The sequence below is a fragment of the Ctenocephalides felis genome, unplaced genomic scaffold (genome assembly GCF_003426905.1).
Source record: "Ctenocephalides felis isolate EL2017-DRISC unplaced genomic scaffold, ASM342690v1 CF-g0.4_SCAFFOLD_01604, whole genome shotgun sequence".
NCBI classification, from domain to species: domain Eukaryota; kingdom Metazoa; phylum Arthropoda; class Insecta; order Siphonaptera; family Pulicidae; genus Ctenocephalides; species Ctenocephalides felis.
The window spans coordinates 17,191,545-17,335,723 of NW_020537758.1; the positions used below are offsets into that span (position 1 = coordinate 17,191,545).

General features: G+C 30.0%; 12 protein-coding genes, 2 long non-coding RNA genes and 7 other non-coding genes across 28 annotated transcripts in view; 13 read left to right on the forward strand and 8 right to left on the reverse strand.

Annotated features, from left to right (window-relative positions):
• LOC113373090 overlaps nucleotides 1–2,320 on the forward strand; it is a 3,734-nt gene extending 1,414 nt beyond the window's left edge. For both annotated transcript variants that reach the window (XR_003366852.1, XR_003366853.1), the window contains 3 exons: nucleotides 1,388–1,564; nucleotides 1,799–1,975; nucleotides 2,206–2,320. This is a non-coding gene — a long non-coding RNA (uncharacterized LOC113373090). The remainder of the gene's footprint in view (nucleotides 1–1,387; nucleotides 1,565–1,798; nucleotides 1,976–2,205) is intronic.
• A 2,025-nt stretch (nucleotides 2,321–4,345) lies between these two features.
• LOC113373439 lies at nucleotides 4,346–9,519 on the forward strand. Its single transcript, XM_026613734.1, has 3 exons — nucleotides 4,346–4,494; nucleotides 5,371–5,589; nucleotides 8,777–9,519. Exons 1-3 carry the CDS (start codon nucleotides 4,346–4,348, stop codon nucleotides 9,495–9,497), a joined length of 1,089 nt encoding a protein of 362 aa, XP_026469519.1. The 3' UTR covers nucleotides 9,498–9,519.
• Nucleotides 9,520–17,997: 8,478 nt separating this feature from the next.
• LOC113372691 (4-coumarate--CoA ligase 1-like) lies at nucleotides 17,998–29,722 on the reverse strand. The gene is made up of 11 exons (XM_026613044.1): nucleotides 29,562–29,722; nucleotides 24,890–25,097; nucleotides 23,854–24,043; nucleotides 22,091–22,216; nucleotides 20,884–21,043; nucleotides 20,670–20,827; nucleotides 20,492–20,603; nucleotides 20,340–20,420; nucleotides 20,128–20,277; nucleotides 18,273–18,438; nucleotides 17,998–18,196 (listed from the first exon to the last, which is right to left on the reverse strand). The coding sequence occupies exons 1-11, from the start codon at nucleotides 29,670–29,672 to the stop codon at nucleotides 18,060–18,062; spliced, it is 1,599 nt and encodes a 532-aa protein (XP_026468829.1). The 5' UTR covers nucleotides 29,673–29,722; the 3' UTR covers nucleotides 17,998–18,059.
• A 1,114-nt stretch (nucleotides 29,723–30,836) lies between these two features.
• LOC113372239 (nuclear pore complex protein Nup154) lies at nucleotides 30,837–36,625 on the reverse strand. The gene is made up of 21 exons (XM_026612565.1): nucleotides 36,294–36,625; nucleotides 36,028–36,187; nucleotides 35,682–35,915; nucleotides 35,396–35,568; nucleotides 35,063–35,331; nucleotides 34,746–34,987; nucleotides 34,488–34,667; nucleotides 34,232–34,413; nucleotides 33,973–34,156; nucleotides 33,629–33,912; nucleotides 33,346–33,559; nucleotides 33,165–33,279; nucleotides 32,931–33,087; nucleotides 32,573–32,868; nucleotides 32,397–32,502; nucleotides 32,062–32,321; nucleotides 31,755–31,995; nucleotides 31,429–31,660; nucleotides 31,247–31,367; nucleotides 31,061–31,183; nucleotides 30,837–30,981 (listed from the first exon to the last, which is right to left on the reverse strand). The coding sequence occupies exons 1-21, from the start codon at nucleotides 36,417–36,419 to the stop codon at nucleotides 30,852–30,854; spliced, it is 4,029 nt and encodes a 1,342-aa protein (XP_026468350.1). The 5' UTR covers nucleotides 36,420–36,625; the 3' UTR covers nucleotides 30,837–30,851.
• A 365-nt stretch (nucleotides 36,626–36,990) lies between these two features.
• Nucleotides 36,991–37,518, forward strand: LOC113373224 (LYR motif-containing protein 2). The gene is made up of 2 exons (XM_026613528.1): nucleotides 36,991–37,150; nucleotides 37,282–37,518. Exons 1-2 carry the CDS (start codon nucleotides 37,112–37,114, stop codon nucleotides 37,498–37,500), a joined length of 258 nt encoding a protein of 85 aa, XP_026469313.1. The 5' UTR covers nucleotides 36,991–37,111; the 3' UTR covers nucleotides 37,501–37,518.
• Nucleotides 37,519–37,709: 191 nt separating this feature from the next.
• On the reverse strand, nucleotides 37,710–39,314 carry LOC113373440 (membrane-bound transcription factor site-2 protease). Its single transcript, XM_026613735.1, has 2 exons — nucleotides 39,175–39,314; nucleotides 37,710–39,113 (listed from the first exon to the last, which is right to left on the reverse strand). The coding sequence occupies exons 1-2, from the start codon at nucleotides 39,247–39,249 to the stop codon at nucleotides 37,710–37,712; spliced, it is 1,479 nt and encodes a 492-aa protein (XP_026469520.1). The 5' UTR covers nucleotides 39,250–39,314.
• A 552-nt stretch (nucleotides 39,315–39,866) lies between these two features.
• On the forward strand, nucleotides 39,867–41,928 carry LOC113373441 (inactive peptidyl-prolyl cis-trans isomerase shutdown-like). Its single transcript, XM_026613736.1, has 5 exons — nucleotides 39,867–39,912; nucleotides 39,988–40,238; nucleotides 40,373–40,458; nucleotides 40,818–41,243; nucleotides 41,311–41,928. The coding sequence occupies exons 1-5, from the start codon at nucleotides 39,869–39,871 to the stop codon at nucleotides 41,926–41,928; spliced, it is 1,425 nt and encodes a 474-aa protein (XP_026469521.1). The 5' UTR covers nucleotides 39,867–39,868.
• Nucleotides 41,929–44,652: 2,724 nt separating this feature from the next.
• Nucleotides 44,653–72,306, forward strand: LOC113373442. Its single transcript, XM_026613737.1, has 13 exons — nucleotides 44,653–44,990; nucleotides 54,708–54,837; nucleotides 55,446–55,552; nucleotides 55,631–55,725; nucleotides 59,497–59,752; nucleotides 59,822–60,075; nucleotides 64,591–64,681; nucleotides 64,747–64,979; nucleotides 65,936–66,017; nucleotides 66,078–66,407; nucleotides 67,785–68,109; nucleotides 69,980–70,190; nucleotides 72,084–72,306. The coding sequence occupies exons 1-13, from the start codon at nucleotides 44,970–44,972 to the stop codon at nucleotides 72,304–72,306; spliced, it is 2,358 nt and encodes a 785-aa protein (XP_026469522.1). The 5' UTR covers nucleotides 44,653–44,969.
• Trnay-gua lies at nucleotides 47,847–47,935 on the forward strand. Its single transcript is given in 2 exon segments — nucleotides 47,847–47,883; nucleotides 47,900–47,935. It is a non-coding gene; the product is annotated as a tRNA-Tyr (tRNA).
• On the reverse strand, nucleotides 55,918–55,989 carry Trnaq-cug. The gene has a single exon. It is a non-coding gene; the product is annotated as a tRNA-Gln (tRNA).
• Nucleotides 61,508–61,579, reverse strand: Trnat-ugu. Its single transcript has one exon. It is a non-coding gene; the product is annotated as a tRNA-Thr (tRNA).
• Trnat-ugu lies at nucleotides 61,718–61,789 on the forward strand. Its single transcript has one exon. It is a non-coding gene; the product is annotated as a tRNA-Thr (tRNA).
• On the reverse strand, nucleotides 61,937–62,008 carry Trnaq-cug. Its single transcript has one exon. It is a non-coding gene; the product is annotated as a tRNA-Gln (tRNA).
• On the forward strand, nucleotides 63,280–63,351 carry Trnat-cgu. Its single transcript has one exon. It is a non-coding gene; the product is annotated as a tRNA-Thr (tRNA).
• On the forward strand, nucleotides 63,911–63,982 carry Trnat-cgu. The gene has a single exon. It is a non-coding gene; the product is annotated as a tRNA-Thr (tRNA).
• A 1,839-nt stretch (nucleotides 72,307–74,145) lies between the features above and the next one.
• Nucleotides 74,146–76,827, forward strand: LOC113373443. Its single transcript, XM_026613738.1, has 8 exons — nucleotides 74,146–74,313; nucleotides 74,512–74,663; nucleotides 74,745–74,887; nucleotides 76,219–76,324; nucleotides 76,392–76,506; nucleotides 76,584–76,661; nucleotides 76,735–76,744; nucleotides 76,814–76,827. The coding sequence occupies exons 1-8, from the start codon at nucleotides 74,146–74,148 to the stop codon at nucleotides 76,825–76,827; spliced, it is 786 nt and encodes a 261-aa protein (XP_026469523.1).
• A 1,958-nt stretch (nucleotides 76,828–78,785) lies between these two features.
• On the forward strand, nucleotides 78,786–83,260 carry LOC113372482 (methyltransferase-like protein 13). The gene is made up of 10 exons (XM_026612817.1): nucleotides 78,786–78,990; nucleotides 79,065–79,187; nucleotides 80,330–80,768; nucleotides 80,833–81,011; nucleotides 81,702–81,782; nucleotides 81,880–82,060; nucleotides 82,124–82,313; nucleotides 82,374–82,733; nucleotides 82,793–82,921; nucleotides 82,987–83,260. The coding sequence occupies exons 1-10, from the start codon at nucleotides 78,899–78,901 to the stop codon at nucleotides 83,253–83,255; spliced, it is 2,043 nt and encodes a 680-aa protein (XP_026468602.1). The 5' UTR covers nucleotides 78,786–78,898; the 3' UTR covers nucleotides 83,256–83,260.
• A 342-nt stretch (nucleotides 83,261–83,602) lies between these two features.
• LOC113372411 (SUN domain-containing ossification factor) lies at nucleotides 83,603–104,878 on the reverse strand. 4 transcript variants are annotated; one of them, XM_026612736.1, is made up of 5 exons: nucleotides 104,744–104,878; nucleotides 104,280–104,609; nucleotides 85,964–88,049; nucleotides 84,368–85,109; nucleotides 84,111–84,306 (listed from the first exon to the last, which is right to left on the reverse strand). In XM_026612736.1, exons 1-5 carry the CDS (start codon nucleotides 104,803–104,805, stop codon nucleotides 84,245–84,247), a joined length of 3,282 nt encoding a protein of 1,093 aa, XP_026468521.1. In that variant the 5' UTR covers nucleotides 104,806–104,878; the 3' UTR covers nucleotides 84,111–84,244. The 4 variants fall into 4 exon arrangements, with proteins under 4 accessions (XP_026468518.1, XP_026468520.1, XP_026468519.1 ...); XM_026612733.1 differs by having other exon boundaries at nucleotides 83,603–85,109; XM_026612735.1 differs by lacking the exons at nucleotides 104,280–104,609; nucleotides 104,744–104,878 and adding exons at nucleotides 88,226–88,370; nucleotides 94,842–94,969 and having other exon boundaries at nucleotides 83,603–85,109.
• A 353-nt stretch (nucleotides 104,879–105,231) lies between these two features.
• LOC113372328 (nuclear pore complex protein Nup107) lies at nucleotides 105,232–108,322 on the forward strand. The gene is made up of 4 exons (XM_026612652.1): nucleotides 105,232–106,748; nucleotides 106,926–107,216; nucleotides 107,279–107,891; nucleotides 107,955–108,322. Exons 1-4 carry the CDS (start codon nucleotides 105,432–105,434, stop codon nucleotides 108,320–108,322), a joined length of 2,589 nt encoding a protein of 862 aa, XP_026468437.1. The 5' UTR covers nucleotides 105,232–105,431.
• Nucleotides 108,323–110,579: 2,257 nt separating this feature from the next.
• Nucleotides 110,580–116,148, reverse strand: LOC113372154 (zinc finger protein 271-like). Of its 4 annotated transcripts, none has more exons than XM_026612482.1 (18): nucleotides 115,834–116,148; nucleotides 115,553–115,759; nucleotides 115,375–115,480; nucleotides 115,074–115,306; nucleotides 114,893–115,000; nucleotides 114,574–114,804; nucleotides 114,319–114,504; nucleotides 114,137–114,243; nucleotides 113,793–114,074; nucleotides 113,506–113,657; nucleotides 113,067–113,166; nucleotides 112,924–113,007; nucleotides 112,349–112,432; nucleotides 111,735–111,986; nucleotides 111,407–111,631; nucleotides 111,150–111,310; nucleotides 110,823–111,083; nucleotides 110,580–110,747 (listed from the first exon to the last, which is right to left on the reverse strand). In XM_026612482.1, the coding sequence occupies exons 1-18, from the start codon at nucleotides 115,894–115,896 to the stop codon at nucleotides 110,608–110,610; spliced, it is 2,982 nt and encodes a 993-aa protein (XP_026468267.1). In that variant the 5' UTR covers nucleotides 115,897–116,148; the 3' UTR covers nucleotides 110,580–110,607. The 4 variants fall into 4 exon arrangements, with proteins under 4 accessions (XP_026468267.1, XP_026468265.1, XP_026468264.1 ...); XM_026612480.1 differs by having other exon boundaries at nucleotides 111,150–111,307; nucleotides 113,067–113,334; XM_026612479.1 differs by having other exon boundaries at nucleotides 113,067–113,334.
• A 25,171-nt stretch (nucleotides 116,149–141,319) lies between these two features.
• On the forward strand, nucleotides 141,320–142,284 carry LOC113372167. Its single transcript, XR_003366725.1, has 3 exons — nucleotides 141,320–141,399; nucleotides 141,747–141,979; nucleotides 142,150–142,284. It is a non-coding gene; the product is annotated as an uncharacterized LOC113372167 (long non-coding RNA).
• Nucleotides 142,285–144,179: the final 1,895 nt, after the last annotated feature.

The following is a 144,179-nucleotide window of genomic DNA, read 5'->3' on the forward strand; positions in this document are numbered from 1 at the left end:
AGAAACTCAAATTATCAATTTTTTTGAAATGTTAATATAAAAATGCACTTTTTGGCATATTTTTCTCAAACACAGACTGGAAAGATCTTATTTGTATAATTATATACTCATTGGTATTTATAAAATATATTTCAAGGTTATATTAATTTTTATTTATGCTATTTAAATTCAGAACCTATATTTTGTCGAAAGGGACATTTTGGCGAATAACATTTTCCCAGTTATAATTTCCACTATTTATTTAAAAATAAATGGTAATATATGAAGGTCCGGGATTAAAAAGGTCCACCACCGATGTGCCAAAAAAGTAAAGTTAAGCATTGTTTAACAATAATATTTGAATGCAGAGGGAAAAGGATGTATAACCAGCTATAACCTTGATTCTTATGACTTTGCTATCGAGAGATAAACGGTAATCTTTGAAAATCCATAATAAAAGTATTTTCTTCCGTTGGTAGTTTTTTAGCATTAGTTAAAAATGTAATTATTTTGTAAAATACCTTTAAAATTAAAATAAGACATTAAACCTGTTTGCCATCTGGCCGTTCCAAGTTACTCCGACTATGGGGTAAAAAGGTCTAGATAACAAATTTTTGAAAGACATCAAAAAAGCACATTTCTACAATGATGAAGTAGCTGATAATTTTACTGAATGTAGTCAGATAATTGTTCATTTGAAATGTGTTATTTGTTGTGATATAATTGGTTTGATTTTTATAATATAATTAATATTTGATCAAAGTTAAATTGGACCTTTGTGCCTGCTCTACATATATACTTTTTATTAAATTTATTTTAATTCATCGAATGTTACTTGAAACTGTTTAAAAAGAAGAAATTATTAATTCATTTTTTATGTGTCCTCGCCGAAATTTAAAAATTTTGTATAAGCTCAATAGTATTTTTTACGATTATACTCAAAATCCAGAATCCAAAAAGAATCTGAAAATCTTGAAACGTAATCAATAAGTCGAAAGACCAAAAAAGACTTGGATTGGATTATACCATATTTTCTATAGAAAGTGTATAAAACTCCCAGTTTGATTGTATTAACAAAATATAGACTATATATATATATATATATATATATATATATATATATATATATGTGTGTGATTAAAAAATGCATTTTTGCTTCAAATTCAATGTGGTGTGATTCTTACTTTCTTTACAGAAGTTTTCTTTATCTTCATTTCATGGCACATACTTCATAATAAAATACATTTTATTTATCAATCATTGTATTTTAAACTTCGGGCAGACTACTATTTATTTTCAATCTTAACATTTAATATAATTTAAGTATAAAAATAGGGTTTTCTATTCAAGCATAATTATCAATTAATAACAACTACACAAAATTTATGATCAATTTATTATTACTCAGGCTTTAGTTGAGGATTTGTGCAGATATTTGGATTACTCGAGCCTCGAATAGATCTATTTACACTCGACAATATAACTTTGCCATAAGAATGATGAAGGGTACACACTGCAAATGCAAATAAATCATATTCTAATATTTAAAGATAATTTACTTAAATCAGGACAAATATCATAAGAGGTAACTATTGTCAAATTTTGAACTAAATGTTACAGTAAGCTTCAGAAAAAAGTTTAAAAAGATTTTCTTTTATTTTTATTTTATATCATGAACATTTACATAAAATATTATTATTATATTATGAAGAGATTTGGAATCTTAACATTTAATATAATTTAAGTACAAAAAATAAAAGTATTTTTTTCTATTTAAGAACAACTACACAGAATTTATAATCAATTTATTATTATTCAGGCTTTAGTTGAGGATTTGTGCAGATATTTGGATTACTCGAGCCTCGAATAGATCTATTTATACTCGACAACATAATTTTGCCATAAGGATGATGAAGGGTACACACTGCAAATGCAAATAAATCACATTCTAATAATTAAAGATAATTTACTTAAATCAGAAGAAATATCATAAGAGGTAACTATAGTCAAATTTTGAACTAAATGTTACATTAAGCTTCAGAAAAAAGTTTAAAAAGATTAATTTCTTTTATTTTTATTTTATATCATGAACATTTACATAAAATATTATTATTACATTATGAAGAGATTGGGAATCTTAACATTTAATATAATTTAAGTACAAGAGTATTTTTTTCTATTTAAGAACAACTACACAGAATTTATAATCAATTTATTATTAATCAGGCTTCAGTTGAGGATTTGTGCAGATATTTGGATTACTCGAACCTCGAATAGATCTATTTACACTCGACAATATAACTTTGCCATAAGAATGATGAAGGGTACACACTGCAAATGCAAATAAATCATATTCTAATATTTAAAGATAATTTATAGGTAACTAAGCTTCAGCTTTCTTAAACAAAAGATTAATTTCTTTTATTTTTATTTCATATCATGAATATTTACATAAATACTGCCATCATTTGAAGTGTATATATATATATATATATATATATATATATATATATCATTTCATAATCTACAATTATCATAATCAATTATTCAAATTTATTACAATGATTATAATTAAATTAATTCTCTCAGTATTTGTGATTAAGAAATGCATTTTCGCTTCAAATTCAATGTAATGTGAATCTGTGCTATTTTCTTTACAAAAGCTCGCTTTATCTTTTCTTCATGGCACATACTTGATGAAAAAATATATTTTATTTATCAAGTATTTCTATTTTAAATTTTACCTGAAAATAAAAATGAGTTAAATTTTATTACACGCATTTGTCATATACTTACATAAAGAAACTGTGTTTACAAATTCTGTTTTGAATAAATCGCCACTGAATTGTTATTAACAATAAAACAATATTTATAATATGGTTAACATTATATATATATATATATATATATATGTATATATATATACATATATATATATATATATATATATATATATATATACACCTAAGTCTGTTTTTACACGGTCTTTTTGTACACGGTTTGAAAATTGAATATTTTGAATTTTTTTACACGATTTTATTCCATTTAGCACGAATTGAAATTTTATGTACTTAAATTTTTTTGTCGAATTTAATTTTTGCGAAGTATGTTCATATCACAAAAAAGTATTTATGAAAGAAAAAAGTCTGAAACCATCGATAGTATCAGAATTATATATTTGATTTAATAAAATAAACATGAATTCTTGTTCTTGAAAATTTTTGTTTTTCACTAATTTTAATAGGTTTTAGAGATTAGGAATAAATCACCCATTTTTGTATAAGATCAATGTCTTTTTTTACACGGCTTCTTCTGGAACCAATCTACCGTGTAAAAACAGACTTATATATATATATATATATAATATTTATTTATTTAAAGTAAATGTTCATCTAAAGTAGTACTGTCTTGGTTCTCTTAATATGGTGTTCCTTATTAATTAATAACTAAGTATATGTTTAAATATTCAATAAAAAAATTCTAAATTAATTTATGGGTGATTTACAAGTATACTCAGTTGCTGGAGGGTCTTGTAATGTTAGACAATATTCTAGATTGTTTATTTAACTTTTTATTTAATATTTAAAACGCTGTAAATAAATGCTACAGACAGTTTAACTCCAGTTAATATTTTCTAAGTGCCAGAATTCAGATATAATATTTTTTTTATCGGGAACGTGCATGTATGTGTTAAAGTATATAATTAGTTTTTTATTAATATATTTATTTTTTTAGATGATTGATTAAGCAATTAAGCACAAAAATTGTCAAATTAAAATATTAAACAAATACTCCCCTTCTCCAACTGATTTTATTCAAAATTTTGCTAACCAAGTGTATTAACAGTTTATACTATTAGACAGTAAATTTGATCTAGTTTTTATTAGTATAATTAAATAAAAGTACAGAATAAAGTATTATTTGACAAAATGTAAAATAATGTTACAAATCCATAAATTGCTATCAAACTCAAATAGGCCCTTTATTTAACTATTATTCAGAATTTTGATATGGTAGTATATATAACAATTTATACTGAACTTTAGTAAATTTTATCTAGTTTGTACTCATATAAACAAATAAAAATGCCCAGGACAAAATTTCCAAGTTATTTCACAAAATGTAAAAAAAATGTCCCAAAACCATCTAAAGCTAATTATCAAACTCAAATCTGCGCTTCTATTACAAATTATTCAAAATTTTGATATGCAAGTGTATATAACAGTTTATACTGAACTTTAGTAAATTTTATCTAGCTTTTACTGATATAAACAAATAAAAGTGTACGGAAAAAAGTTTCTATGATATTCGACAAAAAGTTGAAAAATGTCCCAAAATTTAATCTATTGCTAATTAAAAATTGTGCATGACGTCCAATATTTTAAACAGTTCATACATCAAAGATTTAGGGGAGAAAGAACAGATTGATACTTTAATTTGTGACAGTTCTATTATTGATGTTCCTGTTGATTTTAATGTGCAAAATGCTGCTGATAAGATTGAAAGTATCATCAGGTACAAAATAAAATTTAGTGAAAATTAATTGGAATTGTAGTTTTGAATCTTATTAGCTACTAAAATTTGGTATAATTTTTAACTGCTTTTAACTGCGAAATTGTGTCTGTCCACATTTTATCAAACAACTTGAAAATTTTGTTCTAGACACTTTAATTTATTTATGTTAGTAAACAATAGATGAAATTTACTGAATTTTAGTAAAAACTTTTATATGCACTTGAAAATAAATAGATATTTTTATCACATTTAAAAAAAAAAACAATTACAACTATACAGTGTGTTATAATATATCATTATAATAACATAAGGCATTTCGTTATTTTAAAACATGAAGGGATATTCTTAAATACATTGATAAAATAAATTAATGAGAATTGATTTAAATATTTATTTGAATGTATTATAAATTTTTTATTTATTTATGAAAAACTTGTTTGATATATATACTATTGATATTAAACACTAAAATTTGATATACTTTGATATACTGATGATTACTTGTAACAATTTAAGTAGTTTAAAATTGTATAAAAAAGTGCCTCAAAATGCTATTTGATACATAAATAAAAAATATCTTCGTGATTTAATACTAATGTTAGTAGCAAATTATTTAAAAGTCTCAACTGTATAAAAAAAAACGAATAATTGACTGACTGATTGATTTAATATGATAAATTAATTAAGAAATGCTTAAATATTGAATTATTCATTTTATCCATACCTTCTTTTCAATATTTACAATTTTGTATTTTACAAGTATTTATTCTTATATATTGTATAAGAAATAGTCAAAGATGAAATAAATATCCAAATATATTGAAAATATAAACTGAAATGTTTCTAACAAATTTGTAATTAAAATTTTGATTTTAGGAATTATTCAAACATGAAAATAGTTATTAGCATGGATACTTTTGGAATGGAAGATTTGCTATTTGAAATAGCCTGTCGAGGATACTCTGTATACACTGGGTGTTCCAGGAATGCTTTTTTGAGAATCCAAAATGCTGATTCATATTTTACAACTTCTAGAGATGCTGTTTTAAGAGTTGTCAATAAAGCATTTTGTGTGAACATCGATGATTGTTACAGGTAATAGAAATAGGAATAATATTATATATATATATATATATATATATATATATATATATATGTGTGTTTGTATGTATGTATGTATGTATGTATGTATTAGGGTGGTCCTTAATATGGACAATTTCGAATTTCTTTTCTCCCAAGGGCTCAAATGCTTCTAAATTAATTTTAACAAAATCTTTCGTCATGTTTTTGTTCCAAAAGTTGAAAATCGTTATATGCAGTTATGTAGAGAGTTTTATAAGCTTTTTAATGATATAAAGCAAAATTTATGTGCTGTAACAAGTTTTTCCACATTTTAAACAGATGTCACAAAATGTATAAAGCATTTGAGTTATACGAGTTCAAAGTTTGACGACTTTTTCCGTCATGTTTTTGTTCTAAAAGTTGAAAATCGTTATATGCAGTTATGTAGAGAATTTTATAAGCTTTTCATACATGTAAAATAAAATGTATGCGCTTGAACAAGTTTTTGCACAATTTAAATAAATGTCGAAAAATGTGCTTGCAAATAAATTCTTATCGATTAAGCTGAACCACCATTGTTGATATAATTCTGGAATTGGATAATAAATTAATACACGAAAGTATTTATTTAGTGATTGTAATATTTACTTTTATGTGTTCAATTTCTTTTTCGGAAAATTTCTCTCGTGGACCTCCTAAAATGAATATTTTTGCTCTTGTTAAATTTCTCTCGTTCATTTCGTCCTTGTTACTGAGGAAATAAATTTCATACATTAATTCGCGAGTATATTAACAAATTTGTAGAATGCTGTTCTGCGACCAATCACAATGCTCGAAAATTGGCTAATTAATTTCGTTTGTTTTCGTTTCCTTTCGTTTCCTTTCGCCCCTTTCACGTAGGTTATAAATAGGAGTGCGCGAAGGAATTCGTGGCAGTCGTCGGCCGCGGCCGGCGCCAGCGTCACCTAGGGTGGCGCTGAAAGCCCCCGGGGCACCAGGCCGGCAGCTCCCATCGGAGCTGGAGTGGTCAGGAGCCCCGGGGCATCCGCCGGAGACTCCCGGCCACGGGGACTCCGAGCCACGGGGACTCCGAGCCACGGGGACTCCGAGCCACGGGGACTCCGAGCCACGGGGACTCCGAGCCACGGGGACTCCGAGCCTCGGGGACTCCGTGGCACGGGGACTCCGTACCACGGAGATTCCGTGCTACGGAGACTTCGTGCCACGGGGACTCCGTGCCACGGGGACTCCGAGGCACGGAGACTTCGTGCCACGGGGACTCCGTACCACGGAGATTCCGTGCTACGGAGACTTCGTGCCACGGGGACTCCGTACCACGGAGATTCCGTGCTACGGAGACTTCGTGCCACGGGGACTCCGTGCCACGGAGACTCCGAGGCACGGAGACTTCGGGTCACGGAGATTCCGTGCCACGGGGACTCCGTGCCACCGGGACTCCGTGCCACGGAGATCCCGGGACACGGAGAGTAAAATCTAATTACGACACACCATAAAAATAAAATTTGAATTGACCTCGCCGCAGTCCCGCAGTTTCTGTGGCCCGGGGTCTGCATGGCACGGTGTCTCCGAGGCTCGAAGTCCCCGTGTCTCGGAGTCCCCGAGGCACGGAGTCTCCGTGGCAGGGAGTTTCCGTGGCTCGGGAGTCTCCGTAGCACGGAGTCCCCGAGGCACGGAATCTCCGTGGCGCGGAATCTCCGTGACCCAAAGTCTCCGTGCCACGGAGTCCCCGAGGCTCGGAGTCCCCGTGGCTCGGAGTCCCCGTGGCTCTGAGTCCCCGTGGCTCTGAGTCCCCGTGGCTCGGAGTCCCCGTGGCTCGGAGTCCCCGTGGCTCGGAGTCCCCGTGGCTCGGAGTCCCCGTGGCTCGGAGTCCCCGTGGCCGGGAGTCTCCGGCGGATGCCCCGGGGCTCCTGACCACTCCAGCTCCGATGGGAGCTGCCGGCCTGGTGCCCCGGGGGCTTTCAGCGCCACCCTAGGTGACGCTGGCGCCGGCCGCGGCCACGACTGCCACGATTTCCTTCGCGCACTCCTATTTATAACCTACGCGAAAGGGGCGAAAGGAAACGAAAGGAAACGAAAACAAACGAAATTAATTAGCCAATTTTCGAGCATTGTGATTGGTCGCAGAACAACATTCTACAAATTTGTTAATATACTCGCGAATTAATGTATGAAATTTATTTCCTCAGTAACAAGGACGAAATGAACGAGAGAAATTTAACAAGAGCAAAAATATTCATTTTAGGAGGTCCACGAGAGAAATTTTCCGAAAAAGATATTGAACACATAAAAGTAAATATTACAATCACTAAATAAATACTTTTGTGTATTAATTTATTATCCGATTCCAGAATTATATCAACAATGGTGGTTCAGCTTAATCGATAAGAATTGATTTGCGAGCACATTTTTCGACATTTATTTAAATTGTGCAAAAACTTGTTCAAGCACATATATTTTATTTTACATGTATGAAAAGCTTATAAAATTCTCTACATAACTGCATATAACGATTTTCAACTTTTGAAGCAAAAACATGACGGAAAAAGTCGTCAAAAGTTTAATAAAATTGCAAACATTAATGAAAATGGTTATACATTTTCTCACATTTGTTTGAATTGCGCAAAAACTTGTCAAAACACATAAATTTTATATTATATAGATAAAAAGCTTATAAAATTCTCTATATAACTGCATATAACGATTTTCAACTTTTGGAATGAAAATATTACGAAAAAAATCATCAAACTTTGAATTCGTATAACTCAGCAAACAAATGTTTTATACATTTTGTGGCATCTGTTTAAAATGTGCAAAAACTTATTAAAACACATTAATTGTATTTTATATGAATGAAACGTTTATAAAATTCTCTACGTAACTGTATATAACGATTTTCAACTTTTGGAACAAAAACATGACGAAAAAAGTCGTCAAACTTTAATAAAATTGCAATCATAAATGAAAATGGTTATACATTTTCTCACATTTGTTTGAATTGCGCAAAAACTTGTTACAGCACATAAACTTTGTTTTATAAAGATAAAAAGCTCATACAATTCTCTACACAACTGCATTTACCAATTTTCAACTTTTAGAACAAATACATATATGGGTCACCCTAATATATATATATATATATATATATATATATATATATATATATATATATATATAAACAATGTGATTTTATTTGTTTCAGGCGTTATATGAATAAAATGTATTCTGTTAAAGAAATGTTGGACTTGAGAAAAGTTGGTGTTCACATTGTTAACTATGAAGATCGGACAACTGCACAAGCTTCGTACCATTTGATCAAATTGGTTAAACCGATTCGTCTAAAAAGTTCTACCAAAGGTGAAAGTTTTAAATTGAAAACTTATGGACGGTTATGTAGAAGACCAAAAGTATTCCCAAGACTGTCTGAGACTTCAATACATTGTAATGATGATCAGAAGGAGTTACAAAGTGATGTTTTGTTAAATGAAATTGCTGAAGAGAAAACTGTTGAACCAGTTAAGCAAGAAGATGTCAAAGTACCAGACGTCCTGGTAAAAATCAGCAGCACGAGTGATTTCAATTTAGATTCCCTTACATCATATTTCAACCACCAACAACCTGGTCCAAACGATCCCTACATATCACCATCAAATGATATCCTTTCAACAAGTAAACCTGAAGAAGTCCTTTCTAATCGTCAAAAGATGTTAAAAGCCAACAACAAAAAGGCTGCAGATAATTTAGCAGCTTTAGCAATTGCAGCTTTGGAGCCTTTTCAAAAAATGCATTTGTTTACGAAGCATAAATTGCAATTCATGGATGATAATTTTATCGATCCTGTAGAGATGAGTAAAAATTTATACAGGTTTCATATACAGCACCATTTGGATTGTATAAAAAAAATTGAAGGAAGAGATGGGTAAAATTGGCGGTAAGAGGAAAAGAACTGGGTAGTAGATATATGTTTATTTATTTATTTATTTATTGAGATTGTAAAAAAGTGTTTGAAAGATTTTTATTATATTGTAGTATACAGTGCAAATATTTTATATATGTATAAATTTTATATATTTTATATGTGCAGTAATATAAAAATATTAATGAAAGTAATAAAGAATAATTACAACATTATTAATGATGCTGAAGGGTTTTTAAATTAAATTAAATTTATTTATAATATATATATATATATATATATATATAGATGTATATTTTGAAAAATAGAATACACACAAATATTGAAAATTATTTATTGGTTTTATTATCATTATAACAACTATGTTACCAGTCTATAAATATATATTTTATAACCTATGTTTAATTTTTGGGTAAGAATTATTAAAATAAATTAATCAGTCAGTGCTGAAACTTGCTTGGACAAGTTTCTTTATAATAATAATAAATTTACAAATCACAAATTTAAATAGATTTAAAGTTAAAGTGTGTTTTGTGTGAAAATATGTTTTAAGTAAGTGCCCAATAATGTTTTATATATTAAAAGTGGTTTAGGCTTATTCATAAATATTTTGACAAACTGTTGGCATAATTCTAGTTAAATATATTTTTTGCTTGCATTGTAATATTTATTCAAGTCCAAAACACTTTTTAATACATGAATTAATCACTTTAAACATTAAATTTAATTTATATTGTTTTGAGGTTAGAATTGTTAAACGTCAAACTTGACAGTTGTTTTTAGATTAAAAATGTCTGTTGTGACAGGTTTATTTTTAAATGTGTTTCAAAATAGTTATTTAATCAAATAAATGTTTAATAATCAAGTAGAATAGTTCCAATTTTATGCGTTTTTTCTTACTTTATTATTATTATTCAAAATCAGAAATATTTCAAAAGAGTGAAGTAATTTTTGTCATTGTTCAAACAAAAGGTGTTATTTATACAAAGAAATTAGTTTTTAGATGATTTTCTTTGAAAAATATATTAGTATATTTTCTTTTGTGTTAATAATAGTTATTATAAGTGCAGTTGTTATTAATAATTCAATATTTACATCATAAATGGGTCGAAAAATATTTATATGCTCTTTGTAAGTAATGGTTTTCTTTTAAATGCTAAGTGCCATTACTAATTAATAATTGATAAAATTAAAATGATTCGTATTATATATTGAATTAATTTTAATATAACGAGTTTGATGTATTCTAGTAGTTTGTCTGCTTTAGGACCAACATTTTTCAATAAAATCACCATTTTAAGAACAAAAATATTCTTGAATTTTTACAAAAACCACTTTCTTCCCATAATATTTATGAAAGACACGTAAAAAGTATATTGATAAAATAATTGTCATAATTATTATAATTATAGAATGATAGATGGCTTTTTCGTTTGTGACTTTTAAATAGTGTATCTAATGTCAATGAAATATTTAAGAAGTTTGCACAAAATTAACAATTATGTTTTATAATATTTATAAATCATCAACCATATTGAATCCATGGACAGATTTTTTCTAACACATTTTACTCAATTTGAATAACTTTTGGATCTTGCTGATTCGAGGCATTTTTTACATTTTTTCAAAGAATTTCGAAATTTTGTTTTAGAAAATTTACTAAAATTTAGTATTAATTATTATATGCACTTGTATATCAAAATTTTGAATAATTTGTAGTTGAAGTGCAGATTTGAGTTTGATAGCAATATGTGATTCGGGACATTTTTTTACATTTCTTCAAATAAGTTAGAAATTTTGTATCGAATATTTTTGTTTATTTATTTTAATGGAAAATAGATAAAATTTACTAACAAATAGTATAAATTGTTATATATATACTTGAATATCAACATTTTGAATAATTTATAGTTGAAATGCGAATTTTCGTTTCCGTTGAGATTTGAGTCGATTGAATAATTGGCTATAGGTGGATTTTGGACGTTTTTTTTACATTTTGTTAAATAACTTTAAAATTGTGCCCTGAACATTTTTATTTGTTTAAAACAGTATAAACTAGATAAAATTGACTAACAAATAGTATAAATTGTTTTATATACTTGCATATCAAAATTTTGAATAATTTTCAGTTGAAACTCAAATTTAAACGTAATATATAGATTTGGGACTTTTTCTACTTTTCTTCAAATAGCTCTTAATTTTCTTTTCGGTCAATTTAATTTATTTACATTAGTAAAAACTATATTAAATTCACTAGAATTTAGTACAAACTAGTACATATAGTTGGATACTAAAATTTCGTATAATTTTTAACTGGAACTCGAATTTGTGCCTGTGTACATTTTATCAAACAACTTGAAAATTTTTGTTCTAGGCATTTGAATTTATTTATATTAGTGAAAAATAGATAAAATTTAGATTTATAAATCATAAACCATATTAAAAGACTGCTATTCATGCTTCTGTTAAAACTACAGTGATGATATCAAATTATTCGATTATAATAAATGATTTATTTGGAATTGAATCAATGGATTCTTTTAAGGTTTTTTTTTAAACTTTGGAAATGATATACAATTCATTCGTTTAACATAAATGATGTACTATTCGGCTGTACTCACATACAAATTATTCAAAGGTCAGAATCCACGGATTTTTCAAGTTTTTGTGGTTTTATTTTCAAATAGAATATTCAAAGCTTACTTGTTGTTGCTAGTCTGGTATTAAGTAACAAATAATCTTATTTTAAACGTAGACCCTTAGAATAAATATTTATTCTTATTACAGGTACTTATAGGAACAGGAACCGATCAGAACCGACAGGAAATTTATAATCAAAAACTTATTAGACAAAGTTTTTTGATGATTTATGATTACAACAAGGAAGAAATTATGCTGTTTGATGAGCTTTCAGGGCTTGTATCACTGCAAAACAACAAAAACTTTGGTTGCAACATCGGAATTTTAGCAAAAAAATTGGTTTGTTTTTGCTATTTTGGAAATGTTTTGACTGATTTCAAAAGATTTTCGGACGCTGATTTCAGAAATGCTATCTATTTTTGGATAAACCCACACACACCCCGCGAAAAATCGAAATCTTTGGTTGCAAAATCGATTTCTTTTTTAAAAAAATCGGCTTTTCTTCGAGATGTTCAAAATGTTTTGATTGGTTTTGTTTGATTTTGGGACGCTGATTTCGAAAATATTATCCGTTTTTGGATAAATCCACATACCGCTGCGAAAAATCGAAATCATTGGTATCAAAACCAAAATTTTACTAATGAAATTAAAATTTTTTTCGCGATTTTCAAAATGTTTTTACCGATTCTGATACTTTTCGAGGCGCTGATTCCGAATATGAAATCAGTTTTTAGAAAAAAAAATTCTTCTGCCCTTGGTACCAAATTGAAGTTTGAAAAATTGCCAACTTTGAAGCTGATTTTAACTATGAAGACGATGATAAATTTGTATTTTTTTTGGTTTGGTATAAAGATTGTACTTTAGTCTACACAAAGCATTAATTAAAATTATTAATTTCATTCATTAAGTGCCTTAAAATTGCATTTGAAAGTCACGGTTTTGGCCAATTTTGGCTGCTCCTGATAGACTGTCTTTTTATCGAAAAAATAATATGATTTTTAAATTACACCAAAGTAGGTTTGGTTTACTGCTAACCAGGCGTAAATATGAATTTTTTAAAAATTATCTTTCTCCTACTTTTTCTTATCTTTATATATATATATATATATATATATATATATATATATACATTTATATTTATATATATGCACATATATATTATGTCGATTTTTGTAATACTGACACTCAATAAATATAATTCTATCTATATGTCTTATTTATTTACACAGTTTGAAAAACTATTGGCTCCAAATATTTTTTTCAGTCAAATGGGGTTCGAACTGGCGAATTGATATTCTGGCCTAAACCGTATCTTTACGACCTCGGCTATTCGCACATTTGTCATACCACATTTTTAGGAAACTTATATCTTTCATTTCAGAAATAAGACCTTATATTTTTACAAAAGACTACGGTTTCGAGTAACCAGTTGGCCGAGATCGTTAAGTGACCACTACGGTTGCTCATTGTTTCTCGGTTCGATTCCAGAAGAGGCACAAAAAATCACATGTCTAGTTTTTCATAATTATCAAATATTAGTTCAAAATATTAAATTCAGGTGTCGCATTTCGACCTTGACACTTAGAATATTTCTGAAAAATTCAAGGTTCGCACTTGACTGTAAGAGAGATACATAAAAAGAAAAAAAAAAAAAAAAGTAGAGGAAGAACTGGGGAAAGAGAGGGGTAGAGGCAGATGATGAATAAGAGAGATGTGTATGATACATATTCTTTATTAAAATTCAATATTAATACAATATAGGAATAAAAATAACTTTTATCATCAATAACTTAAATAGCCGAGCGGTTTAAGTGACCGCATACTCGGTGAAATCGCTCTGGAGGCAGGCACAAGGTGAGACGGATCGAATCCGGCTGAAGGCGACGACGACCAACTCGGAAGCAGAAAAAATGGAGCAGTGCTGGTGGCTGGCTGTTGGCGAGCGCAAAGGGTCCTGAAACGAACACACCAAGTGATGGTCAACCAGAGGTCCATGATGTGAGAGGGGTTACGCGCAGAGAGACACATTGCGGAAGATGCATGCCGAACCCAGAAATCTACCCAAAAACCACAACATGCGAAAAAAACAACACCAAAAAAGGAAAAAAATGTGAAAAAAAGCGGAAAAAAAAGGGAAAAGGAGGAAGGGGAGGGTGGAGAGGTTAAAAAAAACCCCTTAAGTCCCAGATCAATTTTTCTCTTTTCTGTTCAGCGTTGAAACTTTTTTATGTTTTTTAGTGTTCCCTCACACCAATTCCCAAAACCAACACTCGAATGAAATGAGGTCCACGTTGAAATTTTCACAACGAGAAAAAATTACTGGGACTTAGTTAAAATATTTAACTTTGTCCGAATAAAATTTTCTCGTTGTGAAATATTCAATGTGAGCCTCATTCATTCGAATGTTGGCTTTGGGATAATACAGCATGCATAAATAACTCGTCTGTCTTAATTGAAAAGGTTTCAGAAAATTTGGACTTAGAAAAAAAAATTATCTGAAAGGACTTAGAAAAAAAAAAATTATTCGAAAGAATTATACTCAGAAAATTTGGACTTAGAAAAAAAAAAATTATTTGAGAGAATTATTTAATTAATCGATGAAATGAAATGAAATTAATTGAATCTAAATTGTATATACGACTTGATAAAACATGTGAAACCTTTACAATTAATCGAGACAAAAACAAATTTAGTTGACTTGAATAATATACAAATTATTAGAAAAAGCCATAAAAGAAATTCAATAAAACTTATAAAATGAAATAATAAAAAATGTTCGAAAACTTGAACATTAAAACTTCAAAACTGTTTAAAGCTGATTGTTATCCTTTAGAAATTGTGTTAACTAATTTTTACAACTTCAATCGAATAATGAACTTGTAAACAAAATTAAATTTTGTCTAATCATTCAAGTCAACTCTTTGAAACTTTGATTGTATGTCTTGATCAAAATTGTTTTTAGTAATAAAAGAATAAAAATCTATCATTTAGCTATGCAGCGATATAAATGAATAAATTTAAAATAAAACTACAGTAAAAGACTTTTAAAGCTGCATTTAATTAACAATTTGGTAAGTCGTATTAAATATTTGAAATAATTTGATCAAAATCAACAATCATGTTATCCATAAATAAGAATGTTCATGCACTCAATATCGCTTGGGGAAAACACATGATTCTTGATACTGGAAATGTCAAGTACAAATACAAATATTTTTTCTGTATAATAATGAAGAAGAGGTGTAATAAAAAAGAAATTTTTGTAACAAAGTAAATTTGTAACTTGTAATTTGTAACAAAATACCATCAATTTAGGAGTTACCTAAGGTAAGGTGCTAGGGCCCCTTCAACAAATATGTAATCAAAGCATACAAAAAGCTATATTGGCAAACTAATAATTTGGTAACAAAAATTTAATATTTAAGAGTTTTGAATTCCACACAAAATAGTGTTATTTATAGAATAAACAAATTTCTGAACATATTTCTGATTTCTGAGAAGTACAAACTTTTTTTCTTTTATATTGATTTAAAACATTCATAAAAGGCACTTGTATAAATAAATAAAAGAATTTTTAATTGACTATATATTGAATTGTAATAATATAAATAAAAAAAAACAGAATCAAAATGTTTTCCCCATAGCAAATTAAATAAGAACATAGTCTTTTACACATATGTCTGCCAAATTAAGTTAAAATCTTTTATTTGCATAATAGTTACAGATGAATAAACAAAAAATAAATTGTATTTTATGCATTAAAAATTAATAAAGTATACCTTATCAAAAAATGATATTGACTCAAATATTATAATATTAGCATTATTTTCCGCAGATATATGTATACAACTATATTAATAATGCACGAGCCAGAAAATATTCCACTAAAATATATACAGGCTGCCTTATAAATGATATTGGATAACAAAGGGACATGTTCTCAAAAAATCTTCCAATCAATTTTCATTTATTCATTTCATTTAATATGAAAAACATGCATTAAATATATAATTAATAAGAAGTATTATTATTACAAGCATAAAAAGTAGCATGTAATACAAAGTCGGTCAATAATAGTAAACTCAGTCAAAAAATAAATTATAAGTAATATCTTTTTATTTATTTCTATTCAAATCATAGTTTTATTGAAGATGACAAAGAATATTGTATCGAAATAAAGATTTATAAAACAAATCTCAAAATAAATTATTTGATGTAAATGCTTTACATTAAGAAAAACTTAATGCATATATATATATATATATATATATATATATATATATATATATATAAGTTAAATATTGAATATTTAAAACACTATAGGTGCAACAGATATGGTACGATAAATGCCTGTATATAATTCCAGAAGAATATTCTTTGACTCGCTCTGTATAAAACATGCTTTGCACTTACATTGTTAGATATTCTCTGCAGCATATGTCAGAATCCAAAACCAGGACTTCAAGCACCACTGGAGCATCTTCCAGAAATCTCAAGTACTCGACACAAAATCACTACTATAGAACCACTACATAACTTTTGTCTTTTACAAGTTTCTTTGACATGTTGCAATTCTCCGAGTAATTGTAAAGTCTTTACATAATACACGACGCACGACTTATATTAGACTTTCGTGAATTTAGAATTTGATAATAACAGATATGTGGTGGAAGTACTTAAGAATAACCTACAAGAGCACATATATAAATGATACTTTTTATAATTGCATATATATAATTAAAGGATACATTGGCGCTGCAAAAGAATTAATAACCTACAAAAGCACATATATAAATTATACTATTGATAATTGCATGTATATAATTGAAGGATACATTGAGGCTGTAAATAAATTGTTTAATTATAAAACTGATTCAAAATGGAGACCCTGAAAGAGATACTTATCGAACTATTCAAGGCACTTCCACGTATATCCATTTTTTCGGATTTTAATTAACGTTTCACGATAAATTTATTATATCAAAATGATCTATTAAATTAATTACATGTTTTGATGCATAAATTAATTAAAACTAATCAAGGAATTAATTAAAAACGCTTAATTAACTTGACCGCGTGTTAATTCTCGAAAATCTATTTGACAATTGATGCATGTGAAGTTAACAACATGTGTCAAAATATTTGTCGTCATTAGTATAATTTAGAGCGCGAAATTCGAACAGAAATTTAAAACAATGTGAAATTCACCTATTTGAATATATACGGTAAAAAGCAAAGTTTTTAAATATGTGATTTGAATATATACGGTAAAAATCCGTGGATAGATATCTTTGAATATTTCATAAAAATAAAACTACAAAAACTTACAATTAGTCAGGAAATCCGTGGATAGATAGATAGATAGATAGATAGATAGAATATCTTTGAACATTTAGGAATATAAAACGACCAAAACTTTGTTTAAAAAACCATGGATATATTTTTGAATTTTTGTTATTAATATTATTATTAACAACTAATAATAATATTATATTTATTAATTCATTCAATTAATTCAATATTTTTCTATAAAATTGTACAATGATTGTTAAAATCGAAAAAATTAAAACATTGGATTGAATGCCTAGTTTAAATTTGTTTAACGTGCTGAATTACGATGTACACATAGTGTCGAAACACTCAAAACGCACATAATAAATAATTAATTATTTATTGCTTTTCACTTCGACTATTTGGTTACAAATAGATATTTCAAGAATATGTTTCAGCATCGAACAAAAAATCTAAAGTTTATATATATACAGTAGACTCTCATCAGTAAAATTACTGATATATATATATATATATATATATATATATAGAGGGTAGCGGATATATATATATATATATATATCCGCTACCCTCCGGTTTTTAATAATGTCGAATTGGCGAGAGTCTTCTGTCTATACATATGTATATATAAATATATTTAAATAAATCGTGCATTATAAACAGCTTGGGCTTCCCTCTTAAGTTCGCCCAATTTATATTTCCCTGATGGAGTCATTGGAATCTGGTCCACGAAGATTACACCCCCGGTAAGATGCTTATAATCAGGCAAATTATCTAGAAGAAAAGATAAAAATATTACTATTTTTAACAATCATCTAATTGGTTATAGTACTAGAATTAATTATATCACCTGCTACAAGTTTCTGAAGTTCTTGTTCCGTTGCATTGCATCCTGGTTTTAGCACAACAAAGGCAACTGGTATGTCGAACAAATCTTTTCCGACGACCCCGACAACGGCGGCAGTTTGGACGCAGTGGTGCTTGTATAATTCGCCTTCGAGATCGTTCGGCGTGCACTGTTAATAAATAAGATAAAACTAGCTGTAAGTGGAATTCTGTCTTAAGGGGGTATTCTAGTGCAGAGCGATGAATTTTAGGTCATTTTTAAAGTGTCGTTAAAGAAAGCAATGAATGTTTTTACTATCCATTTTTTTACCATTTGTTTATTAATATTATTAAGATACAAAACAAAAATTAAAAAATAAAAAGTTGAAAATTGTAAAAACTGGCAACTGATGAAGTGGGTGATCTCAAAAAATTGGCACCTCAGTCTTGACATGATTTCAACCCTTCTAGCCATCGAAAATGCAAAAAATAAAAAAATTATTAATCTATAATGATGTCGCAATCGGCTGAACTAGCGATGAGTAAAAAAAATTTTTTCACAAATTGGCGACTGTTTGAAAAAACAAGTTTTTTTTACTGTTTTTTTTTTTTTTGAGTTTCTCGATTTTTTTTAAAATAGTAAAAATAAGAATTTCGGGATGATTCTAGTTCAGACCATAGATAGATCTATAAACAAGACTATCTGAAAATTTCAAATAAATTGGTCGAGTAGAACTCCAGAAGTCGTGTCAACAGTACTGAAAAAGTAAGTTCTGAGAAAAACGCATTTAAAGTTTTGCGTGAAGCGAAACCAGTATGGAGACCGAGTCAGTAAAATGCCTATATCTCCAAAAATAATTCAAATTTTCAAAAACCTTCTCGTACTTATATTCTTAGATAGTTAAACTTTGAAAATATGAAATAAAAAAAAATCGATTTTTTTGAATTTCTACACTAGAATACCCCCTTAAGGCAATAAGGGCATCGTGCCTTAAGGCAAATTGCTGGAACTTCCCGTACCGCAATTCAAAATTCGAGTAATTAAAAATAATCAATGATAATAATCAATAAAAGTTGATCAATGATTTGAAACTTTTAATAGAATTTTGAACCATATTAAATCATTCTATCTCAAATCATTTATTTTGATAATTTATTTTGGAAATTCTGAACTTTTTTCGAAGCAATCGTACTGCTTTAACTGCATAAAGACAAAATATAAAAGCGTGTAAGCGCCGCGTCGCCGTCTAACGCGTAAACATTGGTACTGAACCCAGAGGAATATAAACAAAATTTATACTTATTATTAAAATATCTGTAAAATATCTGATAATTTGATGTGCATATGTCTAAATGATCATTTTTGACCGCCAAATGGCATTTTTTTTACTTTTCTCACTAGAACTCCGAAACCGCTAGACCTGTCTTCATAAAATTTGATCAGTTCTTCATCTCGTTAATACAAGTAAAATGTTTTTCAACGTTCAACGTTCCCTTAAAAACTGAGTTAACGTTTTTGGCACTTTTTGCCCCATATCTTCGGAACGGCTAGACCTGCCTTCGCCAAAAACTAATCAGCACTTCTCCTTATCAATACGAATCGAATATTTTTTGAATTATTCAAATCGCTTCATCCCTGTTCTCGAAATCGTCGACGAAAATTTGTATCCGCACACACATACATATACGCACACACATACATACACACACATACATCCATTTTTCTAAGGTATGCCAAAATGTTCAGAAACCTCTGAAACTCTGAAGATATATAAAAATTTTCAATTTCGATTTTTTTGCGATTGCTATAACTTGCCCTACGGGAAGTTAACAATTAGTGATGATGGTTAAATAGGATAACATCTCTCTTATTGTCTCACCGAGAACATTCGACTAGTCCTCAGCATGTTCTTCCTTCTATCAACTAAGAACAAATGATCTTCTTCGTCAAAGTATCCAACATCGCCGGTTTTAACCCATCCATCGTCATCAAACAGTTCTTCATTGGCTTGAGGATTGTTCCAATATCCCTACAAAATATTCTTCTGCAACAATATTTTATAATTTGTAATGGCTTAAATTTGTTATTTACCTTTGCTTTGAATGGTGGATTTATGCATACTTCTCCTGTCTCGAGTCGCGGAAGAATTTTTCCATCATCTAAACTAACAATCTACAAAAAATCATGATAAAGCTATTTTCATTTGTATTTTGTATGTACCTATAATACTAAATTCATCATACTTTAGCGTGATATCCTTTATGTAATTGTCCTACAGAGTTTGGCTTTAACATTTTATCAATGTTCATGGAAATTCCACCAACCTCGGTTTGGCCATAATTCATTCGGATGAATCTACAATAAGCATATTGAAAAAATGCGGTAATAATTTAATATAAATGGAATAATTCATGTAAGTACCCATTTTTTAAATATTTATTGACATCTTTAATAAGTTGAAAGGGCACAGATCCGCCTCCGACCCATATCTTTCTAATGGTTGACAAATCAGCAGTACTTAAATGTGGATGACGTGCCATTTTTCCAAAAAATATATGCGAAAGAGCCACAGTTGTCAGCTAAAAGTGAAATATTACTGTCCCTGACATCATTATACATTTTATCCAAAACTTACTTTGTGCTGATGTATACATTTAAATAAAAATTCTTCGGAAAATGCTTCGGTGGAGATAAGTCTCATACTGCCGGCTAAGCAAGAACCAACGGTCACGTACAAACCAGAGCTCCAGTAAATTGAGGAAAATGTGAAAACACGATCTTCAGGATCGAGAAGTCTATTAAAAAGGATTTATAAAATAAAATATTAATCTTGTGCTTAATATTACTGATATCGAGCATATTTTTTTCTAAAGCCTACTTAATTAAATATGCAAATGGTAATTAGTGGCCCATAAGCATCAGTACCTCAATTAATTGAATTAAAGTTAGAAGACTTAAGAATAGGATAGTATTACACATACTTAAGGGACACAACTATAGTGTGAAATTTTCAAAAAAACGAATTTTCAATTTTTCCATATTTCGTTAGGTTATACTTTTAAAAATAACATACCAAAATTTTAAATCGATATCTTAAATAGTTTTTGAGTTACAGCCATTTAAAGAGTATATATAGTATATAGTATAACAATCATTGAATCTTTAAACGCGTTTTTCTCGAAACAGCATTTTCCGAATTTGCTGCAGCGATTACTCAAAAACAAATGATCCGATCACTATAAATTTTTTTTACATGTTCTATATATAGTTCTCCGTAAAATGAACTGTCGATTTTTTGATCGGATCAAAAATCGAATTTTGGCAGTCCAAAAACGACCAAAATTTTGGGTAAAATTCGACTTTTTTAAAAAAAAACGCCGTCATTTTGTCAATTTTTGATTTTTTTTCTTTATCGTAGTTCATTTTACAGACAATATTATCTAGTTTAACGATTTTTTTTAAATTTTATCCACGTAGAAGGCCGGAATCACTGCAGCAGTGAAAGGCCTTTTTTTGTCGCGCCGTTGGATAACTTAAAAAATATTTAATGGTTTTCTTCAAAAATTTTACTATGTGTTCTTAAAACATGTATAAAAATATTCCTTATATTTTGAAATGATTGATAAAGTAGTTTTTTTAATATAAATTCCAAAAAATCACCTTTTTTTAGGCGGTTACACTAGTTGTGCCCTTACACTTCTGTTTGTGAAAGAATTGGAATTGGAGTAAGTACTTAAATCTGAATATTGTATCGTATGCTGCAAAATGGTTTTAACATGTGCATATTGTATAAAACAATTTATGACTTCATATAATTTACTAATAAACAAAAGTTGACTTACGTTGATTGCATGAAAGGCCTAGGTATATAAGCATGGGTAGTCATTACAGTTTTTGGAGCACCCGTACTGCCGCTCGAACACAATAGAAAAGCCACCGATTCAAATGTATCTCCCACATCGACAGCCCTACATTAAAAAAAAATCTTAAAATATGCTTTCAGTCATATACCTAAAAAATAAATTTAGAATTTGTACGCTCTCAACTACTCGTAATAGTAAAGATTTATAGCTCAAGCTATTGCCAATCACAATTTTTAGTCTAGATTGAAATTAATTATTATTAGGTGATTAGTTTTTAAAATACGTTTGGTTTAATCATTCAAGAGTACAGTAATACCCCGTTTAACGCTGTTTCGATTTAGCGCTCTTTTATTTTAAGCTTCAGATTTTGAAGAGGTAAATGTAGAAGATGTCGAAGAAATAATTCAGGAAGCAGCGCAGTCGCTATTATTTTTCCAAGAAATAATGTGGTGCTAATTTGGGACTAAAAAAAATAAATATCTGGCTTTATTTTTATTAAAAAATATACTTTTTAAAATTAATACCTAACCAATTTCCTAGCCATCTTCCCTAACCCCAATATTTCCATGTAAAGATAGCCTCATTTATCGCATTTTTGCCTTCAGCTAAATTAACTTAAAAAGCATTAACCCCGCGATAAACGGGGTATTACTGTGTATATATAAGCTTTTGTTTAGTAATACCATTCAATTTCCGGAAAATTAAATAAATGTATAAAAGAATTTTTCGTTTTTAATAGTTCCTAAAAGAAATGAAAATTAGTCATATGATCAAAACGTAGAAATGATTTAACTATAATTTATTAATATGTAAATTTATGTTTACTACTCAAAAACTAAGTGCTGAAACGAATTAAGGAAAAAGCCTGCTTTAGAGCCTTGAAAAAAACGATTTTTTTTGGCAAAAATGTCTTTCAAAACTAGCCAAAAATATATCCTTAAAATTTCAAAAACAAATTCAATTTAATTTCGAAATTACAGAATAAATAGTAAGCAAGAGTCAAGCATGTATACGAGCGGAAGGAAAACATCGACGCGCGATTTTTCAGTTTTTAATTTTTTCGATTCTTCCTAATTGTCGGGAAAGATAGGAAAAAACTAGACATCCTATCGAAACGAGACAAAATTTATTGTATTCAGGATTAAATTCTATTCTAGTTGAAACTAAAAAGAATTAAAAAAGTTATAATTAACTCACTTTTTCAGGAAACTAAAATGAAACTTTGTATCAAAAAAACATGATTTTTTATTCAAGTGCAAAAATTAGGAGCCTTCTCATTTTTTCTGGATTTTTTAGGATTAACTAAAATCTATACTATTGAAAATATATATTTGTTTTGAATTTTTTTATTTCGGATGGAAATTGTGACCTGCATCTTCACGCCAAATGATACCTGCAGCTCACGGCGCACTGGCAAAATGCTTGTACCCGGCATATTATGAGATATATTTTAATGAAAAAAATTGAGAAATTTTTTTAAATATATAACAATGAAACCTGAAAGTTTCGTTTCAATTAAATATTTATTTCCTTCCTTAAAAATTCCTAAAAAGAAGCGATTTTTTAAAGCCTTCAAAGCAGGCTCTCCCCTTAATAATATGTCAAGGTACCACTGTGTATATGAACTCAAAATAAATCATATGTTTAAATCAACCCAAAAAGCAAACATCTTCTCCTGTTTAGATTTCCATATAATAATTCGCAAATATTGAACTATAAATCATATATTTACATTTACTTACTGAAACTTGTCTTCAGTTCCAGTAGGTGTTTGGAAATCCTGAAACGATGGACAATTTCCGACCTTGTCGATAGTGACGAGCAATGCATCGTGCTTTGAATTATTCAAAGCCTTTTTAACCTTTTCCAAGACAATATTCTCCGTAAAAATGAACTTTGGACTTGTATTCTTCACGATGTGCGTTATATCATCTAGAAGGATAAATCATTATAAGTAATTGAAATTATAATCAAACATTAAATGAATTAAAGCAAATGTATTAATTAAAGTACACTTACAAATTTCTGTAAATATTTCTAATAATACTAGATTGATACCGATAATAAATTAAAAATTATTAATTCAGTAATTTATTAATTAAAGATAATCATCAACGATTTGATAAACCTATTTATCAGAACATGAACGTCTAAGTAAATCTATCAAGATGTATCGCGAAGTTAAAAATATCTGTAAATAAAATCTTATAATACAAATTTGCTGGTGATAATTATTTAATTTTATATATTAAAATTTAAAATTTATACTGATTGTTTTTATGCAGATTAGCATGATGTTTTATATGCACAAAAACAAAGACAACTTTTAATTATTTATCAAAACACACATGGAACGTCGTATAATCTAGTATCGCAAGCATACAAATTTCTGTAAATACTTCTAGAAATAGTAACTTGATAGTGATAGTATTTATATTTGTACTATTTTAATCTGTTTAAAGGATAAACGGATAAGACGTTTGTGATCAGAGATTGTAGTGACAATGCATATTACAAGAGCCTCATGTCGAATCATTATCTAAAATCATTATTGATAACGATCTGAGCATCAAATAAGAAAAATAAACCGTACTAATAACAAATAAATACCAAACTATGATAATCAAATCGATGTACAAACAACAATACACTTATAGATAAAACATTGAATAAATAAATATACTTCAAATTGAATATTCATCACCGGCGGTTATTGATGACTATCGATCGTCTAATGATGATCGTCCAAATAATTGAAATATTTTTTTTTCAATTTACCTTCTCCAAGAGCCACGTCTAAAGGGTTTACAATAGCACCAGCAGCTAAGGCACCAGTAAGCAGGACCAGGGAATCAGCAGTATTACGCACAACCAGGGTTACTATGTCACCAAGACGAACGCCCTTTCGGATAAGGGCCTGGGCAAATCTTACACTACGAAGCCACAAGCTTCCGTAGGTTTCTTCAGCGCCAGTAATAGCTTCTATCTATGTAAAAAATACAAAAAAAAAAACTAGTTGTAGGTAACATTCCATAAACTTTTCGATGTGTATACATAATGGACTTAATAAGAATTAAGTTTTAACTATTTAGGCAAAAAGTTTAACTGGTTATTCCGGAAATGAAATAAGAAAAAGCACGAAAAGCATAGATTCTGATTAGAATCGTGTAAGCGCGGGCCGTAGTTCCAAACTTTGGTGATATTTTATAATTATCTTTATGAATCACTCATTAGCAGTGGCGTCGGAACTGTGTGGGCTGTGTGGGCTTGAGCCCACCCATGAATTTTGATTTTCTCATAAATATGATATTGTCTCTAAAGTCTAAAAAAAAGAACAAGCCCGCACTTGCTTTCTGAAAAAAAAACGAGCCTACCCATCAAAAATTTGCTTCCGATGCCACTGCTCATTAGTATGCTTAAATTATTTTCAGGACTATGAAATATATCGTCATACAAAGTTTCCTCAAAAACGTCAAAGAAAAATTTACCAATTATTAATTACAAAGAAACGGCCCGGTCGATCTTTACCAAATATTAATCGCGATTGCCAGCCCATGTCCTTCGAACTTTGTGAACTTTTGAAATCGGTTCGTGATCGTGAGCCAAAACATGAACCAAAATTTTACACTATCCTGCTAATTACAAAGAAACGGCTTGGTCGATCGACACAAAACTGACGACTGCTAGTATTTATCGAGCTAAGGGGCGCCTATTAATGACGTGATCGATTTCTTAAGTATTTTAAGACCACCCAACCCTGATGATATTCAAAATTACCCCTCACTACCCTCCTACACGTGAATTTTCAGTCACGACAAAAATTGTAAAATTTTTGATTTTTTTAAAAAATATTTTTAAAAATAAATACACGTCATATTTTACTATACCCCTAAAAACCTCATGTGATTAATGGACGCCCCTTTACATCGAATGGCTTTAAAACTCGGTCCAGCCTTTTTTGAAAAAAACGTCGCCGAAAGGTAAAAAATCGGCTCACACAACACATACACACGAAATTACGAATATTCAAAAAAATTATCGTTACAGTTTTAGAGATTTTATTTGATAATACTAACTGTACGATAAACTGTATGATAATTTATTTGAATATTTGTACTTTAACCCCGATACCCGCCGTATACCCCGGTATACTATGTTTTTCTTTTATAAATTTAATTTTTTTACAATGATAAGTTTCAAAAGTCTGAAAATGGCACAATGCGCATATAAATAAGTATATTTGATATTTAATCAAATATACATAAAATATTTCAGTTAATATTATAGTTATAATTAATATATATATAGAGATTTGAATTGTATGAATCAAAAATAAACAATATAATTTCTTTAGCTTAAGATTCGGTCTAATTTATATTGATATGACACACGTTGAAATGTTTTTACATTCCGTATCTAACCGGTACCCTATATCATAAACCAACCTCCACATAAGCATTGTTCCAGGTTGAAATCGTACCGGCCGCACGATACCGTAAATATCCCATAAGTGATTCAGTAAAGTAATTATTTATAAGTAAATATATAAATGATTAAAATAATAATTATGCAGTTTTATCAAAATGAAATGCGCTTATTCAAAAATAAACATTCGTTTCATGACTAGTATTATTATATTAACAATATAATCAATATATATTTAATTAAACTCTGAAAATTAGTTGCTGATAATTTCGCGCCAATGCGAATGAATCATACGCAAAATTAATTGCTAATGATTAATTAATAATAATGATTCATGCAGAAAATTTATTATTCTTATAATGTTGTGAAGAAAAACTCCTTGCAGATTTCTTACATGTAAACTAACAATAATTATCAATTTCAAAACAAACCGTTAGGTATAAAATCGTTTCAACTTCTCGCGGACTATTAGTTTGAGTGAAACATTTGTTCCATAAACGTGCAATATGAATATAATTATAGTGAGTTTCGTCTTTTATTTGGCGGTAGTAAAAGGTCATAATTTGAGTGAAATACGAAAACTATCTACGCACATTGATGTGCCACTTTATGAAGCTCAGGATTATGATTCGAAAAAGCATATTGGAGTCGATATGAAAGTTACACAGGAACTTATTGCCGTCACTGAAGGAATTAAACGGATACTAAATTGGGCGGACATTGAACCAAACAGTTACGAAGTAGTTAAATTTAAATTATATTTTTTGGAATTATACAAACTCGCAACTTCAAAATCATATGAAAAACTGTTATCATCGATTACACTAAAAAAAATTCCATCCTTCACACAGTATATCAAAAATAAAAGTTCTATTATGGAAAAGAAACAGGGAATTAAAACTATTGCCATGAAACATGAAGAACTCTCAGATATAATGGTAATGTTGGATATTTTTTCCCAATGGCTTGGGAACTTAAATTGTGAAAGTATTTTTTCTAGTATAAGCAACATGTACGATATGAAAGAAGCATTAGTTACCCAAAATTTTAAAGATGCCGACAATTATTTAGGCAAATTTCTTATTATTATTCAAACGCACATAATTGATAAATTGAGTCAAACAGTTCCAAAAATTCAAGAGTAACACAAAATTTGGTTAGAGTAGCGGACAGATTATCAGGACATTGGAATGAAAAGTTTATAAAATAATTCAAAATAAACGGAAATATCTAATTGAATGCAGATTCATTAATGGGAATGGATTTGGAAGCCGAATAATTAATTAATGTGCTATTGTTGACATTCTATTATTAGTTTACAAAACACTCTGTATCGACATCAATGTCATATTATAATTATGTAAATTCCTAGCCTTAAGTTCATATATTTATTTTAATTATAAATATTTATAACATATTTTAAAATATAACCTAATTATATTGTTTATTATATAAGTATATGTATCATCAAAAATTAAAATAAAAGTTAAAATGTACTTATAATTTGCAGAAAATTCGTTTGACTTAATTTCATCAATTTTTCATGCAAGACTACTTAGAACAACAACTTACAGTAAAAAATAAACAATTTTATGTAATAATGAAAAATCTACAATTGATAGATTTTCAATCGATAGATTTATAGCAGAATAAAGATTCATTTAAATACAATCCGAAAATGAAAATTATTCTCAATTTATGTATATTATGATTCCAAATAGCAAAAAATAAATTATTAGAAAAATAGCGCATTATGCTCTTGGGGCGTATAAAAAAATAGTAATTTGGTTTGACCATTCTAGTTTAGTTAAAAATGTATCAAAAAAATTAAAATATCAAAGAAATTTGAATTGCCATAATTCTTGAAAACACTATTTTTATGTAACTATGACTGACATGGCTCTATATTAAAAGTTTTTTTCTTAACGAACCAAGAAATTTTCAGGTCAATTTGTGAAACATATATGCCTGACAAAGCTTATGTAGACTTTCTTAGCGTCAGATACATATGATATTTTATGATATTTTGTGTTAATAAATATCATTCTGATTTACGGAAACCCACATGTTTTTTTTTCAACAATACACGCAACTACTACATACAATTATTATCTAATAATCGTCATTGAAAATGGAATGTACAGATTTGTTGATTGCTACAAACACGAAATGTTTATTATTATATTTACATTAATTGATTACCAAATAATTATTTGATTTATTATGTAAATGTATATATATATATATATATATATATATATATATATATATTACATATTGAAATATTTATATGCAAGCAAATAAACGAAATAAAAAGCAAAAATAATTTAACTATTTATTATATGTATATAGGTTTGAACACTGTATGTGTATCATCATTTAGCCAAATTCTAAAGATTTTACAAAGTTAAAAAAAATAGAAAAAATTAATTAATGTTAAATATTAACATTATGTAGTTAGCCACGTGGTTACCAAATGTATATAAACGTTTATATTATTTTTAAAGTTTATTTAAGAAAAAACATGCAATATGTTTAAATTTTACTTAAATGAAAATTGTTTCATAATCTCGCATACCAGACACCTCTATCTGACTGAGATGAAAATAATATTTAAAATAAATATAAAAAAATGTTTGTTTTATTGATATTTATGTTTAAATTTGTTATAACTTCTCTATGAGTTATAGAAGAAATGACTAAAGTATATAGTAATTTTATTATCAATTTTAAACTTGTTAAATTGTTAACAACTGTTAAACTTGTAATTTATTTAGAATTTATGAACTTACTGAATTTTGACATACATGCAGTATCGAAACTTATATAATAAACACTTAAATTAATTATTGCTTTTTACTTCGACTTTTTGACTGCAAATAAAGTAACCCAAAACAAAAAAGCCTAAAGTTTAAGTTCACCTTATTATATAGGTAGCCGATATCACGATATTTCGCAAGTAAATTTAATATCATTTCATACAAGATAGTAAAAATAAATTTGATAATAATAAAAATTCACTCACATGTCCAATTCGCTTTTCATTTCTTTTCATAGCATCTAACAGCAACTTTCCAACGGACACATCTGGAACAGGCGGCACGTATTTTCCAGTCTTAATTATATTATTTTCCATTTCAAACGATCCAAATCAGAACTCTCACCGGCAAGATATTTTCTTTTCAGAGCCAAAGCAATACTAAACAGATAAACTATCATTTTGTTATATATGTTGGAATTATTATCAATAGATTACCCACACCATTGCGACAAACATGTGAATTGTCCAAGTCACGATTATTGAGCTAATGGGCGTATTTTGTAATGCTAATCTGCCAAATAATTGGGTGATGTGACGATGTAATAAACATGTTTATACATTTTATGTTTATTTTCCTGACAAACTTTTAAATTATATTTTTATTGAATATGGAGAGTGTGATATCGCATGATCCGATATAAACGACCATTTCAAGAATAAGAAGTGGTCAATGGATAAAATGTAGCCAATTTTAACGAATTGACCCCTGAGTAATAAATAAATCAATAAATGAATAAATAAAATGCTTTAATTTATTTGAAAATTAATTGAATAGGGCAACAAATATTAATGAAAATTAATAATGAAATGATAATTACGCTGAAAAAAAGGAGAAGCAAGAGGCATTCTTTCCCAAATCGATATTTAGCAACTTTTAAAATGGTAACGACGGTAATTTTAAACACGGCACATTATTAAAAACTTTGATGATTTTTTATAATTAAACCATTTTTTGCATATTTTTAATGTTTTAGTACGTTTGTTAAAACCATGAACTCTACCACAATAAAACGATTCATAAATTCGAAGAAACGGCCCTACCAATCTTTCCCAACAACTAATTAACGCGATTTCCGACTGATTTTCAAGTAGTTCTTGAATTTCCAAAATCGGTGTATAATTTTTGGCAACAACGTAGGCAAAGAATTTATTTTTTTCTAAAAAAAAAAAAAAAAAGCCTCGGCTAATCGCCTCGCAAAACTAAACCACGCAATTTCTTATTGAATTTCAGAAATGGCTGTTAAATTTTCTAATAAAAAACCATTTAAGCTCCTAATATGTTATTTTTAATTTGTTATTCATTTCGTTGACAAATATTAACTCCACTTCACTGCACTCACACACAATCAATTCCACAAAATATTTTATCAGAATTTTGAACATCTAAATAAGAAGCCCTTGCAAAAAACATAACAAAGTATTATTGAAAAAATAATATACATAATAGTGTAATTCATAATAATTATCTTAATATATTTAGTTAGTATAATTTATTTAACGACTAAGTTGTGTCTGCAATGAACGGAATTGCTGAACAATACTTTGAGATTCAGTTGCTGAAATACTCATTGCCGTATTGATGCAGGATGATACAAAATCTTGCAAAACAGTTGTTAACTTTATCCTAGCAAAAAAAAAAAAACATTTTGATCAGTATTTCCCTAATTAAAAAACTTACTTGATTATAATTATAACAAACGTACCTAGTTTTATATGATAAACTCGATTTTTGTTCAATGAATCGTTCAACTACTTGTGCACAAGCTTGAAGAAAATATAATTCGTTACCCTCATGAGACCAGCATCGATCATTTGAATGCAAAATGCTAAAACAAAATAATGAGTAAAAAGTATTAAAAAAAATTTGTTTAAATTATGATTGTTCCTACTGGTTGTATGTTTCATATATGTTCTCCAACGTAATTCCACTTTGCAGTAAAGTTCTAGATACTTGTGAACAATCACCTCCAGTTCGACATGATAAAATTTCCAGCTTACGGGTAATAAAAACTGCAACATAATCATAATACATGTTTTAATTTCTTAATAAATGTTTATATTTTGTTCTTACCTAAAGGCAGGCAATATGGGGTGCTTCTATACTGGGTTACGAGAGGTTTGATATTTAATAAAACTTTTTCCATCCTGTATTGAAGTGGTGCTTCTTCTGCTTGATGCAATTGTTGGTCTAGAATATTTGACCAAACACTTTCAATTAATCTAGGATCGTTGTGATCAGAACATTTCAATAAGGCCAATTTTGCCTCATATAAATTCAGTGGATCTGCAAAATCTTGATATAGCTGGAAAGTAATTTTATAATATAAATAAAACTACTGTATATATATATATATATATATATATATAATACATTATATGTAAGTAATATATTATTACCTGTGTAACATCAAATAGTCGTTTATTCAAAATAGATAAAATATTATCAACATCTTGTATTTGAGACTTCATCAGCTGTATATTATCAATAACTTTTTGTTGAATAGCTGCTATTTCAATCTTATCCTCTATATCTCTCATGAACAGTCCATTTTGTGTAGTGAATCCAGTTTTATTATTTCTCAAAGACATTACTGCGCGACCCATGTATCGAACCCTTTCTGACAGAGTCATATTCACACTAAAATATGAAATATTTAAATAGTACCAAACAGAAATGATAAACATTTCTATGATGAATGCATACTTTTGTGAAACAGCCAAATTGTAAAGAAGTTTTGCAGCAGTAATGTGTTCCCCATGGATTTCATAATACTTATATAAAAGCTCACAAACTTGAATGTATTCTGGTTTTCTGGTCAAAACAGATTCTAAGTAACTAGCTAATGATGGTGATGCATGTGGTATGATCTCTCCGAGCATGTCATGATTAAGCATCCATTCATATACAGAAATGTGTAAAAGTTCATCTTCATTTTGCAGCACTAATTTAATAATGTGTTCAATCTTAAATAGACAAAAACAGAACAATTATCTATATAAAAATATGCATTTATCTACAACTAATATAATGAAAATTACATGTTTGCTTGCATTTGGTAAAAATTCTGTTGATGCATTATTTGGTTTATCCACAAATTGTACCAAGTGTTCTAAGGCCAATATGATTTCACGGTACATCTTCATTCTTTAACAAAAAAAAAAAAATGTAAATGAGTAAAACATGAAATTGTTTTTATACATATTACTAAAAATACCTTTCAGATAGCATTTGAGAGCCTTGAATATCTTCTTGAGGTTCTCTATTTTTGTAATGAGCCAATGCAATACCATTCGGGTCTAGAGCCTTTGCAGATGCACTGCAAAGATGAACTAATGCATAGTAACCTTCAGCAGCTGCAAACTGAGGGCAAACTGCATGTAGACAAAGATCCGGGACAACCCTTTTACATAAATCTAAAGCCAATTGAATCATATCATCGCGATCATCAGGATGGATCTCCCTCTTAGGTTTCTTGTTATCAGCTATTATTTTTAAAAGTATTTCATTTGCCTAAAATCCAAACAATAATTATAATTTTGGATATAATGCACTTGTTAGTACAAAAAAAATACTTTTGAACAAGCAGCATCTTCGCTTCTGTATAAAGTAGGACAAAGCTTCCGCAGTCTTGTGCTGATGTTTTCCACGTCCGCATTATTGCTCAAGTAAGAATTGATTAGAGAAATGATCATTGCGACACAAACTCCATAACCAAGCACAAACAAATCCCTGGCAATAAAAAATATTAATTGAGATTATTTCTTTGAACTACAAACAAATATATAAATGTGGATTTTTATATTTACTTAAAAGTGAACTCTGCAAGACGCTCTTGCATATCTTCAGGAATCTCTGCTGCAATCAAGTGAAAACGATGTTCAATCAAAATTTTCCAAAGATTCAAAACCTCGCAAACATGAGCTAAAAAAATTTCTAGTATTACTAATAAATTTACTTATGAGACATGTTTGTGGATACCCCATTTACCTAAAAATTTCAACATTGTTTCTAACTGAGTTTTTTCTTGCATGTAAGGATCTAAATTTTCAACACCAAAAGTAGCATTACTATCTGCACCAACAGGAAGTCCACAAGTTTTCTTGAGCCCCGTTATAGACATGTGTTTATTTAAAAATTGTCCGAGGGTATATAAATGATACAGAATAACTTCACAATCCTCCTTTGTTAAAACACTTAGCAACTGCAATTTGAAATAAAAATGTTTAAAAATTAATATTCAAATATGACTAAATAATTATTGTTTTCATACATTATGTTTGCCACTTTCAGTGACAACTTTTTGTACACAATTTCTGTTCCATAAAGGTCTCAATATTCTACTAAAATATAAATTGAGTCCTATATGTTTAGTCGAAAATTGTATCATAGATGTTGATCCCGGTTTTCTTGTATCGGGAGACATGTAATTCAAGTTATTTCTGGGAGTCATTAAAGTTGGTGACTGAGGAGGTTGGGCCTGATATCGCCCAGGGCTATTCATTAATTGAAATCCATGCATCGGTGTTGATGCCACATATGGAGCAAATGTATTATCTGAAACAAAAATATGTATTAACATAAAACTAAATAACATATGAAACCTAACATGCATACCGTATCGAGTCTTGTTTATCATACTGGCATTCTGCATATCCTGCGAAGGGCAATTTATTTTTTGGGGGTACCCACCATACAAGAAAAATGCTTGTGTAGCCCATTCCATTATTTGTGGTGATGATTGACTTTCTAAGCATGCCAAAACAAGAGACGTAGCACAGGCTTGTGCATCAGGCTGGGACTATCAGAGAATATTCTTAACATTAGTATTTAAATGATTATTAAAATATTTGCACTTTACAAATTTGGTTATCACCTCAAAGTAATATTTAACAGCTTCATTGGCAGCTCCTTGGCTATTAATTAACAGTTGTTTTAATACATCAACAGGTCTTAGCAAAGATACAATGTGACAGCCTTGAGGGGAAAGTATTACCCATCTCCTGGGGGTTTGCAAATGCTGCGATACTACTAATGGTGCTGAAGCTATCATAGGATCTGTATTTAAAGTAGCAATCACAAAATTTTAAGACCAGATCAATATAAAGTTAATATAAGAGTTTTTAAATAACCTCTCAATACAGTCATATTATCCTCAGTATGCTTTAATTCTGCGGCTGTCCAAGTTGGACCATCCAGTGGCAATCGAGTAACAGATTCTACCAACTGGTTATGAAAAGGAAAATTGTCTATACTCAAACACCATAATGAGTCACGATCAGGTGTATCTGATGTGAGCATCAAATAATTTCCTAAAGTATTAGAAAAAATTAAAAGGTTTTAGCAAATGTTGTAGCAAATTGAACAAAGAAAGAATATTTCCATTATACCTTTTTTGTATAATGCAGTATGTGCTTGTGATGGTCTACTGTGTGAACTTCTTGGACTATATCCTGGTGGTAGCCTTATATGCATCATTTGCAATTTGAAAGGACGACTACGTTCATAGCCTGTTGTAAAATACAAACGTACACCACTACCAGTCATTGCTACCATGTGGTATACATTGCATTCTTCTTGGCTTACTGGTATGACTTCAATTATATGCTGATATAAAGACTCATTTATAACACTAAAAATTATTAAAATATATATATTTATAATTAAACAATTATTGTTAATACTTTTAGACAAATGTTACACTCACGGTAGAACGCTCCTGGCACATCGTGATATCTGTGCATGAGACATGCGTGCAACTGATTTCATTTCATCCCCACTTTCACCAAGATCAAAAACTTCAATGCTACTATTTTGGGTAAGGCAATATAGTATATTACGTCGCTCATCAATTGATATAGATACTATAGGATCAACTTCTACCATAGAAGTCAGAATAGCAGGAATGAAAAAAGATAGTTTTGATGAATGATGGTTAACTCTTTTAAATCTTCTGCCAAACCAACTGTTCTCTGACTAGAAAAAAATATATCTAATGCTAACTGTAGATACAGATATTAAACATATTTTTGAAATATACCTTATATATTATTTCATAAAGACTACCATCCTTGCCGCCTAAGAAAACTCTACCTGTATCTGTTGTTTTTATCACATTAGTTATAACACCATCATTGCTTATAGTAAATATGGGTTCTGATATAAGAGTCAGATCAGTTTTATTTTTATTATTATCATTCTCTGAAGCAACGCCTGTAGACAAGAGTAATTAATCAAGCTAAATTGAAATGCATCTTGAATAATATTTAAAACTAAAGTACTTCCATTTCATTTATTAATTTAAGTAAAATTTTGTGGATACTTACCAATAAAAATTGTCTCAGATATAGTACTTAAAATTAATAAATACTGAATACAAGATGTGAAAACATTGGCGCAAGGTTTGACTAGTCCAACAGCTAATATGTTTTCACAACTAGCACTAAAATATCGCACATCGCCAGACCTCTCAAAAGTCCAAATATAAATATCACTGTCAACAGTAAGCCAAGCTCGGCCTATTTCTTGGAAAATGCCCATCATGCAGTTGGCTTTCATGTCTAGTTTATTTGAATTTAAGTCAATATTACCATAAATTATAAATTAATGATTATGACAGTTGTTGGAAAATTTAAACTTGCATAAAGTTGATTATCATACTATAAAGGATACGTTTTATATGCTCTAATATTTCAGGTGGCAGTGGTGTTTTATGCACTGTTTGCACTTGATTTATATTCATTAGGCCTCGAGACATCTCTAGAACATTTGGATAATCTTGTTCAGTACCTCCGCTTAAAGTTACAACGCCAACTGCAGATCTTGCACATTTCTAAATACATATTATGTTATAAAACTAAATCATAAGAATGGTTTAATTGGTTTAAGCTAAGAAAGTAACTTTGTAAATATTTAAACAGTTAGTGCAATTTGTTCACCTCATTAAGAGTTATCACACATGTATCCAGAGCAAGATGTTGCTCCACAATCTGCTTGGCCTGCTCCAGGTCATTTTTCTGTTGCCTTGAGTGATCCATCATTGTTTGGTCCGATATATTCAACATTTAAAAAAATATTCAAAGAAAAAATACTAAAATTTATCGTTAAAGCCCCTGCATCAATAATTAAAATATATATAACATAAAATTAAATAACAAAAACTTAAATAAAACCAAAATGAAATTGTGAAATTTGCCAAAAATATGAATTGCACAATTGGATTGCAATGTATAAAATGTTGATAACAGATTATTCTAAAATTGCAGATGCCACATTGGGTACACTTAAATGATTTTAAAAACAAGTAAAATTAGCAAGATTCTGCTTGATTTTCCACAAAAATTCTAATTCTGAACACAACATTTTATTGTCTAGAACACAACCTAACCAAAAATTTTAACCGCCGAATTAGCAAAACAAAGAGATATAAACGAAGTTTTATAAAGATGGCCTACCATTAATAAATTTAATTTCGATTAGGTATATTTTGAAACATGAAATTTACTCGACTTCCAATAAATAATCTACTAAAGATAATAGAAAATGTTTGCACTAAAATTCACAGACAAAACAAAGTTAAAAATTATTGTACAAACACATTCATATGCAGAATGACAATAATGACAGATAATAAGTCATTGCACTAAATACTAATAACCTCTTCAGCTAAATACTAATAACAAATTGAAATTACATGATTTCAAGTTATTTATAAAATATTTTGTTCTAAAATGAATAACAATTGTCCACAAAAGCAATGAGTAAATTGCCAAAAGCTACCCTTTCTCTGAAAGAGGTTGGTTCAGTGATATTTCAATTTAAGATACTTATGCAATACTGCTTTGCAAACCAATATCATTGTTATTGATAATAATTAAACGAAATCTGGTTATATAAATATTATTCTCATGCATTCATATATTACAGTTTATGCTTCGTCAAGAAGCAATAAAGTTATTTCGAGATCTCTTACGTACAATAAAACAAATACCTGATAAAGAGTCTCAAAAGGAACTACGGGACTGGGTTAGACGAGATTTTGAGTTGCATAAGAAATACACTGATGAAGTATCTGTTAAAATGGCTTTACAATATGGGAAACGAAGTCTGAGAGAACTTCAAACTAGTTTAGCATTAAGTCAGTAATGTTTTAAGAATAATGAAACAAACAATTATGTAAATACTATTTATAATAAATCAATTTACACTTATATCTCAAATGATTATCAACAATTGCATTCTTGAACCAGTTTGTGCAACTAGTTGAAAATATTATATAAATATAAATTGCATGTTGGTTTGAATATCTTTTTATTAAAATTAAATTCACCTCGTTTTATCACAAAACTATAATTTTAAAATATATACTCTGTTATGGTTAAAATCAAATTTACCATAATGAAAAAAGTTCCAATTGTTGTAATGAATAAAGTAATTGTATTCCTTGTACTTCGTTTTCGTGCCATTTTGGCCAAAAAATCATTCACTAAAGTTTGTACAATAAGTTGTCCATCGAACCAAAAGCAAGGTACAACATTAACAATAGCTAAACCCAAAGAACAAGTTACTAGATATCTCAAAAGATTTTGTACAATATCTGGAAAATTAGAAGATAAAAAATTATATTTAGGAAAAAAGTTAGAAATGAACACATTTTTAAATAAATCAGCTGGATGCCCAATATATATTACATCATCTTTATCTATGCGTTTAATATGTATTATTGATGTTGTATTTGCCAAAACAGGTCTAATACAATGGTAATCATTTTCACAATTATAATTATCATCGCAATAATGTGAGTTTTCAAGAACCGTACGCACTGGCAAACACATGTGTTGTGGCAATTCCAAAATCCCATTCACAGGCTCCAAATATTCAAAACAAGCATTTTGTTTTTTATTTTCATCACAACATTCTACTTCATTAGTATTAGAATGTTGGACTAAGACTGACTCATCGTATTCATGTACAATATCTGTCTTCACACATAAAGCAGGTTTATTTATTGCAGATTTAAGCAAACACTGATACCAGTCATCAGTACTGTCGACATTACAATTATTAATTTTTAAGATTTGATCTTTATTATTCAAACCCCTCTCTCCATATAATGGAGATCCAGGCACTACATGTGTAATAGTAGGAATATTCACAGAATACAAAGGTGAAAAAAATGTAGGTAAAGAGATAAAACAGACATATAAAATAAAAGCAGAAAATAAATTGTGCCATATTCCTGCACACAGCACTCTTAGTTTCTTCAGGGTATTTAAACTATTTAAAGCTTCAGTTTTTAACTGAACATAAGCCATGGTCATAATAAATACAACATTAGCTCCAACGCCAAGTATTTGAACATCTTCACAGACTGCAGCTAAGGCATGTCCAAGCTCATGCACAATACTACAAAATATTATTGTTATACAATAATACCAAATTTGATTAAAGGGTATATTAACTCCTATAATAATTGGCTCCATTGTGAATGACTTGGTACTTTCATTTGTTAATTGCGTTGGAAACATTTTGTTTAAACCTGATTTTATTATGATAATAAAAGCGATGGGAAGAAGGCATACTGAAACACAACACCCAAATGTAAACCATATTTGTAAAAATGCTTTGGCCTTATATCTACTTCGAATGAATTGAGAAATTGACTTATTTAAGGCTGTTGTGTGCCATTTTATATTAAAAAATCCTGGCTGTAGTCCTGTCCCACGTAGAAAGGCAACATAGGGATAATGGACACAACTCTAAAAAAATATAAATGAATCAGTATATTTGAAAACAAGTGTTTATAATGTAGTTATGAACCTTAAAAAAGAAGTCAAGGAATGATATTGCACAATAAATTGCACAAATGGCAATTAATATATGTAGTCCTTCCATACCACATTATATCAAATCAATGTCTTTCAACAAATAATATGACTTTAAATTGCGGCATTATTTTATGGTTATTTGGGGTTATTATTCTATTTAAACACATGTCATCACCAAAACCCAAATACAATGAAATTGAAGGAACAGAACATAGATGTCCGTACTAAGTTTTTTGGGCGCAACGAATTGACAAATTCAAAAATTGATTCCTGAATTTGATCTTTAGTATAAAAATAACCGTTTAATTCGTTTTTATGTGATTGAAAATTCAATATCTAGTGATTTACCTTGCACTTATTATATATTAACTTATGATAAGGACTTTATTTTGATTTGTACAAAATTTTCTCATCGTTGCGCCAGTTTTTGGCGCCCACAATGTCCTTTGTCTATGCTCAAGAATCAGTTTCTACCAGGACAGTTTCATGTGGGCGTCCATTTTAGATCAATCGGTGTACGAAATTCGTCCAGGTTCTAGATATCCCGAAAAATACTCAATAATAAAGGTACGTACTGCACATTAATCAAATACAATACATAAATATCTATATCTAGTCCTATTTATCTAAGCATATACATTTATTTCAGTGAATTTAATAGAAATAGTACCACCATTGATATCAATATGTCCGACGACAAGAAAGGTGTCGTTACTGAAGATATAGTAAAGTAATATTTCTCATACTATTATATCATAAAAGTGAAATTTATCCTTGCCAATTACTCATCACTACTCTTTTACAGAAATTTATGCAAAGATGGTGTGTTTTTCGAGGTAAACAGCAATAAGAATAAACATACCTACGATTATTACGAAAATGAGTTTTTCGACCAACCCGAGAAAGAAGAAATGTCAGATGATGATGGTTTCGAAGCTGGTGCTCCTGGTAGATATAATTTCCAAGAGATTAGTTCATCTATGGTAGTTATAGACGAAGAAGGATTGATTAAAAAGCGTACTATAAGAGAAGGAAGTGGGGAAAAAATTAGTGCAGGTATATATATAATCAGTTTAATATATGAATTATATTATATATATATATATATATATATATATGTGTGTGTGTATATGTGTGTGTTTCAATATATTTGATTTGATATTGTTCATGAGACAATGTATTTTATGCAGGTTGCTTTGTTGAAATTCATTATAGTGGCTTTTGGGATGGAGAAAGTATGTCTTTCGACTCAACTTATTTGCGTTCAGAAACTAAGGTAAGCATTATATATAAGAAATATTTAAGATATTAATTTATCAAGAGGTAACAGCCTGGACAATGTGATCATTGTCATTTTTGCCGGCATCATAAAGAATAGTCATTTTTATGAGTCTGGCGACAGTTTGAGAGGCTCTGCGTTGCTCAGTGTCGTGGCGCCAAATTTAAAACACTTATTTTACATATTTATTTTAAAAATACTGGTTTTTGTATTATTTGCGAATATCTGAATTAATGCAGTGTTGTTACTCCTTAAAATATATTTATTGGTAATTCTTTTCGATAAGTATTGAAAGAAATAATCTTAAAGTTTTTACTTTCAATTCAATAAGCTAATTTGATCTTAATTTTTTGTAGAAATTTATAATCGGAGGAGGTGAAGTATTACCTGGACTCGAAGAGTCAATCAAGACTATGAGAGAAAATGAAGAAGCTCAATTTATTATATCTTACAAACTATTATTTGGTGAGAGAGGTTGTCCACCGCGAGTCAAACCAAAAGCTGATGCCTTATTTAACATCGAAGTGTTTCATGTAATAGAGCATTATAATATAACTAAACTCAATAAATCTAAAAGGCAATCGATTAAATTTGAAGAGAAACTCAACTGCGCCAAATCATTGCATGCAAATGGTGTGCAAGCTTTTTCCAAAAAACATATAGGCACAGCATTGAAAATGTTTCATCAAGCAGTCAACGTCCTACAAAATGATGAAGACGGCATTACAGATAATATGGATGCCAAAACAGAGTTTTTAGTTAAACTGTTTAATAATTTAGCTGTATGTATAATCACTGATAAACTAATTAAACAATTATTTGTTGTAGTAAAATATGTATTTATTGCAGGTATGTTATAACAAAGAAAATAAGCCATACAAAGCTTTAAATATGTGCGATGAAATATCTAAACTAATAGATATTGAAACTAACTGTAAAGCATTGTATCAATATGGATGCGCTGTTTCCAAATTAGGAAGAAACCAGGAAGCTTTAAAAACATTCAAGAAGGCCCAATTATTAAAACCAACGGATATTAATATCCAAACGAAACTTGAAGAAACAAAAAATGCCATACAAAAAGAAAATGATCAAGAAAAAAATATGTGCAAAAAAATATTTTTGATGGAATCATCAGATAATACTGATGATAAAAAGATATGTGAACCACAAAAACTAGTAAATAATCTTATCAATAATATTAAAAAACTGAATACATCCGAACTTTTCCAGCAAACAGAAAACACAGCTCCAAGAAACAAGGCAGCATCTGCAGCATTTGTATCTGGACGTTTTTGTCAAGAAATTAAAGACACCCTTTCGTATTTCAAAACATCTAAATTAAAACATTTAGAATTGGCCATGAAACTCTCTCCGTATGAGATAGAACATTTAGAAAATGAAGCAAAAAAATTTGGATTCCGGGTGGAAAAAATATCACAAAATAAAAATATATTGTGGAAATAAACTACACTCGTAATTGTAATACACATATGTATTATACATTTTTCTGATAACTTTTCAAGACAGATTTTTTTATAGATGTAATATTTTTGAGATAAATATATAATTATAACTATCATATGTAGTATTTATTATAATAAAAGTACTTAATATAATTTCAAACAAATCGAAAATGAAAATTTTTATATATCTTTACTTTTTATATATCTTCAAAGGTTTCTGAACATTTTTGCATACCTTATTATTAGAAAAAAATGGATGTATGAGGTGTGTGTGTGTGCGGATACAAATTTTCGTCGACGATTTCGGGAACACGGTTCAACCGATTTGAATAATTCAAAAAACATTCGATTCCTATTGATAAGGAGTGGTGCTCATTAGTTTTTAGCTAAGGCAGATGCAGCTGATTCGGAGATACGGGACAAAAAGATCCAGAAATGGTAGTTGAGAGAACGGAGCGTCTGATTTCAATCATTCGAAAAACATTCTACTTGTATTGACAAAATAAGAACTAATTAAATTTTTGAAAAGACAGATCTAAAAGATATAAAGGAGGAAAAAGTTTGAAAATACATATATTTGGCGGCCAAAAATGGTCATTAGACATATGCACATCACATTATCTAATTTTATTACAATTTCTTTTGGTTCCGTACCAAGATTTTTAATTTTTAAAGTCCATGTTCAAACGAATTTCAAAATTTTCAGTTTTTTTCAATATATATATATATATATATATATATATATATTGTAGAGTTTCGAACAAGAATCCAAAAATAATACAAAATAAAAAACAAGAAAAGTTTTTAAAAAAACAGTGTTTCTAACAGTGTCAACATTAGATCAGATCACAACCTATTACATGATTCATATTTAAATTTTTTACACTTTTTGACAAACAATTAATATCGACTTCCTTTTAAGATCAACAATTTAAGTATTCACACCCTGACATATAAAAAAAACACACACATACAATCTCACATCTCTCGTTCAAGTGTTTACACGTGTTACAAAAGGCACACCAGTTTCATTTAGTTAATTTTCGAAAACCAATCGAACAACATCCAGAGAACAATATTATTTGTGTTTTCAAATAATAATTTTAAAAAAGACAAATTTTTTAGTAATTTTGATTTACAAAATCTAATTATTCGGCGGAAAATTAACTCACAAAATCATTTTTGTTAAAAAAGCTTGTTTAGTGAAAAAGTGCTAACAAATATTCAAACATACAGGTAATTAATTCAACTTTGTCATTAACCTTTTCTTAAAAAATTTCCATAACTTTCAAAAAAATTTTCTATTATGTTTAATATCCTGTTCTGATAATCCACTCATTTATTTTTATCATTTTTATTTTGAACATATTATCATATTTCTGTACATTATTATATTTTTTACAATTTAATTCATTATTTAAGAAAAATCTATTTTCTTTTCCTAAACATATTGTTTGCTAAAATCTTCATCAAGATCATGTTTCTTGACAGATGTCCTGAAGATGGAACGTACCTAGTTCCGAAACGTCGACAATAAACAAATAATTAAATAAAGAAATTGTTTTTTTAAAAACTTTTCTTGTTTTTTATTTTGTATTATTTTTGGATTCTTGTTCGAAACTCTACAAAATATACACAAATCCAAGACTCTACCATTCAATATATATATATATATACATATATATATATATATATATATATATACATAAATTTTAAATTTACAATTCAGTTTAAAAATGTATATATTTCATATGCGTTATTTTACTCGTAAGAAATATATCCTCAGATGGATTTATTCGGCACATCTTGCTAATGTAAACTTTCTCAAGTGTTTTTGAACGATAAGATCGTCGCTGTATATTTTATGAACGACAAAATATATAGAGATTATAATTATCTATTTAAAATAATTGTTATTAATCATTGATCAATATTCATTGATTATACTGATTTTTTCCTCTCGAATATTTAATTCTAGCACGGAATGTTCTAGTAATTTGCCTTAAGGCACGATGCCAGGCACCACTAATTCACAGAAAAGTTTATTAAGAAATTTAGTTCAAATATAAGAAGAAATTTATCCGCAGAGAGTTGAAAATTTGTTTCGACTAACCATTTGTCTATGTATTCGAGTCGACGGCTATTAGGACTTTACCAACCAGAAATTGTAGAATAACGAGCGCTCGTTTTAGTGGCGATCCAGAGCCGAGCGCGATATATCACGCGGCCGTATACCTACAGTTTAAATTCATAGCCAAACTATTTGAAAATTTACAACCGAATAATAAATACACAAATCACTTAAAGATGCTATAAATTATATAAATTATTTATCTCATTTATTAAAGATAAATGTGGTTAAATTCAATCAAAATAAAAAATTGTTATCTTCTATAATTAGAATTAAACATCAAAATGTAGTGATAAAAATAAACTATTTTTTTGTTTGCAAAAATATTCTAAAATGCGTAGTTATAACTATTCCCAAATCTTCCAATTATCTTATGACCTTATTTGATCTATTTCTCAACTGAAAAAAATGTAATGTTTATATGTGCATTAACACGTGAACGCTGTGGACATACAAAAATGTAGAGTTCATAATATAATTTAAAATATTCAATGTCTCTGTATGAAAAATTGCTAATTAATCATTTATGATTACATTTTATTCTGATATAAAGATCAGAACATGTCAATATTTTTTACCATTTGTACTTTGCTTCAGTGATATGAGATGAGAGAAGTAACATCTTGATTTATTTCTACTTATCTTTGTGTATAATATTTCATGTATAAAAAAAGTTAATAATATTGAATTATCAACTCAGTTCATTATAAATCGCGTGTGTGATGGTGAAGTTTAATGTATGATTATTTGTGCGAATTTGAATTACATAGAAAATTTAATGGAAATGTGGTGTATTGTGCGTTATTGTTGTGTTTTGTGATTTCTATTTTATTTTGTCATTAAACGTACCGGATATTAAAGCAAAACCAGGCGAACAGATGAAAACAATTGTAGAAGTCCATGTATAGAACATGAGGCTTATAATAGACAAGGTAAGAACAATAATGCTTCAATTTTTAGTAGAATTTCTATTTGAAATATTTTTTTTTTAAATCGATTTAAATTCTTAAATTTTCACCCTATTTTTTTTTTTAAATGGGGTAACTGGTCGTGCCACTTTTTTATCAGCAATAATTTTGTTAATTCACGCGTTAACTGGGAGAAAAGTAAATTAAATGGTAATTTGAATATTTGTCAACGAGGAAATACAGGAATACTGTCCTTAAATACAATGGATTAGTCATAAAATCAAATCATACAAGAAAAGGGCAAGTGTCACAACCGACCACAACCTCAGGGATTGTCAGAAATCGAACAAAAACTTGCTTTTAGTTTTTAGTTCTTAGGGCGCTGACTCATGCAATAATGGAAACTTGTTTGAACAAACATACTTCAGCTTTCTCTCTTTTGACGACAATCTCTACCGTAACCCTACTGATATCGACAGTTCAATACACATGATACCCTTTTACATTTCTTAATAATAGAAAAATATGGCGTTAATAAAATTGACTGATGAAAATTTGAATTATCTAAGCTTTTGTCCAACATTTGTTATTAAAGAAGTGAATTATTTGGTTGTTCTTAGGGGCAAAACAATTTTACTCCGCTAAATATAATTAGCCTGATTTGGACCATCTCAATAAATAAATGAGACAATGGTATAAAAGTTAAAGTTTTAAATGTGTAGTAGTTTTTCACTATCTGCACTAAAAATAATTATCAACTACATTTATGCAAATGTCATATATGCCTAACACAGTGCATAAAATCATAATTTATTCATTGTAATTACATTATAACTTGGACAAGTTAGCATTTCACAATTCAATTGCAAGCAAGTTTTACTAGCCTTTTAGATTTCACCCACTCAAAATTCTATGAAAACGCACCTAAGTATTAATTATGACTTTATTATATCCGGGGCGTGATATATTTTAGTAGTAAACTAAATATAAATCATGCTTGATTTATTGGTCAAGAAAGAAAAATTGTTATATGCTTCTTCGATCATGATAGAACGAAGTATTTTGTGTCCTTCTTAATTAATTTTTTGTTTACTTGGGAATAAACAATCTCTTTATATGCATTATTATTTCATATTAATAGTAAAACTATCAGCAAATACCAGATACCAGCAAAATGTAGTAAAAATGTGATTCTTTTATTATTTCATACTTATTGTGAGTTTTGTGTTATTTTCCAATTACACTCAATTTGATGCAAATTATAGTGAAATACTTGAAAACAATGTAATAATGTGTATATGTAATATGTGCTAACTCTCTGTGCTGTTGTTTAAACTATGTTTTATAAAACAATAAATGCAAGATAAACAGTGCAATGCCAGTGACCTATTCAGTATTATATGATAATACGATACAATTATGCTCATATATACATTCATAAATAATATATATATATATATATATATATATATATATATATACGAGTATATATACATATATCAATTTATCCAGTTATGCAGAATATCCTGCATATTTAAATTCAATATATATATATATATAACTTTTACAATCAGAATTAACGCCAAACTATTCTGGGACAGAGTAAAAGTAAATATGCATAAAAGACAAAAAATTCTATAATTATTGATAGGGTTTCATTGACTTTTTTGGATATTTACTTTCATATTATAATATATATTTTATATTATAAATAGAATTTTAAGATTTGGCACGAATAGAACATCAGAAGTGATGACGACTATTGGCCAATAAATCGAGTTAATGAACTGTTAAATCGCCTTAGGCTGATAATTAGAAATACACTATTTATAAACATTGAGCGTATGTATATATTGATTTTTTTATGAGAAAATATCAACGTTCACATACAGACATATTATAAAAACGAACAATATAATAAATCTAGATATTACTTAAGGGGGTATTCTAGGCTAGAAGTTTCTAGAAATCGTTTTTTTTATAATTTTAAAGTTTTAAAGTTGTAAGGTGTACAAGAGATTTTTTTAAATATATATATATATTCGGAGATATAGCTGTTTGACCACGATAATTCTACTCTGTTTCCTTCCTCAGCAAAACTTCAAACGCGTTTCTCGATACGATACCCACGATTTCTCAACTCCTACTAGATCGATTTAGTTGAAAATTTGACAGAGTCTTGTTCATAGACTTCTCATCATTATGGACTAAGATCACCCCTCAAGCCCGATTTCTACGAGTTTTAAAAAAATCGAGAATACCAGTTAAAAGTTGTAAATGCTGTTATTTTTCAGGCATTTATTTTTCGATGTTTTGTGTTTTTTTAAAACCGATTTAGTTAAAAATTTTACAGAGTCTTGTTCAAAGACATTAGTACGAACTGAGATCATCCCTAAAGTCCGATTTCTACGATTTTTAAATAATTCGAAAATACCAATAAAAATTTGTAATTGCTGTTGTTCATGTGACTTTACCGCGGTCACGTGACCACACCTCTGATTTTATGTCTCCAATTAATTAAAAGATAGAAATGATAAAAAAGAAAAAAAGGATTATTAATCTAGAATAATGGTATGAACTCCAGATAAGTTTAAAAAATCACAAAACATCGACTGCCTGAAAAACCACATCATTTACAATTTCTGGAGAACCTCTAATTCATCACCGGCTAGAATTAAAACTTTTTGGATGTTTTTCCTTTAATTTTCGATTTTTATTTTTGTATTGGTAAAAGATTAATTAATAACTTATAAAAAATAGATAGGACAAACATTGTTTGCCTAAAATGTTCTCTCAAAAATTTTAATAATTTTTAGAATTTTAGTACATTTTTCGTTCACGAATTTGAGGTATTTCCAACTCAGGTGCTTTTCGTAACAACCTTCGATAGCTCAGTTGGTAGAGCGGTGGACTGTAGAATGATAATTGCCGAAATCCATAGGTCGCTGGTTCAAATCCGGCTCGAAGGATAATATTTTTTTAAAAGAAATGAATGAAATCAAAAAATTATGCTGTTTATTTTTCGGATAATTTGATAATTAACTTAATTAAGGAGATTTTTTAATTAGTACTAAGTACTAGCCTCTATACGTACGCACAAACGTGGACGATTTTTTTGCGAAAACATGAATAAGTAGTATTATAATTATCATTAGAAAATGGATCACGTGATTAATGGGCGCCCCATAATTTGAATTCCCCCCCCCCCCCAAATTGTTCTTTTAAATCTGTGCAGCCCTTTTTGAGAAAATATCGACGAAAAGTCACATATACCTTTTCCAATTTTTGTGAACAGAATGACAGCAAATATAAAATTAGTAAATCAGATTATCTGGAGAAAACATCAACTCATCTTTCCAAAACATACATATACATATATTGTATATATGTATTAGGGTGGTCCTTAAAATGGTCATTTTCGAATTTCCTTGCTCCCAGGGTCTCAAACGGTTCCAAATTGATAAAAAACAATTCTCTGAAAGTTTTAGCTCTTAATATTAACGTTTAGATAGAGCGCAATTCAATCAAAGTTCTGTATGTAAATATCATGGAAAAATATTCAAAAATTTCAAAAATGTTTTTTAGATGTAATTTAGCGAACAAATGAATGAATAAAACTCATTCATTTGTCGCTGTTATACCTAAAACATTTGTTTTAAATTTTCTAAAATTTTTCCATGCTCTTTCCATACGAAGTTTGATTGAATTGCGCTCTATCTAAACGTTAATATTAAGAGCTAAAACTTTCAGAGAATTGTTTCTTATCAATTTGGAACCATTTGAGCCCTTGGAAGCAAGAAAATTCGAAAATGTCCATATTAAGGACCACCCTAATGTTTATATATAAGTATTTTTACAAAATTTAATCTATTTAAATTGCAAACAGCACGAGTTATTTCGAGCATGTTTTATTGGAAGATAATTTTATAGAGCACAGATAAAACCATTCGAATCCCCAAGGACTTCACTATAATGATAATTACTGAATATAAAATAATAAGCAAAACATTTTACAATTCAAATATTTACAATTCAAATATATATTATATATATATATATATATATATATATCTTAGAATTAGATGTTTTACTTGTTAAGTTTGATCGTAATTGATTCAATAATAGAATATAAAATAAATAATTAAAATTAGTCCTTTTAATCTATAAAACTTGAAACCCCAATTATATAATGTTTAGATTTCTCTATCTCTATATTTCAACTAAAATTGTTTTTTAACAAGACGTTTTAGATTTCAAGATGCTGACGCATCTATGTTATCACTTTTTTATGAATATCATTTAAACGAACATGAGCTTGATGATTGATTGCTTGTATTCATCAATTTAGATTCATTTAGGAAGTGTTGTTAAAGAATAACCAGTTAAAATTTGGATATTGTTAAAACACATGATACGGTTAAATCATGACGAGTAGAATGAATTTTTTCATGTGATAGGAAGTCGTATTAAAAAAATAATGGATCAATTTCAACTAATTCATTCATACCTATAGATACTCATAATCTTAAGATAATACATTCACGATTTGCATAATATATTTTTTCCCAAGAATAAATACTTGCATTCACCTTAAACAGAAATGACCGTTTCAACGAATAAATTCTTATACATTTAAATGCAATGCATAAGATTTGAAAACCTATACGTTATGTAAATTTATTATGAATTTATTCACTTAAATTCGGAATTCGATGAAGTGAAATCGTGAAAGATTAAAGAAAAATCATAAATTCTATTGATTAATGTGAATTGTATTCATACATATTTCGAATTCCCATGACCCTTAAACGTAATAATCATAAACATAAGCTAAAGCTATTTCTAAGTGCATAAGGTTCATAAATATTAATAAAAATAAATTTCGAAAAATGGCATGTAAATTAGAAGCTAAATGTTTTAATCAGTAACTTTCACATAGGTAAAACATATTCAAAAATGGAATGGTAAAATATCTTTTAATCATATTAAAAATATTTAAATTTTAGGATAATTTGAATTTTTACTTAATCAGAATGGCACTACAAATATTTTTTCGCCTAGTCATAATTTAAAAAAAATTATTATTATAATTAAATTGTTATTATATTGGAATACAAAATTTTTAATTCTATTTCAAAATTTAAATTACTTTTGATCCTACATATTTAATTAATCTGAAGAAGAATCTTCCGCATTCTATTCAGATATAAACTTTTAACAGCCGATATAAAATAAATTAACGACGGATTCCTTTCAACACTTAGAGGTGCCACTTAATCACAGTATTTCATGCGGAATAATTTATTGATTTGACCAATTATTTTAATGAGGCACGAGCTTGTTAATTTATACCATAAAATAAAAATAATTATATAAGAAATAAGGTTTTTCCTTCAGATTTACTCTTCTGGGATAGTCAGAAGGAATCACTTAAAACATCATGAAAATATGAAAAGTGAATTTATTAATTAAAATTATTTAAAGTTTAGAATTTTTTTCATTATTCATATCTAAAATAATTAAAATATACAATTATTAAAAATAGTCTTATAATTAAAAGACATTTAGTAATTAATCTGAGACTTAATAAAGGTATAATGTTTTTAGAGAACCACCCATTGGAACGTTTTGTAATTTATGAAAAATGTACTAAATTTGATGATATGGTTTAGAAAAATGGGTTGCGAAAATAGCCAAATTTTATTTCACGTTGTTATAACATAAAATCTTACACATTTCCGTAAATATTAGTCATAATATATGGTGCAAGTAAACGTACATAAAATTTGTATTAAGTAATAAACTATGAAAGCTACTAACTCCCTATAGTACATCAAGTTTATGGGTAACAAAAGTGAAATGTCTAAAATCGCTATTTGCAAAACATTTAAGGAATATTTAAACGTGTAATGTTAATTTGTATAAATTTCATGTTTTAATGAATTTGTGTTAATAATTTGAAAAATCCTCATCCCAACTTTATAATAATAATGATAAATTTTCTAATAATAAAGATTTTCTAGTGCATTCATATTTTTTCTGATCGATAAAAACTATCTAGGACATATGGGCACGACAGAAAATGCCACTCAATGGCATATACCTGTGACATAAAAAAGCGCGAAAGAAAATCTACTAAGTGATTGGATTCTTCAGGTCATTAATGAGTGCCTTGTGTTAATTTCCAACAACATTTCTTTAAACAAGAGTAAAAATAAACAGGACTAAATTAAAATGGATATCTACTGGCGTTATCACTTTGTGACCTTTGAGTGCCTAAATCTGCCTGGTAAATTTCTCTCAGAATTGGTGAAATGTCTATTCCAAGTGAGAGTTTAAAATCTTTCTACGCTTCCTCGATCCTAACGACGTTATTCCTTTCATCTATGTCGTTTTTGACCGGAACTATTTATATATTTAGATCAAGCCGTAAATAAACTAGTTGAAATAAATTGGTTTAGTGCACTGAACACTGAACACTGCTCGCAACACTGGCGTGTAATGTTTAATTCTTACATGATGTCATCTGGAGAGATTAATTCTCTAGAGCACCAACAAATAATTCATCAAATTCATTATTTATAAATTGGGATTAGTGGTAAAGCAATTAATTACAAGAACTAGAGCGTATTATAACGACCAAACATGCGGCCTGGAAAAGAACAGAAATAGACAAATGTGACCGATTCAAGTATAAGGCCGATGGTAATAATATGAAACTATGACAGAGACTATTTGGTTTTTTCTATAAACCAACATTATTAAAAGGCAACTCAGCGGTTGACCATTTTCTTCCTGATGAGATTATATTAGACATGTTTCTAACAGTGATTAGCTGCATATTTTGGTATATTCCAACTAAAAACTGATATCGCATCTAATATATAATAATATTCAGAACTAGTGGTGTATGGCATCGTGCCTTAAGGCTAATTGCTGGTTTTACAAATATATTATTTCAAATACTGTAACTTTCATTATTTCTGCTATATTGTTATATCTGCGCAAATCAAATGTAAATCATAAATCAAATTATCTCCAGAACATTAACAACAATCGTCATTTCATTTCGAATTCAATTAAAAAAAAAATAGTTGCCTAATTTACACAAAATTGAAAAAGGGCTCCCGTATCGTCACAGTCTAAACGCATTTGCAAATAATTCTGTGCGACATCTTCACTTATACTGTGCTTAGCTTGACGGTATTTTCACATTTTTCAATAGTTTTTCACAAAATTGGAAAAATTCTTTAGTACATAACTTAAACTTATAACTTAGACTGTGCTTAGCCTAGGTAATTTTTTGAATTTTTAATCCAAAATTACAAAAAATTAAAAAAATAAATTATAAACAAATTTTTGTTTCCGAAAGCAATTATTTTGTTGAAACAAGCAGAAAGTTCTTTGAACCATTTAAATCGGACGCTTAGTTCTCTCAAAAACTGCCATTTTTTACACATTTAGCTCCGTATCTTCAAAATGGTTGGGCCTGCCTTTGCCAAAAACTAATAACCACTTTTCTCCGTCATTACGAACTGAATGTTTTTTGAATCATACAAATCGGATGATCGAATTCAAAAACTCGATTTCTATTTTCTGCACTTTTTGCTCCATATCTTCGTAACGGCTGGACCTGCCTTTGCCAAAAACTAATCAGCACATCTCCCTATTAAGAGGAATCGAATGTTTTTTAAACCGTTCAAATCGGTTGATCCGTGCGGACATACAAAACACACACACACACATCCATTTTTTCTGAGGTATGCCAAAACGTTCAGAAACATTCAAAACGTCGAGAAATGCAAAAATTTTCATTTTCGATTTTTGGCCCATTACTATAATTAGCCTACGGGAAGTTAATTAATATTTGCACAAAACTTGAGAGAAATACAAAATGGCATTTAAATTCAAGAAATATACAAAATCGTCGACTATCATGTGCTTCACTATCATATTCATCATATATTTATAACGTGAATATAATTATTGTATATAAATGTAAATAATTTACTGTAAATATTTACGATAGCTCTTAATGAACGTCATAAACCAAACAAATAATAATAAACAAAGAACGGAGGTAGCTATAAGGAAGACCATCTGCTTTTCACAAATTTCAACGCAATAGGTTTATTTTCACATTTGCTAGACAAATCTCTAACCGCGAAAGTTAACTTAGGAAAACAGAGATATAAATAAACATTTTCGCGTATTTTAAGTTATAACATCAAAATAATTCACAAGAGAAAAAGTTCTAGCCCTAAATATTGTTTCAATAATAGAAAAGTAATTTTCGTTTTTTTTTTTGCAATCTAAATTCTTTTTGATTGTTATTTATTTTGCTTGATCCTTTGATTATTAGTAGTATTTTTACAAATTCAATGACCGTCTATTTCCATACAATTATCATATGACTTCAAGAATTTTAATAGGCCATTAGCATGATCTCTTGTGTCAAGGGCTGACAGCAATCAACAGATTCTGCAATAAATGTTAAACGTGAAAGAATTATAAACTAATTATAAATCATTCAAGGCTTCGACTTACGATAATTAATGATTAATGAACCATTCATTTATATTATTTTGCACGATGTTTAAAACTAACCATCATCTGTCACACGCTTCCAAGATATGGGAACTCATACTTATAATGAATCATGATTGTAAAATGTAATTTAACTAGCTGTAAGTGGAATTCTGTCTTAAGGCAATTAAGGCATCGTGCCTTAAGGCAAATTGCTGGAACTTCCCGTACCAAAAATTATTATTTTTTTAAAAACAATTAACATTTTTGAAAAAAAATTACTTTGAAAGAATAAGATTTTTGAGAAACTATAAATTGGACAAAAAATAACTTTTCTTTGAAAAAAAAATTTTTTTTTTAAAAAAACATTTTTTTTTTTGAAAAAAATTTTTTTTTTTCTGTATTTTGACATATTGTAGAAGATCTGAAATTTTTTTGAAAGCAATCGTACTGCTTTAACTGCATAGGGACAAAATATAAAGCGCGTAAGCGCCGCGTCGCTGTCTAACGCATAAGCATTGGTACGGAACCCATAGAAATGTTAACAAAATGTATACTTATTGTTAAAATCTCTATAAAATATCTGATAATTTGATGTGCATATGTCTAATGATCATTTTTGACCGCCAAATGGCTCATTTTTTTACTTTTTCCTCCATATCTCCGAAACCGCTAGACCTACCTTCATGAAAATTTTATCGATTCTTCACCTTGTCAATACAAGTGAAATGTTTTTTGAATTATTCAAATCGGACGCTCCGTTCTCTTAAAAACTGAGTTACCGTTTTCGGCACTTTTTGCCCCGTATCTTCGGAACGGCTAGACCTGCCTTCGCCAAAAACTAATCAGCACGTCTCCTTATCAATACGAATCGAATGTTTTTTGAATTATTCAAATCGGTTGATCCGTGTTCCCGAAATCGTCGACGAAAATTTGTATCCGCACATACATACACACACGCACATACATACATACATACATACATACATACATACATACATACATACATACACACACACACACACACACACACACACATACATCCATTTTTTCTAAGGTATGCCAAAATGTTCAGAAACCTTTGAAACGTAAAGATATATAAAAATTTTCATTTTCGATTTTTTTGCGATTACTATAACTTGCCCTACGGGAAGTTAATAAAGACGAGAAATGTATTTCTTTGGTTAATTAATGTAAGATAATTTTGATTTTCAGAAATTTGAACAATGCTGTATTTTGATAATTGTTTGTCTGGTGGCTGCCTGCAGGGCAGTTCCTGCTGCAATTCCCGATCCGCTGCAGCAGGAAGTCACAGCCATGCGAGCCCTGGTTGCTTCAGTTACAGGTAAAAATATAAAATTTTAAATTTTCTTAATATTTTGTATGATAGCAATAATAATCTAAAAATGCAAGAGAAATTACGAATTTCCGTAACACTTTACAAAACCATTACCAATTACGAATTTCTGTAACACTTTACAAAACCATTACCATCGTTTCCTATAAATCGAGGTGTGTTTTATAGATCGACCATAATTTTCTTCGAGTATAAACAAGTTTATATGTTAAGTATAATAATGAAGGCATAAAATATATCACGACAAAATATCTAATATCACAAACGGGCACATAAATTCTTACTAACAACAACCGTCCATAATAATTTTCAAGATATAAAAGATATAGAGAGTTGTTGAGGCTGTATGCAATAAATAATTGTATGGTAAATATGAGGTGTCGAAGCTAAAGAATAAATCATATACACAGAGAACTAAACAGTATTCTTGAGTATATTTTGTCGGTATAAATATTTAAAAAATATCATTATTCGGGCAATTTTGGTATAAAAATGCATTTGTATAATTTAATATGATATGTAGATTTTAAAGTTAAGTTACTGAAATGAGTATATGTTTATTTATTTAAGTGTACAATCTTTGTATTTGATATTAGGCCAACTTGACAAGTTCAACAGCCTCTATTTGGGAAGCTTGGAACAGAAATTAATATCGACAGCCACTTTGTTAACGAATATAGACAGCAATGTAAAGCATTTACAGGTGATTTTTAAACAACCATTTTTAGATAATAATTAGAAAATTCGAAAATGCACTAAAATTTATAAAAAAACTTTGTAGGAACGAGCACATGTTTGGGACACTTTTCAGCTGCATGTATTAGCATGGAACGAACAAATCAAAACTGTAGACAAGAAAATGGATTTACTCAGCAGGTAAGTCAAGGTTAAATTTAAATGATATTTTATGTAATTAACAAGCATATTGAAAAAATGTATATATAGATGCATAGATGTATATGTAAAAAGTTGAACACACCAGCTAAACTATTAGTTGATGAAATTTATTCAAATATGAATTTTACCTGAATGTATTTTCTTTTAAAAAAAAGGTAAATATAAAAATGAAGGTCCCACCGAGACTTGAACTCGGATCGCAGGATTCAGAGTCCTGAGTGCTAACCATTACACCATGGGACCCCTTGCCGTCTAGTTCCGAGTAATTCAGAATATTCTATGTTTTGGTGATCGTGTTCTATTATTGAAACGAGGCGTCAAAAAGCCTATATGATAATGAATATATGTATATATGTACTTATAATTAACACTTTACACTTAACAGTTGTTATTTTAAAACATAATTAACGGCCTTTCATTTCATTTGAGCAATGCCATATGAGAAACAAAATTTTATAAAGATGCTCATGTTTTCTTAACACATTGAGCACCTTAAATATAACACGGTTTTAATAAGTCGTCAAAATAAATTTTAACTTCCTGTAGGGTATGTTATAGTGATCGCATCATCGTATTTATTTTTACGTTCCAAAACCTTCTAAACATTTTGACATACCTTGAAAAAAACGATTTATGTTTGTGCAATTTCAAAAACACGGATCAACCGATTTAAATGATTTAAAAAACATTCGATTCCTATTGATGGGGAGACGTGCTGACTGGTTTATGGCCGAGGTAGGTCTAATCGTTTCGAAAAAAGGAGAAATTGTGCCAAAGTGGTAAATCAGTTTTTGAGAAAACGGAGCATCCAATGTAAATGATTCAAAAATGAAATTAAATAAAGAACTGATTAAATTTTGAGAAAGGCATGTCAGCGGTTTTGGAAATCCAATAAATATATTTAAAAAAATGCCATTGTCATGTCATGTCAAAAATGATCATAAGACAAATGCAGATCAAATTATCAAACTATTTTAATAAAAAGAAGTATTTTTAATTACATTTCTATGGGTTCCGTACCAAGATTTATATAATATTTAACCGTTAGACAACGAAAAAAAAATCAAAATAAGAAAGTCATTTTCAGAAGTCATTTTTAACTTTCCGTAGGGCAAGTTATAGTAATCGCAAAAAAATCGAAAATGAAAATTTTTATATATCTTTACGTTTCAGAGGTTTCTGAACATTTTGGCATACCTTAGAAAAAATGGATGTATGTGTGTGTGTGTGTGCGGATACAAATTTTCGTCGACGATTTCGGAAACACCGATCAACCGATTTGAATAATTCAAAAAACATTCGATTCGTATTGATAAGGAGACGTGCTGATTAGTTTTTGGCGAAGGCAGGTCTAGCCGTTCCGAAAATACGGGGCAAAAAGTGCCAAAAACGGTAACTCAGTTTTTAAGAGAACGGAGCGTCCGATTTGAATAATTCAAAAAACATTTTATTTGTATTAACAAGATGAAGAATTGATCAAATTTTCATGAAGGCAGGTCTAGCGGTTTGGGAGATCTAGTAAAAAAAGTAAAAAAAAAATGCCATTTGGCGGTGAAAATTGATCATTAGTCATATGCACATCAAATTATCAGATATTTTATAGAGATTTTAACAATAAGTATGAATTTTGTTTACATTCCTACGGGTTCCGTACCAATGTTCACCCGTTAGATGGCGACGCGGCGCTTACGCGCTTTGACAGTTCGTCTCTATGCAGTTAAAGCAGTACGATTGCTTTGAAAAAAAGTTCAGAATTTCCAAAATATGTCAAAATAAAGAAAACATCTTTTATAAAAAAAAAAAATTTTTTTCGAAAAAAAGTAATTTTTTGTCATATTTATGATTTTGTCAAAAATGCTAGTCTTTTTAAAAAAAAATAATAATTTTTTGATACGGGAAGTTCCAGCAATTTGCCTTAAGGCACGATGCCATACACCCCACTAGTTTTTCATAATTTCAAAATTCCCAAAATTCTAATTTTTCCAATGTTTTCAAAAATTACGGTACAGAAGTTCCCGTAATAATAATAACCACTACTTAATGTAAAAATAAAAAGCAATATGTGCATTATATGAAGGCATGACGGTATCTTTTCAAGTACGAATAAATACTTGTGTCCTCTAACGTCGGACCAGGTACTACGGTTGCGCCTAAGCACGTACACACCGCACATACAATATAAAATCAATAACAAAAAACTTTAATTCCTCATAACTCAATCAAAACACCTAGTTAACCAAAAATAAATCCTTCACCACGTATTTCTTTAAAACAAAATTAAATTAAAAAAACAAAAAAAGATTTCGGTCTATCTATATCGATCGGGCTGAAACTGGGCGCACACTCCCGGACGCGATCCCACTACTGCTCGCCACGGGGGCTCTTGGCTGCTGAGTGTCCCCTCTGGCCCGGTTCGCCCCTCCTTAGACAACCTGAACGTCCCGGGCTCCCCCGGCACGCCCATGTTGATGGCGAGCTTAGTGCGGACGTCCAGTCAACATGCGCCTCCCAGACCCAGGACTCCCGACCTCAAGACATCCGCGAAATCTGACCTCCGAGTAGCCGGATTACAAGAGACGCCACGCTCCCAGTCGAGGATAGTAGAAGTTTTCGGTCTTATATAACGATCATCGCGTTTTAGGATAGGATAATAGAACTTTTCGGTCTTATATAGCGATCATCGCGTTTTAGGATTTTGTATAAATATACAGTTATTACATTATTATTTTATAATATACATATTGATGATATATAGATTTGTTTGTTTTTTAAAAGTTTAGAAACATTTTGATAAATTGGTAATATTGATTTTTTTTCAATTTTTAATTATTTTAGACTTCATTATTTAGACTAACGATTTAAATAGTTATTAAAAACTAGTGGGGTGTATGGCATCGTGCCTTAAGGCAAATTGCTGGAACTTCCCGTACCGTAACGAAATGTTCGAGGAATACTGAATGTTTTCAAATAGATTATTATTAATATTTTAACATTGTCTAATATTTATAAGAATTATATAAACTGAATTGCAAAGTTGAAATTATTTGTTTAAAGTATATTAGAACTATAGTCAGAATTAAAAATAAAATTTGAATTATTTTCGATGTACAAAAAAAATTTTTTTTTTTGAAAAAAAAATAGTTGAAACAATTTTTTTTCCAAAATAAATTATTTTGTTAAGACAAGCAGAAAGTTCTTTGAATCATTTAAATCGGACGCTTGGTTCTCTCAAAAACTGCCATTTTTTGCACATTTAGCTCCGTATTCGAAATGGCTGGGCCTGCCTTTGCCAAAAAGTAATAAACACTTTTCCAAATCATTACTATTTGAATGATCTAGAAATCATTGCTCGAATGCTCCGTTCACTCAAAAACTCGTTTTCTATTTTCTGCACTCTTTGTTCTTCATCTCCGTAACGGCTGGACCTGCTTTCGCCAAAAACTAATCAGCTCATCTCCCTATCAATAGGAATCGAATGTTTTTTGAACCATTCAAATCGGTTGATCCGTGCGCCCGAAAACGTGACTGGAAATTTGTATCCATACATACATACACACATACATCCATTTTTTTGAGGTATGCCAAAATGTTCAGAAACCTCCAAAACGTCGAGAAATGTAAAAATTTTCAATTTCGATTTTCGGCCAATTAAAATAACTTACACTATGGGAAGTTAATAAATTTTATAAAATATTCAACATTTGACTTATGTTTTTAATAAAATTATTATTTATTATTATTTATTTTCAGGGAACAAGAAAAATTATTAGACATAGATAATAAATTAACGACGCTACTAGGTTTGGAATATAAAGTTCAGCGTGTGATGGAAAAATTAGAAACCTTTGACAGTAAATTTTTGGAACTATTTGAGAAAATCGAAAACACTGAAAATTCTCCGACGCAAACACAAAACACCCAAAAAGATACTATTTGGAATGAGTTCGCTGGTATCGGAGTCCTTAGTACACTCAAAAATATAGAAAATAAAGTTGATAAACTACAGGTTAGTATAAATAACACATATTTATTACCCGTAAAAATATATATCAAAGTGTGTATTTATATTTTATAGCAAGTGCCCACAAAATCGTACAAACGCAATGCTGGCAGAAAAGCAGCAGACAATGAGGATTCGGCAGATCCACGAGGTAAATTCGTAATAAGATGCAGCACACCGCCCCAGATCGAGGAAACGATATACGAAATATCCGCGAAAGTTAACGCTTTGCATGATAAGTCTTGCGGCGGTAAATTGCCTTACCGCCGCGGAAGACACCACGGTACCGAAGACGATGGGGACGAGCTGATTCAAACAGGCCGAGACACGTAAGAAAATAATACTTATAATAAGTATAAATGTCAATTTATATATTATAACGCATTAGATAATTTTTGCGAGCTCAGACAGAGCAAACCTTATATATAAAAATGGATCGCTAAATGTGCTGATAAGCGCATAACTCAACAACGCCTGGACCAATTTGGCAAATTCTTTTATTAAAATGTTCGTTGAAGTCCAAGGATGGTTTTTACGGCGAAAAAAATCGAATTGCCGGCAAAACCCTAAAAACACCCCTTTTGTTTTTCTCATATTAACGTTTTCTAACTAAAACGTAGAATCAATTTGATTTTTATTGCTATTATATAAAGTTAATATTAAATTACAAGCATTCATTGTATACTCCTTCTAAACAATTATTCGGATTTTGATAAATCTTCCTGAAGTTTGTTAAGTAAATTTTATAGGATGTATGTGATTATAGGGTATTGGGATGTATGTGCAAAATATTATAGAAATAAATGCAAAAAACGACATGTCATTGTTTGCATTGAAAATAAATGAAAACTATCATCTGCCAAAATTTCAATTTACTTATGAACCTAGACAATATTAGAATATGTATAATAAATCTATGATTATGAATAAGAAAAATGAAATGTCCACATTATTATTGCCAAAAAGCAGCCGAGATGTGCCAGAAATTAAAATAATATAAGATACAGTATATGTATGGCAGATTGAATGATACACATATGAACAAATATGACAAATTAATTCACTTAAAATATGAAATTAAGTATTAATCAAGGCCGGTCCTGCCTTTAATGCGATGCATGCGAAAAATACGAGTGCACGCCTTAGGGAGCGCCAACACAAGATTCGGATATTAAATTTTCAATACAGTTTTTTTTTCAATATATAATTTCTTTGCATCTTTTACTAATCTTTCCACAATCTTTTAAAAAAACGTAAAAAATTCACTTTATAACAACAAATCGGCCCTTACGATATCGATTAGGAGAAGTTTAAGATGCAATTTTGGATATCTCAAATAATAAAAAATTAAATTAATTTAATCCAACATGAAGTACTAGTGTTATGTTATGGTTATGGTTATGTTATACCGTTTAAAAGACTTCAAATTCCATAATATTATGAGAGTTGAGACTCATCATTTTATAAAGCAGTTCTATATCTAACATCGCTCATATTATAAATGTATATGTATTTTGGCTTAAAGAGTAATTTAAAAAACAATAATTATTATTTTTAGGAAAACGGTAAATAATAAATAACGGAAATTGTAGACATAGGTACAGAACAACGTCTGTCGGGTCATCTAGTATATTACAAAGCATTAGACAAATTTTGTGAGTTCAGTATACTTTCGATAAGACATTGCTAAATTGTCATTGTCTTCTATCTTTGTGTTTTCAAATTTTGCATAAAATTAAATAATTTAAAAATATTTGGCTATGCCTCCTGTGAGGATTGAACTCACGACCCCTGGTTTACAAGACCAGTGCTCTGCCACTGAGCTAAAGAGGCAGTTGATACATAAATTCTTCGTACAATTATCATCGTAAGTATTTACTTTATCGCACATCACATCACCGAAAAGATAACACAACGCTTCATGGCCCGTACAGGACAACCGGCCGAAACTTACCGTCGCCTACACTCAGAGCCTCTTTAGCTCAGTGGCAGAGCACTGGTCTTGTAAACCAGGGGTCGTGAGTTCAAACCTCACAGGAGGCATACATTTTTCATTACTAGCTAAAAAGTAATTTTTTACATTTATTAAAATTGAAGGTGCTAGTGCGAAAATAGTGAACCTTCCAATAAATTTATGCAAATATGATTTTTTTCTGAAAATTTTTTTGGGGGAATGAGTGAGTAAAATGAAGGTCCCACCGAGACTTGAACTCGGATCGCAGGATTCAGAGTCCTGAGTGCTAACCATTACACCATGAGACCACCTGCGAAGCAATTTTGACTAATTGAGAAAATCCTTTTTGTGATCATGTTAGTATCACAAAAAGAATAAAAACATCTTAATCACGAAACCTTTTTAAGAATATTTTTTATAGAATTTTATAGAAGTGGTCGCAAATTGCCCTTTTGTGTTAATAAGCTCACTATTAAATTCCCGTAGGGTAAGTTATTGTAATCGTCCAAAAATCGAAATTAAAAATTTTTGCATTTCTCGACGTTTTAAAGGTTTCTGAACATTTTGGCATACCTCAGAAAAAATGGATGTGTGTGTGTGTATGTATGTATGGATACAATTTTCCAGTCACGTTTTCGGGCGCACGGATCAACCGATTTGAATGGTTCAAAAAACATTCGATTCCTATTGATAGGGAGATGAGCTGATTAGTTTTTGGCAAAGGCAGGTTCAGCAGTTACGGAGATAAAGAGCAAAGAGTGCAGAAAATAAAAATCGAGTTTTTGAGAGAACGGAACATCCGATTTGAATGATTTAAAAAACATTCAATTTGTAATGATCGGGAGAAGAGATGATTAGTTTTTGGCTAAGGCAGGCCCAGACTTTTCGAAGACACAGAGCTAAATGTGCAAAAAATGGCAGTTTTTGAGAGAACTAAGCGTCCGATTTAAATGATTCAAAGAACTTTCTGCTTGTCTGAACAAAATAATTCATTTTGGAACATAAAATTTTTTTGTTTTTGTATATCGAAAATAATTTAGATTTTAATTTTAATTCTGGATAAAGTTCTAATATACTTTAAACAAATAATTTCAACTTTGCTATTCAGTTTATATAATTCTTATAAATATTAGACAATGTTACAACATTTATAATAATCTATCTGAAAACATTTAATATTCCTCGAACATTTCGTTACGGTACGGAAAGTTCCAGCAATTTGCCTTAAGGCACGATGCCATAGAGTATTTGATAACTGCTCTTCGGCTTATAAAATAACAATAATTGACGTAATTTGTTTCATTTAGAAATTCTTATCATTCATAAGATAATTAAATGTTTCTCTACATAGAGTCGTTAGCAGATAAAAATATTACTGCTGGCAAAATGTCACATTTCTTGGCGTTATTATCTATACAGATACTATAATCAATTATTAGCGTTATTATTATACAATACTATAATCTACAGGAATTAATTCAACTTTTTTTGGAATAGGATTTGAAAATCTATAAACGTGATTATATCAAAAACCTAGGATTCTATGGAGGTGCATTTTCCTAAAAATTTGTTTTCCAGAGCCTCTTTAGCTCAGTGGTAGAGCACTGGTCTCGTAAACCAGGGGTCATGAGTTCAATCCTCATAGGAGGCATAATATAATATTTTAAACTATTTATTTTTATATAGAATTTGAAAATGCTTAGCCACTGTCTGAGATAAAGAGACGTGCTTTATAATGAATTACCGAAAGTAAACTGGGCTTACAAAATACATTACAAAACTATTATGCCGTTGAGAATTATTGTAATGCTAGAACAAGTCATAAACACAAAATTTAAATATTCATTCATACAACAAAGACTATTAATTAAATTAAACGCATTAAATTTAAAGCATTTTTACTGTTATAATTAATCATAAAATGTGACTGGAAGTCAAACAACTGAAATATTCTGCTTAAAGTTCTAAATTGCAAAATGCAGGATAACTACCCCTTTGTATAAGTTCACATGCTAGAGCAAAATATCGTAACTTTTCCATTAATTTTTATAACAATTTTAAAAGTACAATAGACAAATTTTAAGCATTCCACTTATATCAGAATTTCTTACATTATATTATATTTTATAAGTATCAAAATTTTTATTTCATCCATGCAAGTTTGCAAAACGCAGTCAACCACAGTGAATTTTATTTCAGCGTCGTACGTGGCCTCTTTAGCTCAGTGGTAGAGCACTGGTCTCGTAAACCAGGGGTCGTGAGTTCAAACCTCACAGGAGGCATTAAGATTTTTGTTAAAAAAAATTATAAACATATTGAAAATTATTAATTATTATTCATAAAAAAATTTGATTTTTTATTTGTTACCCAAATGGTATTCTGTTTGAAAAACATTTTGCAAATGTATAGATAATAGAGATGAATGCCAAATATAAAATTTTGGGATTGAATAAAAATAAAAAATAAGGGGGAGGGGGGGGGGTACATCAATTATGTGATCGATTTTTAAGGATTTGAGACGCCTCCCTTCCCCTTAGTGTTACGTAGTAATATTTAAAATTACCTCCCGGCCCCTGCCCAACATTACGTGTATTTTTAGTACCTAGAAAAATCGTTACATCTTTGGATTTTTTTTGAAAAAAATTGTTTTTTTTTAATTTAGGCAAAAAATACATACACGTGATATTTTACTAGACCACCTCCCTCTCCCTCCCTTTATGTGATCTTTCGTAATTTTTCATCAAATTCCTCCCCATTTTTAAGCCTGGTGTGGTTCATGAATGGCTCCTAATATTGTTATGAATAAAAATATAAAACTTGGATTCCACTTGTTTGAATAATTGAATTTTCACGAAATGAGCTTTAATTATCATTTATTTCACTTTTACAGAACTTGGCGTCGTTTAACACAACCAGTACGAGATAGTTGTTTATCGGAAGAAGATACAAGTTTACTCAGACTTGTTGCAGATACTACACAAGTAATTGACTTTTCAATAAGAAATACTTTAACCAGTTAAATTACTTATATTTATTTTATAATTAGGAATTATTAGACAGCGGTGTACAGCGCGAAACTCTGTCGTGTTGCAAACGAACCGAACAGGAAATGCAAACTTTTACGGGAAGTGCGGATATATTACTAAAGCGCGTAGAAAGGGTCGCGGTGGGTCTAGAAAGCCGCGAGTCTAGACGGGAAGATGCCAGCGAAGCCAGGTTCAGAGAGCAGAGGGAATATTTTGAGAAATTGCTTAAAAATTATACAAACAAATCATCTAGGTAAGAAGGAAATTATAAACTAGCTGTAAGTGGAATTCTGTCTTAAGGCAATTAGGGCATTGTGCCTTAAGGCAAATCGCTGGAACTTTCCGTACCGCAATTCAAAATTCGAGTAATTAAAAATAATCAATAATAATAATCAATAAAAGTTGATCAATGATTTGAAACTTTTAATAGAATTTCGAAACATATTAAATAATTCTATCTTAAATTTTTTTCTTAAAATATTTTGGAAATTCTGAACTTTTTTTTAAAGCAATCGTACTGCTTTAACTGCATAAAGTCAAAATATCAAAGCGCGTAAGCGCCGCATCGCCATCTAACGCGTAAATATTGGTACGGAACCCATAGGAATATAAACAAAATTCATACTTATTGTTAACATCTCTATAAAATATCTGATAATTTGATGTGTATATGTCTAATGTTCATTTTTGACCGCCAAATGGCTCATTTTTTTACTTTTTCCTCCATATCTCCAAAGTCGAGGGACCAGCCTTTCCAAAAATTTGAACAGTTCTTCATTTAGTCAATACAAATAAAATGTTTTTTGAATTATTCAAATCAGACGCTCCATTCTCTTAAAAACTGAGTTACCGTTTTCGGCACTTTTTGCCCCGTATCTTCGGAACGGCTAGACCTACCTCCGCCAAAAACTAATCAGCACGTCTCCTTATCAATACAAATCGAATGTTTTTTGAATTATTCAAATCCTTTGATCCGTGTTCCCGAAATCGTCGACAAAAATTTGTATCCGAACATACATACACACATGCACATACACACACACATACATACATCCATTTTTTCTAAGGTATGCCAAAATGTTCAGTAACCTTTGAAACGTAAAGATATATAAAAAATTTTATTTTCGATTTTTTTGCGATTACTATAACTTGCCCTACGGGAAGTTAATAACATTGAATAAATAAAAATTATCGTTTTGTAAATTTTAGCCCGTTGCCGCCAAAGGTCCACCAAAAACACTACGACGAAAATTCCAAAGACGGAAGCGGACAATCTGGTTTTGGATTACAGGTAGGTGCATAAAGTCTAAATTTATTGTATAAAATCAAACTATTATTACTATTTGGTCAGGATGACACTGAAGAAGGAGATGCCACAGAAGAGGACGTAGACGATGACATTCGAATTATTGAAGTCGAACCGACAACCAGCACCACCAGCACGACGATTGTTGAAATAACACCCGCGACAACTCCAAGAACAGAATCTGTGACATATAGTACAACGGAAACACCAGTTACATACATTTCACCAACAATGCCGACTACGACGTTTTTGCCAAAAACAACAACTCGGATGCCTACACAAACTACCACAGAAGCAATGATTTTTGTCAACTCAACAGAAAGTGATCATACCACAATGGTAACTACGACGACAACTGATCATGAAACAATGCAGGTAAATTGTTGAATAAATCCAGGCATGACTGGAATGCGCTTGTAATGTACTTATAGATTTTTTATTACTTTCTGCAATGCTCTTTTTGTAACTCCATATTCCAGAATTTTGGAATATAATGTAGTAATAAGAGTGACTTGTGCTACTAATAATTCGTACTAGGGAATGAAATACCGGTATACCGGTATACCAAATTACCGGTAAACCGCCCCATCGGCGGTATTTTTACTGGTATTTACCCCAAAAATACCGGTATTTTCGGTATTTTTACATAAGCGCTATTTGATACATAATACACTAAAGTTTAAATTTCTCGGAACAATCTTTAAATTTCACAATCGCATAAACAGCTATATCTTCAAGTGATTCTATAGGATAAACAAATGCCAAAAATTATCTCACATTGTCATTAAACTGAATATTTATTTCTTTACTAAGGGCTTCATATCGTGTTACAATAAATAGAATTGGACTGATAGATAATGATCTTATGTAAAAATGTAACAGTTTTTTAAGTAATATTTGCGCCAAAATATTTTATATCATACAAATTACCCCTGCGTAATCTTTATTTTTTTCTAACTTTATACATAATAATTATGATAATTACTAAATATTTTTGCTTCTTATTACAATTATAAAATATTATTTTTCGAAAACGTTTCGAAGTTTGTTTTAAATGACAATACTCAAAAGTTATAGTAACTTATTATTTATCTCGAGATACTTATTATTAAATTAGTGTAGAAAAATTATTTTTTTTAAATATCGGAGATTATGCTAATTTAACACATCGGATACAGACAATACAGTTTATTATAATAATGTCTTCTTACTCTTAAGTTTGTTTTTGGTGAAAAGTACACAATATACTCAGTAGTGATAATGAATTAATTAAATTGGATATAATTTTTTTAAATTATTATTTTAAAAAATACATTTATCGTTTTATTTTATTGATTTTATTGTTTAGTTGAATATAGTTATATAGTTGTATATACATTCTTTTATATTTGTACTAGTAACTGTCAATTTTGTTTACGTTTAAGATAATAAAAATACCGGATACTTTACCAGTATTCCGGTTTTAAAATAAAAAATTACCGAAATACCAGTATTGAAATTTTCCATCGGTATTACATTCTCTAATTCGTACCTATGTAATATATAAAAAATATAATCAACTAAAAATTTTATATTCCTTGTTCTTGTGTGAATTTATTGGCAGCCTATAAGAGTGTTGAAAACAAAATATGTCTGAAATTTCACAGCAAGTATTTTACATTCAACGCACATGATGAGTATACATGCATAGAATATAATGAATTCACTTGAAAATTTTTCTGTCACAATCCGTGGCATTCAAAATGTTTTCAGGTACCATTTAAAAGATGTGAAGAACTCGAAGATTCCTACAAAGAAGGCGTTTACATATTAGGCTACCGGCGCGATTACAATGACGCCGGACGCGACTTTTACACACGTTACTGTCGACCAGGGCCTGATGACCAGACGGCCTGGACAGTCATCCAAAGCCGAGGTCATAGTGCAGGCGATAGATTAGACTTTAACCGAGACTGGCAAGAATACAAAAACGGGTTTGGATTGATCAATGAAGACTTCTGGATGGGAAATGAATATATACACCGTCTTACTAACGAACAGGAAGTTACTTTGAGAATTGAATTAGACGATTTTGAAGGTGTGTTGGGGATAATGAATAAAATAATGATTTAAAAAAAATCAGTTGTTGATGAATTTCATAGTGGAGATATCTTGAGTGTATCAATATATGGATACAATTTTGTATATGCACGAGCATGAGTTATTGCATCAATTAAACTATATGTAATTTTCTTGTAAAATATTTTCTCGTCTCACTAATTTCTTTTCTAAGTATTAATGCTTATTATTTGCTTACAATAAGTTATTATTGTAAAAATTACATTATTCCATGTATTGTAAATAGCTTGATATTATTAATTATACACGGTTTATATAATTTTAACAAAACATTTATGCCACATGTAATGTCAAAGTTACTAATAGTAAGAAAACAAAACTTTACTCAATCACAATTTTCCTTCAGTTGGAGTTCTCCAAATAAATACAAAATGTGAAACTCGTTTATATTTAAATATATACATTTTAAACATATTTTTTAATAGTCACTTTATATAAAATAGTTATGATTCCACAAGACATGCTCAAAATTAGCTACACATTTTTTACGGATATCTCAGCAATGCATACAAAAAACAACTGCTTGATTTTTTCGCGTACTTAAGGGGATATTCTTGTCTTGAGGCGTAAGTCATTAATTAATGTATTTATAATACAAAAAAAAATTAAAAGCGGTCAAATAGTAATACTAGCAAGCAATGAATTGGGATGTTTCAAATCTAGAATAATGTATTTGTATGAACTACGGATATGCCATTTTGTTTCAGAAAATAGCGACTGTTAAAAATAGTAAAAAAAACTTTTAGTAGTTCATACTGAAAATAGGTTTATAAAAAACTTTTTGTTTTTATATGTTTGTAATAATTTCAAGTAAAACGATCCGGTAGAAATGGAGAAATCGTGGGTATCGTATCGAAAAGCAGTCCCTTTCGGGAAAACGCTTTTAAGGAGCACAACTAGTGTGAAATTTTCAAAAAATCGAATTTTCAATTTTTCCATATTTCGATAGGTTATACCTTTAAAAATAATATACCGAAATTTTAAATCGTTATCTTAAATAGTTTTTGAGTCACAGCCATTTGAAGAGTATATATATAGTATAGTATATCGATCATTTAATCTTTAAACTCGTTTTTCTCGAAACAGCATTTTCCGAATTTGCTGCAGCGATTACTCAAAAACAAATGATCCGATCACAATCAGATTTTTTTAGCTCTATATAAAGTTCTCTGTAAAATGAACTATCGATGTTGATCGGACCAAAAATCGAATTTTGGCAGTCCAAAAACGACCAAAATTTTGGGTAAAATTCGACTTTTTTTTCAAAAAACGCCGTCATTTTGTCAATTTTTGATTTTTTTTCTTTATCGCAGTTCATTTTACATACAATATTAGCTAGTTTAACGAGATTTTTTTTTTAAATTTCATCCACGTAGAAGGCCGGAATCACTATAGCAGTGAAGGGCCTTTTTTTTGTCGCGCCGTTGGAGATCGATAACTTAAAAAATATTTAATTTTTTTCTTTAAAATTTTTACTATGTATTCTTAAAACATGTATAAATATATTCCTAAAATTTTGAAATGATTGATAAAGTAGTTTATTTAATATAAATTCTTAAAAATCACCTTTTTTAGGCGGTTACACTAGTTGTGCCCCTAAAAACTAAGGAGATTTACCGTATTCTAACAGTTATATCTCCAAAAATAATATAAATTATGAAAAATAATCTTCACACATATTCATGAATAGGAAAACTTATAAACATAGGAAAATATATAAAACAATCGATTCTTAAAACTTTTAGACTAGAATACCCCCTTAAATTCAAACACGTATCCAATTTGTTAGTCGTACAATGTTATAAAAATATTAATTTCCCCTTAACCAGGACATCGCGCGTGGGCCGAGTATTCGCGTTTCCGCGTTGCAGGCGAGAGAGACCAGTACGCCCTGCAGATTGGTGGCTACCGGGGCAACGCATCAGATTCGTTCGGCTCGCATCATGGAGCTCTGTTTAGCACGAAGGACCGCGACAACGACGAGGCGCCGCCCTGCTGTCCGTGCGCCGTATCGTACGGCGGCGGATGGTGGTTCAATAGGTGAGATGATAATAGAAACGAAGAATTTGATACAGGGTTATCACGTGTATGGACAGGACACGGGGTACACCGTGGTTTACAGATAAGTCTAGATTTAAGCTGCATGTTTAGGATAAGAAATGTTTTAGAATAAGTGATTATCTTATATATAAAAATGGAGCTCTCGATCAAATGATTCAGTAAAACGCGAAAATGCCTAAACCGATTTGGGCAATCTTAGTCTTGAAAAATTCGTGCCAATCCAGAGATGGTCGGAAAGGTGAGATAATATTTCAAAATCGCGTAAAAACTTTACATTTTTAATTTGAAAATTTTTGTAAAAGCGTAATTTAAATAAAACAATGAACGGTGGCTAATACGTGAAATGTCAAACGTTTTTGACAGATGATGTTCGATTATGTTTAATAGGATGTTTTACGTGAATATTATTTAATTATGATTAAATTGTAGTAAGTAGTTTGGTTTGTAGTTTTATTTATACACAAAAACTTTATTAAACGGATTGCAAGTGTTACTAGAAACTCAAAATATCAACTTTTTTGAAATATCAATATGAAAATGCACTTTTCGGCATATTTTTCTCAAATACGGTACTCGGAAAGATCTCATTTGTATAATTATATATTAATTGGTATTTATAAAACATTTTCTGGGTTATATTATTTTTTATTTATGTTATTTAAATTCAGAACCTAAATTTGGTATCGATCAAAGGGATATTTTGTCGAATAACATTTTCCCAGTTATAATTTCCCAGAATTTATCGAAGAATAGATGGTAATATATGAAGGTCCTGGGTTAAAAAGGTCCACCACCGATGTGTAAAAATCAGTAAAGTTAAGCATTGTTTAACAACAATATTTGAAAGTAGAAGGAAAAAAGATGTATAACCAGCTGTAACCTTGATTTGAAAACGGTAATCTTTGAAATGGGGGAGATAAACGGTAATCTTTGAAAATCCATAATAAAAGTATTTTCTTTCGTTGGTAGTTTTTTAGCATTAGTTAAAAATGTAATGATTTTGTAAAATACCTTTAAAATTATAATAAGGTTTTAAACCTGTTTCAAGTTACCCCGCCTATAGGGTAAAAAGGTCTAGATAACACATTTTTGAAAGACATCAAAAAACCACATTTCTACAATGATGAGGTAGAAGGCAGTTTTACTGAACGTAGTTCGTAAAAATTTTCGTTTGAAATGTGTTATTTGCTGTGATATAATTGGTTTGATTATTGTAATATAATTAATATTTTCTCAAAGTCAAATTGGACCTTTGTGTCTGGCCCTGCTCTACATTTATATACTTTTTATTAAATATACTTTAATTCATCAAATGTTACTTGAAACTTTTCAAAAAGCAAATTCATTTTCTATCTCTCCTCGCAAAAATTTGAAAATTTTGTATAAGCTCAGTAGTATTATTTACAATTATACACAAAATCCAGAATCCAAAAAGAATCTGAAAAACTTGAAATGTAATCAATAAGTCGAAAGACCAAACAAGACTTGGATGGATTATACTATGTTTTTTATAGAAAGTGTATGAAACTTCCAGTTTGATTGTATTGACAAAATATAGACAAACTAATGGGGTTTATAGTTTTTATAATATGAAGTATTATGTATATAGCATTCAAAGAACACATCCTTATGCACTTAAAGTATTAATATTTTAGATTCTCTAGAAATTGTTTAGCTAGTTATGTATAAATATAGGTTAGTCAATTAAGTCACGAACAAACGCCTTTTCATTAGCAGTATTTAAAGTAAGCGGTTTCTTATAGGGTCGCGACGTTTCGTTAAGGTTGTACAAAGACTGTGCATGTATAAACAATTAATAACAAATAAGAGTATGAACAATGGAATTTGTAACGACATGTTTTATTATTACAGTTGTTTCGAAGCGAACCTCAACGCGCCTTACTACAGCTCTCCGCACGAGAACGAATACTTCAGGGGCATCATCTGGGAAAACTGGTTAGGAGACTATTCCCTACGCGCCACTCGCATGATGGTACGAGGTAAAACCTTAAAACGACATGCTACCACATCGATATCGGAAGAAGAAAAAAAAACATCCGTACCTGAAGACTATGACATACCTGATGATCCATGAAATAAGGCCTTCCTGTTCGTTTCCAATAGTGCTGTTAGATTCTCTATAGTCCGATCTACTTTAATCCTAGTAGCGTTGTTTGTTTTCCTATTGAAGTGAATTCCATGTGCTTCATTGCTTTTATCAAGTAGTTGACAATTGTAGTCGCCTCCGGACAATTCTGTTGAGAAAAAATAAACCGCATTATATTGGTGGTTATTTTTCAATATTGTCTAAGGGGGCGTCCATAATCACGCGAGGTTTTTAAGGGGAGGGGGGGGGGTATTTGACAAAAAATCCCGAAATATCACGTGGGTGAGGAAGGAGTATAGTAAGATATCACGTGTAATTATCTTTTAACTATTTTTTTTAAAAAAGTTCAAACATTTAAAGAAAGATTTAAAAAATGACAGTTTTTTCACATAACTAAAAATACGTGATGTTTTGTGGGGGAGGGGGGGTTAATTTTGAATATCACCAAGAGGGGGGGTACAAAAATCCTTAAAAACTCGCTCACGTGATTAATGGACGCCCCCTAATAATGCCTTGAATTTGTATTTTACTCAGGGGGCGTCTATTATGATCACGTGATCGATTTTTTAGGGATTTTTAGACCCCCTCTCCATTGATACGTAGTTCAAAATTGCCTTTCCCACCAAAAATCACGAGTATTTTGGCTATCAAAAAAAAAATTGTAAAGGGGCCGTTCAAGTATTACGTAAGCACTATAGGAGGGCGGCGGGATTATTGATTTGCTTATTTTGCATATTTTGGGTAAGAACTTTTGCTTACTTTTGCTGACAAAGGGGACGGGGGACGGGGGGTAAATAATTGTAATAAATCTGCTTACGTAATACTTGAACGATCCCTAATGCCTTGAATTTGTATTTTACTCAGGGGGCGTCCATTATGATCACGTGATCGATTTTTTAAGGATTTTTAGACCGCTCTCTCGTGGTGATATTCAAAATTACCCTCCACCCTTCCCCACCAAACATCACGAGTATTTTTAGCTATCAAAAAAATTGTAAAATATTTGATTTAAAAAAAAAATCGATAAAATACACGTCATATCTTATATAAGCTATACTCCTTCCTCCCACGTAAAATTTCGTGATTTTTTGTCAACCCCCTGTCCCCCAAAAAAACCTCAAGTGATTAATGTACGCCCTCTCATTGATTTTATTCAACTTCGATTTTAATGATATTATTCTGTTTTGATTTAATTATAATGTGACCAAATCATGTGACGAAAATAAAAAAAAGTTGAAATAACATACATGGATATGCATGAAATAATTATTATTTTTATTTTTTTTTCAAATTTAATCCTGTGGGTTAGTGATAAAAATAATCCTATGAATTATTAATAATAATACTCGTCTACATCTACATGTTTTTAATATTATATTTTATAGTTGTTTCAAGATATCAAAATTTGTTTACTAATATTTAGACAAAATCGAATTAAAATTATGTTATTATGAAATTATTAAAATTGAATTATTATGAATTCGTAGCATATAAAATATTAAAATAATATACATATTAATAAATAAAATATCAAGTATTTATTGTTTGGTTTACAATTTTGTATATATTTTTATTTTAGATAGATATTACTATGCATTTATATTATGTTGTAGATATTTTATAATTTTAAAAATAATAGGTATAACATAAATCATTTACTATTTATTTTGTTAATAGATAAAATGATTTAATAAAATATACAAAAAAACAAGTATTTTTTATGACATTTGTCAACTTTATAGTTTAAGTAGGCCTTTGCAAATTACATATTGCAAATTCATATTTTGTTTTTGACCAGATAACAAATTTATAATATTTTTTTTCATAATGTTTCGATTACAATTATTGTTACTTTTTTTTGCAGTAAGTAGTTTTTATTTAGCCTTTGGTAGAGAATCTTTTGTGCCTGAATTATTTGATGAAGATGTTAATAGTATTCAAGACTATGTATATTTAGATGATAACACAAATGACAATGAAGAAGACGAGGATGAAGTGAGTAACTAATATACTAATATTAATAATATTAAACTAATAATTAATAAAACTGATTAAAAAATGTACTACTTATCCAAAATACTTGAACTTTTTTTAAGAAAACATTGGCAAATTAATATTATGTTTATAATACCTATTTGCAAAACGTTATATTGAAAGCGTATAAAAGTTATTCATAAGTTTGTTCAACTTTAGGAAATGGCATTAAATAGAACACAAACTAAGAAAAAATTGCCTCCATGCAACGAAGATAAACTTATGCAATATCTAGCTGAATTGCAAGCAATTAATCCAGAAAGTGTAGTCAATTTGGCAAGCACCACTGCTGATTTAGACCACTTGTGTAGGTAATAACAGGTCACAATAAAAATCATGAATAGAAATTTTTAATCTTCAAATCTTTAATATCTAATACATGTTTTATTTAGACGCGTTCGGGTGAGTATAGATAACATTGAATTTTATCTTCAAACTTGTGAACCACCTCAACAACAAGACTTGTATATGCAATTAATTCTTGGAGTTCGATCCTTGCATGGACAATTATGCGAAAATCCACCTTTTCGAAAAGGTAAGACACAAAGACAAAGGTCTAATTTGACTTTGGGCGATTATATTGTGAAAACCAAGCCAATTATTCCACATATCAAATGAACAACTATTTTAATATGATTAGTAAATCTCCCAGCCAATCATTATAGAAACGCGTTTTTTGTGTTTTTAACTTCCCGTAGGGTAAGTTATTGTAATGGGCATTCCTCAGAAAAAATGGATGTTTGTGTGTGTGTTTTGTATGTCCGCGTTTTCGGGCGCACGGATCAACCGATTTGAATGGCTTAAAAAACATTCAATTAGTAATGATTGGGAGAAGTGGTTATTAGTTTTTGGCAAAGGTAGGCCCAACGGTTTCGGAGATACAGAGCTAAATGTTAAAAAAATGGCAGTTTTTGAGAGAACTAAGCGTCCGATTTAAATGATTCAAAGAACTTTCTGCTTGTTTCAACAAAATAATCGCTTTTAGAAAAAAATTCTTGTTTCTATTTTTTTTTCAAAAAATATTTTTGTAATTTTGGATTAAAAATTCAAAAATTCATCCAGGCTAAGCGCAGTCTAAGCGTCACCCTGGTACAAATGCTTACCCAAGTGCGTTTAGACTATTTATGTTGGAGCACTTTTCCAATTTTGTGAAATTTGAAAAAGTGAAAATGCTGCCAAGCTAAGCACAGTATAGGTGAAAATGTCGCACAGAATTATTTGCAAAGTTTAGACTGTGACTATACGGGAGCACTTTTTCAATTTTGTGTAAATTAGGCAACTTTTTTTTTTGAAATTGAATTCGAAATAAAATGACGATTGTTAATAAATGATAGGAGATAAATTGATTTATGATTTACATTTGATTTGCTCAGATATAACAAGATGGTAAAAATAATGAAAGTTACAGTATTTGTAATAATGTATTTGAAAACGTTTAAAATTTCTCGAAAATTTCATTACGGTACGGGAAGTTTCAGCAATTTGCCTTAAGGCACGATGCCATACACCACTAGTTTTTAAATTTATCATTTGGCCCCATCGACGAGCTAAAATGGTACGACCAAGGTCCATTGTATTATTCTTAATTTTAAAGGAATTTTACGAAATATGTTTATACATTTTCTTCCCTCAACTTTCAAATATTATTGTTAAAAAATCCTTAACTTTATCTGTTTTATCCATTTATGATATTTTAGAAGCACTGATATATTTTAAAACAAATTAAGGAAGCGTCCATTAATCAACGTGATCGCTTTTTAAGGATTTTTGGACTCCTCCCTAATCTTTTGTGATACTTGGTGATATTTATTAGTATTTTTTTCTTTAAATTAACATGACTAATTTTTTTTTCAATCAACCTTTAAGAATTCGCAAAACATGCAATTTGCATCAAGCAACTGCATGACGAATTTGAAGAATGTGTAGGACCAGCTGATTGGACCGAAAGCTCCGATAATGGATATGTTTGCAGGTGAAAATTTGAATGCACATTTAAAATTCAAAATATTTGAGAAATATATTTTCAAATATTGTTTCAGTGCGTACAAAGACATTATAAACTGTTACTATGTGAAAACAGCGAAATTATGTGGACAGGTTGCTGCTGACGATATGCGAAAGCTGGTTTTGGCAATCGTAAATAGCGTAATTACGGTAAATTTCATCTGAATTACTTATTTTTTTAAATTTATAATTTACGTTTACTTCATGCCAAATGTCGTTATTTTCAGATTCAATGTGACGATTTAAATATTCCTGATGTAAAGGATGCTATGCCGGAAGAACTTGCAATGACATCATCATCATGGGTAATATAACTATGCAATTTACTTATGTACATATTTTTAATTGAAATTCATATTAAATATACTTTTTCAACAGGTGCCGAATGGTAATAAATATAAATTATTAACAACTATTTTAAATGCATTGTTGATATTATAAATTGTTATTTAAAAAGATAGTGAAATATAGAGTTAAATTATTTGGTTTTAGATAAACAACATTTTTTTAATAAATAAAATAGAAAAACTAGCTGTAAGATGCATTTTGTACACACAATCAACTTAAGAGGGAAGCCTGCTGTAGAGGCTTCAAATAATCGTTTTTTTTCAGGATTTTTTGGGAAGGAAATAAATATTTAATTAAAACGAAACTTTCAGGTTTATTGTTATATATTTCAACATTTTTCAAAAATTTCTTTTATTAAAATATATGTCATAATATGCCGGGTATAAGCATTTTGCAGGTGCGCCAAGAGTGTGCACCTAAAAAATCCAGAGTAAATAAGAAATTCATCAATTTTTCACAACGTGGGTTTATTATAACTTTTTTTAGATTTTTTTAGGTTCAACTGGAATAGAATTTAATCCTGAAAACAATAAACTTTGTCTCATTCGGATAAGACTTAGTTTTTTTCCTGGCAATCGAACTCATAAGATTCTGATTAGAATCGCATAAGTGCGCGGCGGAATTCCAAACGTTTTTGAATTTTTATAATATAACCACTTATCATAGGTCTATAAAATGTTTTTGTATTTTCAGAATAATAAATTTGTAGTCCTAGAAAGTTTTGGCAAAATCATTAAAAAAATGTTCGGGATAAATATTGCTTTTAGATAAACCCGAGACAGTCCTGGCCAAACCGGGAAGTATGGTCATCTTAGGGCTAATACCTGGACAAAAATATTTGTACTTTCTACTAACTATAAATTTAAAAATTTGGTAAACACTAGTCCTTATCGAATTACATTGAATATTTTTTAGAATTCTAAAATCGGTCCAGCCGTTTTTGAGAAAACATCGACGCAAGGTCAAAAATCCGCCGCTTTTTTGTAATTAACTGGCAAAAAAAAAATTTCGACGATTTTTATGAAATTTTTCTGGGAGAAATTTTCATGGTCTTCTGGAACATACTAAAATGTTACTGCTCTGCGACAAGTATTTTGATTTTAAAAATCCATCAAAGTTTGTAAAAATATGATAGCCAAAATTTCTGTTAAAAGTCGCTTTTGTGATGTGATAAGTTGAAATTTGAATTTTACAAATTTAAATTGCTTGCAATAAATTCGAAAAAGAGAAGCCTACGAAAATTGGTTGAATTATATAAATGGTTAAAATGTGGATGAATTTACTTACAGTTTTAAGACATACATATAAAAAAATTGGGATAATAAGCTGGAATTTTGGGACATATATAAACAGTTAACTTAAATGTGTTAGGAGATATCAATTGGATATCGCCAGTGGTGTTGTGCTGATATTTTTTTACCGGAACACTAAAATTAAAAAACCGTTTCTCATGTTTGTTCCGGTTCCGTTCAAAGAAAAAGAAAGAACAATCATTACAAAACCCATTTTGTACATATATATGTATGTTTATTAATAAAAATTAATAACTTAGTTAAATTATAAATTATAAAATTTACTTATCAAATCATTTTCTGTGTGTAGCGATTTTTATTTAAATATTTTTTTGCCGGAACGCGTTCCGGCTCAAAAATGATTTGCCGGAACGACGTTCCAGCTCGACAACACCACTAGATATGGCAATTATTAATTATTAATTTTATTATTAATAAAAATATTAATAATAAAGATTATTAATGTCATTTAATCAATTTTATTTTTGAAATAAATAGTTGAAAATTTTATTCGGTTGATTAAGTCAATTTTGACACATTTCAGGAAGTTCATGCAACTTGCCTAAAGGCAAAAAGCCACTTTCAACTAGTTAAAATAAAATTTATGGATAACATCTACTTACAGTTTATGGCTTTTAATGCATTCAAATATTCTTCTTAAATAATAACTGAGAACAATTCTTCTCAAATAATATTCCAAACAATAAACAAATATTTTATAAACATTCGTATTTACGCGTCCTTCCACTAAGCGCAACGTTCACATACTGATTAGGCTGAGTTGTTCAGTGTTCAGCGCATGCAGAATTAATAGAACATAACCTCAAAAAAACCCAACAAGCTCTATGAAACGTCTATTGTTTAATTTAACTAAACATTGTCAGCCTATAATTTGAAGAAAAATGAATTTGTTACCAAAAACCAATAAGGAATTTAAACAGCAAGACTATTGGAACACTTTCTTTAAGAAACGTGGAAAAAAGGCATTCGAATGGTAATACACTTTATAGTAACTATTTACATTTTAAGCTTTTATGTACTTGCTCTATAAAATTATTCATTATTAAGGTATGGCGAGTATCCAGAGCTTTGTGCAAATCTTCATAAATACATTAAACCGAAAGATGATATTCTTGTTATTGGCTGTGGAAATTCTACTCTGAGTACTGATTTGTATGATGTTGGTTATAGGTATATTAATTTTTATTATTTTTATAAATAACCATTGGCACGGTGGTATTAACATACCTATTACTTCCATTACTTCTACTATTATTTATTTCATTTTATTACTTGCTCGTCATATATTAAAGTTTCAATCAAAGCCTTCATACGGGTATGATATGTACATAATAATTGCATGAAACAAACTAAACTGCCAAGAGTTTTTGACAAATAGAGTATTCACATCTATTTCTTCTATAATTCATTCGCATACTATTATTATTTATTCATTTTCTTGGTGCTACGATAGTTTAGAAGATTTTGTAATAGCTCGGAATGTATTAAAGTTTTAATCAAAGCCTTTATAATATATATACATAATAATAAATTCTATAATTTTGATCTTTTCCATATGCAATCTCTGGCAAGAGGTTTTGAAAAATAGAGCAAATACATCTATTACTTCTACTAATTCATTTATATACTATTATTATTTATTCATTTTCTTAGTGCTACGATAGTTTATAAGATTTTGTAATAGCTCGGAATGTATTAGTAAAGTTTCAATCAAAGCCTTTATAATTTATGTACATATTAATAAACTCTTAAATTTTAATTACTTCCGCATGCAATCTTTGGCAAGAGTTTTTAAAAAATAGAGCAAATCTATTTCTTCTATAATTCATTCACATACTATTATTATTTATTCATTTTCTTGGTGCTACGATAGTTTGGAAGATTTTGTAAATTGCTCGGCATGTATTAAAGATTCAATCAAAGTCTTTATAATAAATGCACATAATAATAAACCTTATAATATTGATTATTTCCGTATGCAATCTCTGCCAAGAGTTCTTGAAAGATAGAGTAAACATATTATATTAATTCTATTCATTCATAAATATATCTATAACTTCTGTTCATTTATAATTTGTATTTAGTACAATTCTTATAAATTTATTTAATTGGGGCTAGAGTTGCTTTAAAGAATTAGTAAATTGCTTAGCATATATAAAAGTTTCGATACATAAAAATTGCTAAAGTAAGCTAAAAATAATCTTTTGTGACCCGGGATTCTGAATAAGCAGTTATATATTTTATATATATATATATATATATATATATGTGTGTGTGTGTGTGTAATTTTTTTACTATTTTTTACCTTGCAGGAAAATTACGAACATTGATATTTCCAAAGTAGTAATACGCCAAATGCAAGATATCAACAAAATAAAACGCCCAGAGCTAAAATACATACAAATGGACGCATTAAACATGACTTTTGACTCAGAATCATTCAGCGTTATCCTTGACAAAGGCACTTTAGATGCTTTAATGCCTGAAAATTCTCCAGAAACAATAGCTTGTATAGATAAATTATTCTCAGAGATCTCAAGGGTACTAAAAGTAGGAGGACGATACGTTTGTGTATCTTTACTGCAAGAGCATATTTTAAAAAAGCTCTTAGATTATTTTCCTCAGAACAATTGGATGTTTAGAGTTGTTAGATGTTTAGAAGCTGAGCAAAAAACTACTGAAAATAATGAGGGTGCATCATTGCCTGTTTTTGTAGTTGTTGCGACAAAATTTAAGCAGTTGAATCAAATGGTATATATTAAATGACTTTTTTTAAATCCTGTTAATTGATTCATTTGTATAAAATTTTCTGAAGGTTTTAGAAATGTGTATGGGAGGTGAGAAAATGATAAGGGTGTCTGAAGCGGAAGAAATAATAGCAGCTTGTCAGGAAGCACAGACTGCTGCGTTAGTTTGTACTCACCTTACTCAAAGTAGCATAGTTGGTGAACCTATAAAATTAGATTTGTTTCGACCTGGAGAAACAATACCGAGGCAAGTAATATTTTTAAAAGATATATATATATATATATATATATATATATATATATATATATTTGAATAGTCTTGAATTTGATGTTGATATATATGTTTAATTTGAGTTTAATATTCGGGCGTAACATCAATAAAAAATAGTATGAGAGTTTTTTTAAAAGTTTATTTAAAATCCATACGTTTCGGCTAGCATCTTAGCCATCATTCAGTGGTAATCAAATTAACTACAAAAATTGAAACTAAGTAAATTAAATGTAAGAAATTTCATGGAAAAATAATAATAATAATAATAATGATAAAACTTACAATTTTGTATCCTAATATAGTATATAAAACCATTATTAATCCATGGTATTGGTATGGTATGATTAATAATGGTTTTCATATGCTAGATGCAAAATTGTAAGTGCTTTATTATTATTATTATTGTTTTTCCATGAAATTTCTTACATTTAATTTACTTAGTTTCAATTTTTGTAGTTAATTTGATTACCACTGAATGATGGCTAAGATGCTAGCCGAAACGTATGGATTTTAAATGAATAAACTTTTAAAAAAACTCTCATACTATTTTTATTGATGTTACGCCCGAATTTTAAACTCAAATTAAACATATATATCAACATCAAATTTAAGACTATATAATATATATATATATATATATATATATAATTCTAATTATTTCTACAGGTTTAGTATATATGTAATGGACCAAATCACCTCAGGAAGAAAGCAGAAAAAATATGCTGTGTTCATAGTTCCACAAGGAAGGTAAAAATGTATAATTTTATACATTTTTTGCATTATACATTTTTTGCATTATACATTTTAAAAATGTATAATTTTAAATCTTGACTCTTCATTGTAGAGAATCCGACTGGCTTTTTTCAACACCTGAAGGTAGAGATAAACTACTTAAATCAGTAGAACAAGACCGTCTTGCCGTAGTTATAATGCATAGAGGACAATTTTATGAAAGTTGGGATGCAGTAAAAGCTGAATTAACAGCGAATATAAAGCTTCTCAAGCCTGCAGGAAGTGAAGACAATGTAAACTATATTAATATCAATTGTGTTAAATATATATGTTATAACAAAATTGTTTTATTTTAGATACCCTTCTTATCCTTGGGTACAGACGTTGGATTTCGTGTTGAAATTTATCGTGGTGAATCTAAAATATCAGGAGAATATGTTATTGAAGAAATTCCTCAACAACCTGGTGTAGATTCTATTTCATTAAGAAGATTAATATTTTTGAGCAATCCTTTCTTGGTACAGAGTGAAGCTCTTGTGAAAATAGGTAATAGGTAAATTTATTTACCTAGTATTTTTGTACTTATGATGAAAATTTTAATTTCAGTTAAATCCAAAAATACAACTAGGTGCATAGTTGACACAACAAAGTTAACATGTGATCATCATACATACATGACTGTCGGTGTACAACTATCCATTTCAAATTTTAAGAAGCAGGATCGATCTTCTAAAAGCTCAAAAGAAAAACTAGCAAATTATCCAAAATGCCTCGTGATAGGTTTAGGCGGAGGAGGATTATGCACATTTTTGCACCATTACTTTAAAAATTTACAAATACTTGCTATTGAAATAGATTCAGAAATGTTGAATGTTGCAGAAAACTATTTTGGCCTAAAACAAGATTTCCGTTTTCAAATTAAAATTGATGATGGAATTAAATATATTCTTGATGCTGCACAAAAAGGTAACTAAAATATTAACTTAACCTTTTCGAACATTTATTAAATATACTTTTTTTAATAGGTGAAAAATTTGATTCAATCCTATTTGATGTTGACAATAAAGACCCGTCCCTTGCTATAAGATGCCCACCAAAGGAGTTTTTAGAAGTTAATTTCCTAGAAGCTGTTAAAGAATGCCTTACTGAGAAAGGTAAATATAAATCTGTAATGAATAAATAAATTAAAACATTCTTATCTAATACATATTCAATTTAGGAATTTTCATGCTGAACTTGGTTTGTCGGGATGACAATGTAAGGACAAATGTAATAAAATTATTAGTTGATATATTTGAAAATGTCTGTTCCTACGTAATGGAATTAGATTTAAATATGATCATTTATTGCACAAATACTAAAGACATTGATTGGAAAACAAAAATTCTCGAGGCTTCTGAAACTGTAAATAAATTGATTGGTAAAAGTGGTTCAACAAATGACTTCATAGATATGAATGATGTATTTAGTTATTTGAATATTCACTAAACTTTAAAATGCATACATTGATTGAGATGATTATTTTGATGTTAATCAGATTTTTAATTTATGGAAGTTACGAATGAAATATTTATGATCACTGTTTTTATATACTTGAATGAAATTCCATATGTTACTCACTTAAAAAAATGTTCATTTTTGATATTGTTATAATAAAAGCTATAATAATAAATGTTGTTTCACTCTTGAAATAATATTATGCAAAAGCAAATAATTATGTGTACGAAAAATTATTATCAAAAAAGTGATTATATTCAATGCAATATACATATAAATTTTTAAAAATATATGTACAAAATCCAAGCTTAATTCTTATAAAACATCCAATCAACTCAAACAAGTCTCCACAATAATTTAACAACGCTGCTAACTAAGTCTTAATAAATAAACCAGTTTTAACACATCACAGCCTAAATGCGCGTTGCATAACGATTTAAATTAATTTACAACATAAAGTAATATAATAAAAAAGGCATTTTAACACCTCACTTCTCCTGCACAAAATTAAAATTTTCATAACTAAATGCCACTTCTTATAGATATTACGATCTAAACTTTGACTTCACTTTGATTTGACTAAGAATATAACGGCACATAAATACTTAAATATAAATTAATTAATTAAAATACACTACCTAACAAGCTTGTGTAAAAGTTTCCTATTACAACAATACACAATTAAAAAACACGTTTGAATATTTTTTTAAAATATGCTTTGTTTTTGTCTTTCTTTTCTAAAAAATTATTACTATTAACAGAACTATTTAATGAACTGTTCACAGAATTCGTATCACTGACTATATCGTTATTTGCCAAATTTTCACACATGTTTTCAAAATCTGATATAGGTGAGCTACGGTGACTAGTTGAATTATCTGGATCGTTTTTCTTTCGTCGGTACCAATCCCAATTGTGGGCTTTTTGCTGTAAACTCTTATCAGAGCTTCTGGAGGTTTTAGACCTGTATAAGGTGGATCTTAGAAAACCCGATGGAACGCGTATGGATCTCCTCTCAACAGCACCATTTCCTTGAGGCACACTAAAATTGTTCACACTGCTTTTGGATACACTAATTTCATTATTTAAATTGTTCACTTTACCTTTTGCTGCACCGGTTTCCAAAAACATTGCGGTTCCGTTACCAACCACGGGTTTAATTGCATCGATGGTGGAAGAAGATCCATTTATGGTACTCACAATGGCCTTTGAATTGGGCAAAGTTGACATGATATTGGTTAAAGACTTTTGTGGCCTCTTTCTCTTCTTTTTCTTATCAACTTTTGCAATAATCCATGAACCATCATTAAAATCTCGTACCGTAACATTGTTTTCATCTACATTTTCCTTTCCCTCTTGCTTTAATAAATCTTTATAAGTCCCTGAAATATTCAAGGCTTCGGTACTAGGACGCCGTTTCTTCGACACTGGTGAAATATGACCACTAACGCCTTCAACAGATTTTCTCCTTCTGATTGTATTTCGTTTCTTCTTCACTTTTTTCTCTTCGATTTGTTTATTTCCTTTATAAAACAGCTCCATAACAATATATGCTATGACGATAACAATTAAAACAAATTGTATTATCCACCAAATTTTGCTCTGTATACTATTTTTCTCCTCTGTTAATATGCGAATTTCGTTCGTTAGGAATAAAACTTGTTGTTGAAGTTGCATAATTTCTTCAGATTTTTTCTGATCTTGGCTTATACGGTTCTTACTCTCCTCCAATATAGTTGTCTTGATTGCATCAAAAGCTGAATGAAGTTCTTCTACTTTATTTCGATATCTCTTACTGAGCTCTTCCAAATATTGTCCTGATAACGACATATTTCTCTCCAAAGCCTGCAAGAAATAAAATAATTTAAAAATGAAAATTTAAAAATTACACCTAAGTCTGTTTTTACACGGTAGATTGGTTCCAGAAGAAGCCGTGTAAAAAAAAACGTGTAGAAAAGACATTGATCTTATACAAAAATTGGTGATTTGTTCCTAATCTCTAAAGCCTATTAAAATTAGTGAAAAACAGGAATTTTTAAGAACAAGAATTCATGTTTATTTTATTAAATCAAATATATAATGCTTATTTTCACAAGCATAGTAATTAATGATAAAAAAGATATGCACTCTATGCACTGCAAAAGTAATATAAATTAAATGTAAGGCAAGTTCAGAAACTAAGAAACTATGTTGTGAAAAGAACAGGTTATTCAATTTTTAAGGTAAAAAATAAAATAAAATAGAATAAGTGATAATCATAAATACAACAACATAAATTTAATTGCTGTCGTAATCGCATTCTAGCCAGTAAATTTTATTGTATGCACATAAAGGAAATTCCCCTAAATTAGTGCTATTCACATTTGCTTTGACCAGTAAAAATTGTTTGTACGCGCTAAAGGGGAATTCACTTAAATTTTTACTCTAGTGTTCGCAAACTATCGATACTATCGATGGTTTCAGACTTTTTTCTTTCATAAATACTTTTTTGTGATATGAACATACTTCGCAAAAATTAAATTTGACAAAAGAATTTAACATTTCAAATCGTGCTAAATGGAATAAAATCGTGTGAAAAAATTAAAAATATTCAATTTTCAAACCGTGTACAAAAAGACCTTGGAAAAACAGACTTAGGTGTATAATAAAACATTAATTTTGGCACGAGTTTGTACTTATACTTCATATTTTTTATTTACCTTTAATCTGTTGGAAAGCCGTATCAAAATAGATTCCTTCGGTACATTTTGAGTATTCAAGTTAGCAGAACCTGTATTAGTTGTAGCCGGATCTCTCAAAGAGGATAGGGTATCATTAGATTCTAAATCTATAAACATATTTTCGTAATTTTCTACAATCTGTTCTTGGCCATTTGATTTCGAAGGTTCTTCTGCAACAACGACGACTTGTTCCTCAACCGCGTTAATATTTGGATCAACAACTACTTCTTCTGGTATATTATAGATATTTTTCTGTACTGGTGGCTCCTCATTCTTTATTAATTCAATATTTTTTTCATTTTTAACTATTTCTGTTGGGTATTCAGTATTATTATCAATTTCTGTCGCGAAATCTGGTGTTGTAACTATACCATTGTCTGTTGAATTAAGAATCTCAGGTTGGATTACATGTTCTGGTAACTTTATGTCCTGTGCTTCAGTTAAATAAGTTTCTTCTGGTTGTGCAGTTTCAGTTTCGTGAAGATATTTTGTGGGCGGCAATAAAGTTTCAGGTTCTAAAACAATCGGAGTATTATTGTCACTGCTATCAACGGTTAACCTGGATTTATCTGGTAAAATTTCTTCGAAACTTGTGTTCAATACAACCTTCTTCTCCATAATCGCAAATGCATTACAAAGTGCTACTACATATTTGGGTTCAAAAGCTGACTCAAAAAACAGAATAGTATCGTTATGCATCGTAACCATTGCATTATCACTAAAATCCAAACCGTATTTAAGACATACATTAGTATTATGAATTAATTTCTTTATTAGATTATTTTTAATTAATTTATCTAATTGTTCATTACGACAACTTAAAATTTCGTATAATTCACTATAAAGTAAATCGCTACAATTATCACACACTATAATATGGCTAGGAGTTCTACAAATATTTGATTTTGTAGAAACTATTGTGTCGTTAATAGTGATGTTTTTGTTACTATCCACTGTTTTAGTTAAAACTTCTGCAGCTTTTTTCATGATAGACATAACTGCATCTCTTGCTGAACCAAACAAATTTAATTCAGTTTGATTTCGTTCATCAGGATTTACTGCTTCCTCCAAATCGGTGTCTTCGTCAATATCAGCATGAACAGGATGGGTAGGATTTTCAGTTTCAAAAGCTTCGAACTCCGATGTACCGTATACTCTGAATAAACTAATTGGACAAAAATGTTCTTTGCCATAATGAGATAATACTTCCACTTTAATGTACTTGCCGAATAAATGAGGATGCAAATCAAAACTCTGAATAGTTCTTTCATCTCTGGCCGTGAATTGGCCAACGTTCGACCAGTCTCTAGTCGGAAACCGTGCACTTACAGACACAGAAAAATCTTTTGGCGAAGAAGAGAATAATTCAAAATTGGCTAGATCTATCCTTTTGGCTTGTATCGATTCACATAATTCTACTACAAACCATATTTTGCTTGTGCAAGTGTTTAAAGCGTATTCGTCTCTTAAAGGAGATAAAACTGAACTCATGCTGGAACTTTCAGGATTTGCTGCTATAATTTTGGCGTTGCAGTCTGGTGATGCATAGTTTTTTGATGTGTGATGTTTTAAATTGACGCTCTTAACAGTTTTGTTTTTTCCAGCCAGATTTTGCGCTGAAATATTAATAACTTGCTCCTTATTTTTCTCTGCTTCTTCAAGTTGCTTCTGGGCCCATTCAGAAAACACCGGCATAGTTTCCTTATTTTTGTCAGAATCGACATCCAAAATCGGAACATTTATATCAGTTGGCACTAAATTGTCTCCATTTTCACCATGTCCTTGGTCATCTTTCGATTGTGGTACAGTTGGCGCCGTTTCCTCACTTTCGGCATTTGAAAGTATAGTTTTTGGTTCTGCCTTAACAACATATTCATCTTGTTCAACAGTGTCGTTCAAAATCGTTAATGGTGGTGATATATTCGCCGAAGGAATAGTATTCGCATGATGTGTGACATTATTAAGAAATGTATCCGATTTTTGCTCATCGTTTATAGAGGCTTGGAAATCCTGGGAAGTGGTATCCACGAGAGATACGACTGCAGGAAATGCAGAGTCCGTCAAACTGAAACAAAAACATACTAGATTAATAAAGACTACAAAAAATAATATAAATTATCTTTCACTTCGATTCAACAATATTAATAAGCTTGCATACACGTGCATTGGATATTTGTATACCAATAAAAATTCATTACAACTATTAATATTGAAGTTTAACTTTTCTTTTCGAACTCTCACCTATTATATTTGTGTATTAAGGCTAATGTGCCTAAATTGTTGTCGACCACTATAAAAATGAATAATAAGTTTACCAAAATTTTCCCATTAACCATCTTACTCTATGTGTTAAGTTAACTCCCACTCTTGTCTAAATGCTGATCATCTGTTATAAAAAATATATACATTTTTATTAAATTCTTGAAAATAGTGCGTGAGGAAAAGACAAGTGGACGTAAATGTGTACTGATAGATGAAGCATTACTTGTTTTTTTTTAATGAAAATTAATGGCAGCAATAAAGATATCTATAGCCCGAATAAAAGTGATTATTTGACTAATGTAAATATTTTTTTTGCATCATTAGTAATTAGTACCAAAAGGAAAGGTGCACGTATCTTTCGGTAAATCTAAATATTGCATCAAGTTTTTGAATTACAATCGCATTGTTTTATTACTAACATACTATGCATGCCTAAGAAATATTGCAAGGCCTTGGATTTTTAATCAGAATTGAATATAGAACAAAAATTTACGCAATGTAATTACGCATATACAAACTAGCAAACTTCAAGCTTGCGATTGCAATTTTAAAACATCTGCACAATTACCAGTACTGAATGCTTTCTTTATATTCCTTACCAAATTATGATTTTGTTATCGACAAATTATTTCAATTACTATTTTGATTACTAATTATTTGACGAGTTTCCAATGACGTGATCATTAAACACTATCTTAATCGACTAACATTACAACATGAATTGAATATATAATTAAATAGTTACATTTTAGATTACGTTCAATTAGGTGTGGATTATTGCATCAATAAATTAATTGAATAAGCTATTTACATATCAACAAATATAAATGCGTTATACCGATTGTTATCGGTGTATTGTAATGTAAAATCTGGGTTAATTTTACAACGATAACGATCGATCGTACGATTATTAAATGTTTACATATAAATTGCAGTATATCAATAGTCTTAATCAGAACATGATTGATTTATGAAGAATGAAAGATGAAAACAGTGCTACATTATTAAAAAAGATATTAGATGAAGCATTTGCTTTTTCCAAACTCTGTCTTGTGACGAATTTATCAGTCACCAACCATTACAGTTTCTGTAGTACTGATAATTTTTGCACTGATCCTGGGAAAGTGTTTTTTCATTTGAAAATATATTGCCTTCTATTATTTTCAAGTAAAAACCAATGTCACTGCTGCTTGACATCAGACAATATTAAGCAATAGTAAGCAACAATATTATTATGTATCGAATCTGGCTAAATAACATATCAGTGCAAAAATTTTAAGAATTTTTTAGCACATGTGCCACAACATATTCTTCCAACGGTATTTCATGCTCTGATTTTTTAATAACGTACCAAGTTTTCCTATCTTAAAATTATTACATGTTCACAAATTATTTCCAACAATATTGGTACTTGAAATTTTGTCGAAAGAAAAGTTTTATGCCTGTATATAATTTTCTTTTATTATTATTACCATCACAAATCAATATTGCTCAACATAGAATTATTATACATAAAACAAATTAAAAGCGTCAGCAAATTGGTGATGAAATGTATTGCACTAATTGTATATGACAAACATTTGGCACGAACATATGTTTTATTAGAAATTTTATTAGTGAAATATAATAAACGACGAAAACAGTTTATGCCAAAAACAACAATTCAATTAAATGAAATAAAAAAATCTTTATATACAATAGGAAATTAAGAAAAGTTTATGACTTCCTGATCATGTTACATAAATCTTTCACTTCTGTAATAAAAACTTATACCAATAATTGCAGTAAAATAAATTTGTCATGTGGTATTCAATTCGGAGATAAACTATTAGTAAATTAATAGCAATAATTAAAAAAAATCCTTTTAAATTACTTTTATGTTGTTTATGTAAAAAACCATATAAGTTGTATTAAAGTTGTAAGAGTAAATATATAAAAATTTATTTAAAAACGTGATCTTTATGTAGCATGTAAAAAATGCATAAAACATATTTACTTGCATTGTTATTATTTTGATTATTTTAAAAATGCAAACAAAGCTTTATAGATAATTTTTTCCACACAAGAAATTATTAAAAATTTTCCAGTTCTTTAATAATTCATAATAATTTTATGAAATTCTCGAATTAGGTATAGGACAAACAATTTTACTAGATATGAATTACATTATCATTTGTAACTATTTTTTTTATTTTAAAATATTCTTTGCATACAAACTAATTTCCAAGGTAATTGAACAAGCATTTTAAAACAAAGCATTAACATGGTTATCACTAATTATATTTTGTAAGCAAAACATTTTAGCAGATAGGATAAAAATAGTTACAAATAATTTATCAACCATGAAAGAACTCAATTAGAAAAATATGAGAATTATAATCTACCAATCTGATTATAATCTACCAATACATAATACCCTAATTATGGCCTTTAAAATAGAGAATTTAATTAATTTTTGTGACTAATTGTTGTCAATATAGATAAGATGTGAATTATATTATGAAAAAGAGATCCTCATCCTCAACATAAAATATACAAACAGATTGCTATTAATAAATAAAATAAAATATTTACATACAAAAAATGTACAAATTCAGTGAACTGAATGGTTCACTTAATAACAATAGCAAAAGAAAAATTCCATGAGCTAAAATTTATAAACAATATATGAAAATATGCCTTAAACATATGTAATTTGAATTTCTAAAAATTGCAACCGAGTTATATTCTCATGTTTTCCTTGGCAGTGGGAATTCAAAATATTTATTAGAAGTGTTGAAGAATGGCATTGAAATTGTTAGTGATTTTTTAGTGATTTACTTCCTTTTCTTGCTACACAAAAACAATAATATAAACTTATGTACGACGATAGTCAAGTAAACAAAAAAATATTATGGAATTCCTTCAGCAAACTATTAAATATAATACTTGAATTATCAATAATACAAATATAGGTAATCAATGTAATTAATGTTATCCAAAACCTATTTTATCCGGGTTACTGGGACATTGGCAAAAATGTTAGATAAGTCTTGCTGTTAATAAAAAAAAATCGACCATGCGTTTCACCAAACCAGAAGTAGATTGTCAACTATTAAAACATAACGATTTTGAAATTTATCGTCCAAAAAGTATATAGTAATTATATCATTATCCAAGCTACCTTGTCAAAACATCTAAAAAAACTAGTTCATAGAGTTTAGTGGAACAATTCTAATTATAAAATTGCCGTTGCAGCAAATTAGATAACATATGTTTGAAAAAAGAAAACATAGTGCGATAAAAATTGATAAGTTTAAAAAACAGATTTGCAAAAACAGTATTTGTAAAAGCTGACGTGTCTCGATAGATAATATTTGATATTTATATTAGAGAATGCAAAACATATGTGAATTGCTGGAGATTGGCGGATTACTACATATAGAAACTCGTTGCATCATAAAACTAATAATGATACATTTTTATGAAGAATGTAACAATTTTGCACTAGTTATAAACTTCATAAATTCTTATTTAAATTTTGCTTCATATATCTAACTGCACCATTTAAATTATCAACAGCAAAAAAAGCATCTTTGGGTACCTTACAATTTTTTTTATTTTATTTATTACACCTTGTATTAACTTAGCAAGTTTACTTATGAATTCCGAAAGTTTAAAGAAAAGCACTTTACGAAAGTACTTTCCCATCATGACCACAATTTAAATTATTAGAAATTCTCACAAACGTGTATACTGCTAACTAAACCAAATTTGATATTTATAGTTTAGTAAGTTTTTTCAGAAATCGAGATATAAATTGCTAATTAAAGTTTATATTATTCATTTCTCAAGTCAATTAAAAAGTATGATATAATAAAAATATATTACCGAACGTAAAAAAATGAAGCAATCAGAATAATAATAGACACATTTACCCACATTCCACATTTGATTACAATAATGTTCCAGAAACTCGGTGCGTGTTTAAAAAATACAATCCAAATATTGACTCGATAAAGCAATTAAAAAAATATTTGCACTATATAAACAGTGCATGGAAAAATCTGTAAGAAAGAATTGAACGTGATATTTAAAATTATATATATATTTTAATTTTACAACCATTTAAAATTAAAAATTGATGAGAATGTGATCAAATTTCTAGGAGTAACGCGCCGAAGAAAACATCAGATATTGTATAAAATTATACTGTAACCATATTTATATAATTAGCTTCCCATGGCGTTAATTATACTAATGGCAAAAAAAACGAAAATTAAATTATTTATATATATTTACGTTTCAAAGGTTTCTGAACATTTTGGCATACCTTAGAAAAAATGGATGTATGCGTGTGTATGTATGTGCGGATACAATTTCGAGAACACGAATCGACCAATTTCAATGATTTAAAGTAACATTTGATTTCTATTGATAATGAGTGAAATAATAAAAAAAAATTAAAAAAAACAAGAAAGGTAAAGAAGAAAAAAAAACAAAAAAATCGGTCGTTCTAAATGATTTTTGGCAAAGGCAAGTCCAGTTGTTTCGGAGATACAGGGCAAAAGAGGCCAAAAATGGTAATTATGTTTTTTAAAAGAAAGAGCAGCAATTTGCACTAAGACACAATGCCATGCACCACTAGTTAATTTTTTGTACTGAAGATAGTCATAATTATCCTAATGATTGATCCCCAATATAAAATCTTCTACTATCTATTATTATTACTGCAGAATACTAAATCATATACTCATTTTCCAAAGAAAATAATTCTCTAGTCATTGAATTAAATGCTGACAAATTTTCCTAGTAACACACAAATTACTGTGTCATTGTTATACGATCGATGAACTTATTAATATTCAATTCAATGTCAAACTCTTTTATCTATAATGCGTTTACATAAATTTTCCATATGAATTAAGTCAACAAAGCTGCTAGCCTATAGACAATTTAATTTTCGATACCAATCTTTTACCAATTTATGAAAGTGCGTTATTTTTAAAAATCACAGGTAATTGTGATCTGCGTGAGAATAAAATTAAGATATGATATGGCGTGATCTTTGTTTACAGTCAAAATTGTGGAAAAATGCCAAGACAAGAGTTGCTGACACAAAACAAATTCCGTTAGGTATATTGGTCCGACTAAAGGTGTAGTTGAACTCAAGCTAAATTAAATTATTTTTCTTCAAAAAACATGTTTTGCTCAATTTTATCTATATAGGATAAGAAAAGTAACATTAGCATCTTTTAATTCCACGAAGAAATTCATATGAAAAGCTGCCAATATGCAACCTTCCTCTTGCAAGATAAAAAAGTAGTTTTCTTATCACTTTTCTTATAAATTTATCAATATTAAATTAGAAAAGTAACATTAGCATCTTTTAATTCCACGAAGAAATTCATATGAAAAGCTATCAATATGCAACCTTCCTCTTGCAAGACAAAAAAGTAGTTTTCTTACCACAAAAACATGTTTTGCCCAAACTCAGAGATACAAATTTATCAATATTGAATTAGAAAACTAACATTAGAAATCTTTTAATTTCTAATTCAACGAAGATCTACATAATTAATAACTCAATCAATATTCGTTATAAATAGCAAAATGAATTTACCATATTGCTAGCAAAACAGATAATTATAAATCGACCATAAAAGTAATTTGTGATCGATTTCAAAGTAATTTTAGATAAATAGTTCGTATCACACTTATACACGATATGTGGTAAATAATCACAAAACTAATTAGTGAAAATTAAATTCATTAAAGGTATATGAATTAATACTATGCTAATGTTATTAGTAAAAACATTGCAAAAAATAGTAAAATATTCGCAGGGAGAATGAACATTGTAAGTTGCTCATGGTAATTAAAAATATTTATTTTCGAATAAAAAATCAAAATTCTTTATATTAATTTTGTGCAGCTTTGTTTAAAATTTTATTTTTCGAATTTTTCATATATAATCTCAAGTTGTTCAGTACCCACTAATTATGGAGTTTAGTCAAGAATCAATTATATAAATAAGTTTTAGTAAGCCAAAAGAAAAAACAATCAAAACTTATTAGTACACATTTACATAATTATATTAATGAGCCAATTCGGTCGTTAAATAGACCTTTTTAAAAGAGATTTTCATATAAAATTGTACTAAAAATTGTCAAAATGCTGTATAGAACCTTCGTCAAAAAATTTTTTATCAAAAGTGCATCTTTCTGATATGTCATAATTTTATTTTTTTTTGTCATTTTTACTTTATTTTTGAGTCCTCTTGGAAAAATCTGTGAGCTATATATTTAAATAAATAAATAAATAATAATGCATGCGAAAAGTTATATTTTATGTGTAAAACGTCTGAGCAAATATATAACATTTGGACAGTTTTTAGTATCATTTTACATGAAAGAACGCAGCGTAGCATAGCCTTGCCATAACATTGGTCTATTTTACGGTTGAATTAGTCAATAAGCTCTAATTAAGCCAATATTTATATAGCAATTTGTAAAATATACTAAATGTTTTTTACTAAAAATGCATTATTAACTCTCACGTCCACAAACCCTTTCCTCAATCCTTTAACCATTAACATTTTCCAACTGATACATACACATTCGAAAAGAAACTGTCAATGGAATTACAATTCGCACAATAATTACTATCTTCTTGAAGTCTTTTGTTGAAGTACAATAAAGGCACATCACTAAGTTCAGTTAAATGCACTTCGAAAACTGGCGCATTGTAAAGATAAACGCAGCAGCAAAACGCGACTGTAAAGATGCAGGTTGAGAACGATTGGAGATAATTATCAGAAGTTGACATCAGGATAATGTAACATTTGGGGTAAAAGACACAAGTGGTTATTGGAATGAATATTTTATAGTTCTGAACATTATAAAGAATTTAAAAGCAACACTGTGTCAGATTTTAAACTAAAAGTGCAATTGATTTTTATTATCTTTTCATCCAACTTCTCATGTTTGTCACCAATTTAAATACCACAACATTTATTAATTTTAGCATTTTATAATTTTTTAATTATATTAATTAATGAGATTAGTTCCTGTGTCACTTTATAATTTTTTTTATAAATGCACCCACGTGTAGAATTTCGCGAAAAACTCAACAAGCAGCTATGAGGCGAACAGTCGCGATAAGACTGCCGCTTGACGCCAGTACCGTATGATTTGTATGAGTATGAATGATTCCAGTTATGCACGGCAAGCATTAGCAGACCAGTGCCGTAATGAGGCAAATTGCTGGAACTTCTCGTGCCAAAAATTAAAATTAATAATATAATAATAAATAAATATATTTCAGTAAATATATATGTGTACATAATATTTCTTATTCCGGATTTTTACCCGTAGGTATATCATCCCTCATATTTGTTCTATCAATACAATAATAAGTATTTCAGATATACAAATTGTGACATAATTCTGTGACAAAAAAGAGGAAAGAAAATTTATCCCCCCAAAAAAAAATCACATAGCACTATTTATAATAACACATAATTAAAATTTTTAAAAAAGATTAAGTTTTGTTTTAGAACTCTGAAAAAAATCGATTTTTGAGATTTTTAAAATTTTTCAAAACAATTTTTCTTAATAATTTGAAATATTTTGGAAATTTAAACTGTTTTTCAAATCACGTCGCTAAAATGTGGATAAATATTGGTACGGAACCCATGGAAGAAAAGTAAACAAAATTTTGTTCTTATAATTAAAATATTCATAAAATATGTGATAATTTGATGTGCATATGTCTAATAATCATTTTTGTCCGCGAAATGGCATTTTTTGTCACTTTTTTTTATTGGATCTCCGAAACTGCTAGAACTGCCTTCCCAAAAATTCCATCAGTTCTTCATTTCGTCAATACAAATATTTCAATATTTATCAATATTTTTTGTTTTTTTTATAAAATGTTTTTTGATCATACAAATCCGACGCTCCGTTCTCTCAAAAATCTGTTACCATTTTTGGCACTTTTTGCACCGTATCTCCGAAACGGCTAGACCTGTTTTCGCCAAAAACTAATCAGCACATCTCCTTATCAATATGAATCGAATGCTTTTCAAAATTATTCAAAACCCGAAATCGTCGACAAAAATTTGTATTCCCACACACATACACAACATACATATTTTTTTTTTCTAAGGTATGCCAAAATATTCAGAAACATTTGAAACGTAAAGAAATATTAAAAAAAATATTTTCATTTTTATTGCGATTACTATAACTTACTCCTACGATATGTTATTTATAAAGTGGATAATTTAAATTTTGAATAAAAAATTGCTTCTGACATTTTATATTTTAACCATTATGCTGTATAATAGAGCTGTATGTCAAAATTTTCAAAAAAAAAAAAAAAAACAAAACAACTGAATACAAAATTCTAAATCATGAACAAAACACAAATCAATTCTCTGATTAGAATCCGATTGCAATCATTTTTGTAAGAAAGTGTATTTTTTTTAATTTGCTAATTTTTAACTCAAGAACATTCTTGCATTTTGTGGAATACAGTTTTATTTTATCACTTAAAATATCCATTTTAAATCAGTACAGATAAATCTGTAAAAATTAGAATTAATTGATGTATTAAATTAGGAATTAAAATTAAACGACTTGTCGTAAGGCCGTAATATTTTAGTATGTTCTTTAAAACCATGATATCTATCGTAAAAAAAAAAATTGAAAAAACAATTTTCAAACGGCCCGGCCGATCTTTACTAGAGACTAATCAGCACGATTCCCATCCAATATCTTTAGAAGGGTTTTTGAATTTCAAAAATCTATTCAGAATTGTGAGCTAAAACGTGAACGAAACATTTTACGCTTTTTTGATAAATACGAAGAAACGGCTCGGCCGATCATTGCGGAAAACTGAAAACACTAGTCCTCATCCTCATCCTGGAACATGAAATGATACATGGAATGGCTTTTAAATTTTTGAAATCGGTTGAGCCGTTTTTGAGAAAACGTGGACGAAAGGTCAAAGATCACATACACACACACATACTTTTTCCAATTTTGGTCTCATTCAATTCGAAATGGCTTGAAAGATCAAGAAAATATAAAATTAGCGAATCGGATTTTTGGGTTGAAACATGAACTTCTCTTTCGTGAAGTTAAAAATCGGTAAGAACCCAGTAGTTTCCATTATTTTTCAACTGCAATGCAAGTTGAAAAAAAAATACTGTGTAAAACTGTGATATGTTTTATTCTGTGATTACAAACGATTTTGGAGTTTCCCAACAGCTAGTAGGATCCTTATGTGTTGCCGACTCTAAAAATAACTAATTTAAGATAACCTCGACTTTCACTGACTAATCAACAAAAATCGTCATTTTGCGAATTGAACAATCTAAGATAACGAAAAATTATTTTCAAATCACTTAATAACATCCGATCAATATTTTTTAACTATCCCTTATCGCTAAATCAACATTTACATTTCTTTCAAAAATAGTTTTGTTATCTTCAGTTCATTGTTCTTGATAATGAATAATCTTATCGAATTCGGATGATTCGATTCTTTAAAAGTGGCGCCTACATATGTCGCGTCATTTTCGTAATTTCATTTAAAAAAATTTTATCTAATGAAAAATATGGAATTTCACGCCCAAATGACTTTCAATCATTAATTTCACGATAAGTAATTTTCAATCTGGGTTCATCACGTGGTTCATACGAAATGTTTACTATAATAATAATGCTACGTAGAAAATAAAAATAGATTCGAAACTGAATTGAATGCATACTACTGCGCTTCAAAATCATGAACGACATGCAGATGATGCACAATGAGACATTGAACTTGATATTTGCGTGCCTGGGCTATTTATTTCCCAACTGTAAATTTTGTTACAAATTTATTAGCTATAAATCACAAAATGTACACAGTTCAGTTCAAAAGTTGCAATAATGGAGCTCAAGGAAAACAAAATGAACTGTGCAAAAGTCCAGTTATGAGTTCAAGCAAATAATGTCCAATAATTGAAAGGAAAACGGTTACTACTTATTAACGTATTCATTTCATGCAGATTCAACAATAGATGTAAAATTGAACTTGCCAATACTATTATAATCAAAGTAAACAGTAAAACCTCGACTCCAATTCAAAATGTTCCAATTTTGGAATTGGCATCAATACCATTTTAACCAGAATCTGCTCTTTGCGCACGCCTGTGGGGTAAATAATTTATATACCCTTCGGATATAAAGGGTAGAAAACTATGTTAAAAAGTAACCCTGTGCTAAATACTATTTTCATACAATAAGGCATGCACCAAATTATTAATATAATAGATTTGATACAAGTAGGTGAGTGTAGTAAGTCAAGTTAATATAGTCAAAAAACAAAAAAACATCAAATTGTGAAAAAAATTTAAAATTCATTACAAACTAACTTCACTGCATTTTTAGGAAATAGTTTTTGTCCACCATACATACGAGTATATCACGAAAAGGGAGTTTTGAATATATTCTTCTTACTACCTATCAATTACATAGGTGTACAATTAGTTATCAATATGTTTTGTATTTATTTCTAATAAAATAAACTTGCTGGTACCGGAATTTCATGGGTTGTTATGATGTGATATATTACTAATTCTTAAGAAAAGAGTTGAAATCTTGATTGCATTATTTAAGCGTAACCATTAATTGTTTCCTATTAAAAATAACAAAAATATAACCACTTCTCTTATATACAATAACATATAGTTAGATAAATATTCAGAAAAGCGTTTTGGATGCCTTCATTTATAATCTTAAAAGCCGTTAAAGTTTAATTTATTATATATGCACTCAAGAACTCATCTCACATCAAATTTTATCCAAACATACGAGTCTCATCTCAAAATCCATTTTTGTCGAATACCTAATAGTGACCCGATATTCAGTACAAGCCTAAAAGTAATTATAAATGTAAAATATGTATAAGCACCCTGTCTAGACATCAATAATAAAAGAATAAACCAGATCAATATGATCTGGCTGATCTATATATACAATGATGTCTGAAGACTATAAAGCCAGGTATATCAATCAGACCCAATTCTTTTATAATTTTGAAGTTTTAAATGTGCAACGAGGTTCTCAAAAAACAGAAGACAAGATGATCGAACCAGAAGATAACTTATGTACAAGCAACTTGCGATCAGATAAATATCCAAATGATCTAATAAAATTTAAGTGTTGCATCAGACGCAGTAATGATAAGTGATATCATTATTTGCAAAATCGTTACTTTTCTATAAAAATATATCATAAAATCAGCTTATTTCAATTTAGTGCAATTCCGCTCTCAAATATGCAAGTCTTATTATTTAACTTTATCAAAAACGTGACGCCAATAGGAAGTTGCACGTCTGATAAATAAATTTTAATCGCGTTGTAAAAATAAATGTTTAATGTTATGTTAATTAGGAACCCAGTTATAATTAGCTACAACTGATTTCATTACAAGACCGATAAGTATATATGAAATCGCAATAGACTGGTGAATAATAAAATAAATGTTTTATTAATACTTATCAGAAAATGATTATACAGGTATGTATTTTTCATTGATAAAATGAAGAATGCTCACGGGCACAGTAATGTTTAATATAAAAAGATTATCAAAAAAAATCTAGCAAAATAATGTAAATTATAATAAATATTTATAATGAAGAAAGTAATTAAAATTATAAAAAAACAATAAATAAAAGTGATAAAAAAATACGTGTGCTTCTGAAATTATTCTTAGCGCCAATTGGTTTCAAGTGGTAAGTATGTGATTATTTGTTTATAAACAATATTTCTTCAAATTAAAAATTTGGCTTCAAACACTGGATTGGCACAAACTAAAATTACTGCCAAAAATTGGCTGATGTTCCGGATGGTATAAGAGCAATTATTAAAAAAACGCAGTCTTGAAACATATTTCAGTTCATTTTTTATTAAGATTCACATAAGTATTACAATTATAATGTCAAAGTCTTATCAAATTGTGTAAAGTGATAAATTTACACAAAATGGAATTAAAAGTGTATCATGGTCAATATATCAATTATATACACCACTTTCTCCTAATTAGTTTTCTTGTTTTCCAAGTCAGTAAATATAAAATCAAAATATATAAACACTTCATAAATTGCTTTATATTTTTCATGTTTTACGTCTTACTACATACACTTAAGTTATTATTTACTGTATCATCATTGTTGATGATTAAAAACCACATTTTTATCATCTTGTGTACACAAATGAATCCCATAATAAAAATAAAGAAATTTTCCGAAGTTTAATTTAAAATTTGATAAATCGTGTGTACTGTATTTGTACATAGTAACGAAAATTGAAAAACAAAAATGATCATGAAAAGTAATAACCAAGAAGGAGTAAATTTTTACTCAGCAGGATTAATATTTTACTCAGCAAATATAGACTAAATATTTAAAAAATGATAATTTGATACCAGATTTATATTCTACTTCCAATAAAATGTTATAAAATAATTCTTTTAGATGGATAAATATTTTACACCGTTTCCGTAAATCAGGATCTCATATTTGAGTAACATGTTATAATATAATTACAAATACGCTAAATATTTTACGTATCCAATGTAAAATATCAAAACCGTGACATTCTTCTCCGAAAATTTTAGCTGAATGAGTAAGGCATGCAAAACATTTTTAAACTTTAGTGCATGTAAAACATTTTTACACTTCACAATTAAAAATATGTGTCTTGCCACAATTAAAAATATGTGTGACATTTAAAAAAATATGATATTCATATGACAAATGGTTGAAGAAATTGAGTTCAGTTTCCTACGACATTTGCTTTCAATTACAATCGAAGTGCACCTTAAAGGTGACAATCTAAATTGCAAATGAAAAAAGCTAACAAAATAGTTTCTTACTATTTGCCTTCAGTAATCGACTCCTGTTATGCATACACAAGGCCATTTATTTTTAAAGTCAATATCAAGAACACCTACGATATGTATAAATTGATTCTTCTTACTCTCTTAGAATATTCCATCCTATTCTCTTCTTAGAATATGCCATCAAATCTTACTATTATCTAAGAAAAAATCGTTTGCTAAAAGAACTTTGTTTTAGCTCCATAACAAGTATAACAGAGGAATCGATTAAAATCGTGGGATTTTTGAAGTGATAATAAAATCAACTATGAAAATAAATAATTCTCAGTTATAACACTAGTTTAATTAATGTATTTTACCAAAACAAGATCAGATTTATATAAAATAAAAACATTCAAAAATTAATGACAAGATTAGATCTGTTATCGATTTGAAGCGTGCTAAGAAACATACATGGCGTGATGATTGATAAAACCAAGATTAGTTTATTTTGGAACCTCTAAAAAAGCTAACAAAATACACCTTCTGTTTTTTTAAATATTCAACTTCTCGGGGGATAAGTTATAGTAAACGCAAAAAAATCGAAAATGATTTTTTTGCATATTTTTACATTTCAAGGGTTTCTGAACGCTTTGGCATACCTTAAAAAAAATTGATATATGTGTGTATGTGTGGATACAAGTTTTCGTCGACATTTTTGGGAGCACCGATAAACCCATTTGAATTAATCAGAAAAACATTCGATTCATATAGACGCGGAGACGTGCTGATTAGTTTTGGGAAAGGCAGGTCCAACCGTTTGGGAGATTTCGAGCAAAAAGTTTAAAAAACAGCATTTCAGTTTGTGGCAGAACGGACCATGCAATTTCAACGATTCAAAAAATATTTCACTTGTTTTTTGTATTTATTTGAATACTGGTCAGAAATAAGGTCCTATAGGTTGTTATGATGATTTTTCTTTAGTTAAGACTTTATTTAACCGATGCAGCAGTTAACCGATGCAGCAGCTTTATTTAACCCTTTGAAATGCAAGCAGTTTCTGAGAGAACGGAGTATCCGATTAGAATGATTCAAAAAGTGGATTCTATTGGCACAGAAACGTGCTGATTAGTTTTTGGCGAAAGCAGGTCCGGCTTTTACGGAGATACAGAACAAAGTAGCATTCGAGTTTGTGGGAGAATGGAGTATGCGATTATAAGCTGTGAAGATTTTTCTAATTTTCTTCTCTAATAAATGTGAAACAATTTTTCTTATTAATTTCATTATTTTTTTATATCGGAAAGGATGTACCGTCTCTAAAAATGCCCAATGAAAAAGATAACGCACTTTATAACGGAAGTAGATAGAAAGATAAATCCTGACAAATTTCTGGTGTTATCAATTATGTGAACAAATGAATGTTAAAATAATCGAAAGTAAAATGTAAATGTTGGCTCAGACATACGAGATCAAATGCCTCATCTCATGCCCCTATCCCCTATAAGTTGTATACTATTTTATAACAATCGGACGCTTGACATCTGGCCGAAGGCGAGGTCATGATCCTTTTCGTATTAGTCTCGATAGAGTATGATCACTAATATCAATAAATGATATATATATATATATATATATATATATATATATATATATATATATTGTAGAGCTTCGAACAAAGAATTCAAAAAGTAAAAAAAAAACGAAAGTCTTTTTAAAAAACCATTTCTTTATTTATTTACTGTCGACGTTTCGGAACTAGGTTCGTTCCATCTTCAGGACATCTGTCAAGAAACATGATCTTGATAAACAATATATTTAAGAAAAGTAGAAAAGGGAGTATTTTTTATATAAAATTAATAAAATTGAAGAAGTAATATAATTCAGACAATATAATCAAAATGAAAGTAATGAAATGAATGATTGGATTATATAACAAAATATTAGAAATGTTAGAAAATTTGAAAGCCTTTTTTTAAAAAGGGTTAAGAAAAAATAGAATCAATTACCTGTATAATTGATCATACACTAACACTTTTCACTAAAAACGATTTTATCAAGAAGTGTGATTTTATGAATTTCTTTTCAGACAATGGAATAAATTTTGTAATTCAAATATTTTTAAGTTTTAGGCTTTTTTGAGTTTGTTATGTGAGGCTTGATGTTATGGGATAACTATTTCGTAACAAACTGTTTATTGAACGATTGAATTTGAAAGTCCAACATATTGGCCTTCTGACCCTACTAAAGTTCCAGACCTTTTAGATTTTTTTTATTGTGAGAAACACTTGACTTAAAATCTGTGTATATGTGTGTGTGTATTGTTTTTATATATTAGGGTGTAAATACTTTTAAATTCAATAATTTAAAGTTTTAGTTTAACTCAGCTCTCTGACCTGCCTTAGGCCAATACTACCTATTATCCAGTTATTGCAACGAAAAAGTTAGGTTTAACAAAAAAATTAATAAGTTTTTCATATGTTTGAAGTACCACTGTGACTCTTCTTCAATGGAGAAAACATCATACAATAAAAAACAGATTTGAGCAATTAAATATAGTTACCTCACGTTGCATTCACATAACTCAGCATGATTTATGGTTATAATTAATTTTATATTAAAATTTATGTGCATATGCACTAATTCGCTAAGAAGCAAATGCTTCTCTACCATAAGCCAAAAGTAAGGCTCTGTTACTGTTATGAATTTATATTACGGTTATAAACTGTATCAGAAAAAATATCTATTCTTCTGATAACAATTTTCTTAAATTTGTTTTGAGATCAGTAGTTATAACAAGATTTGCATATGAGATATGAAATACAACCAGTTTACATGTACATAACCAAAATAAAGCATTGCTTCTTCAAAATATAATTATAATCATATAATTTAAATCATATTATTGGTTTTTGAACTATTGTATTGTGTAAATAATTCATGGGGAATGGATAACAGAAATTATATGCACAAGAAATAATTCAAATTATCCAATTTAATAATTTCACTTATATGGAAATTTTTCATAAAAGTTTACAATAAAAAATAATTTATGAGACTCATGTAACGACTTGCTATGATAAATGACATTGATGTATACAAATTCCAAAAACATATTTTGAAAATGTAGCTCATAATAAACATTATCCAGGCGAACAATTGTTAATGTACAATATAAACTTACCCATCAGTCAATCCCGAGTTTTGAGAAACAGCTTCATTAAAACCAATGGCAATCATAGATGGAAGTAAATCTGGTGCTTCAGTTTTTGGTGTATCCTGCACACTTAAGTTTAATTCCACATCATCTGCACCATTATTATTTTTATTATTGTCAGTACTATCACTCAAAATATTTTCAACAGGTCCAGTATCAGTTATTGGGGGAACTTTAACATCATTGTCAACATATTGTAATTCAGAATCACTTGTAATATTAAAATCATCATTGTTCTGTATTGCTTCACTTGAGTTTTCTGACGCAATTTTGGCTTGTGTCACAAACAGTAATGCACTGAAAGTAAAAGAAATAAAAAATTTAGTATATTATAATATAACAAAGATTGATATTGAATTCAATATTTATTATGCTGATAAACTAACAACATATAATAATAATTATAATAAAATCGATTCTGCAATACTCACCTAAAAATTATTATATGAGTAAATGCCCAAAATAATACATGTCTTTTCACAATAAAAACCATTCTATAATTTAAATAATACAATATTTAAAAAATATATTACTAAAATACAATTAAACATTAAATATACAAAAATAGTAACATTTTAAAAAGATTTTAAATTTTGCACTTCTGTCATACACGTCAGTATAAAAATTAATTACCGCGCAAGCAGATGGCACTCATGTAGTATTGCCAGGGTGCTAAAAAGGTGCCAAAATTTAATAAAGCAAAAAGAGAAATATTTATAATTTTACGAATAACTATTCTTTTAAAAAAACATTTGTTAAAGCTTTAATTATATACTACATTATAGCTGCATGATAGACCATTTATATTAATAACATAAGAATATTTGTAGACATTATTTTGGAGTAGGGCAACACCATTTGTATTTGCCTGGTCTTGTCCAACTTGCAGTCTTGGTTATGTTTTTGAATTAATCACCGAAAATGAAATAAGATTGAAATAAGATAATGCAATTATGTTATTTCAAGTTTTCATATAAAATCTTTATCAGTGTACTTTCTGTAACTTCATAATGCCGTATTGGTTGATAAATTAGCATCGTTCTATTTTCATTAACGGATATTTATAACGTATATGAATAAGTTGTATTACTCATTTAGTTTATTTAACATTAAATCAAAATGAACTTAGACAATTCAGTACGGTTATTGGATCAAGCCGTATACGGAAAATCGGTTATGAGTAAATCACCACCTTATTCAAGAAATCGGAGCATGAAACCTCAAGATTATTCTATAACCCTGCAACAGCACGAAATTTTAGGACTTCAGTATAATGAAACGTTTGGGGAAAGTCTTAATAGCACTGCTTTTCGGTCTGTTATGGATGAAACATTGCTAGATGATGCTACTTTGCTGGAAAGACAAGATAATAGACCAAATCCTGTTGACACTTTGTACGATTTGTTTTTTGAAATCGTTCAGTCACATGAGACTGACAGCACTGTGTTTCAAATGCTTAGTGAATTGATTCAGGTATCTTCTGATACTTTAGACACTTTGCAAAGTTTTGATAATAAATCAGAAAATATCATTCGTGATAAACATTGGCTGAATAGAGAGAGAAATACATGGCGGCTATTATATTGTTTGTATAATGATCGCTTGCTAGCAAAGTGCGAGGATATGGAAACTAATTTAGATTTAGCAATGTCTTTTTCAGAAAAAAATATTATTCAAAAACTATATACATCATGCTCTTTGTTGAGAGAAACACAGTTAGTAGTAGATTGGTTAGAGCAAAGTGCAGGAGAAATTCCTAGAGCACAAAATCCTTTACAATACACTGATCGTACAATATCATGTGAAAACACTTTACACCATCTACAGAGTGAGGGTAACACAGCGTTTGGAACAGTACGTCCACTGGTGAAACACTTGGACCCAGATGCTCCTGTACGTGAAAAACTCTCAATACATGATCTTGATGCAGAAGATCAACTTCGATTAGCAAAAAGTGTATTTTTAGATGTACGGTCAGGTCAGTTGGAAGAAGCCCAAAAAACTTGCTGCCATTGTGGAGAATATTGGCGTGCAGCTCTTTTAGAAGGCTGGCGCTTGTATCATGATCCTAACTATGAAAACTCTGAAGCGCGAACAGGTGAAATTAAAAAATTGCCTGAAGGAAACCCTAACAGACGTTTATGGAAACTATGTGCTTGGAAAATGTCAGAAAATAGCCGTGCGTTTGATATATATACTAGAGCAACGATTGGAGCATTTTGTGGTCATTTGGATTCTATGCTAGCAGCTTGCAATGATTCTTGGGAGGATTTGCTATGGGCTTATTTAAAAGTTCAAATTGATATAAGAGTAGAAACTGAAATTAAGCACAACTATATTAGTAATACTTCATATACAATGAAGGATGAGTATTGGAAAAATAAAATGTCTTTAGAACAAATATTTGCAGAAATAGCTGCTTCTAGAAACAATAAGGTATAAATAAATATATATATATATATATATGTATATATATATATATATATAACTATATATATATATATATATATATATATATATATATATATATATATATATATATATATATATATATATATAAGTATATATATATATATATATATATATATATATATATAAATAAATGTTTTTCAGGTGAGCCTTGATGCTAGAACACCTGATCGTTTAATCCAGAAATATATAATTATGGATGATATACAAAACTTGTGGAAGGGCATGGACACATGGATATTGTCCGATGAAAATCCTTCTGGACATTTCATAAGGTTTCTTGCTCATCTCATAATATTCTTTAGAAAAGCTGGTAAAAACTTTGATGAGAATATATCTAATAAAGTATTAGAGAGCTATGTTAGTGTTTTAATTAAAAGGGGCAACCCTCAATTAGTTGCTTATTATACTGCCCAACTTCCAAAAAAAAGACAGGTACATTTTTTGAATAGTCTTTGTGATGATATATTATATATTAATATAAATCTACCTTTCAGATTGTACTATACTCACAATTCTTGGAGCATATTATGAATTCAAGCATACGAAAACAGTGCTTGGATGCAGCAGAAAATGTAGGTTTACAAATAGATGAAATTACAAAGTACACAGTAAAATCAATACGTGATCGCTGTTCTTCAGATGATACACCTTTACAAGGCAACATATCAAATCTTGATGCCTTGAAAATTTTAGCCCTAGATTATTTAATGTATAATCCTCGTCAAGGATCTGAAGCACTTTGGCAAGCAAATTTTTTAGTTCGGTCATTTTTAAGTCAAGGAAATATAGAAGCTGCTAGAGCATCATTCAACAAAGTTACACCAGAAATTCTAGGCTTTTTGAAGGGAGTAGATATCATGTTTGATACTACCTTACCCTTGAAAGATCAATGTTCTGTACGGGAGTATTTCTGTCTGAAAGCATATTTAGAATCACAAGATGTTTTCAATGACTGGTTCCAACATTTCCATCATGGTAAACCACATCCACCTAGCCCTTTGCAATCAGAACCAACTTTTACAGAAAAAGTTGCAATGGATCACAAGAAAAAGCAGTATGAAGCTGAATTAGATAGATGGTCTATTGCCTTGCAGCACCAAACAGAGTGTATGTCGATTTATAATGACATTTATTCAATTGAAGATGATTAAATATTCATTCCCTTTTCAGGTATTAAGAAGATGTTCTACAATGTCCTTGATTTTCCTGGAAACGGATGGTTAGTGGATCCTGTGGATCCACCAGAGTATACAGATGAGGAAGAGGAACAAGAGTGGACTTTGAGAAAACAGCAGATGGAAAATTTGCGCAAAGTTTGCATCCCCAATATTGTTCTATTATTGCATACCGTCATGCACAATGTTGGGGAATATCAAGAATGTGTTATGTTAGCTAATACTATCATGTCAGATAAAAACAAATTTCATGAGATATATTCTAAGCATAAATTATCAGAGTTATTAACAAAAATAGCAGAATCTTCATTGGCATTGCTCAACCAGAAGAAAGATGCCTGGGGATATCCCATATCTGTATAAATTCTTTTAATATGTATTTTTTATATAATAAATACTTTGTGAAGTACTAAAATGAGCTTTTTTTAATGTCTTCTCTATTTGCAGGAAAACTTCTAGAAATAAATTTATTTTGTTGAGTTAATCAGAAAAATAGAGAATTGTAGATAACTAATAATTTTGCATTAACATTTATTATGTTAATATATGCTTTGTGGTTACATAAATTCATTTAAAATACATTATTACATTAGTTATTTCTATATCATCAATTTGCTTAAAATTGTGCAGTCAATTCTTGCAAATATACATATTCATAATATACAACATTTATCTTAAGAATAATGTAATGTTATAATAAAATTATAAACTTTTCCTTTTCAAGACAAAGAATAGTGTGGAAACACATAGTTATATACATTTAAAATTACAAGTTGCTAAATGATTCCGTTTTCTTTAAACTCTTAAATTCATTAACAATACAGACACATATGAATTGACCAATAGTTAATGGCACCAAGAATAAAATAATCAGAATAAATTATACCAAATTCTTCATATATATATATATATATATATATATATATATATATATATATATATATATATATATATATATATATATATAGAAGTAGATATATTGACTCTACTAAAAATTAGTTAGAAGGTGGCACAAATAGCATTATCATGCATATGATAAATAAGTCACTTTAAAATAATTTTAAACCGGGTAATTGGCAACAATGCCATACACGTTGAAAGATATTTTGATTAAGAAATTTAACTATTTAAGTTAACATATATGAATATTAAAAACTAATTATATAACATAATTCAAGAAATTCAAGAGCAGTCTAAAATAATACAAAATTTCAAAGTTCATGTTAATTCACCTATTCAATGATTTTTTGCCAACCTCTTAATTTTATCCTTCCTACTTAGTTTCATATATACATTTGCAAACTTCCTATATTAGTGTCCACACAAACAAGAAACATAAAAAAAAAACTTTTTGTCAAGTGCGTATCATCAATTTTTTTTCAATGGCATGTCTAATATTGTATTGTACACTATGTGCAGCGGACATAATACAAAGTTTTATTCCGATTTAAAAAATATGCATAAATTTGATATATATTTGATTTAATAATTTGATAAACTTCTTGAACTTATTTACATGATTTTACATATTTTTTTACTTTAGGAGAACTTGAAAAGCATTAAAAATTTATTTTGCAAAAATTTAACATTCATATACATCCATTCATCATCAATGCAAAATTATATATATATATATCTTGATAATTTTTTCGACGTTGAAACATATTTCAAAGTAACTAGCAGCCCATTCGTCGAAATAAAAAAGGTATAAAGTGTAAATACTTTTTTTTATACGTTTCGACACAAGATGCGTGTCATCATTCAGCAACACAGGACAAAAACACTCAACAAAAATTTATTTTAAAAAATTAAACTTAATAACATATTAGAGAAAACCATTTTTAGAAAAAATTATGAATAACTAAAAGATTTGAAACTAATTTGACTAAAAGTTATAAAATACATAATTGTGAGACGAGAAACACGCCCATACCGAGCATCCAGACTCGACTCAAGTCGACCAGAGTCGAGTCTGGATGCTCGGTATGGGCGTGTTTCTCGTCTCACAATTATGTATTTTATAACTTTTAGTCAAATTAGTTTCAAATCTTTTAGTTATTCATAATTTTTTCTAAAAATGGTTTTCTCTAATATGTTATTAAGTTTAATTTTTTAAAATAAATTTTTGTTGAGTGTTTTTGTCCTGTGTTGCTGAATGATGACACGCATCTTGTGTCGAAACGTATAAAAAAAAGTATTTACACTTTATACCTTTTTTATTTCGACGAATGGGCTGCTAGTTACTTTGAAATATATATATATATATATATATATATATATATTGATTTTTCATTAAACATTCACACAATGATAAAAATAGTATGTGGGTACATATAATATAGATAAAGTTGTGGTACCCAGCAGGGCCTGCCTAGGAAATCGCATTACTTACATAATTAAAATTAAAATGACTCAAACTAGTTAAATTTTTAAATAAATGTATATATCATAATCGATTAAAATCTTTAGAGACAAATAATTTATTTAGAGTCCAAACAATTTATTGTATGTTTTATTTGTCAGAAGTCCATTTACTTCTATTTAGAGTGAAGATCTTTTGTTGTTAATTAAAATCTGCATATATATATATATACATATATATATATATATATATATATATATATATATATTTACCTTGCATTAATAACTTAATAATTTACTACAACAGGATGTGTACCTTGAACGTGATGAATTTGCAGATGCTGGTTTTGGTTAACAGCTGAGATATTTGTTAAAGAGTTTTCACCCATAGAAACTGTCATATTTGGAGTAGTAGGAATCACAGCCCCTGAAACGAAAGATTTTTTGATAAACAAATTAACAATCATAATTAAAAACAATTTCTTCAAATATTAGTACTGACCGCTATTATTAGATTGCAAGTTTTGTGGTGCTTGACTTTGGTGAGTAGAAACATTTGGTTGAACAATATTTAAATTTACTGATGAGGTAACTTGTGGCTGATTTATGACAACTTGTTGCATGGTTGTAGTTGGAAGAACTGCCCCATTATGCTTTTTCATATGTCTGAGTAGATTACCCTTTTCGACAAAAGTTTTACTACAGACGGTACAATGATGAGGTCTTTCAGTGGTATGAGCGCGTCTATGTGATACTAAATGACCTGAAAAATAATTTAAAAAAAATTAGATTATTGAATCAATTTTAATAATGGTTTATCAATAATTACCTTTGCAAACAAAGTCTTTTGGGCAAAGATCACAACGGAATGGCCTTTCAGCATTTGGTCCTTTGTTATGAGAGCGTTGATGGAACAACAAATTTCCTTTGAGAGGAAAGGATTTGCCACATTCTTCACAAGCAAAAGGCCGATCACCAGTATGGGACCTTCTAATATGAGACCACAAATTACATTTTTGTTTTACAATAAATAAAAAAACTTAGGAGTGAGTATTAAATTATAAATAATATGACTAAGTACATTACCTCATGTGTGCAATGAGGTGTTCCTTCCTAGTAAACGGCTTGCTGCAAACATTACAACAATGGGGAGTCTCTCCAGTATGCTGTTTAAGATGATTTGTCAAATGTTCCTTTCGAGTAAAAGTCTTTTGACAAAACTCACAACGATGAGGAGATTCTCCTGTATGAATTCGTACATGGTTTGTTAGGTGCTCCTTTCTTGTAAAGGATTTTGAACAAAACTGGCAACTGCAAAAGATAATACACAAAAAATAAATGTAGCACAATCAAAGTTACCAAAGGTAAAAATTTAGAGTTATTTGGATTTTTTATTATTTTATATATAATTTACCTGTGTGGGCTTTCGCCTGTATGTAGACGTATATGATTTGTTAAATGTTCCTTCCTGGTGAATGACTTGGGACAGTATGTACACTTGTGTGGAGATTCACCAGTATGTTGCCGAACATGATTTACTAAATGATCTTTCCTAGTAAAAGCTTTTGGACAATAGGTGCATCGAAAAGGGGTTTCTCCTGTATGCTGTCGTACATGGTTTACAAGGTGCTCTTTCCTAGTAAATGATTTACCACAGTAGCCACATCTGCAATAAAATTATAAGAAATAAAATAAAAATTCATGAAAGGATATTATGTCACTTTTTCCACATCTGTAATATATAAATTATTATTAAATCTTTTTAAACTTATGATAATGTATTGATACATCTGTTCAATGATTATGATATCAAGTAACATGTTGAAAATATTTCTGGTATGTATTAGGTGTTTAGTAAAGTTCACCGGTACTATTTGTGAATGCAAATATACAATTGCATTTATTAATATCCTAATTTTAAATAATAATAATTTTTATTCAGCATGTGCATTTATAACTATTTCTTGTAGTTTATACTCAAAAACTTTCAATATATAAAAATGAATGATATTGGACAATTATGTGTACCTGAATGGTGTTTCGCCAGTGTGCTGTCGTACATGATTTACCAAATGTTCTTTACGCGTAAAAGTTTTCGAGCAATGACTGCATCTATAAACAATTATACCATTTTATATAAGTGCTTTTATGGAATTAATAGTAAATCGAGAAAAAGTAAATACAGTCAAACCTAGTTTTGTGTGGCATATGTTTGTTGAAATAATTTTGTTGACAAGTGTTATTACAAATAAAAATCATCATGCAACATATATATGGAAGTAAAATGTATTAATTAGTTCAGTTTTCAAATTAAAAAAGTAGTGAAGTATAAACATGCATTTGGTTAAATTTTTGTAAGCATTATGTATCTAAATTAATCATCATAATTCTGTTAAATTTTCACAATCCTATCCACCGCACAAAAATAGGTTGAACTGTATGTATAATTAGTTACATTAAGGAAAACACTATATAAAACACCAGTGAATCAGATTACACAAACTGTCCATTACACAAAAAATTATTTATGGTGTTAAAATTCACACATTTAAAACAATTAATTTTGGTTTGTTGAATTTCATTTTAAATCAATAAAAGAATACCTGAATGGCGTTTCCCCTGTATGCATTCGTACATGGTTTGTCAAATGCTCTTTGCGAGTAAATGATTTTGAACAGTAAGTACACCTGAGATTAATAAATAATAATAAATATTTGTTTATTTCACATTAAAAGATTTCATTTACCTATGTGGAGATTCTCCAGTATGTTGCCTCACATGATTAAGCAAATGCTCTTTTCTTGTAAATGTCTTTGAACAGAAATCACATCGATGAGGTGTTTCACCTGTGTGCCACATTATATGATTTGTAAAATGCTCTTTTCTAGTAAAAGCTTTATTACAAATCTCGCATCGAAATGGGGTGTCATTGGTATGAGATCGCATGTGGTTTGCCAAATGTTCTTTTCTTGTGTACTTTTTACCACAGACTTCACAATGATGGGGAGTTTCACCTAATAATACAACAATTTAAAAAAAATCCTAACAGTTAGATTTTTGCATTTAAATAATTTGAATTATTCTCTAAAATATAGACCAGAAAAAAGATATATGTATATATATAAATTTTAGAGAATCCTTCAAATAATTAAAACAAAAATATATTTATTTAAAATATTAGTAACCTGTATGCCACATGACATGATTCATGAAATGTTCTTTTCTTGTAAACGATTTTTTGCAAATGTCGCATCTATGTGGGGTCTCTCCGGTGTGAATTCGAACATGATTTACCATATGTTCCTTTCGAGTAAATGTCTTTGCACAATATTGACAACTGTAGAAAGGTGTACATTTAGGAATGTGTTATTGTTCATGTATATCATATGTAGTTTAAAAGACAGCAAAAATTACATATATATAAATATATAATTTGTGTCTGCAAATGTTAAATATTAAATTAAAAATTCACCGAAAAGGAGTTTCCCCAGTATGACTTCTGGTGTGATTATCTAAGTGCTCTTTTCTGGCAAAACATTTTTGGCATGTTGTACAAACATAAGGCTTGTCAGTTGAGTGTCGTTTCATGTGCCGCTCTAAACTCTGAGCATTAGCAAATACATGAAAACAAACATTACATGTAAACATGGATCCCCCCAAATGGCATTTGCCATGCCTTGTTAAATCAGCACTAGAAGTAAATGCTTGGCCACAGACTTGACATGTAAAAGGCTTTCGCTCTGTATGATAACGCCTGTGAAAATTGTAAAAGATTATTAGAATAATACAAATTTATATAATAAATCTAGGTTTTACCTATGAACAATCAGTTGATAACGGAAAGGAAATATTTTTCCACATACATCACAAGTATGAGAACCAGCAACAACTGGTGCTGATGGACTGGTAGTTTCATTGGCCACCTAGAACCAAGAATATTTATTTTAAAAAATTGAACGTTTCACAAAACAGAAAAAAAGTTTTACAATGAACCTCACCGCACTATTAGTACTAGTTCCTTGTTGCTCTTCTGCCTCTATAAGTTTAGGTGTTATTTGACCAGGATCACTTTGTAATTTACCAAAAACTTCATGATAAGCAAGAAGTTGATTAATTTCATCAACATTTACTTTGTACATATTTTGAACGACTTCAACACCCAAATTTTTTGCAAGATCTTGTTCCTAAAGTTAAAATAAATTTAAAGTTATAATAAATAAGAAAAAAATACTAATACTCTATAAAATAAATACCTGAACACCCGCAGATATTTTAAGAATAGAACCATCAACAGTGCGCACATCCATCATGTGGTTGTTTTTCATATCCATATTAAAAGCTGCTGGTTTAATATCAATATTCGAGTTAGATGTTTTTGGACAGTTTGCAACTGGGGAGTTGGTTACTTTCTCATCTTTGATATCAGATATTGATTGATTATTTTGATTATTCTCATTCATCACATCTTGCATTGCTTGCTGAACCTTTATATCAAAAAGATTATAAAATGATTTAATTGTAAAGATTAAAATTACATTTTTATATTATATAATTATTTTTTTAATTAATTACCTGGAGTTGTTGCAGTTGTTGTATAGTTAACTGAGTTTGATAATTCTTAATTCGACTTTGTTCAGATTGAGCAGAATTTAATATTACCATACCATTACGTTGTTGATCCTGTAAGATTATATTATGAATTGATTGTTTGATAAAAAAAATATTTATATATTTATATATATTAAGCAATTACCTCAATCCCTTGATTGTGGTTAACAGAGGTACCCAACTGATTATTATTCATAATGGATCTCATATTATTTTGTTGTGAATTAACACTACTAACAATAGACGCATTGGATACAGAAATCGAATTCAAACTTGTAGGTTGATGATTATTTTGAATTTGAAGATTCTCATTGTGCTGCACTTGTTGTGCATGTTGCTGTGTATTCATGTGATGCTGGTTATTTAAGTTAGTAGAATCTAAAAAAAATAAGATTGAATAAAATGGTCCGTTATGAAAATTATTCAATAATATAAAAGTTACTTACTAGATGAGACATGTATTGCAGGCATAGATTGTGATACAGGTATGGCACTAGAAACATTTGTTTGCAGAAGTAATGCGGCATCGTTAGCAGATAAGCCCACATTATCCTAATAATGAGATAGAACGTTTTAATAAAAATACAAACATTAAATACCACATACAATTCAAACATTTATTACCTGTCCTGTTTTTCCATTATCAAGCCTACTATTTGTAGGTAATCCGTACACAGAAAGCTGAGGGACTGGACCAGGAAATAAATTCGTAAAAACCAAATATTTTGCAACACTTGACAATGTAACTGCATTGACAGCTGAAGGATTTAATCGTAAATCTGTAGCACTAGTTATTGCAGTTGAATTTGGTGGTAAAACACGTATTGTCTCCTAGTAGATAAATATTTTTAATAAATATAAAATAAAGAAATAGATTTTTATAATTTGTTGTATATTAATTTTACCTCAGCCGACGAACAAGACGGCTGCCCTCCACTTGGGAGGTTATTTTGATGTTCTGAATTCATCCCCACATTTGGTTACGCATTAATTAAAATCTCATTATGATATTAACAATAATTTAAATCATATACATCAAGAAAGTAACAATGATCAGGGGGACGCGGCGGGCGGCCATTATCCCAATTGTTCTATCACAAATATTTCATATCGTAGGGTAAAACACACAAATAATGCTAAAAGGGTTTAACTTTTAGTTTTATTCCTATCACATTTTATTATGTACACAAAAAACATTGTTTTCTGTTTGATTTGTCATATCAATTAGTATTAAAACAATAGCTACAAATATGCAAACAGAGCACTATCTTGAAGTGTCATGGCGTACAAGGCGCCAAACTACGAAGAATTTAAAAATAACGCAGCTTAGCGGAATTGTTATTTACCAGCTACACATATTCTAATAATTTAATTACTATTTAATGATTAATTACTTATATTATACATTTATATAACAATTGAATTAATTGATAGATTTCGGTAAATATTGCATAATGAGTGTATAGGTTGGTAAGCCTGTTCATTCAAACACAATTCAAATAGTATTTATTTTTCTAAATTTCTTATTTTGAAATTTCATATTTATTTTAACGTAGGCAAATGATAAATGATTTGAATCGATAATTAATATATATTTTAAATAAAATATAATGTAAAGGTTTGTGCCTTTGCTCATAAATATTTTAATGCTTAATGACGAAAGGGGCGCAAGGGTCTTTTTCATCCCTCTGCAAACATGAAAAACTCCGAAATGTAAGTGCGTACTTAATTTAGATTATAGATAATCATATAAAACATTATTATAAGAGCCGTGTAATAGATTAATAATTAATATAAAATGTACAATGTACCAAAACTACAATAACTAAGGTAGCCATATGGCTTGGGCTTCCTGGTTTGGCCGGAACAGCCCCGGATTTCCGCCTTGTGTCCCGGGTTTTTTGAAAAGCAGTATTTGTATTGGATTTTGGCTTTTTGTTCCGGGCTTCAAAAAGTTTCAATTGAATCTTTGCAATGCTATGTAATGCAATACTAGATAATAAAATTATAACTACCAACTAGTATATGCATGAAGTATGCTTATTTGAAACCAATCTTCCTGAATGAGAGAATTGCCGAATGCAAAATTCTCAAGGCAGGCTAAAATAGCATCCCACAATTAATAATTTTGAATTTTCATCTCCCATTTTACGAAAATTAGCAAAAATTATGAAATGGAACTTTTTGACTGCAAGGCCCAAGCACAATTGCTAATTTTTAAATTAATTACGAAGGAATAAATTTTATGCAAGGTTAAAAGAGAAAAAAATATATAACTGTAAAAATACGAGATATATTTCGGTATATAAACAAATAATAAAGTTCTACTAAAAACTTATATTATATTCTTTATTAGTATATTTAAGTTTTAAATTATGTGTCATTTATTTAGCACAAATTAAAATAATAATATAGTATATTAATTAGCTGTCTGATAAATAAATTACATCCGTTGGAGTATTAAAAAATTAGATTGTTGGAAAAATCATTTTTTAATTTTTTTTAAAGAAACAGGGGAGGGAGAGGGTAATAAAAGATTCGAAACCTCTGCATCAAAATGCAGAGAAACTGATATTCTAATATCAGTAAAATTCCTTATGTCCGTTTTGCCTAAAAGGTAAATGGGCCAAATTCTGTAGGATTTCTTTATCTTAATGCTATATCAAGTCTTCGTGTCTTCTGATTACACACAATAAATCAATGTGAAAGCACCGCAATGCCATTTATTTAATGGCACACCGTAGGCCTGGTCGTTTATTTCAGGCTGTAAGTGGCGAACTTATAGATATTTTCGTGATAGACCATTCTGGAGATGATATAAACGAAAGTATGTATTATGTTCTTCAGTAGCCATATAAGTATGGGATTTATACCAGTTTTATTTAATATTTGTCTTTTGGCATTATTTGTCTTTATTGATATAAATGCCTCTTACACATTTAAGGGGCACAACTAGTGTGAAATTTTCAAAAAATCGAGTTTACAATTTTTCCATATTTCGTTAGGTTATACCTTTAAAAATAACATACCAAAATATTAAATTGATATCTTAAATAGTTTTTGAGTCACAGCCATTTGAAGAGTATATATATAGTATATAGATAATTTAGTATAGTAATATAGATAATTTTATCTTTAAACGCGTTTTTCTCGAAACAGCATTTTCCGAATTTGCTGCAGTGATTACTCAAAAACCAATAATCCGATCACTATCAAATTTTTTTACATGTTCTATATATAGTTCTCCGTAAAATGAACTATCGATTTTTGGATCGGATCAAAAATCGAATTTTGGCAGTCCAAAAACGACCAAAATTTTGGGTAAAATTCGACTTTTTTTTAAAAAAAGCCGTCATTTTGTCAATTTTTGATTTTTGTTCTTTATCGTAGTTCATTTTACAGACAATATTATCTAGTTTAACGAGATTTTGGTTTTTTAAATTTCATCCACGTAGAAGGCCGGAATCAATGCAGCCAGTGAAGGGCCTTTCTTTTGTCGCGCCGTTGAAGATCGCCGATAACTTAAAAAATATTTAATTTTTTTCTTCAAAATTTTTACTATGTATTCTAAAAGCATGTATAAATATATTCCTAAAATTTTGAAATGATTGATGAAGTAGTTTTTTTAATAAAAATTCCCAAAAATCACCTTTTTTCAGGCGGTTACACTAGTTGTGCCCCTTAAAAGAATATCAACGATTTAACTGGAGTGGACAAATAAAACATTATGCGTTTGTAGGAAGTATTAACATAACTGGAGAGAGTTGTTGTGAGGAATTTTTTATATAACAAAAATTGTAGACAGAATCTAACCAAGGACATTGAAAATAGATAATTTTATCGCTATTTAGATTAATATTTACTTAGATACTTAGACGACGACGATTCATATACGGGCTGCCATTAATAACAATACAAAGTTGACAATAACTCAGAACAACTTTTCCATAACAACATTGTTCTTATTTTTCTATTACAAATAATGATAAATTTTCTGCATTAAATAGTTATAAATTTGTGTGTACAATAATATCAGTATGTTATTAACAATTATTATCTGTATGTGTATCAAATTTAAAATAAAAGTGTCGCAGTTCAGGTGTTGTGTGATGATTTCTATATTATTTTAAATATTGGTCATTCAAGAATCCAGAAATCACTTACATCTAATTATAAAACAGGTATGTTATATTTGATTCTATTTATTTATTTTTATTAAAATATGATCTACGCGATAAAATATTACGAATTACTCATACAAAATCCTCGAGGCTATACATTAAAATAAAAATGAATGCCCTTTTTCCCAAAGGCAATTTAAAAATGCATGTTTTTTCTGGTTTTTAATTTCCCTAAAATTTATATTTTCAATCATATTTAATTAATAAACTTAGTCATATGACAAAAATCAATATAGAGTTATAATACATTATTAAAATAATGATAAAAATGTGCTAGACCCAAGCAGTTTGGACATTTGAAATGAAATATTGTACTCGTATTATATATAGCACAAATCAAACAATTTCATATTTTTTAGTCAAATGACCATATTGAAATTGTACTTTATAATTAAATTCATATATTATATTAATTTTTTTATGCATAAGATGTCTTGGCGGGGTACCTTACAAAATTTTTTAGAAAATTAGAAACTCTTCTTCAAAAGGGTCCCCAGAAACATTTTTCACACATAAAAACCAATCATAAAATTTTCTGTCTCTTTTAAGGAATTGGGAGGTATTTATTAATTTTTGCTTATACTATGTAATTTGCTGGTACTTACACACAATGGGGCCCACATGCTCCGGGTCCTTCGGACCTTGTAGTATCAAAATTCGAATTACAAAGAAATCCAAGTGGTATATGTATTTATGCAAGGGCCCAACTATATTAAAAAAAAATAATGTCATGAAGAAACGTGAGTAGAGTAAGGTTGTTCAAGTCGTACCACTAAACCTAAGTCGTACCCTGCCTAAATTTTATTTGATAATTATATATTACATCACCTGGTTAAACGGAAATATTTAGTTGACTAAGTAAATGTTTACAACTGGATATCGAAAATTATATTTTAATAAGTGAGTTGTGAGAAGGTATTTTTTGAACGTAGCTTAATAATTTACAATTAAAACGTAAATAAATAATTACTTCCAATTGATCCATATAGAATTGAATATAATCGACCATTCTAGGTCGTTGCACAAAACAACATTGCATCTACGAACCATGTTTGCCTGCATCGTTCGGCAAGTCCATTGTTAATTATAAACCACCGAATGATTAATGAATTCATACATTAGCGATCAGTAGTAATATAAACCGAACGTGTTCAATTCCTATCGAAATTACACGCTCCGATATCACGACTTATGTAATTTATAATACAGATATAAATTTTGTCGACAGAACCGATATGGCATAAATAAATTAGTTAGGATTAGTATATAACTGTTGACATGGAATCGTAGTAAATTTCATCTAGTTTCCCCTTATCTAACTGAAAAGGGTGCTTTCATATGATACTTGTGAGTTATTTGACAAAAACCAAAAAAATATCCGGAATTTTCTATTAAATGCTAAAGAAAATGAAAGATCGATTTCAACGTCGTTTTATTCCAGAATTTTATATCGGAGTGTATATAGCTGTTGACATGAAATCGTAGTAAATTTTATCTAGTTTTTCCCTATCTTACTGAAAAGGGGTGCTTTCACATGATATTTCAGAGTTATTTGACAAAAACCAACTAAATAAAATTTACTACGATAAGAAACTAGATAAAATTTACTACGATCCATGCCATCAACTTTATACATTCCGAAATAAATTTTTGGAATGAAACGAATAAAACAGCTATATATACACTCAAATATAAAATATTGGAATAAAACGAGTTTGAATTTGACCTTTTATTTTCTTCAGCATTTATAAGAAAATTTGGGACATTTTTTTCGTTTTTGTCAAATTACTCACAAATATCAAAGTAAAGCACCCCTTTTCAGTTACACAGGGAGAAACATTTTCCCAATATTATTTTATATAAATAAATTTGAAAAAAAAAATTGACTTCCTAATAATAAACAATTGAATACAGCATGTATTTCAAATTTTTGATTACATTCAAACAAGTAATTCAGAATGATTTGAAACGTCGATATAATAATATTATAAAATGTGTAAGAAAGATTTTCTAGAAAAAAAAGAAACTTTTTAACTGAAAATTCAAGCAATAGTAAAAATTAATAATTACGAGAAAAAATTTCATTTCAATGTCCCTAAGTACTGAAAACTAAATCTCAAAAAATCGTAAATATAGTTTTTTTTTGGAAAAATTCGAGATGCTGAAATTTTCAAGGTATATTCGCTATGACCTCAGAAATCTGAAATAAAAATATTTCGGCTGAAATCAAATAATATGCATTCGAAAAATGAGAAATATAAATATTTTCAAAAATAAAATTCATTAAAATATAAACTCAATATTGTTTGAATATTATTTTATTAAACATATTTACTAATACATTTTGGACAGTTAATAATTTAATAATTTAAAATAAAATTATTTATAATCAATTTACTGCTAAATAACAATATTAAACTAGTTGCAAAAATGCTATTTTATACATTATATATATATATATATATATATATATATTAATTGTTTAATATGAACAAAACAGCACACAGATTTATTTAACACAACTTTATTTTATGATTACAAACGTTTCGAGACCAAGGTGTGCCTCATCATCAGTGTAATTTCAATAACAGTTACTTATTACTAAACATTCTTTAATATTTTATTTAAAACTATATTTTGACTTATTCAATATAAAACATCAACTATTCCTTGCATTGGCAAGTGGGTCATATCATAAAATTCTGTATTATATATATATATATATATATATATATATATAAGTTATTTATTTATACATCGGTTTATATAAAAGGCTTTTGATAAATAAGTTAATTCATGTGTCAAGGCGTAATTTACATGCATGACATAATTCTATTGTTTATTTTTTCTACATATATTTTCTACAATCCTCAAAAAAGTACGTGCATAATAGCTTAAACATCATAATATTTTGTGCAATTAATTTTATCACCAAAGTCATATTATTTAAACAAAGTATTATTTTATGTTACTTAATCATCATAGTTTTTTATAAAGTCTGCGTGCATGTATGTGTATGTATTTATGTACTTATATGTGTATGTGTATATGTGTATGTATGTATATGTATGCGTATTATATGAGTATATATGTATGTAAGTAGATGTGCATGTATATATGTATTATGTGTATATATATATAAATATACGAGCTATAAATTAGCATACTTTATTATAAAACTGTATGAAGCCGATTGGCGTATAAATAAATAAATAAATAGACAAATAAAAATATATATATATATATATATATATATATAGACAGTACTTCGCTACATATATATATAAATATCAACAATACAATTATATGATGCAGGCGTCAGAAAAATGCGTTGAGAAATAATTTGCATTGTCTGAAGGAATTTTGCTAAAGAATTCCAAAAGTTCCAAAAAATAATTAAAATCACATATAATTGTAAAAATATTATTTAAAAATGTAAATAACACATAATTTTACAACATAAGTTAAAATAAGATATCGATAAGTTAAGTTACAATCAGAAAAAAATGTTATCAAGTTAAATGAAAAAAAAAACTGTAAATGTATTATAATTTATTACCCCGACGGCTTCGACTCGCACTCAGTGGGTTGTTCTTGGTAACTTTTATTAAAGTTAGACCCCCTCACCACGTTAAGGTGACAACCCTTCGAGGGGGAGGGGAGGATAAGGGATGAGGGATGAAGGTATAGTGTAAGTGTTAGTGTTAGTAAAGAAGAAAAAAGCAAACGTATTCATCGTCATTTGTTGCCACACATTTACACACTCACAATGTCACAATTACTGGCCACACATGTACAAAAGAAAAAAATAATATTAATAATAAAAGGTGTATGGAATTCGAGCAACTGATAAGATGAGGAAAGCGAGGAAAGCGAGGAATGCGAGTGAAGACGTCGTCCTGAAAATTGAAAGAAGGAAAGTGTTTAAAGTGTCATAATTGTTTTTCATCGGATATTGGTCATTGCATTGAAAAAGGTCCTGAAAATTGAAAGATGGAGAGAGGCATAATTGTTTTTCATGGGTCATTGGGCATTGGTCATTGCATTGTGATAATACGTTTAAGCATCAAGACATAAGGAGCTGAAAATTTAAAAGATCGAAGACTCGAAGACTCGAAGACTCAAAGAACTGAAAACTTGAAGACTCAAAGACTCGAAGAACTGAAGACTTGAAGACTCGAAAACTTGAAGACTCGAAGAGGTGAAGAGTTGAAGAGCTTAAAAATAAACCCTACATAGCTGTTTTTATTTGTGGCCAATTTATTTTTGTAATAAGACTCGAAGAGCTGAAAGAGAAGCCCTACTCGTGCGCTCTAGAGGGCCTTACATAGCTGTATTTCTTTGTGGCCAATATATTTTGTAATACTTTTAACCTTTAAGACTCGAAGAGCTGAAAGAGAAGCCCTACTCGTGCGCTCTAGAGGGCCTTACATAGCTGTATTTCTTTGTGGCCAATTTATTTTTGTAATACTTTTAACCTTTAAGACTCGAAGAGCTGAAAGAGAAGCCCTACTCGTGCGCTCTAGAGGGCCTTACATAGCTGTATATCTTTGTGGCCAATTTATTTTTGTAATACTTTTAACCTTTAAGACTCGAAGAGCTGAAAGAGAAGCCCTACTCGTGCGCTCTAGAGGGCCTTACATAGCTGTATTTCTTTGTGGCCAATTTATTTTTGTAATACTTTTAACCTTTAAGACTCGAAGAGCTGAAAGAGAAGCCCTACTCGTGCGCTCTAGAGGGCCTTACATAGCTGTATTTCTTTGTGGCCAATTTATTTTTGTAATACTTTTAACCTTTAAGACTCGAAGAGCTGAAAGAGAAGCCCTACTCGTGCGCTCTAGAGGGCCTTACATAGCTGTATTTCTTTGTGGCCAATTTATTTTTGTAATACTTTTAACCTTTAAGACTCGAAGAGCTGAAAGAGAAGCCCTACTCGTGCGCTCTAGAGGGCCTTACATAGCTGTATATCTTTGTGGCCAATTTATTTTTGTAATACTTTTAACCTTTAAGACTCGAAGAGCTGAAAGAGAAGCCCTACTCGTGCGCTCTAGAGGGCCTTACATAGCTGTATTTCTTTGTGGCCAATTTTTTTTGTAATACTTTTAACCTTTAAGACTCGAAGAGCTGAAAGAGAAGCCCTATTCGTGCGCTCTAGAGGGCCTTACATAGCTGTATATCTTTGTGGCCAATTTATTTTTGTAATACTTTTAACCTTTAAGACTCGAAGAGCTGAAAGAGAAGCCCTACTCGTGCGCTCTAGAGGGCCTTACATAGCTGTATTTCTTTGTGGCCAATTTATTTTTGTAATAAGACTCGAAGAGCTGAAAGAGAAGCCCTACTCGTGCGCTCTAGAGGGCCTTACATAGCTGTATTTCTTTTTGGCCAATTTATTTTTGTAATAAGACTCGAAGAGCTGAAAGAGAAGCCCTACTCGTGCGCTCTAGAGGCCCTTACATAGCTGTATTTCTTTGTGGCCAATTTATTTTTGTAATACTTTTAACCTTTAAGACTCGAAGAGCTGAAAGAGAAGCCCTACTCGTGCGCTCTAGAGGGCCTTACATAGCTGTATTTCTTTGTGGCCAATTTATTTTTGTAATACTTTTAACCTTTAAGACTCGAAGAGCTGAAAGAGAAGCCCTACTCGTGCGCTCTAGAGGGCCTTACATAGCTGTATTTCTTTGTGGCCAATTTATTTTTGTAATACTTTTAACCTTCAAGACTCGAAGAGCTGAAAGAGAAGCCCTACTCGTGCGCTCTAGAGGGCCTTACATAGCTGTATTTCTTTTTGGCCAATTTATTTTTGTAATACTTTTAACCTTTAAGACTCGAAGAGCTGAAAGAGAAGCCCTACTCGTGCGCTCTAGAGGCCCTTACATAGCTGTATTTCTTTGTGGCCAATTTATTTTTGTAATACTTTTAACCTTTAAGACTCGAAGAGCTGAAAGAGAAGCCCTACTCGTGCGCTCTAGAGGGCCTTACATAGCTGTATTTCTTTGTGGCCAATTTATTTTTGTAATACTTTTAACCTTTAAGACTCGAAGAGCTGAAAGAGAAGCCCTACTCGTGCGCTCTAGAGGGCCTTACATAGCTGTGTTTCTTTGTGGCCAATTTATTTTTGTAATAAGACTCGAAGAGCTGAAAGAGAAGCCCTACTCGTGCGCTCTAGAGGCCCTTACATAGCTGTATTTCTTTGTGGCCAATTTATTTTTGTAATACTTTTAACCTTTAAGACTCGAAGAGCTGAAAGAGAAGCCCTACTCGTGCGCTCTAGAGGGCCTTACATAGCTGTATTTCTTTTTGGCCAATTTATTTTTGTAATAAGACTCGAAGAGCTGAAAGAGAAGCCCTACTCGTGCGCTCTAGAGGCCCTTACATAGCTGTATTTCTTTGTGGCCAATTTATTTTTGTAATACTTTTAACCTTTAAGACTCGAAGAGCTGAAAGAGAAGCCCTACTCGTGCGCTGTAGAGGGCCTTACATAGCTGTATTTCTTTGTGGCCAATTTATTTTTGTAATACTTTTAACCTTTAAGACTCGAAGAGCTGAAAGAGAAGCCCTACTCGTGCGCTCTAGAGGGCCTTACATAGCTGTATTTCTTTTTGGCCAATTTATTTTTGTAATAAGACTCGAAGAGCTGAAAGAGAAGCCCTACTCGTGCGCTCTAGAGGCCCTTACATAGCTGTATTTCTTTGTGGCCAATTTATTTTTGTAATACTTTTAACCTTTAAGACTCGAAGAGCTGAAAGAGAAGCCCTACTCGTGCGCTCTAGAGGGCCTTACATAGCTGTATTTCTTTGTGGCCAATTTATTTTTGTAATACTTTTAACCTTTAAGACTCGAAGAGATGAAAGAGAAGCCCTACTCGTGCGCTCTAGAGGGCCTTACATAGCTGTATATCTTTGTGGCCAATTTATTTTTGTAATACTTTTAACCTTTAAGACTCGAAGAGCTGAAAGAGAAGCCCTACTCGTGCGCTCTAGAGGGCCTTACATAGCTGTATATCTTTGTGGCCAATTTATTTTTGTAATACTTTTAACCTTTAAGACTCGAAGAGCTGAAAGAGAAGCCCTACTCGTGCGCTCTAGAGGGCCTTACATAGCTGTATTTCTTTGTGGCCAATTTATTTTTGTAATACTTTTAACCTTTAAGACTCGAAGAGCTGAAAGAGAAGCCCTATTCGTGCGCTCTAGAGGGCCTTACATAGCTGTATATCTTTGTGGCCAATTTATTTTTGTAATACTTTTAACCTTTAAGACTCGAAGAGCTGAAAGAGAAGCCCTACTCGTGCGCTCTAGAGGGCCTTACATAGCTGTATTTCTTTGTGGCCAATTTATTTTTGTAATAAGACTCGAAGAGCTGAAAGAGAAGCCTTACTCGTGCGCTCTAGAGGGCCTTACATAGCTGTATTTCTTTTTGGCCAATTTATTTTTGTAATAAGACTCGAAGAGCTGAAAGAGAAGCCCTACTCGTGCGCTCTAGAGGCCCTTACATAGCTGTATTTCTTTGTGGCCAATTTATTTTTGTAATACTTTTAACCTTTAAGACTCGAAGAGCTGAAAGAGAAGCCCTACTCGTGCGCTCTAGAGGGCCTTACATAGCTGTATTTCTTTGTGGCCAATTTATTTTGTAATACTTTTAACCTTTAAGACTCGAAGAGCTGAAAGAGAAGCCCTACTCGTGCGCTCTAGAGGGCCTTACATAGCTGTATTTCTTTGTGGCCAATTTATTTTTGTAATACTTTTAACCTTTAAGACTCGAAGAGCTGAAAGAGAAGCCCTACTCGTGCGCTCTAGAGGGCCTTACATAGCTGTATTTCTTTTGGCCAATTTATTTTTGTAATAAGACTCGAAGAGCTGAAAGAGAAGCCCTACTCGTGCGCTCTAGAGGCCCTTACATAGCTGTATTTCTTTGTGGCCAATTTATTTTTGTAATACTTTTAACCTTTAAGACTCGAAGAGCTGAAAGAGAAGCCCTACTCGTGCGCTCTAGAGGGCCTTACATAGCTGTATTTCTTTGTGGCCAATTTATTTTTGTAATACTTTTAACCTTTAAGACTCGAAGAGCTGAAAGAGAAGCCCTACTCGTGCGCTCTAGAGGGCCTTACATAGCTGTGTTTCTTTGTGGCCAATATATTTTTGTAATACTTTTAACCTTTAAGACTCGAAGAGCTGAAAGAGAAGCCCTACTCGTGCGCTCTAGAGGGCCTTACATAGCTGTATTTCTTTGTGGCCAATTTATTTTTGTAATACTTTTAACCTTTAAGACTCGAAGAGCTGAAAGAGAAGCCCTACTCGTGCGCTCTAGAGGGCCTTACATAGCTGTATTTCTTTGTGGCCAATTTATTTTTGTAATACTTTTAACCTTTAAGACTCGAAGAGCTGAAAGAGAAGCCCTACTCGTGCGTTCTAGAGGGCCTTACATAGCTGTATATCTTTGTGGCCAATTTATTTTTGTAATACTTTTAACCTTTAAGACTCGAAGAGCTGAAAGAGAAGCCCTACTCGTGCGCTCTAGAGGGCCTTACATAGCTGTATTTCTTTGTGGCCAATTTATTTTTGTAATACTTTTAACCTTTAAGACTCGAAGAGCTGAAAGAGAAGCCCTACTCGTGCGCTCTAGAGGGCCTTACATAGCTGTGTTTCTTTGTGGCCAATATATTTTTGTAATACTTTTAACCTTTAAGACTCGAAGAGCTGAAAGAGAAGCCCTACTCGTGCGCTCTAGAGGGCCTTACATAGCTGTGTTTCTTTGTGGCCAATTTATTTTTGTAATACTTTTAACCTTTAAGACTCGAAGAGCTGAAAGAGAAGCCCTACTCGTGCGCTCTAGAGGGCCTTACATAGCTGTATTTCTTTGTGGCCAATTTATTTTTGTAATACTTTTAACCTTTAAGACTCGAAGAGCTGAAAGAGAAGCCCTACTCGTGCGCTCTAGAGGGCCTTACATAGCTATATATCTTTGTGGCCAATTTATTTTTGTAATACTTTTAACCTTTAAGACTCGAAGAGCTGAAAGAGAAGCCCTACTCGTGCGCTCTAGAGGGCCTTACATAGCTGTATTTCTTTGTGGCCAATTTATTTTTGTAATAAGACTCGAAGAGCTGAAAGAGAAGCCCTACTCGTGCGCTCTAGAGGGCCTTACATAGCTGTATTTCTTTTTGGCCAATTTATTTTTGTAATAAGACTCGAAGAGCTGAAAGAGAAGCCCTACTCATGCGCTCTAGAGGGCCTTATATAGCTGTTTTCATTTGTGGCCAATTGATTTTTGTAATACTTTTAACCATTAGGACTTAAAAAAAGTAAAAAGCTGAAATAGGTAAGACTGAATTATGGGAAAATATGGTGTGGAAACCGTTAAGTGAAAACAAGGAAAAAATAAAGATATTTAAACCGGTAACTGAAAAGAGAAAAATAAATAGAAATATTGGTTTTCAAACCAGTAAAAAAGGATAAAATACATCAAAGTCGGTTTTCAAACCGGTATAAAAACGGAAAAAAGACGAGATGAAAAATGAAGATTTCGGTATTTAAACGGTAACTGAAAAGGAAAAATAAAATAAAATAAAATAAATAAAAAATAAACAAATGTCGGTGTTTGAACTTGTATAAAAAGGTAAAATGCTGACATAGGTGTTTTGGGTGTTCTCAATTGTTGCCCTGAACGACATAGCCTTTCCCTCGCGGTACTTGTTCACTATATGATGTGGTGACATTTAGCCTTAGATGGAATTTACCACCATTAGAGCTGCATTTTCATGCAAACTCGACTCATTAGAGAGACTTGACCTTAGAGATCGGTTCCTCTCGAACACTACATTTCCCTTGGGGATTCAGTGCCGGGCTGTTCCCTGTTCGCTCGCCGCTACTGAGGGAATCCTTTTTAGTTTCTTGTCTAAAGACAACTGCCTTGTTGAGGTCGTCATACGTTCTTTGTGGAACGCACTTGAATTGTATCGACGAGGAACCTTCGAATCGCCCATTGCTGGACTGGTTCACACGTTCAATAAATTATTTAAGAGCACGCGCATTTAAAATGCACGAAACTCCATCATTCGCTGACAAACCAATTAAGGGATGCAGCAGTCTGGTAAGTGAAACGACACTCAGGCAGCAGTCGGTCCGGGAACATTATCCTCTGACCTCAATTTGCGTTCGATATGTCGATTTTTTCATCGACCCACATCATGTCAAGTGATCCATCGTTCAGGGCATTCGTTGAGACCTGAAATAACGCAAAACCCCACCAGACGTTGGCGAGCCGCGACAGAAGCGACGCATTACAGGCAAGCACCTGTCCGGTAAAGTAAAACGATTATTCAGGCAGCAGAAGGGAAAAAATCACAAACACAAATGCAAAACTCCACCAGACGCCGGCAAGCCGATTAGAGCAGAGCCCATTAAGGCAAACACTTGCCCGGTAAAGTAAAGCCAAGTGAAGTGAATGTCGGGCAGAAGAGAAAAACAATTCAGGAACTGAAATAGGCGGCAGAAATGAAATACATACAACAGTTCGGAACGGCTTATGAAACCGTTAAAAAAGAGAATGATTAGGCCTGAAGTAGGTATAAATGACAAATATAGAAAAGTGCGGTTTTTTAACCAGATTTTTTTTTTTTTAAATGTAAAAACATGAAAATGTCGGTGTTCAAAGCGGTACCTGAAAAAAGGAAAAAAAATGTAGAACGTAGAGGAGAACAAATCCTAAAATAGACGAATGAAAAATTTTGTACCGAAAATGGTAAAGAGAGGCAAAGAGAAAAATAGAGATTTCGGTATTGAAACCGTTAAGTGGAGGAGGAAGCAAAAAATTAAGTTGAGAGGACATAGCCTCAGAGCTGAAAAAAAAATAAATAGAGATTTCGGTATTGAAACCGTTAAGTGGAGGACGAAGCAAAAAATTAAGTTGAGAGGACATAGCCTCAGAGCTGAAAAAAATAAATAGAGATTTCGGTATTGAAACCGTTAAGTGGAGGACGAAGCAAAAAATTAAAATGAGAGTACATAGCCTCAGAGCTGAAAAAAAAATAAATAGAGATTTCGGTATTGAAACCGTTAAGTGGAGGACGAAGCAAAAAATTAAGTTGAGAGGACATAGCCTCAGAGCTGAAAAAAAAATAAATAGAGATTTCGGTATTGAAACCGTTAAGTGGAGGAGGAAGCAAAAAATTAAGTTGAGAGGACATAACCTCAGAGCTGAAAAAAAAATAAATAGAGATTTCGGTATTGAAACCGTTAAGTGGAGGACGAAGCAAAAAATTAAAATGAGAGGACATAGCCTCAGAGCTGAAAAAAAATAAATAGAGATTTCGGTATTGAAACCGTTAAGTGGAGGAGGAAGCAAAAAATTAAGTTGAGAGGACATAGCCTCAGAGCTGAAAAAAAAATAAATAGAGATTTCGGTATTGAAACCGTTAAGTGGAGGAGGAAGCAAAAAATTAAGTTGAGAGGACATAACCTCAGAGCTGAAAAAAAATAAATAGAGATTTCGGTATTGAAACCGTTAAGTGGAGGACGAAGCAAAAAATTAAAATGAGAGGACATAGCCTCAGAGCTGAAAAAAAAAATAAATAGAGATTTCGGTATTGAAACCGTTAAGTGGAGGAGGAAGCAAAAAATTAAGTTGAGAGGACATAGCCTCAGAGCTGAAAAAAAATAAATAGAGATTTCGGTATTGAAACCGTTAAGTGGAGGACGAAGCAAAAAATTAAGTTGAGAGGACATAGCCTCAGAGCTGAAAAAAAATAAATAGAGATTTCGGTATTGAAACCGTTAAGTGGAGGAGGAAGCAAAAAATTAAGTTGAGAGGACATAGCCTCAGAGCTGAAAAAAAATAAATAGAATTTCGGTATTGAAACCGTTAAGTGGAGGAGGAAGCAAAAATTAAGTTGAGAGGACATAGCCTCAGAGCTGAAAAAAAAAATAAATAGAGATTTCGGTATTGAAACCGTTAAGTGGAGGAGGAAGCAAAAAATTAAGTTGAGAGGACATAACCTCAGAGCTGAAAAAAAATAAATAGAGATTTCGGTATTGAAACCGTTAAGTGGAGGAGGAAGCAAAAAATTAAGTTGAGAGGACATAGCCTCAGAGCTGAAAAAAAATAAATAGAGATTTCGGTATTGAAACCGTTAAGTGGAGGAGGAAGCAAAAAATTAAGTTGAGAGGACATAGCCTCAGAGCTGAAAAAAAAAATAAATAGAGATTTCGGTATTGAAACCGTTAAGTGGAGGAGGAAGCAAAAAATTAAGTTGAGAGGACATAGCCTCAGAGCTGAAAAAAAATAAATAGAGATTTCGGTATTGAAACCGTTAAGTGGAGGACGAAGCAAAAAATTAAGTTGAGAGGACATAGCCTCAGAGCTGAAAAAAAATAAATAGAGATTTCGGTATTGAAACCGTTAAGTGGAGGAGGAAGCAAAAAATTAAGTTGAGAGGACATAGCCTCAGAGCTGAAAAAAAATAAATAGAGATTTCGGTATTGAAACCGTTAAGTGGAGGACGAAGCAAAAAATTAAGTTGAGAGGACATAGCTTCAGAGCTGAAAAAAATAAATAGAGATTTCGGTATTGAAACCGTTAAGTGGAGGACGAAGCAAAAAATTAAAATGAGAGGACATAGCCTCAGAGCTGAAAAATAAATAAATAGAGATTTCGGTATTGAAACCGTTAAGTGGAGGAGGAAGCAAAAAATTAAGTTGAGAGGACATAACCTCAGAGCTGAAAAAAAATAAATAGAGATTTCGGTATTGAAACCGTTAAGTGGAGGACGAAGCAAAAAATTAAAATGAGAGTACATAGCCTCAGAGCTGAAAAAAAAAAAAATAGAGATTTCGGTATTGAAACCGTTAAGTGGAGGAGGAAGCAAAAAATTAAGTTGAGAGGACATAGCCTCAGAGCTGAAAAAAATAAATAGAGATTTCGGTATTGAAACCGTTAAGTGGAGGACGAAGCAAAAAATTAAGTTGAGAGGACATAGCCTCAGAGCTGAAAAAAAAAAAAATAGAGATTTCGGTATTGAAACCGTTAAGTGGAGGAGGAAGCAAAAAATTAAGTTGAGAGGACATAGCCTCAGAGCTGAAAAAAAATAAATAGAGATTTCGGTATTGAAACCGTTAAGTGGAGGAGGAAGCAAAAAATTAAGTTGAGAGGACATAGCTTCAGAGCTGAAAAAAATAAATAGAGATTTCGGTATTGAAACCGTTAAGTGGAGGAGGAAGCAAAAAATTAAGTTGAGAGGACATAACCTCAGAGCTGAAAAAAAATAAATAGAGATTTCGGTATTGAAACCGTTAAGTGGAGGACGAAGCAAAAAATTAAGTTGAGAGGACATAGCCTCAGAGCTGAAAAAAAATAAATAGAGATTTCGGTATTGAAACCGTTAAGTGGAGGAGGAAGCAAAAAATTAAGTTGAGAGGACATAGCCTCAGAGCTGAAAAAAAATAAATAGAGATTTCGGTATTGAAACCGTTAAGTGGAGGACGAAGCAAAAAATTAAGTTGAGAGGACATAGCCTCAGAGCTGAAAAAAAATAAATAGAGATTTCGGTATTGAAACCGTTAAGTGGAGGACGAAGCAAAAAATTAAGTTGAGAGGACATAGCCTCAGAGCTGAAAAAAAATAAATAGAGATTTCGGTATTGAAACCGTTAAGTGGAGGACGAAGCAAAAATTAAGTTGAGAGGACATAGCCTCAGAGCTGAAAAAAAAATAAATAGAGATTTCGGTATTGAAACCGTTAAGTGGAGGAGGAAGCAAAAAATTAAGTTGAGAGGACATAGCCTAAGAGCTGAAAAATAAATAAATAGAGATTTCGGTATTGAAACCGTTAAGTGGAGGACGAAGCAAAAAATTAAGTTGAGAGGACATAGCCTCAGAGCTGAAAAAAAATAAATAGAGATTTCGGTATTGAAACCGTTAAGTGGAGGAGGAAGCAAAAAATTAAGTTGAGAGGACATAGCCTCAGAGCTGAAAAAAAAATAAATAGAGATTTCGGTATTGAAACCGTTAAGTGGAGGACGAAGCAAAAAATTAAGTTGGGAGGACATAGCCTCAGAGCTGAAAAAAAATAAATAGAGATTTCGGTATTGAAACCGTTAAGTGGCGGAGGAAGCAAAAAATTAAGTTGAGAGGACATAGCCTCAGAGCTGAAAAAAAAATAAATAGAGATTTCGGTATTGAAACCGTTAAGTGGAGGAGGAAGCAAAAAATTAAGTTGAGAGGACATAGCCTAAGAGCTGAAAAATAAATAAATAGAGATTTCGGTATTGAAACCGTTAAGTGGAGGACGAAGCAAAAAATTAAGTTGAGAGTGCGTCGCACGAACCAAACTGGAATACGCATATGCGAAATTCCACATTCGCTGACAAGACAATTAAGGCCTGCAGCAGACAGTCAATGCTAAACGCACCTCGGGGTCAATATGAAAAATTATGAGCTCTGAAACAGGAGGCAGGGATGAAGGTAGCTGAAATAAAATAATAGAACGTAGAATAAAACACAATCTGAAATAGACGTATGGAAAATAAAGATTTCGGTATTGAAACCGTTAAGTGGAGGAGGAAGCAAAAAATTAAGTTAAAGAGTGCGTCGCACCAACCTAACTGGAATACGCAAATGCGAAACTCCACATTCGCTGACAAGCCAATTAAGGCATGCAGCAGACAGTCAATGCTAAACGCACCTCGGGGTCAATATGAAAAATTATGAGCTCTGAAACAGGAGGCAGGGATGAAGGTAGCTGAAATAAAATAATAGAACGTAGAATAAAACACAATCTGAAATAGACGTATGGAAAATAGAGATTTCGGTATTGAAACCGTTAAGTGGAGGAGGAAGCAAAAAATTAAGTTAAAGAGTGCGTCGCACCAACCTAACTGGAATACGCAAATGCGAAACTCCACATTCGCTGACAAGCCAATTAAGGCATGCAGCAGACAGTCAATGCTAAACGCACCTCAGGAACAAAATGAAAAATTATGAAAGCTGAAACAGGAGGCAGGGATGAAGGTAGCTGAAATAAAATAATAGAACGTAGAATAAAACACAATCTGAAATAGACGTATGGAAAATAGAGATTTCGGTATTGAAACCGTTAAGTGGAGGAGGAAGCAAAAAATTAAGTTAAAGAGTGCGTCGCACCAACCTAACTGGAATACGCAAATGCGAAACTCCACATTCGCTGACAAGCCAATTAAGGCATGCAGCAGACAGTCAATGCTAAACGCACCTCAGGAACAAAATGAAAAATTATGAAAGCTGAAACAGGAGGCAGGGATGAAGGTAGCTGAAATAAAATAATAGAACGTAGAATAAAACACAATCTGAAATAGACGTATGGAAAATAGAGATTTCGGTATTGAAACCGTTAAGTGGAGGAGGAAGCAAAAAATTAAGTTAAAGAGTGCGTCGCACCAACCTAACTGGAATACGCAAATGCGAAACTCCACATTCGCTGACAAGCCAATTAAGGCATGCAGCAGACAGTCAATGCTAAACGCACCTCAGGAACAAAATGAAAAATTATGAAAGCTGAAACAGGAGGCAGGGATGAAGGTAGCTGAAATAAAATAATAGAACGTAGAATAAAACACAATCTGAAATAGACGTATGGAAAATAGAGATTTCGGTATTGAAACCGTTAAGTGGAGGAGGAAGCAAAAAATTAAGTTAAAGAGTGCGTCGCACCAACCTAACTGGAATACGCAAATGCGAAACTCCACATTCGCTGACAAGCCAATTAAGGCATGCAGCAGACAGTCAATGCTAAACGCACCTCAGGAACAAAATGAAAAATTATGAAAGCTGAAACAGGAGGCAGGGATGAAGGTAGCTGAAATAAAATAATAGAACGTAGAATAAAACACAATCTGAAATAGGTGTATGGAAAATAGAGATTTCGGTATTGAAACCGTTAAGTGGAGGAGGAAGCAAAAAATTAAGTTAAAGAGTGCGTCGCACCAACCTAACTGGAATACGCAAATGCGAAACTCCACATTCGCTGACAAGCCAATTAAGGCATGCAGCAGACAGTCAATGCTAAACGCACCTCAGGAACAAAATGAAAAATTATGAAAGCTGAAACAGGAGGCAGGGATGAAGGTAGCTGAAATAAAATAATAGAACGTAGAATAAAACACAATCTGAAATAGACGTATGGAAAATAGAGATTTCGGTATTGAAACCGTTAAGTGGAGGAGGAAGCAAAAAATTAAGTTAAAGAGTGCGTCGCACCAACCTAACTGGAATACGCAAATGCGAAACTCCACATTCGCTGACAAGCCAATTAAGGCATGCAGCAGACAGTCAATGCTAAACGCACCTCAGGAACAAAATGAAAAATTATGAAAGCTGAAACAGGAGGCAGGGATGAAGGTAGCTGAAATAAAATAATAGAACGTAGAATAAAACACAATCTGAAATAGACGTATGGAAAATAGAGATTTCGGTATTGAAACCGTTAAGTGGAGGAGGAAGCAAAAAATTAAGTTAAAGAGTGCGTCGCACCAACCTAACTGGAATACGCAAATGCGAAACTCCACATTCGCTGACAAGCCAATTAAGGCATGCAGCAGACAGTCAATGCTAAACGCACCTCGGGGTCAATATGAAAAATTATGAGCTCTGAAACAGGAGGCAGGGATGAAGGTAGCTGAAATAAAATAATAGAACGTAGAATAAAACACAATCTGAAATAGACGTATGGAAAATAGAGATTTCGGTATTGAAACCGTTAAGTGGAGGAGGAAGCAAAAAATTAAGTTAAAGAGTGCGTCGCACCAACCTAACTGGAATACGCAAATGCGAAACTCCACATTCGCTGACAAGCCAATTAAGGCATGCAGCAGACAGTCAATGCTAAACGCACCTCAGGAACAAAATGAAAAATTATGAAAGCTGAAACAGGAGGCAGGGATGAAGGTAGCTGAAATAAAATAATAGAACGTAGAATAAAACACAATCTGAAATAGGTGTATGGAAAATAGAGATTTCGGTATTGAAACCGTTAAGTGGAGGAGGAAGCAAAAAATTAAGTTAAAGAGTGCGTCGCACCAACCTAACTGGAATACGCAAATGCGAAACTCCACATTCGCTGACAAGCCAATTAAGGCATGCAGCAGACAGTCAATGCTAAACGCACCTCAGGAACAAAATGAAAAATTATGAAAGCTGAAACAGGAGGCAGGGATGAAGGTAGCTGAAATAAAATAATAGAACGTAGAATAAAACACAATCTGAAATAGGTGTATGGAAAATAGAGATTTCGGTATTGAAACCGTTAAGTGGAGGAGGAAGCAAAAAATTAAGTTAAAGAGTGCGTCGCACCAACCTAACTGGAATACGCAAATGCGAAACTCCACATTCGCTGACAAGCCAATTAAGGCATGCAGCAGACAGTCAATGCTAAACGCACCTCAGGAACAAAATGAAAAATTATGAAAGCTGAAACAGGAGGCAGGGATGAAGGTAGCTGAAATAAAATAATAGAACGTAGAATAAAACACAATCTGAAATAGACGTATGGAAAATAGAGATTTCGGTATTGAAACCTGTAACTGAAAAAAGAAAGATAAAAATGTAGATGTTGAAACCGGTATAAAAAAATAAAAAAATAAAGAAATGTCGGTTTTCAAATCGGTATAAAAAAGGAAAAAAATAATAAGATCTGGAACTAACGTAAAGTAAACGTGTAGAAAGTGAATGAAACAAAACCTGAAATAAAATGAGAAGACGTATGGTAAATTTCGTATTGATATTGGTAAGGATAAAAATGATAAAGATTTCGGTATTTAAACCGCTAACTGAACAGAGAAAAAAGATATAAATGTCGGTGTACAAACCGGTTTGAAAAATAATGAAATGTTGGTGTTCAAACGGATATAAAAAAAAGAAAAAGGTATAGAAATGTCTGTGTTGAACCGTTAATTAAAACGAGTAAAATGGGTTAAAATTGAAAATTTGAAATTGATATAGAATTAAATGTAGAAAACTCTGGTATTCATACTGGTATGAAAAAGAAAAAAGCTGACTCGAAAGGGTGTTTGAGTTTTCTCAATTGTTTCCCTGAACGATATCGCCTTTCCCTCACGGTACTTGTTCACTATATGATGTGGTGACATTTAGCCTTAGATGGAATTTACCACCATTAGAGCTGCATTTTCATGCAAACTCGACTCATTAGAGAGACTTGACCTTAGAGATCGGTTCCTCTCGAACACTACATTTCCCTTGGGGATTCAGTGCCGGGCTGTTCCCTGTTCGCTCGCCGCTACTGAGGGAATCCTTTTTAGTTTCTTGTCTAAAGACAACTGCCTTGTTGAGGTCGTCATACGTTCTTTGTGGAACGCACTTGAATTGTATCGACGAGGAACCTTCGAATCGCCCATTGCTGGACTGGTTCACACGTTCAATAAATTATTTAAGAGCACGCGCATTTAAAATGCACGAAACTCCATCATTCGCTGACAAACCAATTAAGGGATGCAGCAGTCTGGTAAGTGAAACGACACTCAGGCAGCAGTCGGTCCGGGAACATTATCCTCTGACCTCAATTTGCGTTCGATATGTCGATTTTTTCATCGACCCACATCATGTCAAGTGATCCATCGTTCAGGGCATTCGTTGAGACCTGAAATAACGCAAAACCCCACCAGACGTTGGCGAGCCGCGACAGAAGCGACGCATTACAGGCAAGCACCTGTCCGGTAAAGTAAAACGATTATTCAGGCAGCAGAAGGGAAAAAATCACAAACACAAATGCAAAACTCCACCAGACGCCGGCAAGCCGATTAGAGCAGAGCCCATTAAGGCAAACACTTGCCCGGTAAAGTAAAGCCAAGTGAAGTGAATGTCGGGCAGAAGAGAAAAACAATTCAGGAACTGAAATAGGCGGCAGAAATGAAATACATACAACAGTTCGGTGTTGAAACCGTTAATAATAGATGTGGAAATTTAGTACAATTTACTGATTAAAACAATGCAATAGCAATGAATAAAAGTTAGAAATATTTGATATTGAGTAAGTTGAAAAATAAACGAAATTCAAATATAAAAATTGGCTCAAATTATGTGGGTTGTTCTTGGTAACTTTTGGTTAGTTAGACCCCCCCACCGCGTTAAGGTGACAACCCATCGAGGGGGAATAAATACTTCATGAGGGACAAAGTGATGAAAGAAATTGCAATGATAGAAACTTTAGGCAATGACAATGACAAATTAGTTGACTATTTAGGAAAAGTTCAGGTATAGCCGAGATGGGGTTGGCGGCTACTAAATGGCGCTGATATATAAATGATGACAAAAGATTAACGAATATATAATAGATTCCAGTAGAAGTTGTAGAAACAACAAGAGACCATACATATACAGAAACTCGAATACAGAGACAAATAGTGTAATAGAGATTGTAGTTAGAGTTAAAAAAAAGTCATAGAGTGAGAATATATATTATATAACGAATAAAATGTTTTCGGATATCCATCCAATAATTGAAAGAATTAAATAAGAGAAATGTAAATTTTCATTATAATAGCATAAGTTTCGAATATCAATTTGACTAATCTTTACTGCATACAAATAATCAATTCAAAACTCAAAAACAAGAACACTAATTAATATAACACGTATAGTTATTTATGAAAAAAACATACAATATTAAAATAAAATTAAAATAATATATATAAAGATACTTGTGATCGTATCATGGTAAATGTTTGAATCAAATTTTCAAATGTTTTCAAAAGTTTGATTCAAATGTTTGCAATGATTTGGTCACAAGTACTTTCATAAATTTTATTTAATTTATTTGAATACTGATTTTTTTTATATATATATATAACTATGTATTATATTAATCAGTGTTCTCATCACCCCTTTGTTTTGATTTGATTATTTGTATGCATTGAAGATGTGTCAAATCGAAACTCGAAACCTATTCTATTATAATAAAGATTTACATTTTTCATTATTGAATTCTCTAAATTGTTGCAAAAAATGCCCAAAAACCTTTCATCGTATATCTTTAAATACCTGAAAACACATGTGTGTATATATACATACATATATACATATATATATATATATATACATATAAACATAAATAAATACATAAGCATATACATAAAAATGATAAAAACTAAATAAAAATATCCTAGCTATTTCAATGTAAATAAAACAAATTCAACAAGTAACAATGCCACACGATCGAATGAAGAACTCTCTGCAACATCGAAATAAATAAAAACCAAAAACGCCAAAAAGAAACCAACCAAAAAATGACAAAAACAAGAAAATAATTGCACATCAGCCCTACATAAAAATCATCGTCATAGGCTATGAAAATTATTTATTTATTTCAGTGAAAAAATAAATAATATAACTTCCATAAGTTGATAATAAAAAAAATCCTACCTTTGCAGCATCTTCGCCCATTCTCTTCAATATTATAAATATCTGCAAAATCTGCATCTCTCTGCAAACTAGAAGTGATGTGGGCTCGAAGTGATAAGATCATATCAAAGTGATAAGATCATATCAAAATCTGAAAATAATGAAAAATATAACATTAGATTTGATGGAAAATAATAACTATTTATATATTTATTATAATTTTATATTAATTAAGTCATATAAAATAATAAATAGATGATGGAATTATGTCATTATATCTTTATTTTAAAAAAAATTTCATCTAGATGATATGAAATAATTCCATTTTATATTTATTGTTTTATGTAACTTGAAAATAATATGTAAAAAAATATAAGTATAATTATTGAATAAATAGGTATTTATAATTATTGAATAAATAATAATTTAAGTATTTAAATCAATTATCATTGGTTTGCAGATGAACTAAAGTTAGCAACGGACGCCATCTTGTTTTGCAAATGCGCCGCTAGATGGCTTGTTAATAGTTTGCAGAAAATTTGCAAATAATAAATATTAATAACAATATGAAATTTTATACGAAAATGAATCAAATTTGTGAAATACAAATGATTTATATTGGGTTTTAGCGTTGCAAATATGATTGTAATGTTAAAAAGGCGTTTCAAACTTTGGTCAATTGACAGTTGACGCCGTTTTGTTTTGGTTCAATACCGAAGAATTTTTCGTTGCTTTTTTGCAAAAAAATAACTGTACAGGTGCAGTTTTTTAATGTAAATGGATACATTAGGTCAAAGTTTATTGAATTTTCATCAATAATACGCCGTGAAAACGGTTATATTATTTAAAACAGGACAAAACCACCGTTGGTGATTATGGCCGCCATCTTGGATTTTGCAAATGTCACAAAATTTGAATAGCGAAAAAACGCAAAAATCTCAATAAATATTATGTAAAAGTGTAATAATAATAAATAATATGTGATAAATTTATTGCAAATCAACAACAAAGCACGCCTACGATATTTTTACAGATGTAAACATTGTTCACAAATCAGTACCAGACGGTGTCACTTGTTGTGCGAATAAAACTTAATAATTAAGCAAAATTATAAAGAATAAAAGTTCTTACCTTTTATATGTGTAAACTGCATACCGGAACACACTTTATAACACTTTATAAACACTACTTGGTTGTAAAATAATTATTGTTCATTTTGATCACTTATTGTACTTGCACTACGAGATGTTCACTGTTCGGGAGCTGACGCACTAATGAGCTGCGCGCTAATTAGCACCGCCTTATATATGCTGCTTGGAGGCTACTCGCGGAGGCGCTCCCGTGGGTGAAAGAGCCTCCGGAAGAAAACATAACCCCTGTCTCAAACTTGTTAATTATTGGGATTTAAATCAAACTTCATGAGTAAAACCTCATATATATGTTGAAAACTATAAAAAACTTAATTACAATCACTAATTAAGCTCTATTCGTTAGTAATTAACTCACTAATTAAGCACTATTCGTTAGTAATTAATCACTGCACAACAATCAATTGTATGGATTCAAAGTAAACAGAAACAAGCAATTTTAAATAAATTCGTTAAAACCACACAATGACACTATGTAAAAATGATTAAAAACAATATGCTTGGCACAATAACTTTGCAATACAATTTTGGCAACCGATTTCCACACATTTTTTTACAAATTTGAATTTGTATAAATATATAACCACAAAATTTTTGTTATTCTTTCAGTTTTAAACGTCAAAATTAAATTCATGTAAACTAATAGCAGTGAAGTGTGCCACATAATTGAAACTATGCGAAACATCTTATTCTTTATTGTGTTCGTATCAAAACTGCAAATATTTCAATAAATACATCAGGATATGATAAATACCGATTAAAATGTAAGTATAAACTGCTAAAACTTTATTGTAATAATATTTATATAAACTTTGTGTAAACTTGTGTAATTGTTTTTCACAAGTCTTATCAGTCAAATGTCATGTCAGTTCAACTACCATTTTTATTAAAAATGCTGTATTTATTGATGAATTGTGTTCAATTACCTGCAATAGTACAGAAATCTGTTACATTAATACAGTGACTATATTAACAATTACTTAATTCATCTGAAAACATTTTGTATATATTAGACCCTACAGTAAGACAACTGAAGGTTTCTCTATATTTGCATAATTATTAATAATAAGAATAACTACACAGAATGTATAATCAAATCATGATTGTTTAGGGTGTAATGGAGGATTTGTGGAGATATTTGGATTACTCTACTCATTCAAGACAATATAACCTTGTTGTGGAAATGACGAAGCGCACACTTTTAAATGCAAATAAAATGTATAATAAATATATAAATAAATTGTGCACTTTAAGATGACTGCCTGTATATACTAAATTATATTCTAACACTTTACTCAAGTTTATTATGATTTTATCAATCAGTCAGGAGAAATATCATAAGAGGTAATTATTCTCGATTGTTAACCTAATTTATTAATGTTGCACAGAATTTTAGTTGGAAAATAATCACAAATCAAGTCGACTTTTATCTGTAATGCAACTATCGGTTTCTCTATATTTATATAATTAGAACGGCTACACAGTAAATGTATAATCAAATTATGATTCTTTAGGTTTTAATGAGGATTTGTGGACATATTTGGATTAATCTACTCAATCAGGACAATATAACCTTGTTATAAAGATGACGAAGAGCACACATTGCAATCGCAAATAAAATGGATACTAAGTTCACTTAAAGATGACTGCCTGAACATAATGGATTATATTCTAATACTTACAGATACTTTCCTCAATTTCAAAAATTTAGTTTGGTATGATAATTTCCAGCAATTTGCCTTAAGGCACGATGCCATACACCACTAATTTTTAATGAAAACTGATATCACTAATGCTAGATATCAGTTGAGCCTAGTGTAGGATTAGAACTTGAACCTTTATGGTTGCAAGGCCATGGTTCTTACTACTGCACTATGCAATTTCAAATAAAATATAAGAAGTTTATAAAAAGAACGATGATTCATAAATATACATTACCTTTGTATATATTTATAAATATTTGTATCAAATTTGCACAGATACATTTGCACAGCAGGATCAAATATTTCGAATAGATACTATAATTCAAAAGGTAATATATAATTGTCGTTTTTATGAAAATTATTATTAAAAATAAATTTTTCATTGCCGTTTATTGATGTTTCGCTCCGGGGAACATGTGTCATATTTGTGATCATGGACAACTTTTTTCATCATTTTTTGCTGGCATTGGTCTAAAGTTGTTTGAATTTGCTTATTGAAATATTTTGAAAATATAGTTCTGTATATAAATATACAGTTATAAATAAAAAAGTTTTTTAACAAGAATTAATCCAGTTATTAGAAAGAATTTTGAATTTAAATTGAAATTGAAAAAAAATGTCTCACAAATCTTTCAACTTAGTTCTTTTGTTTGTTGTAGTTAGGTTATTCGTGTCATTTTTAGGTTACTCGATTTTTTCAATAATGAAATTATCAAGTTCGCACCATTTTACAATCCCGATCAAATTAACCCACTTTGGTCAATTTTTTAAAGGGGACATCTCAAAGTCGACCGATTCTGAAAAATTTCAATTCATAGTTGAACAAAAAACTCAACTCTTAAAATCTTGGGGCAATTGTATTATTATTTTTTACTGTGGCCCTAAAAATGTGATTCATAGTTACAGTTGCAAAGTTTGAATAAACAAAATTAATAAAAATTAACTAACAACCAAAAAATGGTCATTATTTTTGAAAATATTAAATCATTTTAGCAATAAAATTTAGTTTAGCATTTTATTATATATAATATCTCCAAATGTATATGATTTATTTTTAGATTTACATCCCAAATTATCTGATAGAAATCTTCACGGGCATAAATTTACAGAAAATTTGTTGAATCTTATATTTAATTGAAGATAAAGGCAAAATCTCTACAAATTATTATAAAAGTATATTATGAGAGTTTCAATATTATTTTGGCAATATAAATTGTAAGTAAGTATATCAACATTTTTGTTAAAATAAATGTATAGACAACAAATTCACAACTTTTTTAACATTTTGAGACCATTCCAAAAATTAAAAGTTTGTATACAAGTATATTAACAAAAATAATTTTAAATTGATACTTTTATTACTAAATATTTGTACATGTTTTAAAAATTATAACTGGTATAAATATTAGTATACTATTATTTATACCAGTTATAATTTATATATATTAAGTGGTAAATCTCAAGAAAATCATATGGAGACATTTATATTATTAATACTTGAACAAATTTATATTTTTCATATAAGCATTTAATTATAATGATAAAGCAAACGAAATTATTAATAATTGTGCAATAATTGTTAAAATATATTGTATCTAATTTATTTTTATATTGATTATTTAACAGAGAACTTCAAGTACAAAAATTTGCAGCAAATTTCTTAAACTACATATAAATTTATATTTGAAGAAATATAATAAGATAAATTTATTACAATATCTATAAATTATCATCAGTATTTTGTATACAATTTAATTGCAAAATTTTTATATATTGATATTATATTTCATAGAGATCAAACACAAAATATTTTCGAGATTAATCCAAATATGTCCACAAAT

Bases quoted from the DNA above. Each gene is read 5' to 3' on its own strand.
- LOC113373439 (XM_026613734.1), top strand. From the start codon at position 4,346: ATGACGTCCAATATTTTAAACAGTTCATACATCAAAGATTTAGGGGAG. The intron at 4,495-5,370 runs GTACAAAATAAA...TTTTGATTTTAG, and splicing joins AAGATTGAAAGTATCATCAG to GAATTATTCAAACATGAAAA. The intron at 5,590-8,776 runs GTAATAGAAATA...TATTTGTTTCAG, and splicing joins AACATCGATGATTGTTACAG to GCGTTATATGAATAAAATGT.
- LOC113372691 (XM_026613044.1), bottom strand. From the start codon at position 29,672: ATGGAAAATAATATAATTAAGACTGGAAAATACGTGCCGCCTGTTCCA. The intron at 21,044-22,090 runs GTAAGTCAACTT...CCTTTTTAATAG, and splicing joins AGGCCTTTCATGCAATCAAC to ACTTCTCGATCCTGAAGATC. The intron at 20,828-20,883 runs GTAAGTTTTGGA...TTTCACTTTTAG, and splicing joins AATGTATACATCAGCACAAA to CTGACAACTGTGGCTCTTTC.
- LOC113372239 (XM_026612565.1), bottom strand. From the start codon at position 36,419: ATGTTGAATATATCGGACCAAACAATGATGGATCACTCAAGGCAACAG. The intron at 32,869-32,930 runs GTATTTTTTTTG...TTTGGATTTTAG, and splicing joins AAGATGCTGCTTGTTCAAAA to GCAAATGAAATACTTTTAAA. The intron at 30,982-31,060 runs GTACGTTTGTTA...TTTTTTTGCTAG, and splicing joins AGTTTATCATATAAAACTAG to GATAAAGTTAACAACTGTTT.
- LOC113373224 (XM_026613528.1), top strand. From the start codon at position 37,112: ATGAGTAAATTGCCAAAAGCTACCCTTTCTCTGAAAGAG. The intron at 37,151-37,281 runs GTTGGTTCAGTG...CATATATTACAG, and splicing joins CTACCCTTTCTCTGAAAGAG to TTTATGCTTCGTCAAGAAGC.
- LOC113373440 (XM_026613735.1), bottom strand. From the start codon at position 39,249: ATGGAAGGACTACATATATTAATTGCCATTTGTGCAATTTATTGTGCA. The intron at 39,114-39,174 runs GTTCATAACTAC...ATATTTTTTTAG, and splicing joins TCCTTGACTTCTTTTTTAAG to AGTTGTGTCCATTATCCCTA.
- LOC113373441 (XM_026613736.1), top strand. From the start codon at position 39,869: ATGTCCGACGACAAGAAAGGTGTCGTTACTGAAGATATAGTAAA. The intron at 39,913-39,987 runs GTAATATTTCTC...ACTCTTTTACAG, and splicing joins GTTACTGAAGATATAGTAAA to AAATTTATGCAAAGATGGTG. The intron at 40,239-40,372 runs GTATATATATAA...TATTTTATGCAG, and splicing joins TGGGGAAAAAATTAGTGCAG to GTTGCTTTGTTGAAATTCAT.
- LOC113373442 (XM_026613737.1), top strand. From the start codon at position 44,970: ATGAGGCTTATAATAGACAAG. The intron at 54,838-55,445 runs GTAAAAATATAA...ATTTGATATTAG, and splicing joins CCTGGTTGCTTCAGTTACAG to GCCAACTTGACAAGTTCAAC. The intron at 66,018-66,077 runs GTAGGTGCATAA...CTATTTGGTCAG, and splicing joins AATCTGGTTTTGGATTACAG to GATGACACTGAAGAAGGAGA.
- LOC113373443 (XM_026613738.1), top strand. From the start codon at position 74,146: ATGTTTCGATTACAATTATTGTTACTTTTTTTTGCAGTAAGTAGTTTT. The intron at 76,325-76,391 runs GTGAAAATTTGA...ATATTGTTTCAG, and splicing joins GATAATGGATATGTTTGCAG to TGCGTACAAAGACATTATAA. The intron at 76,507-76,583 runs GTAAATTTCATC...CGTTATTTTCAG, and splicing joins TCGTAAATAGCGTAATTACG to ATTCAATGTGACGATTTAAA.
- LOC113372482 (XM_026612817.1), top strand. From the start codon at position 78,899: ATGAATTTGTTACCAAAAACCAATAAGGAATTTAAACAGCAAGACTAT. The intron at 81,783-81,879 runs GTAAAAATGTAT...TCTTCATTGTAG, and splicing joins TTCATAGTTCCACAAGGAAG to AGAATCCGACTGGCTTTTTT. The intron at 82,314-82,373 runs GTAATAGGTAAA...TTTTAATTTCAG, and splicing joins TGAAGCTCTTGTGAAAATAG to TTAAATCCAAAAATACAACT.
- LOC113372411 (XM_026612733.1), bottom strand. From the start codon at position 104,805: ATGGTTTTTATTGTGAAAAGACATGTATTATTTTGGGCATTTACTCAT. The intron at 104,610-104,743 runs GTGAGTATTGCA...TTTTACTTTCAG, and splicing joins ACTCATATAATAATTTTTAG to TGCATTACTGTTTGTGACAC. The intron at 85,110-85,963 runs GTAAATAAAAAA...TATTTCTTGCAG, and splicing joins GGCTTTCCAACAGATTAAAG to GCTTTGGAGAGAAATATGTC.
- LOC113372328 (XM_026612652.1), top strand. From the start codon at position 105,432: ATGAACTTAGACAATTCAGTACGGTTATTGGATCAAGCCGTATACGGA. The intron at 106,749-106,925 runs GTATAAATAAAT...AATGTTTTTCAG, and splicing joins CTGCTTCTAGAAACAATAAG to GTGAGCCTTGATGCTAGAAC. The intron at 107,892-107,954 runs GTATGTCGATTT...TTCCCTTTTCAG, and splicing joins CTTGCAGCACCAAACAGAGT to GTATTAAGAAGATGTTCTAC.
- LOC113372154 (XM_026612479.1), bottom strand. From the start codon at position 115,896: ATGAATTCAGAACATCAAAATAACCTCCCAAGTGGAGGGCAGCCGTCT. The intron at 114,505-114,573 runs GTATTTATTTTA...TTTTAACTTTAG, and splicing joins AAATATCTGCGGGTGTTCAG to GAACAAGATCTTGCAAAAAA. The intron at 110,748-110,822 runs GTCAGTACTAAT...CTTTCGTTTCAG, and splicing joins CTTGCAATCTAATAATAGCG to GGGCTGTGATTCCTACTACT.